We start from the raw sequence: 144179 nt of genomic DNA, 5'->3' as shown, positions 1-144179 counted from the left end.
ATTATATTGGCAATGGGACCTAGGGATTTCATGGTGTCTCTGGACAATTATGAGGCCTACCTTCATATACCTATTATCTTGGCGCAAAAGCAATTCCTCGGGTTTGCGATGCTGAGCCGCCATTTCCTGTTTCAGGAACTGCCCTTTACTCTGTCCACTGCACCTCGAGTATTTACCATACTCATGGCGGTTATGGCAGCCCACCTTCAAATGCAGGGGGTCCGCCTGTTGTCCTATCTGGACTACCTCATGTTGTTAGCAGGGTCTCCAGAAATCCTTCAGCGCCATCTGCACCTAACAATATCTGTGCTGCACAATTATGGCTAGCTGATAAACTGAGAGAAGTCCTCCCTGGGTCCCTCACTGAGGATGCTTCATTTCGGAGCCCTGTTAGTCTCTCAACACCAGGGGATCTTTGTGACAAAGGACGATATCTCTGCATTACAGAAGTTGCCTTCGCAGCCGACAAGTGTCTGCGCACTCAACAATGCGGTTACTGGGCTCCATGGTGTCGATGTTCAACATGGTGGAATATGCCCAGTTCCACTCCAGACCTCTGCTGCAGCTGATCCTCAACGGATAGAATGGGTTGCCCAATCGGTTAAAAACACAGACACTTATGCTTTCCCCAGAGGTCCGTCTGTCTCTAGCCTGGTGGCTACTAACTGCTCCCCAAACAGGGTGCGCCCCTTTTCAATTGCGGACTGGGTCCTTCTAATGACGGGCGCCAGTCTCCAGGGCTGGGAAGCAGTGATGGGCCCACACTTCGTTCAGAGACGGTGGACGCCAACAGAATCTCCATTTCCAATAAATCTCTAGGAACTTCGGCCAGTATTCAAAATTCTCCAGCAGGTAACACATGTCCTTCACAGACAGTCCGGGCAGGTTCAGTCAGACAATGCCATCACGGTGGCTTACATAAACCGCCCAGGGGGAAACCGAAGTCGGGCAGCTCTGACAGATGTGTCCCGCATTCTAGCTTGGGCAGAGGCCAATCTCTCTGCCATAATTCGGCAATGTTCATGCCAGGAGGCCTCAACTGGGATGCAGACTTTCTCAGCCGTCAAGATGTGCATCCAAGGGAATGGTCTCTTCACCAGGAAGTTTTTCACCAACTGGTGAACAAATGGGGCTTTTTCAGAAATAGACCTCATGTCCTCCCGACACAACAACAAGCTGCCTGTGTACGATTCAATCACAAAAGACGAAGGGGCTCTTCTGGTGGACGCTCTGTGGGTCAGGTGGACCTTCAGGTTTGCGTATCTGTTCCCTCCGTTTTCCCTTCTTCCTCGAATTATTCGCAAATTCAAGCAAGAAGGTGACACGCTTCTGCTCATAGCTCCAGCGTGGGCCAGGCTGCACTGGTTCTCAGATCTTCGGGGTCTCTCAGTCAACACCCCGATATCTGCATACGGACCTGTTGTCTCAGGGTCCTTTCCAGCACCCAGACCTCGGTCATCTGGGTTTGACCACATGGCTGTTAAGTCAGCCCTCTTAAGGTCCAGGGGTTTTTCCAGCTCTGTTAACACCATGCTCATAACTCGGAAACCTACTTCTGCAGGGATTTACCACCGGGTGAGGCATACTTTCTTTGAATGGTGTTCTGATCCCCAGGTCCTTAGGATATCCAGGGTTTTGGCTTTCCTACAAACGGGCTTAGATCACAGTCTTCGCCTTGCTTCACTGAAGGTGCAACTTTCTGCCCTGTCAGTCTAGTTTTCAGCGTAGGATCGCTACACTTCCTAATGTCCACACCTTTATGCAAGGTGTACTTCGTATACAGCCTCCCTTTGTCCCGTCCGTGGCTCCTTGGGATTTATAAATATATAAACATACACTAGGCGCTATTTTAAATATAAAATAAAAGTTGTTGTTAAATAATGTATAAAGAGTCGCTACCCAATAAATAGCTCTGATATTACTACTTCACAATATACAAATTAATAAGAGGTGGTATCTGAAATTATTCACCTCAGGGTGCGCTCACATAGACATAAGGATACATGTAATACAATAAAATATTTTATTAAAATTACACAGTATTAACATATAAAAAACATTTATAAATCAGCATCTAAATGGCCATTCTCACATGTTCATCATAATGGATCAATAATAGCATGTGTGAACAAGCAAATGTCCACCTGTATAAATAAGTATATTGATCTCCTTTAAGTTTGTAATTATGTCCAAATAGAGCAATATTGCACTCACGTCCCGTCAATAATTATGCTCCTTATTAGGGGGGGTAATGAGATTTCCAAAGCAAGTTTCAGCTTTTAAATGTCCACTCCAGTAATACCTGAAGTTTGCCAATCAACACTCTCTGCAGCCAACCAACAGGTGATTCAAGGTAGCTATTTCAAAGAGGGTGAAGATTTAGTGGTACAGTCTCGGTATATTTACCCAGCTCTCCTCTCCCTGACGTCTGTAGGGGCAATGCTGGTCCGAAAAGCTGCTGTTATCTTGCTATTGCAAAGGTGTAAAATCCCTTTCTCTGTATGGTTGCAGGGGGATAGATGTCTGTGTGTGCTCTCACCTCACACAGCAGGTTCCCGTTCTCAGTGCAGAGCCACGGCTTGGGACAGGAGACAATGTTGTAATCCGGATATGTGAGAATATCAAATCCCTAACGCGTTTCCCCGTCACGTGACGGCTTCTTCAAGAGGGTGGTATAATAGGATCTCTATTGGGGTTTGGCTGTCGTCCTGAGGGCTCTCCAAGGACTGCCATTGACACCTCTGGGCTCAGTGGCTTTCAAATGGCTTACAGCTAAGACTGTGTTTCTTCTGTCCATTACTTCAGCCAGAAGGGTGTCAGATTTGGGGGTTCTCTCTAGTCCTCCCTTTCTGATTTTTCATAAAGACAGGGCGGGGCTTCGCACTCGCCCTGGTTTTCTACCCAAGTTGGTATCTAGTTTCCACATTTAATTAGGAAATCCTAGTACCGGCCTTTAATTCCCCAGTCCTCTCTGCTGGTGAGGCCTCTTTGGATGTGGTACGTGCTGCAAGGATTTATGTTGACCGTACCAGTTCCTTTAGGAAATTGGACTCCCTTTTTGTCCTCTATAGTTTCCATAAGAAAGGTTGACCTGCCACTAAACAACTTTTGGCAGGATTGATTCGCATAGCCATTTCTCAGGCTTACATTCATAAGGGCCTTCTTAGACCAACCTCTCTTAATCCTCAATCTACTCGGTCCGTGGGTCCTTTGTGGGCAGTTCGCCGTGGTGCCTCAGCTGTTCAGCTTTGAAAGGCAGCCACGTGGTTTTCTGTCCATACCTTAGTCAGGTATTATGCATTGCATGCCTTCGCCTCCCAGGATGCTTCCTTCGGGCAGCAGATTCTCCTTCCAGCACAGGAGCGTCCCCTCCCTTAAAAGGATACTGCTTTGGGACATCCCCAAGGTATCCTGTGGATACCCTATGGACCCTAAAGTAGAAAATAAGAGATATAGTAAGAACTTACCCATGTTATCTCTATTTCTATGAAGTCCACAGGGTTCCACAGGACTCCCGCCCTGTTGCACCTGTACTGCAGATGGGCTTTAATCTGGTCACTGGTTTTTCCGTCTCCTACTAGTGAGAATGTGATTCTTCTGTGTTCCAGACTTTCTTCCCTCTCTTTGTTCACCTATGGCTTGTTACAGAACTGATGGCCTTGGCTGGGGGGCGGGGTATAGAGAAGGGACCCCAGGGCATCCTGAGAGACTAAAGTTTTAACTCTGTGGTGCCCGATGCTGCTGCCGCATCGCCTATACCCCAAGGTATCCTGTGGAACCCTATGGACTTCATAGAAATAAAGATAACAAGGGTAAGTTCTTACCATATCTCTTATTATTGCAGTTTGAGAAAAGAAAGTATAGGTAAATAAACTACACTCAGAAAATATTTTGTCCCACAAAATTATGCTACATAATGGAGTGCGGTATAATAAAATCAAACAGGGGCACAGATTTCAAAGGGAGCACCTATATTTACAGCAACAGCGTTGAACAGTAATTTATATTTTATGAACGGCACAGTTGTTTTATAAATTATTAACCTTGCATTGTATGGTATGCAACCACAGGGAGGTGGGCTTTCCCTGCCGCTGGCACATCCCATGCGACCGCATGCTCTACTCCTCTGCTGGCCTATTAATGCTCCCGGCCGGCCCGGACTCCTACTGTGTATGAAAGGAAATCCTTTCCTCCTTTGTGAGGGGCCGGGCTGTGATGTCAGCAGTCTGTGACCACCGACAACACATGTATTTTCTGTGCTCTAGAATCCCTTGCAATATGCATTTTGGTGGCAGAGTTCCCAGCACTGCAAAAGTGCTTAGAGAGAAATTGAAGTTCCCTTATCTAAGCACTGGATCGCCAAAGGCCCTCACAGCTTGCTGATGTGTGATCATCAGCCTCTCCGAGTGCTGTTTCTTCTCCACGGGGACTGATCGGTGTCTTCTGAGCTGCCTGTCATACTCTCTGCTGCACTCTTCTGTGCATATATGTGGGAAAAATAAGGGGATCTGTAATCAATGAGGGGGAGGAAGTGTCAGCTAGGGTTCTATGGTCACTTTGGTGGGGGAGTAGCTATGCTACTGGTGAGTACATGAATATGCCACAGAGGTGGGGAGATAATATCTGGGGGTATCAACATTATAGGGGGGAGGGGTGATGCTATGGGATGTTAATTGTTAAAGGGAATTCTATAAATAATAGCAGGATTGGGGAATAATGCTAAAAAGGGCTTCTAGACACGCCCACAGGGTGGCATCAGACACCTACTGGAAATATTTTTGTAAAAATATTGTTAAATATACTTTTAGCAAAAAATATGGTAGTTGCTCAATCAGCTTAATAATATACTACAGGTGCTTGTAAAGGGCGGGGTTTACACTGAACACAGAAAAAAGAAAATTGCCCCCCAGCACACTGCAGATAAATCAAAAATACTTGAATCCTACATGATAATAGAAATTCAGAGGTATTGGTTTACATACATTTGCAAATATATGAATAAGCACTGGGCCGACGTCAAGGCTCCTCTATACCAGTGTCCCTAACATTAAGGCATTAGGAGGAGGTGCTGATCCTTATAGTGCCATGTGGAGGTTTTTTGGGGTACCTCCAAGGTAAGTTAGCTCTCAGCTCATACATGTACTGTTATCATGCAGTACATCAATTTGTAATTATATGACCCAGAGTGGGTGCTACTATTATGTAGCAATAATTATTTTGGGGTGAGCGTTTGGTAGTGGGGCCCCCGGGGCTGTTCTGGCTGGACCTTGCTCATGGCATCACCACTTAATTCACATAGAATATTTTTTCACTTCTCTATTCGTTTGTGTATTATTTATGTCATTTTAATTCTTTTACATTTCATTTAAACTTATTGATTTATCTTTACACATCTATCCTTTTTACACTTCACTATCACCTTTTTTCCCCTTTTCGTGTGATGCCCTGGGGATGGTCCTTGGCTGGAATTTTTTGGGGTGCCTTGCTTTTCGGACGTGAACCCCTTAATGTTAGAGCCTTGACGTCGGCCCAGCGCTTATTCATATATTTGCAAATGTATGTAAACCAATACCTCTGAATTTCTATTATCATGTAGGATTCAAGTATTTTTGATTTATCTGCAGTGTGCTGGGGGGCAATTTTCTTTTTTCTGTGTTAAATATACTTTTAAATAGGTAATATTTATCTAATTCATTTTCTTTAAAAAATATTCGACTAAAGGGGTACAACAAGTGCCAGTATGCACTTGCCTAACATACATATATCTTTTATTATTAATACCCTGATGCTCGTTATCCAGGGTTCCCAGGAGGTCTATTGCTATTCTACATAAACCAGGCTTCTCTAGGTGCAGGATTTCAGTCGTTTTCAGGCTCCCACCAAGAGGACCATCCCAATGCTGAGTGCTACTTACAGTTAATTGAAATGGTAAAACTTGATGAATTCCATCCAAATTGTGTGCAATCTAGGTGTTTTAAAACCTAAGCACATTGCATGTGATTTGAGGTTTCAGCCTCCAACACGTTTTGCAGTATGCAGCAGCGGGGATACTGCAAAAAATATTTTCATTGGGCTCATCTAAAATAAAGTAACATGATGACTTACTGTTAGAGGAAAAACTGGGTCTTCCTTGGGGGGTTTTGTGGTGCTGTGTAAAATAATATTTATCATCACTGTACAATGAGAAGGAAGTCTCAGTCACATGTAGCTAGCTGCTTAGCACTGTTATATTTAGATAAAGACTCCAATTGAATGGACTTATTTATGTCTTCCAATTCCACTAGTAAATAATGTGGCAACTCTGGACTTAAATGCTACAAGCTTTTTTGTTTTGTTTCAGTCCTTTACAGATGCACCTTCATTAGAAGATGAATACGGCAGCTTGCGTAGCAGCAGGACATACACTTACCTGCAGGTCTTCCTCGGGCTCCCTCCGTCGCTCCCTCCTTCGGCTGGACTGTGTTTTCTCCCCGCCGCGGCTGCTGCTGCCAGGAGGCGTCTCCCTTCTGTTTCCCTGTGACACTTGTAAGTGCATCTTCAATTAACTGTTTATTTACTATACTGGGGAACAGGAGATCCCAGCAACAGCAGCATGCAGTGGCCGGAGAACAAAGGATAGTATTTATTTTAAAAAATCTGCAGCCCCCTCTGACCAGCTCACACCATCTCCCTGCCGGCCGTGTCCTGTCACAGCCTGGCAGACTGGGGGCCCGGAAGCGGAGGTCCGTCTGCAGCATGGCATGCAGCAAGGGTATGCGCCAGTGGCTGGCGCGCTGAAAGTATGACAGACGGGCAGAACCTTCTCTGGTAGGGGGGACGGGGGGTTGCGGGGGAAAGTGGATTGAGTGGGAGTAGGAGCCGGACACAACGCCGGGGGACAAGGACGCCAATGGATGCGGGAGCGGGGAGACAAGGACGGCAGTGGATGCAGGCAGGGAAAAGTATCTATTTTCCAAAAAGCTGTCATCGCAAAAATGACAGCTTTTCAGAATAGATAGTTATGGAGAGGGGGATAATGAATTCCTCCAATAATTAGGTGAGTTTACATGCAAGTTCTAAACCTAATTATCTCCAGAGAATTTTATGTATTAATGAATAGACTCCTGTGTGTCAATCGGCAGATTGACCTGCATGTTCAGGCTATGATTGATGTAGAAAATGACCAACAGGACGCGCATCGCTGGTCGTTTTCAACATTTTACTGAACTATTTATGAACGATTAGTGAGTGATTGAATGATAATGATGTCATTATCGTTCAATCGCTCATTTTAATCCTCAAGTGGATATGCACCTTTAGACCCACTTTGCATATGTGATTGTTCAACACTATGTGGACAATTCAATTCAGTGAGATGGATGCGAAATGCCATTCTGAAACAGCACCATGTGGCCATCACCATTGCAAATTTTCCCTCACACCAGATAGACTTGCGCACTAGTGATGGGTAGTTCACTCAGTTCACAGCTCTGGCAAAGATTAGTTCATCAGGAACTAAAACAAGTGGGAGGCGTTAGACAGTGAGTGACAGAGCACAGCAGCTCCATTAGGCGTGAGTCAGTACTGCTAAACGACCAAAGGTGGCACTGCTGTGCTCAGGCATTGTGAGGGCTATATGGAGCTGATTGAACTAGATTGTCATGATGACTCATGAGTCATTCTCCTGGCATTTAGTTCAGTAGTTCGATTAGGTCAGTGACTCATGTAAGTAACATTATACATTCCCCATCATATACATTCATGTATTCCCCATCATATACATACAGTCAGTACTGCTAAACGACGACAGGTGGCACTGCTGTCCTCAGACATTGTGAGGATTCTGTAAAGCTGATTGAACTAGATTGTCATGCTGACTCATGAGTCATTCTCCTGGCATATAGGTCAGTAGGTCGTTTAGGCCAGTGAATCATGTACTGTAGGTCACAAATCACATGATACATTCCCCATCAGCTTAAGACACAGTGCCGAGTGTTGCATGCTATATACTGTAGTTCTGTTTATTCAACAAGACATAAGGGGAGATGTATCAAACCTTCAATAGTGATCAAATGGAAAAGTTGCCCATAGCAACCAATCAGCTTCTGTCAGTTTATAGACTGTACTAGATAACTGACAAAAGCTGGCATATACAATCCCTACACTATCAGACCCATTATCTCCCTAAATACTTAAAAAGAGAAACAAATTATAATTTTTGAGAGGAAAACAGAAATGCAATTATAATACTTATGATCTATAGCAGACTGTGTGCCAGCTAGGCAGCTGGGTATCATAATGCTGTACTGATGATGGGCCTATTTTTATGTGGAGGCCTGAAGCTGTAGTCCCATCCACCCATCCACCCCATTTTTAATCTAGCCCTGGTGTGCATTCAGTGACATTAATGGGTGCCATTAAAAAAAATAAGATTGGGTAAAGGTAAGGTTTTTTTTTTCCAATTATTGTTTTTTTCACCAGTTAGTTGTAAAAGAAAAAAAAAGTGACACGTCACAATATTCTTAATTTGGGTCTTTTTCAAAAATAATAAACACTACAGAGCTAAACATGTCACTACTACTTTGCTGTATAAGTGATTGCTTTTTTAAAATATTAAAATATCAGACATCTTAAACATCTGATCGTTTGAACAAGACTCATCTCATGAGCGAATAGTAGAATGCTGTACTGTATGTGTAATAGATTAGTTCTGTTTCCAGTCACTTCTCTCAGCAGTGTATCAGAGCCAGTAATGACCTAAATCAGGGGTAGCCAACCCTGGTCCTCGTCGTGAGCTACCAACAGTGCATAATTTCCAGGTCTCCTCACAGAATCACAAGTGAAATAATCAGCTTCAACTGTGGATCTTTTCAAATGTGTTAGTGAGTAAAGAATACACCTGTGCACCAGCTAGGTGATCTGGAAAACGTGAACTGTTGGTAGCTCTCGAGGACCAAGGTTGGCTACCCCTGACCTAAATGAACTAATCTTTTGAGTGAACTACAGTAGATCATAATGACCTAATAACCAAAATTAACTAGATTTCCCATCACTATTGCACACAGCACCTGATCAACCAATAGGCTGATCAGACTGCAGTCTAGGGCACCGGAAATTAGGGGACGTTGCTGATTGGTAAATCAGACCCTACTGCCTATGTCTGATAACTGATGGCTTGCTTGTCTGCATGGAGGAGCCGCCTACTTCACTTTACATTGAATTCCAGTGGTTCAAAAATTGCTGTGGATCAGCATCCCCTTGCTGCTTCTACATACTTTGCACTGCTCTGCCACCGGTGGTATATACACTGTGGGGTGAGGGAGATGTGATTGACTGTCATTAAGGGCTGACCCCGTCATAGTGTAGCAGGGGTGGAACGTGTACTGCATTGCCCAGGAAGCACTCACTGCTGTGATTTTAGGGAGAAAGTAGAATAGAGGAGCAGCAGGATAGAGGACTGCAAATAACTATGATAAATAATGACATACTGTATGTATGAAAGGAGGAATAGAAGGAGGATAAAGAAGAATGGAAGAGTGAAAAGGAAGATGATAGAGAAAGATGAAGAAGATGTAAGGAAAAGGAGAAGGGTAACTCCATACTCCAGCTCTTGGTACCCATTGTAAGGCCGCATCTCAGTGAACACTGTGCATGGTGCGAAGGGTGGACCTATGGACTGATCCATTTTATGAGAGGGAAGATGGAGAGGATTACATGCACAGCACAGCAGTGCCACCTGTGGTCGTTTAGCACAGAGAAAAGATTGCTGGATTCAGATACCCAGGTAGGTAATTTACTGTACATATATGTAATTATAATGCTCCTTCTTTTGTATGATGGTTACTGAGATGCTCTCTATATTCTGTATTGAATGATGCTGAAAATGGACCTACTCTTCGGTCCATTTTGGGATCCATAGGTCTTAGGGGAAAAAAAACGAACCCCATGGACAGCACTGTACAGTGCCTAAACCCGAAATGAGAGGTGGATTAGAGCGGATAGTTGCTATGGCAGTGTGTGATAGATCCCTTAAGCATTTCCAAAAGATGTATCTACAGTCCCCATAGGTATTCTCCTTACACTATAGAACCTTTGTTGTCTACACATGAATAATTCCACTTGAGTCAGGAACAATGGACCTTCTCCATTTTATTCCAAGGACCTATTAAAAAAGATAACACATACAATGCACTGCGCAACTAAATATATTGTATTTTTTCCACAAAAGCACACTCACACAGGACCCAGGTCCTCATGATTCTAGGGCCCTACGGGCTTTCAAGCAGGGGAGGGCTGGACAGGGGGACATCTACATGTTGGGAGCGTCCGCTCGCTCTGTGCATAGGGCAGCTGGCTCAGAGGTATGCAATGAAAGATGCACCCTGGACACTCTGATTGTGAATTACACACAATCCGAGCGGCCAGGAAGAATTCTCTACCTGCCTCCCAGCCTGCAGCCACAGAGCCAGAATAAGGGGTCCCCCTGAGCCTCCCCCTCTCAGGGGGACCACCATCCTTTAATCACAGCTGCAGTGCGGAGCAGGAACTTACCATGTAAGATATCTGCTGTATTCAACAAAAGTTTTTATTGTCACTTTCCTGACATTTGTGGTGACATTTAAAGTGAGCACACCCTATTCTGCCAACGGTGGCCGAGCTCCTGCCCAACACTACAACTCCCCCCGTGAGACACTGGGCCTGATTCAGCAAGGATTGCAATGGCAAAGCTGCACGCAGGCAATTGTGATCCTTGCTATTATGCAAATGCCGCAGGAGGTGTATGACACCCCCTGCTGCATTTGCGATCCCAGCACTGTGATGGAGGTCGCAGGCTGGGATCACCATCGTGACCATCGGTGGTCGATGGTCCCGCCCTAAGAGATATAGCTGCAGGTGTGGAAGATCCAGGCTTCCACATGCCCCAGGAGAGCTGCGCTTATCTCTTTCCATGTCTGGGGGTTGAAGAACACCAGAAAAACAAATCATGCTGTACAAGTTTTTTATAGTCCCTTTTTAATCCCACCAATGTCTGATTGGTTGTTATTGCATGAGCCAATGCTTCTATGTAGAAAATAAAGATATATGGTTGGCATGGCAGCAGCAAGTAGGTCCTAGGGGGCACACCTGCCTCCGCATCTGGCATGTACTGAAAACAGTGGGGATTTCTTTTTTTTTTTAATGTAATTCTAGAATCCACAAAATCAAAAAAGATCCAAATGCGCAAAATAAATCAAAGGCAGCCCGTGTGGCACCAGAAAAGCCTTCACCAAACTTAAATATAGTCCTTAAACACACAAATAGTGTCACACAGTGGCGCTTAAGATTGTATAAAATGTACTTTCAAAAATTCTTTAACAAAGTGTTTCCTGTAGTCTGTTCACAACAGAGTTCTGTTTATCAGATGAACCGATAGAATTCTTTCCATGTACTTGGTATCTCAAAAAGAAAAGAATAAAAAAACTGATAGTGCAATATTGTCTTAAAAACACTAGACATTTATTGATACATATCACACTCACATTTAAATTTTAAAAAAACAGCATATATCACCCAATGGTGAATTCTTTGGTAATCCACAGGTTCAGGAATGTAGCCAGGATACCCCTCAATGGTTTTTAGTCGTTCTGCGTTGTCCATAGCATATCTCAGACACTTGCAGCAAAGTTCCAAAACTGGGTTTCCAGCATTCCACCACCGCCTGTGAAGTCCTTTTTATCGTATAAAAGCTTAACGCGTTTCAAACCGTTATGATTCTTCCTCAGAAGCTTAATGAATGTTAGTCCCAAAAGATCCCCTTTATATACCCCCTCCAATTACCTTAATCTGCTACATGACGCATTAATCAAACTCTCCGGGAATCGCTAAACCGGAAGTCCGTCACCGGAAGTTTCGTCATGCGTTCCTTATGCATAGAAATGGAACTCAAACCGGAAGTCTCTTACCAGGTACAGCGTTTCAAAACCTGATGATCACAATGCAGTTGTCATTAAACACCTCCAGTGTTTGTTTATACCGGAAGTCCATCACTGAAAGTCATCTCATGTGTTCCATATATTTAATTGGAACGCAAACCAGAAGTCCATCTCCACATCTGCGTTCCAAAAGGCAGGAAGTGATATTTCTTTTAGGTATATAAATACAACGCTGCGCGTAGGGTTAATCAGAGTATGTTTTTCCTTTCATATCTTTTGGAATCCTCTCAATAAAACAAATGTACCATGAAAAAGAAACAAATATATATATGTGAGAGACCTTAATTAAATACATAGATTAGAACCACTTAATAAAATCCATATTAATTAAAAATTCTAAACACCAATCATATATTCTAATATGGTATAGATAAAATGATTCTTAAAAATAGAGAGATACAGCATAAATATCATAATTAAAATCATATATTCCAATATGGCATAGGTAAAAATGATACTTAAAATACAACATAAATTTCATAATTAAAATAGGAGAATAATACATTAAAAGACGTGTTAGTTCATAAAAACCATTTAATCTCGAAGTCACTATTAAGCCCTTGGGGGACTAAGGTTTTCAGCTTATATATCCAACGCATCTCGGATTTAGCTAACCTAATATCTGTATTTCTTTCTTTCCATGTTGGATTGATTTGTTCTATCCCCCAAAAATCTTTAATATTGCAAGGATTTGAATTATGTATCTGCTTAAAATGTGTTGAAACTGTATGAGTTTCTAGGCCCCTTTTAATATTATATATATGTTCAGCCAATCTTATCTTTAAAGGCCTACCAGTCTTGCCTATATATAAGAGTCCACAATTACATTTCAAAGCATACACAATATTCTTAGAGTTACATGTTATAAAGTCTTTAATCTTATATATTTGTCCATTGACCTCAAATTCTTTTATTTTACTTTGACCTTTTACAGTTTGGCAAATTTTGCACATGCCACATCTATGAAAGCCTTGACTTCTTATACTACTTCTTTTCTGATCCTCCAAGGCACTTCTCACAATTTTATCTTTAATTGATGGTGCACGTCTATAAATGAAGGATGGTTTTACTGTAATTTTATCTCCAATCACTGGATCTTTCCTTAAAATTTTCCAATGTTTACAGAAAACATTTTCCACTTCCTTATACTGATAGTTAAAGCCACTGATAAAGGACCATTGTAGCTTCTCCTTCTTATTATCATTTTTAGTATCCTTCTTTTTTCCTTGTAACAAAGCTATTCGATCTACCTTATCTGCTTTATATTTAGCATTTTAGATGCATTCATTAGTATAACCTTTATTCAAAAACCGTTTGCTCATTAATTCTACTTGTTCATTATACACTTCGGGCTCAGTACAATTTCATTTTACTCTTAAGAATTGCCCATATGGAATCCTGTCGAGCCAGTTTTGATGGTGCTGGCTTGATCTCTCTATATATGCATTTGAATCAGTCATTTTCCTAAAGACTTTAGTGCATATACTGTCATTTTTGATGTAGATCAATAAATCCAAAAGGATACTTCTATTTGGCTTATATTAAAAGACAGTTTTATATTAAAATTATTATTGCCCAAAGACTCACAAAAATTGTTAAGATCTTGTTCAGTGCCTGACCAGATAAAAAACACGTCATCAATAAAACGCTGCCATGACACCAGGTTTGCCCCAAGTATACCATCCAACCAAATGGTGGACTCTTCCCAATATGCCATGAATAAATTTGCATAACTCGGGGCAAACCTGGTGCCCATCGCAGTTCCCACTTGTTGCATATAATAAAATCCATTAAAAAAGAAATAATTATTGGTTAAAATGAATTTTATACCATCTAAAATAAATAATTTTAATTCACTGGAATAATCTGACCTATTCAAAAAATATGATACTGCTTGAAGGCCTTTATCTTTATAATAGTGTACAGTGTTGAAACATCTGCACTTACAAGAAAATTTCCATTCTTCCACTTTATATTGTTTAATTTTCCAAGAATATCATTTGTGTCTTTTAAATAGGCCCTTGTTAATTTCACAAGTGGTTGCAAATAGTAATCGATGACAGCTGAGAGGTTAGATGTTATACTATTTGTTCCCGAAATAATTGGTCTGCCCGGAGGGTGGAGGGGTCCTTATGCACTTTAGGCAAGATATATATTGTTGGTATCGATGGATTTGGTATATTTATAAAATCATATTCTGATTTACTTAAAACATTATTAGATAAAGCTTCATTAGTAAGGGATGTTAACTCCTTCATGATCCTAACTGTGGGGTCAGATTTCAATCTCTTATATGTTAAACCATCCATTAATTGTTTATCTATTTCAGAGATATAATCTAATTTCTTCATAAGGACCACCCCTCCACCCTTATCTGCTGATTTTATAACCAACTCATTGTCATCTTTTAACGATTTTAGCGCTGTCCATTCTTTCATTGTCAGATTACATTTTTTCTTTTTCTTTTTTAAAATTATTTCAACTTCTTCTAAAACCATTTTACTAAAACAATCAATAAAACTGCCTTTTTGGTTTGAGGGGTAAAATGAGGACTTCGGTTTAAAAGAGGATCTAGAGGGATCTCCAACATCATCTAAATTATTTCCTTCCTCATTTTTATTAATAAAAAACTTTTTAATCGTCAATTTACGTATGAATTTTTGTAAATCAATATAAAAATGAAAAGGATCAAGTTGATTAGTCGGTGCAAATTTTAGTCCTTTTTTAAGGACGTTTTCTTCCACCTCTGACAATACTCTATCACTTAAATTAAAAATCTTTGTTGTTTCCGGATTTTCTTGATTATTATTATTTATTTGTTTACATTTTTTACTCATGTTTTCTTTTTTCCTCTTACCACCCCTTTTGCCTCTTTTATTTTTCTTCTTTTTGTCTTTAATTAATTCTTGGCATTCTTTTAGGGTCTTCTGTTTTTTGGGGACCACTCTAAAATAGGGAACCTTGAATCATTTAATCCGTCTAATGCTTGAAATCTATTTGTGTCATAGTATTGGTGATTTTTTCTTCTATTATCTAAAGAAAAATCTCTATTATTAAAATGATTGTCATAATTGGATCTGGGTCTATTAAACCTATACTTCTCATTTCTCCATCTTTGCATATTATAATTGGTTCTAGGTTTTCTTCTATCAACCCTCTGCCATGGAGTTTCTATTGCTATATTTTCCAAATCAATTTCTCTCTCTATTAATAAATCTCTTTTTAGATGTTTTTTCTTATTCATAGTTCTATCATTGACATTATCTTCCTCATGTTGTTCTAAATCTTTTTTTGTATCTCTCTCATATTTTTTACATTTCTTGTCCTTAAGTTCTCTCGTTTCTTTATTCAATTTTCTTACAATTTCAATCTCTGATTCTTTAAAATCCTCTAAATCTTTAAATGGTTCTACCATCAAATGAAGATTGTTAATTTCTTAATTTAAAACTTTCATATTTTGCCTACGTTCTCTTAATATTAATTCAATTAATTTAGTCGAGCATTGGTGCAAAATCAAATCCAATTCTCTTTTAAATTCCACATTATTGGAATTAAATGAGGGTACCTTTTGCATTTTAAGGCCTTTAGGGACCAAATTTTCAGATTGGTACCTCTCTAAAGTAATGATCTCCCACCATAGGCGATTTTCTTTGAGTACAGCCCTTTCTAATTTATGTAATACTGTACTTAAATCTTCATCACTGATATTCACATCTACAGAATTATTATCAAACAAGTCTTTCAGGAGTTCTCTCCTATTTTCTCTGAAGGAAAACATTAATGCAGCACCTTAGATCAAATTAGTGAAGCAATAAATATCTCAACAAAATCAAAAAAGATCCAAATGCGCAAAAATCAAAGGCAGCCCATGTGGCACCAGAAAAGCCTTCACCAAACTTAAATATAGTCCTTAAACACACAAATAGTGTCACACAGTGGCGCTTAAGATTGTATAAAATGTACTTTCAAAAATTCTTTAACAAAGTGTTTCCTGTAGTCTGTTCACAACAGAGTTCTGTTTATCAGATGAACCGATAGAATTCTTTCCATGTACTTGGTATCTCAAAAAGAAAAGAATAAAAAAACTGATAGTGCAATATTGTCTTAAAAACACTAGACATTTATTGATACATATCACACTCACATTTAAATTTAAAAAAACCCAGCATATATCACCCAATGGTGAATTCTTTGGTAATCCACAGGTTCAGGAATGTAGCCAGGATACCCCTCAATGGTTTTTAGTCGTTCTGCGTTGTCCACAGCATATCTCAGACACTTGCAGCAAAGTTCCAAAACTGGGTTTCCAGCATTCCACCACCGCCTGTGAAGTCCTTATTATCGTATAAAAGCTTAACGCGTTTCAAACCATTATGGTTCTTCCTCAGAAGCTTAATGAACAACGATACCAACAATATATATCTTGCCTAAAGTGCATAAGGACCCCCTCCACCCTCCGGGCAGACCAATTATTTTGGGAACAAATAGTATAACATCTAACCTCTCAGCTGTCATTGATTACTATTTGCAACCACTTGTAAAATTAACAAGGGCCTATTTAAAAGACACAAATGATATTCTTGGAAAATTAAACAATATAAAGTGGAAGAATGGAAATTATCTTGTAAGTGCAGATGTTTCAACACTGTACACTATTATAGATAAAGATAAAGGCCTTCAAGCAGTATCATATTTTTTGAATAGGTCAGATTATTCCAGTGAATTAAAATTATTTATTTTAGATGGTATAAAATTCATGTTAACCAATAATTATTTCTTTTTTAATGGATTTTATTATATGCAACAAGTGGGAACTGCAATGGGCACCAGGTTTGCCCCGAGTTATGCAAATTTATTCATGGCATATTGGGAAGAGTCCACCATTTGGTTGGATGGTATACTTGGGGCAAACCTGGTGTCATGGCAGTTTTTTATTGATGACGTGTTTTTTATCTGGTCAGGCACTGAACAAGATCTTAACAATTTTTGTGAGTCTTTGGGCAATAATAATTTTAATATAAAACTGTCTTTTAATATAAGCCAAATAGAAGTATCCTTTTTGGATTTATTGATCTACATCAAAAATGACAGTATATGCACTAAAGTCTTTAGGAAAATGACTGATTCAAATGCATATATAGAAAGATCAAGCTAGCACCATCAAAACTGGCTCGACGGGATTCCATATGGGCAATTCTTAAGAGTAAAGCGAAATCGTACTGAGCCCGAAGTGTATAATGAACACGTAGATTTAATGAGCAAACGGTTTTTGAATAAAGGTTATACTAATTAATGCATCCAAGATGCTAAATATAAAGCAGATAAGGTAGATCGAATAGATTTGTTACAAGGAAAAAAGAAGGATACTAAAAATGATAATAAGAAGGAGAAGCTACAATGGTCCTTTATCAGTGGCTTTAACTATCAGTATAAGGAGGTGGAAAATGTTTTCCGTAAACATTGGAAAATTTTAAGGAAAGATCCAGTGATTGGAGATAAAATTACAGTAAAACCATCCTTCATTTATAGACGTGCACCATCAATTAAAGATAAAATTGTGAGAAGTGCCTTGGAGGATCAGAAAAGAAGTAGTATAAGAAGTCAAGGCTTTCATAGATGTGGCATGTGCAAAATTTGCCAAACTGTAAAAGGTCAAAGTAAAATAAAGGAATTTGAGGTCAATGGACAAATATATAAGATTAAAGACTTTATAACATGTAACTCTAAGAATATTGTGTATGCTTTGAAATGTAATTGTGGACTCTAATATATAGGCAAGACTGGTCGGCCTTTAAAGAAAAGATTGGCTGAACATATATATAATATTAAAAGGGGCCTAGAAACTCATACAGTTTCAACACATTTTAAGCAGATACATAATTCAAATCCTTGCAATATTAAAGCTTTTTGGGGGATAGAACAAATCAATCCAACATGGAAAGAAAGAAATACAGATATTAGGTTAGCTAAATCCAAGATGCGTTGGATATATAAGCTGAAAACCTCAGTCCCCCAAGGGCTTAATAGTGACTTCGAGATTAAATGGTTTTTATGAACTAACAAGTCTTTTAATGGATTATTCTCCTATTTTAATTATGAAATTTATGTTGTATTTTAAGTATCATTTTTACCTATGCCATATTGGAATATATGATTTTAATTATGATATTTATGCTGTATCTCTCTATTTTTAAGAATCATTTTATCTATACCATATTAGAATATATGATTGGTGTTTAGAATTTTTAATTAATATGGATTTTATTAAGTGGTTCTAATCTATGTATTTAATTAAGGTCTCTCACATATATATATTTTTTTTCTTTTTCATGGTACATTTGTTTTATTGAGAGGATTCCAAAAGATATGAAAGGAAAAACATACTCTGATTAACCCTACGCGCAGCGTTGTATTTATATACCTAAAAGAAATATCCCTTCCTGCCTTTTGGAACGCAGATGTGGAGATGGACTTCTGGTTTGCGTTCCAATTAAATATATGGAACGCATGAGATGACTTTCAGTGATGGACTTCCAGTATAAACAAACACTGGAAGTGTTTAATGACAACTGCATTGTGATCATCAGGTTTTGAAACGCTGTACCTGGTAAGAGACTTCCGGTTTGTGTTCCATTTCTATGCATATGGAACGCATGATGCAACTTCCGGTGACGGACTTCCGGTTTAGCGATTCCCGGAGAGTTTGATTAATGCGTCCTATAGCAGATTAAGGTAATTGGAGGGGGTATATAAAGGGAATCTTTTGGTACTAACATTCATTAAGCTTCTGAGGAAGAACCATAACGGTTTGAAACGCGTTAAGCTTTTATACGATAATAAGGACTTCACAGGCGGTGGTGGAATGCTGGAAACCCAGTTTTGGAACTTTGCTGCAAGTGTCTGAGATATGCTGTGGACAACGCAGAACGACTAAAAACCATTGAGGGGTATCCTGGCTACATTCCTGAACCTGTGGATTACCAAAGAATTCACCATTGGGTGATATATGCTGGGTTTTTTTAAATTTAAATGTGAGTGTGATATGTATCAATAAATGTCTAGTGTTTTTAAGACAATATTGCACTATCAGTTTTTTTATTCTTTTCTTTTTGAGATACCAAGTACATGGAAAGAATTCTATCGGTTCATCTGATAAACAGAACTCTGTTGTGAACAGACTACAGGAAACACTTTGTTAAAGAATTTTTGAAAGTACATTTTATACAATCTTAAGCGCCACTGTGTGACACTATTTGTGTGTTTAAGTAATTCTAGACTCCACCAGAGTAGTGAAGGTGATGCGAGTGCAAATGGCCGCTGGTGCACAAGCCAGGACAGTGGGCATGATTCAGCAGTGCACACAAGTGCACTGCTGATCGCAGGTTCTCGATTATCAGGAATATGCGAGTGCGCAGGACCCATTCTGCGAGTGTGCAGAATGGGTCTTGCGTAGTCGCACGCATACCCTTGAATGCCTCTGCCTGACTGACAGGCAGAGGCATTTTAGGGGCGGGGGCGGTCGGCGTTACCGAAAACGGGGGGTGTGTCGCCCCGTTTTTCCTGGAGAGGCCAGCCCAGGATCTGCATTGATCAATGCAGGGTCCTGGGCTCACAAGCCGGGCAGTCTGACGTTGTGGCTGATCACGCCACCAACATGCACACACATTGCGCCATGCAATTCTCTGTGCCGGATCGTACCCACTAGACCACCAGAGACGTCGGTGTTGAAGACAAGTTATGTGCAATCAGAGGAGAGTGTGGCAGTAGGTTGACCAGACTGATACTGGATTAGTACTGTAGAGATATAATAAAAACAGTCTTCTTACTGTAACCGGAAATGCTGGAGTGTTAGATCTTGGCAACGTATTGACCAGGCTGAAACTGGGTTGTCGCTGTAGTCCAGGATCCAGGAGCACTCAGATGGTAGTAGAACCGGATGCAAACAAAACACCAGAATGGGTAGTAGTTGATGACACCAGGAACGGCATCTAATGGAGCAGGAACCAGGAACACTCACCAAGTAGGGAGAATGGTATACACAGGCAAGTTGTAGGTTCGAATAACAGGAACAGGTAGGTATTCTTTGTGCAACTAGCGGGATAGCTGCCTCAGACATAGATAGAACCGGATTCAGACCGGACACCGGAATAGATAGTGGATGATGATAACAGGGACGGCATCAATTGTGCAGGAATCAGGGACGCCGACCATGCAATGAGAATGCTATACACAGGCGAGTGGCAGGCTCGGATATCAGGAACAGGCTGAGATTCTCCGTGCAGCCAGTGGAATAGCTGCACCAGGTGTAGATCACTTGCAGGAGTCCGTGTAGCAGAAGGAAGCAAAACTGCACAAACAGGATACAAGTGAGCAACAGGAGCTCAGTATAGCTCACTCAGTAGCAACTGAGATTAGACATTCTATTGACAATTAAGTAGAGTCAGCAGCTGGAATATATACCTCTGGGTTACCTCAGATAGGCTGAACAGAGACAGATGGTATGGTGAGGCTCAGACTATCACTTGATTGGCTGTGGCAGACAGGTGATCCGGACTTGTCACTGCAGTACTCTGTAGCAGACTTAGATCTTGCTTGAGGCCTAGCAAGCCGAGAAACACTGAAGCCTGTGCGTCTGGAATGTGATAGAGTACACTGGCAGAATCGGTAAGTGACCCGGCAGCAAGGGAAACTGACCCGGGTTGTGACAATATCACCTGGATATTGTCTACAAGCATGGCAAAGAATTGTTTGTGGCATATGCTCTCTCCCAGGACTACTTAACTCACACTGAGTGCCAACAAGTGAAGGATGAATATTACATAATGTCTGTGAAAATACCATCCTCCAACAGCATGGATGAGCTACAGAACCCAGGCAGATGATCTGTGCCAACGGCTGTCTTAAATTATACTACGCAGTTGGCCTCAGTCTTCTAGGGAGATCTCTCACAAGAGAGATGATGACAGAAGATCTCAATCTATCTGAGTAAAAAAATTGTAATACCATGCACCCCACCGAAGTACTATGCAAAGCAACTCCACCAGAGGCACCCAATCCTTGAAGCCACCAAGCGCATTGCCAGAGGAACTCTATTTTGGCCCAACATGTTCAGTGACATTGAGAGAGGTCTCCATATGTGGTACAGTCTATAAAATAATAGGTAAGAGCTGATTGGTTGCTATGGACAACTTCTCCACTGGTCCACTTCTCCACGCTTTTCACTGCTTGATACATAAACCTCTATGTAACTTAGTGATAATTCTTCTTTATCTCTCTCTCTTTCTCACTAACCTGTTGCGCCTTCTCACCCCACTGTCACTCTAGTCATTGTCCATCATCTATACCTTAAAGAAAAGGATGGAAATATATGACCTGTCAGAGTATGGCAGGAAGTGAGATCTTCTGGGCTATGCATGCTGGGAGGTTCCTGTTCTCTGAGCTCAGTTAAGTTATGTCTGTCATGCTGAGTAATCAAATTTTGTTTCACTCCTGAACGTTGGCACTTCAGTCTTTCTACACCACATCTACAACATCAACTAGGGCACTACGGTGGTGTAATATTAATTAGGGCACTGCTATGGGTCATAAAATCAACTAGGGCACTACTATGGGTTATAACATCAACTAGGGCACTACAATGGGGTATAACATAAATTAGGGCACTACTATGGGGCATAACATCAACTAGTGCACTACTATGGGGAATCACATCATCTAGGGCACTTCTATGGGGCATAACATCAACTAGTGCACTACTATGGGTGATAATATCAACTAGGGCACTACTATGGGTCACAACATCAACTAGGGCACTACTATGGGTCATAACATCAACTAGGGCACTACTATGGGTCACAACATCAACTAGGGCACTACTATGGGTCATAACATCAACTAGGGAACTACTATGGGTCATAATATCAACTAGGGCACTACTATGGGGTATAACATTAATTAGGGCACTACTATGGGGCATAACATCAACTAGGGCACTATTATGGGTTACTATGGGTTGCCCTTCTGCTCCATGGGAGGTTTCTGTCCTCCCTGAGCTCGCCTTAAATAGGGCACTACTATGGGTCATAATATCTACTAGGGCACTACTATGGGGTATAACATTAATTAGGGCACTACTATCTGGCATAGCATCAACTAGTGTACTACTGTGGGGAATAACATCATCTAGGGCACTACTAAGGTGCATAGCATGAACTAGTGCACTACTATGAAGCATAACATCAACTAGTGCACTACTATGAAGCATAACATCAACTAGGGCACTACTATGAAGCATAACATCAACTAGGGCACTACTATGGGGTATAACATTAATTAGGGCACTACTATGGGGCATAACATCAACTAGGGCACTATAGGGTATAAAATTAACTAGGGCACTACTATGGGGCATAACGTCAACAAAGGCACTACTATGGAGTATAAAATTAACTAAGGCACTACTATGGAACATATTATAGGGCACTACTGTGGGGCACAAAAATAACTAGGGCACTACTATGGGGATAACATTAACTATGGCACTACTGTGGGGCACAATAATAACTAGGGTACTACTGTGGGGCATAACTAACTAGGGCACTACTATGGGGCATAAAATGAACAACTACTTTCAGAAAGAGGTGTCTCCTAGAAGCATTGGGGCTGGTGCCCATTTAAAATATTGCTATGGGGTCCATAATGTTCTGGCTACACCCTTGTTTCTACACCATGCCCATTGATAAAGATTTTATGATGTTTGCTGTATATATTCAGCTTTCATGAGCTATTGTGAAGCTGTGGCTATGAACATGGGCTGGCTGGCAACTTTTTAGCCAAGATGGCAAACACAAGCAAATGGCCCTGGCCTTTCTAACAGCAAGCTGCGACTGAAAAATGTGTGTAATATAAACCTGTGTGTGGTTTGTCTGATGTGGGTGTGGTTTAAATAGGCATTTATAACAATTGTTATATCAAAGAGCTATAAACAAAAACAACATCCACTGGCTCCTTATAACAAAGTATAGAGCATTACAATGACTGCTATACAATACAATGACCATTCTAGTGACTGATATACAACACAGGGGGCATTATAGTGACTCATATATAATGCAGGGAGCATTATAGTAACCTCTATATAATAGATAACATACTAGTGACCTATATCAAATACAGACAGCATTTTTGCAGCTTTTGTTGACAATTTCCATTTATATGGTTTGGATGCTAAAATTCTTGCCAGACATAATGGTATTAGTTTCCCAAAGATGATTAATAAATGTAGTAAGTAAAGTTCCACACTATGGGGCTAATTCTGTGCCATACGCAGCTGTGCCCGTGTTGGCGTTTATTGGCGGTCGCTCCTCTGCGACAAAATGCCACTACAAAGCCATTCTCTAGTGTCCATCTGTGCATATGAATGTGCAAGGGCTGAGACACCCACTACCAGCGATCATAGGTGCTGTAATACCGCTTGGTGCATCATTAGAAACACCATCCGTCACACCATCAAAACTTACACCAGCTCTATGGCAGGTGCAGATACTCCGTCCGAGTATAGCCTCCTATATGAGTGTCTCAATACAAAACCGCTTTCAGCTACACTCTCATGACATGCCCATAAGATGGACCATCACCGTGCACGCGCTAAGCCACCGACCTGTCACCGTCCAGGTACATCCACTACATTTTCAACACAGTTCTGACACCATGTGTCTCTTGTGCACCTCAGTTTTCAACCCTACGCTAGAACCAAAGAAAATCTCACCACTACATTCGACATTGACAGTGTGCACGCAAACTCAGAATCCAGCCCTATATGTAAAAATCATAAGATTACTGACTTGGCATTCAAAAATATATTTATTTACACATTAAAAACAAGCAATATACTACATATACATATAATCTAAGAGAAAAATAATATCTGTAAAATAAATAATTAATGATTATTTCCAGTGGTTTCCTTCATTACAAGTGTAATAACATCAGACTGATTCCCATTCCTTCATTTAAAATCAGACCCCAGATCCGCCCCCTTGTTTAAAATTAGACCCCATATGTGACCACTTCTTCCTCCGTCTTTAACAATTAGATGTATTTTTGACCCCCTTGTTGAAAATCAGACCTCAGATTTCATCCTACCACCTCTATTATTAAAAATCATATCCCAGATCTGAATTAACAAGCTCGCTGACATTTAAAAATCTTACAACAGATCTAGATCCTTACTCCTGATTCTGTTATAAACCATATCACAGATCTGAATGAATCCCCCCAATATTTTTGGAGCTTCACCAAAAGTGTTAACATAAGTAAGCGCAGGGCCGGCTCCAGGTCTATTGCACTATAGCACTTGTTATAAAAGTAGATAAGGTGAGACTAACGATATAGGAGGGATGTTGTGGCGTCCTGCAGTGTAAGGTACTTACTTAATGACAGGTGCCCGGCCGTTGTCCAGCACTCTTCCCACTGCATACAGCGTCAACAGCCACTTCACCCCAGGAGAATTCCAACGGATAGAATGGTGGCTGTGGGGCAGGAGAAGGTGGGCAGCAGGCTTACAGGCTCATTTATTAACGATATCTAAATGTCATAATATTTACCGATCGCTATACTTATAGTTTTAAGTGGTAATCCTATTTTTTTTTACATCTATTTACTAAACTTTTAATAAACGGCGAGTGTAAATGATATTTTCGAAGGCTTTTTTGAGAAAATTCCTATTTATGGCCCTGGATGAATCAGGGGCTTCGTTGGCGCGGTCTAGCAGGCACATGCACTCTGTGTCGTCCAGGACGCCGATGCCATATCAGCTCCGGAGACATCTTGTCCTTTGGAGCTGTATGATGAGCAGCAGTTTGCGGATCTGCTGTATCTCGACTCACTGCATAGAGACCTGCAGACATCTTGTATTTCCCCATATATAGGGCACTAGTGATGGGGGTGCTGTGTGGGGCTGTGGTGAGGGGTGCAGGACTGTGAGGGGCTCCATGGGGGAGATGAGTGAGCTAAGATGGAGGCCCACTAAGAGGCGCCAAAATCTATATCCGCTTACCAAAAAAATTTAATCAAAATTACATCACAAACTAGCTTGGCCAGTGATACACTAAAGGACATGAGGGACTCCTTACTCCTCCTAAAATACGGGCACTGGTCCTGACAGCTTATTATCCCATACATACACACATTGCTGGATCCAGAGCCGGCCCAGCCAATTTGGTTCCCTAGGCAAGATTTTGGCTGGTGCCCCCTAGCAGATAATCCCACCACAAAAACTGTCACGAGCCCGGGTGATGTGGGCAGACTAATTGATTGTATACCACTTACTGCACATGTCACCCTGGGATGAGTACGGGATGCTAGCGCTCGGGATCCCGGCGGTCAGAATTCCAATGCCAGCATCCCGACAGGGTTAGGATACAGACACCTGTCGGTCAGTATCCTAACCATCCCCCTCTTCCTACCCCTGACCCTCCCTACCCGCTGCCTAAACCTAACCTCCCCACGAATGCCTAAACCTAACTTCCCCTCTAGTACCTAAACCTAACCTCCCCCCAGGTGGCTAAACCTATCTTCCCCCTCCCAGCACCCTAAACCTCCTTCCTCCCTTAGTGCCAAACCTTAAACCTCCCCCTAGTGCCTAACTTTAACCAAGTGTCGGATTTCTGGCATCCGCATTCTGAAGGCCGGAATTCCCGCAGTCGGCGTTATGACCGCATCCTGTCACCCTACAGTATGTAATAGGTTTCGCACTAACTCACCTTTTTTACTTTGGATTGCAAATGAGTTTAGCATTTCTTGATTAGAAGCTGTATCTGAATTATAACTCTCAGGAGGCTAATTATCTCTGACCATCAAGAGAGCACTTCTGAAACTTACGTATGATTGATGCTATTATTCTTAAGCTGTGTACGGGCGATATAACTATAGTGCATCTCCGTGTGTGTACAGAGGATATGTCTGACGTCATTCACAGGCATATCCGATGTGCTGTGCAGCACAGCAGATGGCCGATATATCTGAAAGATATGTTGGTCACCTGCTGGTGTGTACAGGTGACCCGCCGGTGATTGATAGCTCAACTGGGCTGTCGATTTAAATACCTGCCCATATGAGCTGTCAAGCCTGGCACAATGGGCTGATGAATTGGTAAGTGTGTATACACTTATCAATCGTCAGATAGGTAGTGTGTACCCAGCTTTACACTGAAGTGATCTTACATCCAAATTTGCTTCAACCTAGTGTATCCCTCCCTGCAACCCTGGATATATAAACATACCTTGGATATCATACATGACATACTTCCTTTTTTTTAAGTGGTTATAATAATGACAAAACTTTTTTTCAAGCGAAGCAATCTAGACCTCACAAATTGAATTTATATAAATAGTTTTTGAATAGTTTATTTTAATGCATATGATATCAATAAAGTATAACTGTTTTTAATTTACATATTAAGAGTGCTCCCATGTTTTTCCTTTGCCAGCACAGTCAGACAGCACCCCAGGCACAGTGACAGGCAGCACTTCTCACTCTAGTGAGAGATCAAGGCTTCAGCATCACCCCTCTGCCCCCACTGCCCGACCCTTCACCCAGCTGAGAGCTCTAATTAAAGACATATACACTCACTTTCTGGTCCTTGGAGTGGGACCAACTGTCCTTGCTGCAGCTGCTGCTTCTGTCCTGACTTCATGGACGCAGGTCGGACAGCATCGAAAAATGGAGGCGGAGTCAAGAATAGTGACTGAGCTCCCCACTGACCCATGGGGGAATGGCCGCGACTGGACATGAGCATCAAAGAAGTCATCCCGTTTGTAGCCAGAATGAGCTGCGCAGAAGGGAAGCTCATTCTGAATATGGCTGCGGCGCGAGGAGTAGTGCACACTGGAGTAGCCAGCGGGGGCGGTTAGTTTCCGCTACCGGCGAATTAACAGCTGCTAGGGCCGGCTCTATGAGGGGTAGGTAGCCAGTAGACGCAGTGGGCAGCACTATCATAGCTGCAGAGCCAAGGGATGCCCCTAAGGCGTTCCAGATGGCCTAGGCATTTGCCTAAAATGCCTAGGCCTAGGGCCGGCTCTGGCTGGATCACTGCTATTTCAGCAGATTTGATTATTCACATGAGGGAGAAGTAAATATTGTATATTACGATCTCCATGTTATTTATTATGTGGTGTTCATGAACAGTAATATAAAATAAGGTGTATTTCAAACAGTGGTGTCATATGTAGACTAGATGACTCACTGATGGTTATTATTAACCCTATCTGGATGTGTATAGCTCAGAGTGCATGCAGGTATTAGGGAATTTATTTACCTATTTTTGGATGATATATGAATTTATTAATTCCTGCATTATATGCCTAGACTGTAAAACATCGGCGATACATGATATTGTGGCTAATTGCAATGTATATTTTTTCAATTAATATTATTATTTCATTAACCCAATAAGTTGTACATTGGGTTTATATGTCTTTTCCGGACAATCGACTGTGGTCCTTTGCTTACTTCATAACATGAGATGTCACACTCCCAATTATAAACAGAAAAGAGAGAAAAAGCACTCTCATAGTGTAGTATTAAAAGTATTTAATCACATACACAAAACACTCACACATAAAAATGGAGAATTACATTAAAAACTTTTCAAACATCTGCTCAAAGTAGCTGCTTGTGAAAATGGAGGTCGCTGTTCCCTCAACGCGTTTCATCTCTTACTCAAATTGGCAGGACTTCTTCAGGAGTAATCAAATCTGCTGAAATTTTTTAATGTAATTCTCCAGCAGCTTAACCACAACCCTCCCCCCCACAACCTAACCGTAACCCTCCCCCTAGTGCCAAACCCTAACCCTCCCCCTAATATTTACCGTCGGAATGCCGACGGTCAGGAGTCTGGCGCCGGGATTCCAACTGCCGGAATGGTAACTACGTCTCATGTGAATATAGTGATGGTGAGGTCACGTCATCACACACCAGGCCATCAACCAGCACTAAAGTAAACACACTATACAATATACATACCTCCTAAACTTAGTGAAGTCATAGCCGGGACTGTCCAGTGCGCTGAAAATGGTGCATGGCCTCGTGACATGGGGTGTAACGAGAAATACTGTACCTCCGAACCATGCCCCCGTTTTCGTCATGCTGGGGGCATGCCCAGCATTTTGGGAGCTGCTGGGCTACCCTAGTTCCTGTGAACAGATGCTGCCCGGGTGAAAGGGGGCCTCCTAACCTTCCCGCCGAAATCCCGACAGCAATAGGAATCCTGACCGCCAGCATCCCAACATGGGGTTAGGGCGAGGGTTAGGCACTAGGTCAGAGGTTCCCAAACTCTGCAATTACAGTCCAGGTTTTAAGGATATCCATGCCTGAGTCCAGATGATTAAATAAAATTGACTGTAGTACTAATTAAATCTCCTGTGCTCAAACATGAATATCCTTAAAATGTGGACTGTAATGTAGTCTGGGAACTCCTGCACTAGGTAGTTAGGCTGCGTGGGGGGGAAGAGAGTTGGGGTCAGCTGTGGGAGTGGAGGGTTATGGGTTAGGATACTTACCTTCAGGCGTTTGGATTCTGTCGGCCTGGCTGGGCCCCAATACTATTGAGGGTCCGTGGCCTAATCACAGGAGGCGTGGTCACACCCCCTCATAAAAACCTTTTTGCAGCGCCGGAGAGGAGACTGACTGCTGCTGCTCCCACTGTAGCTCAGCACACCTGGTACCCGCTATCCCCCCTCCCCCCCAGCGCCCATGGCTGGATATCCGTAAAACTTGGGCCGTTAAGGTACCTTGAAGACCGAGTTTGGGAACGTACATCCATCTACACATCTCAGCATGCCGTGCCACAGTTTTGCTATGAGGGCATGCTAAAACTCTGGCAGGGCATGCTGGGATGCAGGGTCGTAGCTAGGGTAGTGAGGACGATGCCATCGCACAGGGCACCACAGGTCGGGGGGGCTGTTTGGGCCTGTAAAATTTCTGTTTATTATCATTCTCACTTGTAGCTTCCTCTTATTTCATCCTCAGCATCTCCTGGCCTCTCCCATCTCTTCCCTGGCCCTTTCCCATGAAGCCATGGCCCTTTTTTGGATGCATTATGTCCCTTTGAAAAATGAAGGGGGGCACCAATGCTCTTTCTGACGCAGGGCACCAAAAAGTCTAGTTACGCTCTGCTGGGATGTGTAGTTCCACAGCAGCTGTAGGGCCGAATGATGAATACCAACCTCTCCCTCCTCTGTATCCCAGGTGACAGCTGTCACCCCCCCTTCCCCTCCCTAGACAGGGACGCGCATTAATAGCTTCACTGAGGAAGGGATAGCTTTATGCAGCTGAGTGAACGGTTCCAGCGTTGGAGAAGTCAGGACTGATCCCCGGGCCGTGCTCTGCAGACAGCTCAGCTGTGCTGCAGAGAGGGAAGACTTACATCTCTATAGTCGCTGCAGCGATAACATTACATGTATGGGGGCATAGGAGCTGGAGCTGTGACTCCCAGGCAGTAGTAGAGGCAGCAGTAGCAGCACACACATTACTGGGAGCCGGCAGCAACATTGTTTGTGCCCAGAGTGACGTGAGAGGAGGCAGCACCACTCCAACCAGCACCCGAAAAGCCTCCTCCTCCAGATCCCACCTGCGGGTCCTTCATGGGGGACCGAGAATCACCGCCGAATCAGGCTGGGTGAGGGGAGGCAGGCAGGGAGACTGAGGCAGGAGCAGGCAGTGCTGCTGGGCATTGCACATCGCTAATCATCGCTATGACTTCACCTAGTGGCACGGAGGAGAGGACAGTGTTGCAGGAGCCCTGGCAGCCCTCCTGGGGTGACATGATGTTGCAGCGTGTGAAAGACACCCTGACCTGGCAGAGGCCCCTGCACAGCCTGGCCACCTTACTCTGCAGCAGCCTCTTCCTCTGGTAGGTACTGCTAGGGGAGTGGGCACACACTGGGCTGTGTGGGAAGAGGTGGGCAGGTGATGGTTACAGATGACAGAACAATGCACTTGCTCTGAGGATGTTTATCACACCGACGGGTGGAGCTATTTGTGGTGTTGTTGTGCTATTTTATGGCATAAATTAGGCGAGGTTGAATGATTTGCCTTAGATCTTGTCATGCACCATGTCACCAGCACTGCATTGTCATTCAGCAAGGCCATGTGGGCTGGAATGATGTGCCTCTGCTTCTGATCTGGCACATACTGTACAGTATATGTAGATAATGACTGTTCATTTCTGCCATGTAAGTCCTGCTCGTCTCCCACAGCTCTCTATTATGTACAGTAATGTCATATTGCAAATATAGTGAAACAAAAATCTTACTTGTGCAGCACTGGCAATAATATCTTATTCTGCAGTAAAAACCTACACTTAGATGCGACTACCGTATCACATATTGCTACAGTGGCATAAGACAATTAGAACCAAAATCATTTAGCAAAAATGAAATTAGATACTTGGGTAGCCCAGGTTTTTTTCCCCACCACTTTATTTTACCCAAAGCTATTATTACCCAATCCGCATTTCTCTGTTTACAGATTCTTTCTAAAGTGTGTGGCAGCACAGGTGTGCACCACTTACCTGCCCCTACACACAAATCCAAGGGATCACTAGCACCTACAAACATTTTGGTGAGAAGTGGAGGTAACGATTACACTTTTGCTTCTGAGGACGCAATGGTCATTCAGGTTCTCTGTATTATGTGTAGTGGCGAGAAAGGCTCATAGCGCTGAATGATCTTGGAACTTCACACAGCAGCTCTACCTTACCAATGCCACTATGTCACTTGCCCGCCGTCTGGAGATTACTTTGTACTATTGGTGAGTCTCTACAACTATATCATAATTGAGGATGGCTGTAATGTGTCTGTGATGCACAGTAGAAGCCAGCACCTCCCTAAAGGCTCCCATTACAGACAACGGATAACAGCCAAGCGGAGAACCCACCACAAGGTAAGTATAGTGGGATGGGATCAGGGAAGGGACAGGGATGAAGGGGGCAAACCTGAACCTTTTGTAAGACGTGTTCAATACTACTAGTGGTATATAACGCAGGAAAACACTTTGAACCTAGATGGAGGAAATTCTAGAAAGTGTATTGGCATCAGGAGTATATTTCAAAATTCTTCAGTGTCACAAGGTGGATGGAGCAAAATCTCTCAGAACAAGGTACTGGCTTGGGACCCACACCGCCTTTGATTTGTTCATGTGAAAATGCTTTTCCTGTGGTATTCTACGCAAAATTCTAACATACCATTCTATGCCATATCTACATCTAGTCCTCCATATACTGTAATACATACAGGTTTCTGTTCATCATACAGCCCTGGTTAATTAGGTATCTGACTCGCTGTGAGTTGCGGTGATGGATAACAAACTACCAGAGTAATTCAGTATTGCTCAGGTGGGGGGACAGCTGCACTGGAAAAGCATCTGTCCCCACGAGCCCTATTACACTAATTTTGTCATTAATAGCAGCAAAAGTTTACACCACCAGGTATGACTCTGAGCTCACACCTGCGCCCTGAGAGGGCCGGTGGAAAATTAGGGGCTCCAGGAACTATCTGTATTTCTTCAACCAAACTTTGGTTGCAGAAAGATTGAGGCCCTGATTCAGGCCCTGAATAACTCACCCGCACATAATAATACCCACCCACATAATAGTCCACCATGCTTTCACAAACATAACAGCAATACCACTCACACCACTCTCCATATAACATTAAAACCACACCTGAATAAGATTTATACCCTGTCAAAGACGGAATCAGTATTCAAATCCCGACAGCGGAAGCCCGGCAGGGGTGAAAATCCTGAAGCTACAAAAGGTAAGTATTAACTAACCTTTTTTTACCCCCTAACCCTCCATTAGGGGTGCCTAACCCTAACCTCCCCCCCACGTGCCTAACCCTAACCCCCCTCTAAGTGCCTAAACCTAAACCCCCTTCCCCGCAGCCTAAACCTAAGTCTCCCGGGGGGTGCCTAACCCTAACCCCCCTTCCCCTAGCCTAACCCTAACCTCCCGGGGGGTGCCTAACCCTAAGTCCCCCTCGGGAGCCCCTAACCCTCTCCCCCGCCCCGCGGCTGTCTACGCCTGGAGCCCGGCTCACCTTCAATCGGTAAGCCGGGTGTCGGGCTCCCGGAGTAGGTCTAATGACAGACGTCGGGATTTCGACGCCTGTCATTTGTACCTTGCCGGGATTAGACAGTCGGGAAGCCAGCAGTCGGCATTGCGACCAACGGCTTCCTGACTGCATCCCGTCAAAGACACCTTGGCTGTCCTCAGGGGTAAAGCTAGGAGGGCTGGAGGGCTTGAGCACAGGCCTGCTCCCCAAATAAACTGCTAGGCCACAGACGTGGAGGAGACAGCAATGTATGCGTGTCTGTGATGAATGTGTCAGTCTGTGTATATGTGGGAGTATGTGTTAGTGTGTGTATGTATGAGAGAGGGAATGTGTGTGTGTTCCTCACATCACACTGGGTGCGTGCCCAGTGCTTCCCAAGCTCCTGGGCTGTTCTCAGCCTCTCACATCAGTGTAGCGGCATCCATTCATCGCTGCTACGCTGAGTGAGGGAATGTGTGTCAGTGCGTGTATGTATATGAGAGAGGGAGTGTGTATTAAGCTTGGTACACACCTCACCGAAATAGCTGCAAATCTACTGATCTAAAGATATATCTGCAGTCTGTGCAGAACATATGTTCTGCATACAGACTGCCCGATTCGTCGTGACTGACGTTACAACTGGGCAGGGATTTACATACGCAAACTCAGTTGAGCTGTCATTCACCTCCGGCTCGTGCAGCAAGTATTGGGGTAGTCGCCTGACGGCCAGTATGCACAGCACGGTGCCCCAATATATCTGCAGATATATTGGTCATTGGTTGTGCAGCACAGCGGACACACTATGGCCCTCATTCAGAGGCGGTCGTAAGCAGCCGCTTGTTCGTACGCCTAACGATCGAGAATCAGGAAAAAAAACAATCGCACGGCTGGGCGATCGCAACCAAAGTGACGCCCATACATGAGCAAAGCACCTCCTCTAGCTAACAAGTGATAGCAGCTAGTGATCGAGTCAATTGTTGTCAGTCGTTGTCAGTCGCTGTATGTTAATTTTCTTCTGGTTGCGGCCGCTTGTGTTGTGTGCAAATTACATAAAAAATTAACAAAAAACGCATAGTAAAAGCCATCCCCATGAAATATATTTATTCTTATTATTCTCTAATGCAAACGCAACTGAATCAATTACAAGCCAATTAGCAGTGTTATTAGCAACTACAAACGATTATTAGCTGCTTGCATTGTGTGGCACAAAATAGAAACATCAAACATAACATCAGTCACATTCGATAGTATCGATTGTAATCTGGTGCTTGAGAGAGCACATACCCAACCTCAAGCTCTGAGATCAGCCAGGCCTCTAACCTGCTCGCAGAGTGACGTTTTACTACTTCCGGCCTTCTATGTCGGTCGTAGCAGGAAATTTATGTACGCGCCTAAAACACCCTGAAAACGGTGAGGAACGCCTGCGTTTTTAGACCACCACCCCCGTCAACACCCACAAACGGCCTTTCATGTCAATCAACTCCAGGAAGCCACTTCCTGCTCGTAAGCCATACGATCGACAGCATTTTGGATCGCAAGGTCTCGTACGCACATGCGCCCAACTAACCGTATGCATGCGTGGTTTGGAAACATCGGATGCGTACGACCGAGCGGCCGCCTACTATCGACTCTGAATGAGGTCCTATGTCTGTGAACGACGGCATTCACAGACATATCGCTGGTACACACTGGCCGATGCACACACGATGTATCGGCCATTCAATTGAACGGCCGATATGTCGGCCAGTGTGTATCTAGCATTAGTTATGTGTATGTATGAGAGAGGGAATTTGTATAAGTTTCTGTGTGTACGAGAGAAGTAATGTATGTCAGTGTGTATGTACAGTCAGGTCCATAAATATTGGGACACTGACAGAATTTTCAGATTTTGGCCTCTATTCACCACCACAATGGTTTTGAAATGAAACAAACAAGATGTGCTTTAACTGCAGACTTTCAGATTTAATTTGAGGGTAATTACATCCAAATTGGGTGAACAGTGTAGGAATTACAACAGTTTCAATATGTGCCTCCCACTTTTTAAGGGGCCAAAAGTAATGGGACTATCAACTCAAAAGCTATTTCATGGACAGGTGTGGGCTATTCCCTCATTATTTCATTATCAATTAAGCAGGTAAAAGGTCTGGAGTTGATTCTAGGTGTGACATTTGCATTTGGAATCAGTTGCTGCCAACTCTCAATATGAGATCCAAAGAGCTGTCACTATCAGTGAAGCAAGCCATCATTGGGCTGCAAAATGAAAACAAACCCATCAGAGAGATTGCAAAAACATTAGGTGTGGCCAAATAAACTGTTTGGAACATTCTTAAAAAGAAAGAACGCACCGGAGAGCTCAGCAACACCAAAAGACCCGGAAAACCACGGAAAACAACTGTGGTGGATGACAAAAGAATTATTTCCCTGGTGAAGAAAAACCCCTTTACAACAGTTGGCCAAATCAAGAACACTCTCCAGGAGGTAGATGTATATGTGTCAAAGTCAACAATCAAGAGAAGACTTCACAAGAGTGAATATAGAGGGTTCACCACAAGATGCAAACCATTGGTGAGCCACAAAAACAGGAAGACCAGATTAGAGCTTGCCAAACAACATCTAAAAAAGCCATTACAGTTCTGGAACAACATCCTATTGACAGATGAGACAAAGATCAACTTGTACCAGAGTGATGGGAAGAGAAGAGAAGGAAAGGAACTGCTCATGATCCAAAACATACCACCTCATCAGTGAAGCATGGTGGTGGTAGTGTCATGGCGTGGGCATGTATGGCTGCCAATGGAACTGGTTCCCGTGTATTTATTGATGATGTGACTGCTGACAAAAGCAGCAGAATGAATTCTGAAGTGTTTCAGGCAATATTATATGCTCATATTCAGTCAAATGCTTCAGAACTCATTGGACAGCGCTTCACAGTGCAGATGGACAATGACCCGAAGCATACTGCAAAAGCAACCAAAGAGTTTTTTAAGGCTAAAAAGTGGAATGTTATGCATGGCCAAGTCAATCCCCTGACCTGAATCCGATTGAGCATGCATTTCACTTGATGAAGACAAAGCTAAAGGGAAAATGCCCCAAGAACAAGCAGGAACTGAAGACATTTGCAGTAGAGCATCACCAAGGATGAAACCCAGCGTCTGGTGATGTCTATGCGTTCCAGACTTCAGGCTGTAATTGCCTGCAAAGGATTTGCTACAAAGTATTAAAAAGTGAAAATTAGATTTAGGATTGTTTAGTTTGTCCCATTACTTTTGGCTCCTTAAAAAGTGGGAGGCACATATAGAAACCATTGTAATTCCTACACCGTTCACCTAATTTGGATGTAATTACCCTCAAATGAAATTTGAAAGTCTGCAGTTAAATCACATCTTGTTTGTTTCATTTCAAAGCCATTGTGGTGGTGAATAGAGGATAAAATATGAAAATTCTGTCAATGTCCCAATATTTATGGACCTGACTGTATATATGAAACATAAATTAATTTCATGTATGTACACAAACTTTTTTTGATGTACAAAATTATGAAAAATATAGTATACATTGACCTTCAGGCTATGTGTATAAGGTGTATATAATACATAAATGCATACTGTGTTTAGATATGGGTCCCATTTCCAAGATATTTAATTATTTTATGCAAATATTCCAAAATACAGAATATTCCAATATCCAAAATACCCCTGGTCCCAAGCATTTTGGATATGGGAGACTCAACCTGTATATGAGAGCGGGAGTGTGTGTATGTGTGAGAGAGACAATGTGTGTCAGTGTGTATATGTATGAGAGAGGGAATTGTGTATATGAGAGAGGTAATATATATCAGTGTATGTATGAGAGAAGCAATGTGTGTCAGTGTGTATATATATATGAGATCGATAGTGTGTGTATGTGTGAGTGGCAGTGTGTGTATGTATTAGAGCAGGAGTGTGTGTATGTGTGAGAGCGGGACTGTGTGTATGTGTGAGAGCGGGAGTGTGTGTATGTGTGGGAGTGTGTGTCAGTCTGTATGAGAGAGGCAATGTGTGTCAGTGTGTATATATATATGACAGCGGTAGTGTGTGTATGTATGAGAGTGGGAGTGTGTGTACAGTATGTGTGAGAGTGGGAGTATGTGTGAGAGCGGTGGTGTGTATCAGTGTGTGTGTATGAGAGAGGCAATGTGTGTCAGTGTGTGTACAGTTTGTGTGAGACGTTCTGGAATCCATATTGGATAACACTGGAGACCAACTCAGCTGTCTTTCACCAGATTATCCCAAAATGTTTATGATGCTTCATGTTTAGAACATGACACGTGATGACACCATTCTTAGACAAAATCCAGTGTATTCAGAGCATATGTAGGGGCAAACGCAGGATTTGTAATGGTGTTCCCATATATGTCCGTGTTTCCATATATTATTACACAGAATTTATACTTATTTGGATGTATTAGTGTCAATTTAATGATTTTTTTTTAATAAAGATTTATTTTTTTTGTTTCTACACATTTGTATGTATGTTTATGAATACATTGTTATTGTATACAAGCACAGATAGGCTATGTTTATCGATCATATTGTAGCCCTGTGTTTTTTAATTCTCCAATTATATGGGTTCCCAATTGGGTTCACTCCCTGATAATCTAGTATCTGATGTTTTTGTGCCCCATAATACTTTCTCTGTTAACTGCAAAATACTTTGGGCCTGATTCAGAGGTGCACACAATTGGAATGCAGTGCTGATGTACACATAGTTGTGCTATTTGCAACTGCATGTGTGAAAAGTCCAGAAAACTCCAATGACGCATGCGATGCACAGAAAGTATGCACAAAGATTATGTTGTGATCAGGGCACACAGGGCCTGATTCAGACCCGCTCGCGAGCGCTATGCACTCGCAAGCGGGTCGATGGTGGCCCAGTGCGTATGCGCGAGACCCGGATAGCGACGGGCAAGCCATCGCTCCAGGTCTCACACCAAAGGGGGCGTGCTGTTGATGTTGAGTGACAGCACGCCCCCTTTGGTGGGCGGGCCGGGTGGGGTGGCTGCCCAGACGGATGCGTTCCCATGGGAATGCCTACCGTCTGGTGCCGGCCCCACTGACATCACAAGTGATGTCAGTGGGAGTGCTTTCGGCTCTGTTAGAGCCGATAGCACTCGAGGGCTTGCGGCAACGAGACCCTACCACAAGGGTCTCGTCGCAAGCCCGATGGTCACGATGGTCTTCACCATCGCGACCATCTTCCTGGCCACTCGCTCTAGCTGTGGGTGGTCACCCACAGCTATGCAAGCAGCCAGGAGGCCGCTCTAAAAAAACAGAAGGCCGGCCCTGATTCAGAGCGAGCGCTCTGTCAGAGCGTCCGGCTCTGAATCAGGCCCACAGTGTCATATATGGGACCTGGGAAAGTCAGTGTTCTCCCCAGAAAATGTTGTAAGCTGGGTGGCATCAAGAGTTGGCCGGGAGAGAAGGGGGTATCCCTCTTAAAAGCAGTAGCATTAGCATCAGAACAATTTATTTGAAGGTCTGATCATTCACCAGCATGATGTAGATGGAGATTTTTAAAATAAGTAGCAGGTGTGTGTTTCATTTCTATAATGGATAGTTTTGTAGCTAATAAGATAGGGTCTCTTTCTGTTAAATTAACATCTTGCCTTGCCAAACTTAAAGACAATTTAGAGAAATGAGGCAGCACATCCGAAAGCATCATAAGAGAACCTACAAAATTGTATGTTCTCATATATTTGCTTAAACCTTCAGCTGTGATGTCATTTCGTTCAGTGGCCTCTCTTTAGGGTTGCTATACGTCCCGGTTTTCCACGGAATGTACCAAATTTGCAACCCATGTCCCGGCAGCCTGAAAACCTTCTTTGGGACGCCCAGTTATCCCGGTTTCGCATTCGGTGGCAAGCGGCAGCAGTTTAAATTTGGAGCTGGTCATGAGCCAATCATGGCTCACAAGCTGGCAGCCAATCAGAAGCAGACGTGATGGTCCAATCACTGATCGCTGCGTCATAGCTCCTCCCGCCCTGCTGTCAGACGCCGCTGGGCAGAGCCTTAAGTTATGCGGTGGCGGTCGAGCGAAGAAGACAGCGAATGAGGAAGAAAGTTTGGCGGCTTCAGCCCAAAAGCAAAAGAGAGATGAGGACCAGAGAGTGCTGCAGGTGGTGGGAAGAAAAGAGCTAAACAAAGCTCCCCACTGCAGCCTCTCCCAGCTTACAGGTAGGCGGCCTTGGCCACCGGTAATTTTGCCTCCCTCCTTCCCCCTAGACCACCAGGTGTCGGGCATTAGGTATCACAACACAGCCGAATCCAGGTTGCCCTTACCTGTTCCGGTGACGCTGGAGTCCGGGCTGATGTGTGACAGTGGGCGGGAGATCCCCGGCACCCGCTGTCAGCTGCTCCTCTTCTCACCCGGCGGCTGTGTGCAGGCGGCCGTGGCTTCCTTAGAAGCAGGCGCGCCACTCTGTTAAATATTTAAAGGGACAGGCACCTGTAACGGAAGCGCTGATTGGGGACTAGTTGAACTCTGACCTATAAAAGCAAGTTCCGGGGAGCACTCCAGTGCCAGAGTATAGGCTCCATTACCATACTCCAGCGTTCCTGTGCATATCCTGATTATTGGTTCTGACCCTTGGCGTGTTTTGTGACTCTGATTCTGCCTGACCCCTGGTTCTACGTTGATATCTGGTTTTGACCACGGCTATTCCCTGTGACCCATTTACGTCTGCTCCCTGGTACCACTTCGTCCGTTTGGCTCTGACCCGGCTAAGTCGACTACGCTCAAGTCTCCCGTATACCGACCAAGTGCCAGCACCTGTATAGGGAAACCTAACCTGAGGGCCGCGACCTGTGAGTTGGACGCAGCCAAGTCCATACCTTCTTGCGAGGGTCCCTGGTGAAAACCGTCGGCACATTAGACTCCGCGCCTCAGGAATAGGTCTAGCCAATTCCCTAAATTCGGGTAGCATCCACTATCCGCCCGTGAATTTGTGACATTAGGTCTGTGGGGCATGTTAGGTGGGCAGAGGGCCTGTGCCAAAAGTATAAATGACTCTGGGCATTAGGCCCTGGTCACTTTATATGCCCTTTGGTAGGCAAGCTCACCTGAGCTTCTGGTGAGTGGCTGAGCATTAGGCCCAGTCCGCTCTTTAGTGGCAGATAGGTAAGGGGGAGTCTCTATTGAGGGGCGTAAAGCTCCTTAATCACATTATGCCACAGAGTAGGTTCCCCCCTTACCTATCTGCACCTTAATGTGAATAAAGCGCTATACTGTGCAGCATACTATGTATAAAGGACACTACTACTGTGCGGCATACTGTGTATAATGGGCACTACTACTGTGTGGCATACTGTGTATAATGGGCACTACTGTGTTGCATACTGTATATAATGGGCACTACTACTGTGTGGCATACTGTGTATAATGGGAACTACTGTGTGACATACTGTGTATAATGGGCGCTACTGTTGTGTGGTATACTATGTAATGAGCACTACTACTGTGTGGCATACTGTATATAATGGACACTACTCCTGTGTTGCATACTGTGTATAATGGACACTCCTACTGTCTGGCATACTGTGTATAATGGGTACTATTACTGTGTGGCATACTGTGTATAAGTGGCACTACTACTGTGTGGCATATTGTGTATAAAGGGCACTAGTACTATGTGGCATAATGTGTATAAAGGGTACTACTACTGTGAGGCATACTACTATGCTGGTGCTCTGAGGTCTTGCATAGGGCCCCCCCGTAGCTGCTCCTGCGCTGAACTTGCAGCGCCTCGTATTGTATTTTCTTCTTCAGGGTCCATAGGGATTCCCAGGGATACCATGGGGTTATTATGGTTGGAGACCAGGCGCTACACAGTTAAAGCTTCAGCTCCCAGGATGCCTCGGGTGCTCCTCCATATATAACCCGCCTCTAGCCATAGGACTTCAGTTGTTCATTTGGTGCGGCAGAAGACGATCCTTTGTAACAGGACTGCTCTGGCAGTACTAAGCTTTTATTTTATATTATTTCTTATGTTTGAGTCAGCAGTACTTAGTGTCTGTATTAAGAAGCAGATAAAGCGACTCCAGTTACCTCCGCCGGACTGCATCACCAGTAACAGGGCTGTTGATTTTGGCAGGTCGCGGCTGAGCCTGCTAGCAGCAATGCTGCGACCCAGACTGCAACCGGATGCAAGGAGATGTCAGGTAAGGCTATTCCTCGCTTACAGGAAAACTCACGTGGCAGTCCTTGCTTCTGGTGTCAGAGACGCACCAGTAGTTGCTTCAGTCTGGGCCTGGGATTGTCTGCGTCCTCACTACACCACCGGGGCCTTATCTTCTGACGCGGGGATCATCAGCAGGCGCTTCTGCTGCAACGAGGCCAGCATACCCGGCTGGTTAACACAGCTTAGGGGAGGTAGGAGGTCCCCCAGCAGCTCCGACCCAGACGCAGTCCCTACAAAGGGTTTCGCATGTCTGGGTTGCTTCACCTACCCTCCGCGTGTATATGAGACGCTCACGGACCACGTTCAGTGCGCCCTGTAGCTGTTGGTCTCAGGAGGGTTTGGGTCAGTCTCCCTGTACCTTTTCCTTGGTTAAGGTATATAGTGCTCTATATCCTACCATTCGTTTGTGTAGTTGATTTAGAGTAGCTTGTCATTTGATTACATGTGCATTGTGACTGTTTGCTAGCTGCTGTATTGACACTGGGCCTGATTCAGACCCGGACGCTAAGCCGTGATCGCTCGCTGCCAAAAGGGGCCAGGTTTGCATATTCCGCGATCACACTGTGTGGCATAAGGATGCCCTATATATCTTAGAGAGCGACTGCTGTGAGCGAATGCTGGTGTGTAGAGACACCCACTTTCCTTTCTTAAAACACGTCATCTCCAGGAAGTGAATGATTAATTGGTAACATCGAGAGCCATCGGAGCTGCACGCAGCGCTTGACGTAGACCCTACCCCGCCGCAAGCACTGCGATCAGTGCTGACTGAAATACAACCAGGTGACGTGTACAATGACGCCTCCATGCTAATTATGCATGCCCTTTAAACGCCGTTTGCCAGACACGCCTGCATTCGCACCACCACTCCATCATTCACAAGCACCTTCCCCTATTACCACCCACAAACGGCACTATCTGTCACTCAAGGTAGTGCTCAGTGTTTGTGCTACGAAAGCACGATTCTCGATCGCGGTGACTGGCTCACGCACTGTGATGCATACACATGTGCAGACGGGCGATAATCGCCTATAGCGAGCGATCGCGGCTTAGCGTCCGGGTCTGAACCAGGCCCACTGTTCTTTATTTCTGTCTGTCAATTATAACTATCACTGTTTTTCACTCTATCCTCTTGGGGTGGAGGTCTTTCTCTGAGTACTTCACATTCATTAAGATTTTGTGAAGCCTGTCACATAACATATGCGATTATTGCCTTTATTTTAAACATGTCAAAAGATAAAGGGATACAGGAGGGGGCTGGTTTCATGCAAATCATGAATGGCTTATTTGTCCCCTCAGGACATTAAGGATGGTTTGTGTGTTGTCTTTGTCCCAGGTAATGAAGCAGTTTGTGGATCATATCGCTGTTCCCACTATGCCTCCTTGGATGGAGTGTCCACAGCATGCTATGTTTGCACTTCCTATGCATTTTTCCTGTAAGGATGTTGATGGCCATTCTAGTCAGAGTATGGCACCATCTAATGTTTATAGACCGGAAGTTACTAAGGTGCCAAAGCACAAGTTAGCTTTTATCAGTCTGCTCAACATATGGATTTAGATGCATCACCAGAGGATTCAGATGATGTGCAAGGTTCCTCTCCAGGGTCTAGCTCGGGGGAGGAGGACCATCCGTCCACAGTTGATGTTCCTTCTTTGGTGAAGGCAGTTAAATCAATCCTAGACATTCAGAATGATGAACCAGCCATAGTAAGAAGGCTCCAGTGTTTAACCACCACCCGAAGGTGGTCAAAATGGAGTTCTCTGAATCTGAACAGCTCACTGAGCTTATGGATGAGGGTAACCCTGACAAAGTTTTTCTGTGAATAAGAGAACAACATCATTGTATCCTTTCCCGGCTTTTGTATGTACTAAGCGGGAGGTACCTCCTACTGTGGATGCTCATGTGATGCATTTAATCAGAAATGCTAATCAGAAATGCTACATTGCCTATTCCGTCGACATCTTCCCTGAAGGATTCCACAGATAAAAAGATTGAAGCGTGTCTTTCTTGAAACTATTTTTTCATCATCTGGAGCTGTTACTTGTCCAGCTATGGCTGGAGCCTGGGTAGCCAAAGCGGTTGAAGAATGGATGGGAGCATTGGAAAATTCTTTACCAAATGCTACCAGATGATGTATATCTCCCATATATGGGAAGCGGCTTCCTATCTGGGAGGAGCTGCTGTAGATGCTGGAATTTTAGCTTCTAAAGCATCAGCAGCTTCATTAGTGACGCGCAGGGCCCTTTGGTTAAGATCCTGGAAAGCTGATACAGGATCAAAGAAGGCACTGGAAGTTTTACCTTTCTATGGAAAAGTACTTTTTGGAGCAGAGTTGGATAAAATAATAGCTACTCCGGCGGCTTCAAAGTCAGCAGTTCTGCCATGTACGGCGACTATAAAGTCTAGGCAGGTTTCTTTTTGGTCCTTCGGTTCTCAGGTACGAGCAAGGGAACAGCCTTCCTCTAAGACATCTAGTTTTTGCAAAATATCAAGGCGACAAACTAAGAGGTCTGGCCCGGCAAGACGTCTAGCTTCTAAGCCGGACAACAAACCCTCTGCCTGATGGGGCGGGCCACCTCCAGGGTGGAAGGCCAACTTCTTCAGTTTGCGGATTGTTGGCATCAAATAACAGATGCCTGGGTCCGAGAAGTGGTCTCTCAGGGGTATGCCGTCACTTTCAGGAGGCATCCTCCCCAGAAGTTTGTTTGCACAGATCCACCATCAGATGTGGTCAAGGCCTTGGCCTTTCAGGAAGCCATTCACTCCCTGCTGCAGGCGGGGGTAATAGTCCCGGTTCCTGTGCTGCAACAGGGAAGGGGTTATTATTCCAATCTATCCCTGGTTCAGAAACCGAATGGGGCTTATTGTCCTATACTAAATCTGAAAACCCTCAACAGGTTTATCCATGTACCCAAGTTTCGTGTGGAAACTCTCCGGTCAATTAATTTGGCAATGGAGCCGGGGAATTACATGGTTTCCCTGGACATTCAGGATGCATATCTGCATGTTCCTATTATACCATCCCACCAGCAATGTTTACGGTTTGCTGTCCTTCAGCAACATTACCAATTTCAGGCTCTACCTTTTGGCCTATCTACGGCTCCCCGGGTTTTTACCAAAATAATGGCAGTCATGACGGCCTATCTCAGGTGTCAGGAAGTCAGAATTCTGCTATATCTGGAAGGTCTTCTGATAATGGCACAGACTCCGGTTGTTTTACAAAACCATCTTCAACTGACCATATCCTGCTTACAAAAGCATGGCTGGATCATCAATTGGAAGAAATCATCACTTTTTCCAACATCTGTGAGCTCTTCTGGATTCTCGGGCACAGACGGTGTTTCTGCCAAGATTGTGTCCCTATCGTTGTGACTACGCAAGCTGCATCGAAAGTGAAAGGTATCCATTCTGCTAGCAATGCAGGTTCTGGGATCAATGCAAAAAGATTGATTCTCTCCAAGTGGAATGAACAGTATCATAAAATAAAGTCCCAGAGGATCCTTCTTACTCCAGAGGTTCGTCACTCCCTCCTGTGGTGGCTGAGAAAGGATCATCTGAACAAAGGGCACCCATTCTGGATTCCAAATTGGGTGCTGCTCACCACAGACACCAGTCTTCGCAGATGGGGAGCAGTGACGGGTCATCACACCTTTCAGGGAAAATGGACAAATCAGGAAAGTCATCTGCCAATAAACATTCTGGAACTGTGAGCAGTATACAAAGCACTTGTCATGGCACAGGACCTGCTCCAGGGCAAGCCGGTCCAGATCCAGTCCGACAATGCGACAACAGTGGCCTACCTCAATCATCAAGGAGGCACAAGAAGTTATGCAGCCATGAAAGATGTGACAAGGGTTCTGATTTGGGCAGAACGTCCACTTCCAGCCATCTCGGCAATATTCATACCAGGAGTACTCAATTGGGAAGCAGACTTCCTAAGTTGCCAGGACATACACGCCGGAGAGTGGTCTCTCCATCTGGGAGTGTTTCAGCTACTGGTAAACAAATGGGGTCTGCCAGAGATAGATCTCATGGCGTCATGTCACAACCACAAGGTCCCCAGGTACGGGTCCAGGAGCGACCCATCAGCAACCTTCGTGGATGCACTGGCAGTAAGATGGGACTTCAAACTGGCGCATCTATTTATTCCGATCTTCCTCCTCCCAAGAGTTCTCAGGAAATTCAAACAGGAAGGCGGAACAGTAATACTGGTGACTCCGGCTTGGCCCAGACGTCATTGGTTCACCGACATACATAATCTGTCAATAGACAGTCTGTATCCTCTTTGGCAGGATCTGCTAACGCAGGGCCCCTGCCGCCATCTGGACTTACCTCGTCTGGTTTTGACGGTGTGGTACTTGAATCTTGCATCCTAAGAGCAAAAGGCTTTTCCAAATCTGTAATTCAAACGATGCTGCCTCTGCCCACATCTATTACAGAGTTTGGCATTCTTTTGGTCAGTGGTGTTCCCACAGAAAGTATGATCCTTGGGTGTTTCGGATTTCCAGGATATTGGCTTTTCTCCAGGCATGTTTTGACCATGGTCTCCACCTGGCTACTTTGAGAGTGCAGGTTTCTAGTTTCAGAGGAAGAGTGCCTCATTACCAGATGTTAGAATTTTTTTCCAAGGAGTTCTGCGAGTTCAGCCTTCTTTTGTTCCACTGGTAGCACCATGGAATTTGTCTTTGGTTCTTAAGGAGCTACAAGCTCACCCATTTGTACCTCTGGACTCTGTAGATTTGAAGTGGTTGACAGCGAAGACACTTTTTCTTCTCGATATCTCTTCTGCTTGCAGAGTCTCTTATTTGGCAGCACTTTCTTGTCGCTCTCCAGTTTTGATTTTTCACCAGGATAAAGCTTTTCTTCATACAAAGGAGGGTTACCTTCCTAAGGTAGTGTCTCAATTTCATGTAAGTGAAAGTAGTTCCAGCTTTTCAGGCTCCAGATCTTTCTGTAGGTGAAGCCTTCCTGGATGTAGTTCGTGCTCTCCGTATCTATGTGGCGCGCACAAACTCTGTTAGAAAATCAGATGCTCTTTTTGTATTATATGGTTTTCACAAACGAGGATGGCCAGCTAATAAGCAGACTCTGGCAAGATGGCTACAGATGACTATCTCTCAGGTGTACATGTAGGCTGATCTCCTTGTCCCAAGAATGGTGACAGCACACTCTACTCAATCTGTAGGGCCATCGTGGGCATTTAGTCGTGATGCCTCTGCTGAACAATTGTGCAAGGCAGCCACGTGGTCTTCTGTCCACACTTTTCTTAGGTTTTATGCCTTTGCTACTTTTGCCTCTCAGGATGCTTCCTTTGGGCGACGAGTTCTCCTTTCTGCTCAGGAGCACCCCCCACCCTAGGGGAACTGCTTTGGGACATCCCCATGGTATCCCTGTGGATCCCTATGGACCCTGAAGAAGAAAATTAGAGTTATGGTAGAATTACCTAGATAACTCCTTTTCTTCGAGGTCCATAGGGCACCGACCCTGACGCACCTGGCTGCATGGGTACATTTTTTATTTCGGGCACAGAGGGCCTGATTCAGAGCCGCTCGTAAGCGGCCGCTCGTTCGCTCCGAGCGATGTTCGCACAACTGCGCATGCGTATGGGTCGTAATGCGCATGCGCCAACCAGTCATTGCGGTCGGAAATCGAGCGCTCGCAAAATAGCGAGTGCCTGCTAATTTGAGTGACAGGATGAGGCATTTGTGGGTGGTAACAGGGGAAGGTGCTTGAAAATGGGGAGAGGAGATCCGAACACAGGCGTGCCAAACGGTCAAAACGGGCGTTTTAAGGGTGTGCATAATTAACAAAGCAGCGTCATCGACCACATCACTTGGTTGTCTCTTAGCCTGAACTGTTCGCATGATTGCGGTTGGAAAATCTAACCACAAGCACTGCGAGCAGTTCAGACGCCTTTCGATGTACTCGATTAATCTAATAAATAGCGGTGATGACGTAGGATGCGAGCGGCCAGGGGGCGTCTTTACAAAATAGCGAGCGCATGTTTCGTTTGCTCGCTCAGACATAGAGGCGTCAACAGACCGTAAAGAGCGAGCGCTCAATTTAAATAGCCGGCCCCTTTTTCTGAACGAGCGAGCGCAAATAGCGTCCGGCTCTGAATCAGGCCCAGATTCCCTAATTTTGTGTGAGAGTGTTTCTGGTGTACGATTGCTCTTTCCTTCTCCACGTTCCTTCTCCTGCCTTGAGGCTTGTTAATTAAACTGAAGTCCTATATCTAGGGGTGGGGTATATATGGAGCAGGACCCGAGGCATCCTGGGAGCTGAAGCTTTAACTGTTTGGTGCCTGGTCTCCAACCATACTATCTCCCTGGTCTCCCTGTGGACCCTATGGACCTTGAAGAAGAGGAGTTATCTAGGTAGATCTACCATAACTCTAAGTTTTTACTTTTTTTTGTGAGGGGCATGGCCACGCCTCCCTGATTTGGCCACACCCCCAATTTTTTTTTTTTTTTTTTTTTTTTTTTTTTTTTTTAAATATAGCAACCTTACCTCTTTTTCTAGTGCAGCACTAACACTCACCAAAGATTCTCTTAAAGACTGTACACAGTGTACAGCAAACAGACAACCACCTAGTGTCACTAGCCATTTTACGTTTAATCTGGGGTCTGTTCAGTATATTTTGGATTTCAGTTAAACCAGCCATTCAAAGTGGAGAATTTTGAAAAAAGAACAGTTGTCTTAAGATATCATTAAATTTTAATAAACAAGGCACCTGAGCAGCTGCATGGGCACTAGCAAGAGCTAGGCGGTGGTTTGTGCAATCACAGTTGTCCATGATAACCTAATTCCCTACCTTAACCCCACCCTAGGGGTGCCTAACCCTAACCTCCCCCCCGGGGGTGCCTAACCCTAACCCCCCCTTCCCCTTGCCTAACCCTCCTGGGGGGCTGCCTAACCCTAAGTACCCCCCGGGAGCCCCTAACCTTACCCCCCGTGGCTGTCAGCGCCTGGGGCCCGGCTTACCTTAGATCGGGACGCCGGGCGTCGGCTCCCGGCGTAGGTAAAATTACAGGCATCGGGATTTTGATGCCTGTCATTAGACCCTTGCCGAGATTAGACAGTCAGGATGCCAGCAGTCGGCATTTAGACCGTCAGCATCCTGACTGCATACCGCTGACCGGCAGCAGAGGGTTAGGGTTAGGCTGCGGGAGAGAAGGTTAGGCTTAGGCTGTGGGAGGGGAGGGTTGGATCAATATGCGGGAGGGGAGGGTTGGGTTAATCTGCGGGAGGGGAGGTTTGGATTAAGTTGCAGGAGGAAAGGTTAGGGTTAGTCAGGCTGTGGAAGTAGAGTTTAGGGTCAGGCTGGGGGTGGGGAGGTTAGGGTTGGGCTGGGGGAGTGGAGGTTAAGATTAAGCTGCTGGAGGGGGGGTTAGGGTCAGATTTAGGCTTTGGGAGGAGAGGTTATGGTTAGTCTTAGGCCATTGGAGGAGAGGTTAGGGTTAAGCTGCGGGAGGGGAGGTTAGGGTTAGTCTTAAACTGCGGGAGCGGAGTTTAGGGTCAGGCTGGGGGAGTGGAGGTTAGGATTAAGTTGCAGGGGGGAGGTTAGAGTTAGATTTAGGCTGTGGGAGGAGAGGTTAGGGTTAAGCTGCAGGAAAGGAGTTATGGGTCCGGCTGGGGGAGGTTAGGGTCAGGCCAGAGCAGTAACTTGGGCAGTGCGACCAGTGCCATGGCACAGGGCACCGCAGGGCAGGGGGCGCTGTTTGGGCCTGTCAATTTTCCTGTTTATTATCATTCACCCTTGTAGCTTCCCCTTCTTTTATGCCCAGCATCTCCTGGACTCCCCTATCTCTTCCCTGGCCCTTTCCCAGGCCCTTCCCCTTTTCAGGTGCACTATCTTATGTCTCTATTTAAAAAAATGGGGGGGCACCATTGCTCTCTCTGGCACAGGGCACCGAAAGTCTAGTTATGGCTCTGGGTTAGACTGGGGGAATGGAGGTTAGGGTTAGACTGTGGGAGGGGAGTTTAGGGTCAGACTGGGTGTGGGGAGGTTAGGGTTAGTCTGGGTGGGTGGAGGTTAGGGTTAAGCTGCGGCAGGGGAGGTTAGGGTTAGGCTTAAGCTGCGGGAGGGGAGGTTAGGCTTAAGCTGAGGGAGGGGAGGTTAGAGTTAACATGTGAGAGAGGAGGTTAGGTTTAAGCTGCGGGAGGGGAGGTTAGGGTTAGGCAGTGGGAGGGGAGGTTAGCGTTAGGCTGTGGGAGTGGAGGTTAGGTTTGGACACTAGGGCAGGGGTGGGGAACCTTTTTTCTGCCGAAGGCCATTTTGATATATATAACATTATTTGCGGGCCCGGTGCAGGTCACGCCCCCCCCGTGTGATGTCACACGGGGACGGGGCCACAATCTCCAGTGATTACAGTAATGCCTGGAGCATCCTGAGGATGCTTTGGGAGCTGTAAGGGCAGCGGTGTGATCGTCTGAAGCGTCCTAGGGACTCACCAGGTGCATAGATTGTGGCCACAGGGTGCCATTATAGGCACCATGCTATCCAGATGAGGCTAGCAGAAAAAAGCTCCGAGGGCCAGACCAAATGACTCCGTGGGCCTTATACGGCCCCTGGGTCTGAGGTTCCCCATTCCTGCACTAGGGGGAGAGTTAGGCATATTCACTGCAGCAAGTGCCACTGAATTCACCAGAAGTCATCATCAGCTGACCGCCAGACCCTGGAGACCTCTGTAAACACCGGACCAAGTAAGTCACCTCTAGACCACTGGGGACATTTTGTTGACATTCTAATCATGTCGACATGATGAATGTTGACATTGCGAGCATGCCAACATTTTGACCAGGTTGACATTCTGAATGTCGACAAACTATACTACACCCCACCAAGCTGAGCCTTGAAAGAAAGACTAGCTTTGCCCCTACCAGTCCTTGTGCAGAATGAGGGATGGAGGATAGGGGGAAGTCTGGGAAGTCAGAGGAGAGGACAAGAGGTGATAATTAAAGGAATAGATTGCAGATAGTATCTAGTGCTGAGGAAGGGGCCAGCCACTAGGAAGCACAACAAGGATGGGCAGCCCAGAGCAGTGTGTGATATCTGGGCAATGTACAGTATGAGAGGGTATACCTTCTATTCATGATAATTAAATGTTAAAAGCCAATACTGTATTCCTAGCCTAGATAAATAGCTAATGTAGGTTATGAATATAGTTAAAAACTGTGGATTAATTCACTAATGAAGGTATACACAGGATAAACTTAATAATAATTAATAATAATAATTTTATTTATATAGCGCTTTTCTCCTAAAGGACTCAAAGTGCTTTACATTTGCCTTTACAGTACAAAATACAAAATTAGCTTAAACAAGGGACATTAGTGAAATGCTTGGGTGAAGAAGTAAGTCTTGAGTCTATTTTTGAAGGAGTCTAGAATGGAGGCCTCTCGAACTGTGCGGGGAAGTGAGTTCCATAAGGTTGGAGCCCCAAAACTGAAAGCTCGACCCCAGACGAATTACGGGAGATTTTAGGTACTGTTAATAGTCCTTCGTCAACGGATCGCAGTACTCGTGTGGGATGGTATGGAATCAGAAGCTGCTTTAGGTACCTTGGGCCATGGTCATGTAGGGCTTTGTAAGTTAGTAAGCCAATCTTGAAAACAATTCGCCGTCTGACAGGCAGCCAGTGAAGGGAGTAGAGAGTGGGTGTTATGTGGCTGAGACAGGGCTGGTTGGTTAATAACCTGACAGCTGCGTTTTGTACCATCTGCAATTCTTTTGCTGGGAGTCCAAGGTAGAGGGCATTGCAGTAGTTTAGGCGTGATGATATAAATGCATGTATGACTTTAGGCAGATCTTCTGAGGGAATTAAGTGCTTGATTCTGGCAATGTTCCTCAGATGAAAGAATGAGGATTTGATTGTGGCTGATACCTGATGTTTAAGTGTCAAGCCACTATCCAGGACAACACCAAGATTCCGCACATGTTCAGTGTTTAGTAATTCTGATCCCCCAAGCATAAGTCCTGTTGGTTGGCTATGCTTTAGCCCTGACTTGTGACCTATCATAAGGACCTCTGGGCTTGATTCTGACCCGCTCGCGAGTGCCGAGCGCTCGCAAGCGGGTCGATGGTGCCCAAGTGCGCATGCGTACGACGGAGGCGGCTCCGTCGTGCGCATGCGCGAGACCCGAATAATGACGGCCAAGCCGTCGTTATGGGTCTCGCACCAAAGGGGGCGTGCTGTCGATGGTGATTGACAGCACGCCCCCTTTGGTGGGCATGCCAGGGGCGTAGCTGTCCAGACGGAGGCGTTCCCATGGGAACGCCTACCATCTGGGTCCGGCCCCACTGACATCACTAGTGATGTCAGTGGGAGTGCTTTTGGCTCTGATAGAGCCAAAAGCACTCCTGGGTTTGCTGCAGCGAGACCCTACCGCAGGGTCTCGTCGCAAGCCCGATGGTCGCGATGGTCTTGACCATCGCGATCATCATTTTGGCCGCTCGCTATAGCTGTGGGTGGTCACCCACAGCTATGCGAGCGGCCAGCAGGCCGCTCCAAAAAGGAGAAGGGAGGGCCCTGATTCAGAGGGAGTGCTCTGTCAGAGCGTCCGGCTCTGAATCAGGGCCTCTGTTTTATCAGGGTTCAGTCGCAGCCAACTGGCACTCATCCACTCCTGAAGCCCAGCTAGGCAGCCATTTAGGGTTGTTATGGGGTCCTTTGTACCTGGAGCAAAGGACAGGTACAGTTGTGTATCATCTGCATAGCAGTGGTATACCAGGCCATGACGTCTGATTATTTCACCCAATGGTAGCATGTATACTGCAAAAAGCATGGGAGTAGTATAGAACCCTCCGGTCAGAAATGATTTGAACCAGCTAAGGACTGTGCCATCCAGTCCACAGAAATTTTTCAGGTGCTCAATTACAATCCCTTGGTCCACAGTATCAAATGCTGCTGAGAGATCCAGAAGGATTAAGATTCAACAATCACCTCTGTCTCTCGCCATCAGAATGTCATTAAGCACACATACTAGAGCTGTTTTAGTGCTATGTCTTCTCCTGAATCCTGACTGGAATGGATCATAAATATCATGGGTAGACAGGCGGGTTTCCAGTTGCCTTGCCACCACTTTCTCAATTACCTTTCCTAGAAAAGGAAGGTTTGATACTGGTCTATAGTTGGTCATGCAGTCGGGTCTAACTTAGGTTTTTTAAGAGGTTTTCTAACAATTGCTTCCTTTAGTGGTTCTGGAAAAATGCCTCTTTGCAAAGAGCATTGAACTATTTTTGCAATTACAGGGCCAATCATGTCCATACACCCTATGAGAAACTTGGTTGAGGCAGGGTCCAGATCACAGGTGGTGGGTCGCAACATTCTGGTAATTTTGGCAATGTCTTTTACATCCATTATGACAAAGCGTGTCCAAGGAAGACAGGTGGCTTACCTTGGCAGGCTTGGTAGTTTGGCAATGTTTTGATGGCACTGTGGGGATTCCAGCCCGGATGGAGGATTTATTTGCAAACTCATTGCATCTTAACTGGGAGAGGGAGAGGGTTTCATCAAGCTGCAGGCATGCTGGTTTGCAAAGCATCTCCACTGTACGGAAAAGCCTATTGTTTGCTGCCTTGATCTCATTTGAAAGGAACTCTGGCCCTGATTCAGAGCCGGAGGCTCTGACCAGAGCGCTCGCTCTGAATCAGGGCCCACCTCCATTAATATGGAGCATCCTCCTGGACACTCGTATAGCTGTGGGTCACCACCCACAGCATATACGAGCGTGCAGGATGATGGTCTCGATGGTCTTGACCATCGCGACCATCGATACTGCGAGCAACAGCCTGCGGTTGAGGTTTTCAACCGCAAGGCCAGGAGTGATTTTGGCTCTATCAGAGCCAAAATCACTCCCACTGACATCACTAGTGATGTCAGTGGGGCCGGCTTCAGACGGTAGGCATTCCCTTGGGAATGACTCCGTCTGGCAGGCACGCCCCCGGCACGCCCACCAAAGGGGGCGTGCTGTCAGTCAACATCGACAGCACGCCCCCTTTGATGAGACACTCCGAGCGAAGGAAAGTCCTTCGGTCGGCGAGTCTCGCGCATGCGCACGACGGAGCTCCCTCCGTCATGCGCAGTGCAGACCATCGACCCACTTGCGAGCGGACAGCCGCTCGCGAGTGGGTCTGAATGAGGTCCCCTGTTTTCTTATGGGCGATTGCTAATTGATATTCTCTAATATGTTTGTTTAATAGATAATACGAGGGTTGTCCAAAAAGTAATGCCTAAATGCTCATAACTCTGAAATAATAAGCGACATTTATTTGAAACTTTGTCAGTTTGTAGTTTAATTTGTCTGCTAACTATATATGTAGTTTTGTTTAGGTAGTTCAAGAAATTCCATGGAATAAAAGATTAAACAAAGAGCCGTCATTGTATTTCTGGAAAAAGAAGGCTGCAGTGCTACAGAAATCCACAGAAGACTGAAAAAAGTGTATGGTGAGTGTACAAATTACTATAGCAATGTCAGAAGGTGGATGAAGCATTTTCAATCAGGAGAATCGTCTGTGTGCAACAAACCTCGTGGTGGCAAACCATCAAATGCAGTGACAGCAGAGAACTGACACAAAGTCGATGCCATGATTCAGAAAGACCATCGTGTGACCATCAGAGATGTCACTGATGAACTTGAATGTAGCCATGGCACTGTACAAACACTATTCAATGATTTGGGATATCGTAAAGTGTGTGCTAAATGGGTTCCAAAGCAATTAACCAGGGATCATAAGGCCCAGAAGGTGGAAGTGTGCAATGACCTTTTGACCAACTTTGAAGCCAACCCCGAGACGTTTTGGAAAATGTCATTACAGGAGATGAGACCTGGGTATTCCTTTATGACCCAGAAACAAAGGCCCAATCAAAGCAATGGAAACACCCAAGTTCACCTAGGCCAAAAAGTTTAAATCACAGCGTTCTGTAAACAAAGTCATGGCCACATTCTTCTGGGATTGCCGAGGTGTTATTCTCATCGATTACTTGGAACCAAACCAATCAATCAACAGTAATAGATACATTATTACACTTAAGAAGCTGAAAGAAGCCATCCGCAAAAAACCGTCAACAATTCCACTGTCAAGTGTCATCTTACACCACGACAATGCCAGACCTCACACTTCGATGGCAACATCTGCGGCCATTGCCAAAATGGGGTGGGCAATAATGCCACATCCACCATACAGTCCTGATTTGGCCCCTTCAGACTTTCATCTGTTTGGCCCTTTCAAATATTGTCTCCGGGGTCAACATTTTGAAGACATAGAGGTTGTTAAAAACACCATACGTTCCTGGGTCAAACAACAACCACTGGAATTTTTCCAAAGTGGATTCAGAGCTTGGGTTGAGAGATGGAGAAAATGTTTGAGGGCAGATGGTGAATTTTTTGAGTAGAGTCATTCTGTTACTAAGACTTCAAAGTATTTTACTGCAAATTTTCAAATCTGTATCTATAATAAAATTTGAGTTGTGAGCATTTAGGCCTTACTTTTTGAACAACCCTCGTATAATAGATAATATATAGTGACCATTTGGTGGAAGGAATGGGTGGTAATTTTGTGGTAGAAATGTCATTTTTAGGTATGGTATGCATTCTTATAATGTCTGCAGTTCATGTACTGTATGTTTTTGAAAGGCTATTTTGTGAGGGAGACAAAAAAACACTATTTTGCATAGTTACATCAATTTTAAGCGTGATTATTTCTTGTTTACTGTGTATTTACTTTCTTACTATGTATGCTGCTGTACCAATGTTTAGTCATTGATGGAGTCCTGGTTACAGTTTTATGCACAAGAAATGTTTTAGCTCATTTATTTCACAAATTAGTTGGAACATAAGTGCTGCCTGAAAGCCTCTTTTTTACGCATAAATATATTTTCATTTTATTGTTATGACAAACCAGGCAAAAAGAGACATTAATACACTTTTCTTTAATTCGTCCCCTAACTACTTAAGGTGCGTATCCACTAGCAGACTGTGAAACGACTTTACGATTACAACATTGTAACCGTGCAGTCATTTCACAGTCTGTGCTGTGCCTACACTGAACGATCAGTCGTTCAGTGTAGGCACCCTCCCTCAACCCCGAACATGTCCAATCTGTCGTTATCGGCAGATTGACCAGCATGTTCGGGCGATAATAGATGTCAAAAACGACCAGCAGGAGCGCGCATCACTGGTCGTTTTTGACAGTAAGCTATCGTTATCGTTCAATCGCTCTGTTTAATCGGGTAGTGGATACCCGCCTTAAGTCTTTTACAGAAAAAAAGCAACCCGGGTCTCCAGATAAGTCCTTCAATGAATCTGTTTATTTTCTTTAGTGTTGTTATATTAAATAGAATTAATAAAAGTTTAATTTGGAAAGGTTTTTTTGTGGTTTATAGTATCCTGTGACAGCATATGAGTGCAATGTGGGTAACACGGTCTAATGGCACTGTAGCGGTAGCAGGGAGTCACTGATATTTTTATTGCATTTTTTTTATATTATCTTTTTATTATTTTATTTGTATTTACTTTTTTAGCCATAATTACTGCAATGGTATCTTCCAAGCACCTCAGAATTGTTATTTGTAATTGTGATCAAATGTTAGGTGATATGCTACTTAAAGGTCTGTCCTGCCACTGCATGGGACAGCCTTAGGAGAGGAGGTCTGGGCATCAGGGTAAATATGCAAGTGGAGAAGTGGGGCAGGACAAAGTAATGGGGGGGGCTTGGGATAGAGCAAAAGGTGTGTCGGGACGGAGTCACAATAAAGCGGGGCAGGGGAACAGAAGAGAGGGGGTAGCGCCAGCCAGAGATGGAGCAGAGCCGAGTGCATGGCCGGATTAAGGCTTGTGAGGGCCCCATCAATAAAAATTGCCACAGCCTCACGCAGCGACTACTATGCCCCTTACCTTGTTTCTGGACTCTCCACTGACTGGCAAGGTCACAGCATACTACATCATGTCCATGACACTGCTGGGAACCGACTCCCAGTAGTATAGCGAACATGATCTAATACACTGCCAGGGGCAAACGCAGGATTTTGAGTGGGGGGATATATATAGATAGATAAGATAGATATATAAATCAAGATAGATATAGATAGAGATATAGGGCCGTATGGTCCCCAATGATTAAGTATCCACCTCACCGCGGGGGGATACTTATCACCAGAGCAATTCATCATAGCTGCGTTACTTACCTGCCCCCTGTGCCGCTTCTAATTATGTGTGACCTGAGGTCAGTGAGGAGGCGGCGGAGACATCCGCTGGGATCCCTCTTCACATCCCCGGAACTGTTTCCTATAGGAAGAAGCGGGGAATTTGCTGAATATCAGGTGGTCCTATTCGGACCCCTGATGATGAATGGCCCGGTAACTTAAATATGCAGAAACTAGCGTTTCTGCATGGTTAACGGGCCACTTTACGTATGATGAATAGACCCTATAGAGATAGATAGAGCTATAGATAGATATATAGATAAATATATAAATATATATATATATATATAGTGAGAGAGATGAGAGAGAGAGAGGAAGGGACAGGGAGGGAGACAGAGAGGGAGAGGGATACAGCGACAGAGGGAGGGGGAAGAGAGGGAGGGACGAGGGGACAGACAAAGGGAGTAAGGGGAGAGATAAAGAGAGGTAGGGAGAGGAAGGAAGGGACTGAGAGGGTGTGCACACAGTACCTGTTGCAGCTGCAGCATCAGCTTTCTGATGGGGGTGGGCACCTCACAGCAGGCCCCACCCCCTACCCATACACCCATGAATTGCAACATTATGTCAGCAAGGGAGCGGGACTTTCATAGTGAGCCATGGTCCCGGCCGGGTCCATCAGTGTGTCTGCTATGTGAGTGATGCTGTCAGGAGCCAGCCAGGGAGAGATTAGAGTGGCCAGGTTCTGGCCAATATTTGCGGCAGTGTGGGGGCCACTGGATGACCACCCCACCTATAATCCGGCCCTGGCCGAGTGTGGGGTGGAGACTGAGGTGACTTGACGCCCACTAGGGCCGGGTGTCAGGACAGAGTGGAGCACTGTCACAATCAGGACTGAGCTGTCCTGATCGACGAATAGTTGACAACAGCAGCTGCTCCGAAACCTTTTGAATGAGGGGGGCTGCTGCTGGTGGGCGGCCGTACCTAGGTAATATCTACCTCTGGTTGACAGTTATTTACATTAACTGTTCACCTGTATGGCAGAGTATTGGTACTGCACACCTGCCACTTGTGTGTGTGGTAGTAAAAGAGAGGTAGTAGTGCCAATGGAGAGGGATAAGGGTTATCCTCCATAACATGGCAAAGCACCTCCACCCTCCATGGTATGGCAACACCAACTGTGTTGGTCTGCACACATCCTATGTTGGGAGGTATGTCAATGGCTCCTCGGTACATTGTGGAAGAACTGGGTACTGTCAGACTAATCCTAACATTTGGAGGAAGAAAGCTTCTGCCTACTGGGAATTAGGGTTCTATTCATAGAGCAGTGAAAAGCCCTGATTAGCTGAAAACAGGGCTTTTCACTACTTTTGGCAGTTCATACAGGGGGTTACTGTGGAGAAGGTCATTCCTTCTCCAGCTGCACCCCTGCTTCGTGTATGAATTGCTTCACCACACTTTTGTTTGGTGAGTGTGATTCATGAAAGAACTGAAAGCTCAGGTTTCCGTTCCTCTGCTGAGTACAGATTTGCCATCTCGGGATGGCGTAATCTTTATAGTGAAACAAAAACAGCAGGAAAGTTGAATACATCCCTGCTGTCTGGCCGCCACCCGACACGGGCTCTGACCCCTTTAGACCAGCGGCCTTCGCAGAAGGTCTGACGTGACCTGATGATCTCAGGGACTAGCTCATGCGCAGTGGGCAGAAGATATATCGGGCTCCCAATATGTCTGTCTTCACACTACTTCACAGCATCGCGGAGGAGCCGTTAACCAGAGAATGTCACCGGGCTGGTAAGGTACAGTACATGAACATCACTAAATATAGCATCAATGTGATGCGATATATTGTCATATTTTACGTTAGCCGCTTCATGTTCTTCATGAATAGACCCCGTTACACCCACATCCTGTTGCTGTAAATAGGATGTACATCAGTGTTTCAGAAAATGGGAAGAACAAACCACTCTGGGGTTGGGTTTACCTAGGGGGGACCTATTGGATTTTGAATAATAGTAAATCAGTTGTTACTGTTTTGTCTTATCTTCCTCAATGGTTCTGGAATGATGGGGCGAGCAGTGACCTGTAAATGTCTGGGAACTACCGATGTGGATCTACTCTAGGAAAATGCTAATGGGTTAATGGATGACAACAATTATGAAAGAACTCCAAGCATGTTTAGATATGCTGTATTTAATAACATGTTTACATTTTATGTTTGACTATATGTAAATTGCTGCATTGAAACCTCTCTTAATATTAATGGTTATGCCTAGCTTGCAATCATAAGGAGTAAGCAGAGCAGTGTACTTGCTTTTACAGTTGTCACATAGAGCAGTGAATTCTTTGGTCTGCTGTAGTGCCCTGGAGATGTTCCCACCCTTCTCCACATCGGGCCTGTACAGTGTTACTGAAATGTTACACCCGTACCACACACATGTATTTTAGAACACTGCTTTTATAGCTACTTGGAAAGAAGTTTGCTGTAGGTTATCTAGGTGACATCTAGCAATTAAGTAAAGCTGATTTAACATTTTTATTTTGTGCCAGTTTTACAGACAGCACTGAAGCATGAAGCAATGATGGAAACATAATTTTTTCTCATGCTTATACCGCTTTCCGTTCTGACATATCTAGTCTACAAAGCAGTATCATGCAGGTGTAATTAGCAGGCAAGTAGTTAATTATTAAGTCAGAGGGGGTCATTCAGAGTTGGTCACAAGCGCTGAGCGCTCGCAACCGACTCGATGTTGCCCCACTGGGCATGCGCACGACAGAGCCGGCTCCGTCGTCCGCATGCGCGAGATCACGCTAGCGACGGACAGACCGTCGCTAGGGGTCTCGCAGCAGACGGGGCGAGCTGTCGATGGTGAGTGACAGCTGGCCCCGTTTGTGAGGTGGGCAGGGGGCGTGCCTGCCCAAACAGAGGCTTTCCCGCTGGAACGCTTGCCGTTTGGGGGCAGCCCCACTGACATGATTGCTGATGTCAGTGGGGAGCTTCCTGCTCGATCAGAGCAGGAAGCTACCTGGGCCTTACGAGTGCGCAGACCCAACCTAAGGGTCTGGTCGTAAGCCCCGATGCTCGCAATGGTCTTGGCCATCACGACCATCACCCATGTCGGACGCTAGAGCTGTGGGTGTTAACCACAGCTTAGCGTTCGACAAGGAGGCGGTCGTTCAGGGTGCATGCAGATTATTCAGTGCGACCGCTTGCAACTAACGACCGCCTCTGAATGAGGTCCAGAGTCTTTTCCATTTAGCACTTGATAAATCTGTGCACCACATGCTAGAAATGTGACAGTCCAGTCTTGCTTTGTGTCTTCACGGTAAATAAGGCAGATTTGCTTAAATTAAAAAAAAAACTTCCCATGTTACTGGTACAGAACGTATTGGAGGAAAATTAATTCCTTTTCCTCACGCAAACAAACACATTTATTGCATCATTATTTAGGCTATTTTCTAAATCCCTACACTGACTTGTTTTCTCCCATGCAAAGCATACAGTACATGCCTACACTCCCAAAAGTCGGGTAACTCCCCACACTCTCCGGCCCTTCTCACGCATCCTGACCTCTACTGTATGTAATACAGAGCACATTCTACAATACTGAGAGCATTCTAGTGACCTCTATAAAATATAGAGCGCATTCTAGTGAGATTTTCAATACAGTCAGCATTCTAGTAATTGATATACAAGAAGCAGATCATTACAATGAGCTCTATACACTTCTCGCAACATTTCGTATCACAGCAGAGACAAGATGACTTACAAAGTCAAGCAAATATCTATGGCAAAGTTTTAGTAAACTGTCAAAATCCACACACCAAATATTTAGTATTTACAATATCTGTCAATAATATTTTATTTTATTAAGTCTTTAGTGTCTCAAACAACAAAACTAATATATGTATCATAATACAGGATATGAGTAATCGAAAAAGACAAAAAACATCAGGATATAAATTTGACGAGTAAAAAAAAAGTAAGAAACTGAAAATAGTAAGGATTGTTAAGCTTGCATAGCAAAACCAGTATAGGAGAATTTTCTCCAACAATTTTCAACTCATACCATGCTGTGGTTACATTCATTGGAAAGTAATTGCTATGTATGTAATGGGAGCGTAGCATTGTAACTCCCATATATCAAAAAAATTGCCAACCCTAGATTCCTTGGGAATCGGCATGTAATACCGACAGACGGGATCCAGGTGGTCAGAATCTCGATGCCTGGATCCACTACTGGGGGCACTGCATAATGGGGACCACTACTGGGGGCACTGCATAGGAGGGACCACTATTGGGGACACTGTATCAGGAGCACTACTGGGGGAACTGCATAGGGGTACCACTACTAGGGGCACTGTATAAGGGGCACTATTGGGGGTACTGCATAGAGTGGACCACTACTGGGGGCACTGCAAAGGGGGGCAGGCACTAATGGGGGCACTGTGTAAGGGGCATTACTGGGGGCATTGCATAGGGGGACCGCTACTGGGGGCACTGTATAAGGGGCACTGCATAAGGGGGACCACTACTGGGGGCACTATATAAGGGGCACTGCACAGGGGGGACCACCACTGGGGGCACTGTATAAGTGGCCCTACTAGGGGCACTATAAAAGGGTGCACTGTATAAGGGCCACTACTGGGACACTGCTACTGGGGACTTTGCATAAGGGGCAATACTACACTAGGGTCACTACTACTGGGGGCATTAAGGTGCACATGGAATTGAAAGGAATGTTCCCAGAGTGACGTGAAACGGTGGTGTGGTATGTTGACACGCACCCATTTTCAGTGGCCACACCCCTTTGTGAGGCTCTGGTTTTGTTGTGGACCCAGGGTGGTAATAGGAGCAGACACTGAAGCAGGTTTAAAAGTAAATGTGGAGTTTCTAATGAGTGGCTTAACAGACATGAATGTGGTAAAACAGAAAGCCCGGATATAGCACTAAAGTGCACTTGGTAGCTGTAGTGAGGCAAATAGGAAAAAGTCCAGTTAGTGAATGGTTAATAGAAAATGTCCAGGTACTGACTGGTTAATAGAAAATGTGTCCAGGTGGTGACTGATTAATGAAGAATGCAGACTGAGGAAGAATCATCCTGCAGAGTGTCAGTGGAGGCAAGGTGCAGGGTGAACAGCAGGACTCACGTACTCAGGTAAGGGGAAGGTAATGGAGGATGCATGGTAGTCCAGCGGGGTTGGAGCAGACAAGCAGGCAGGCAGGTAGCGTTTCACAGGTAACAGGTGGTGAGCACAGGGAACTCTCTCTCAGCTACGCTGAGAAACACGTTGCACTGGTATTGAAGTGAGGCTTTGAACCTCACTAAATACCAAGTGCTGTGCCGTGACTGGCCAGAGAGAGCATGTGACAAACCAGAATTGAGCGCGCAAATCACATGGCTGGAGGCAAGATGGCGGCGCCCATGCCAAACGGAACAGAAGCACTGCCAGGCCTCACCAGCCCAACGTGACAGCATGCCCACGCAGAACCACGCACAGCCAATGCCCCTCGCCACACACCAGCACCACCGCCAGACGCCCCCGCCACAGTGACCTCACAGGTAATACCCGTCGACCACCATGCCGAGAAACCCTGGTCGTGACACCCTTGTACATGTGGTCACACCCGCTTTTTCATCTTGCCCTGGGCTCCAAATACTCTAGTTACGCTACTGTATTTAGGACAAATTCAGCTTTTATTTCACATGTCACTTTGGTTGGATTTCATAAATCTTAATTTCTGAAGTCATAGGGAGAGAAAATGTATTTTAGGTATTCAGAGAGTGTTTCAAGATCTTAAGTAGAGTGTAGTGAGTTATCAGAGAATACGGAGCACAGGTACAAGGCAGATTTAACAGGGCATTAGATAGAATATTGTATGAAATAATAGTATTGAGGGTTGTTTAGGTGATGGTGATGTATTACAATTGGGTTCTGAAGAATATTGGTAGCGTGTATAGAGATTTGGAGGGGAGTGCTTCAGGAGCTGAACAGCGAGGAGGATTATCAGTGTAAGACTGAATTACAATTGCAAGTAACCATAGTATAGTAAAAAAACAACAACATTAGTTTGTTAACAGTGGCATAACTACTGTGGGTGCAGGGGGTGCGGCTGCTATGGGGCCCGGGCTGCTTCCAGGGCCCGCCACTCCCCCTGCACCCAGTAGTCACGCACGGATTGGCCACCACTCACCTGTGAGTCCAAGGCACCCAGTCAGCCGGCCAGGGAATGAATAAGAGTAGCACTGGCACATGGGATTTGTAGTTTCTCTTCTATAGTTCAGACTCTGAGCAGTTAAAAATTAACTACAAATCCCATGAGGCTATGTGTAAGGGTCGGGCTAGGCAGCATCGGACCGTGGCCGCCGCACCATCATGCCGAACAGCATGTGTCATGCTGTGCTCCGTGAAGGCAGTCGGGCGGGGGTGATCGTGGTGACTGAGCTGTCCCGCTGCCGCTGATTATCGGGGCTGGCTGCTTCTGCTGATTGGAAGGTATCCTGGTCCCTGGAACCTGAGCCTCCATGCAGTGCCTCTGACTAAAGGTATGCCCCGCTCCCTCTATGAGTGGACTGCGACACCCACACCCACATTCTTTGTGAGAAAAGAGTGAACTCACTAGGGACAATAGTAAATATTGTATTTTTCAAAATTCACAGCATAGTAGTTTGGGGGAGAGGGGGTCCCTTTCAAGATTTTGCTATGGGGCTAACAACTTTCTAGTTACGCCCCTGTTTATTAAGACTACATTTAAAAATAAACGTTGATAAATTATTGTTGCTGAATAGGTAATCCAAAGCTTACTTGTCTTCTCTCCCAGACTGTCTAAGAAACTCCTGAACTTCATAGAATGTATACAGGCTCCTGGCAGAGGGTACCCTCCTGCTTTTCCTAGTGATATGGGTGGTATGTGGTCATGATGATGTGTTTATAAATGAATTGCATCATTGTGGCCCTTTCCCCTCTGCTTGATGTCTCAATTTGTAGCATTGTGCCATGAGAGACGGTTTTATTACATGACTCCTTTCTGCCCCTGCACTGGCCACCGGCATCTCCCTTCTGGGAGAAGAAAATAGTATGATCCAAAGTTAACACAGCAAAAAAAAAAAGCAACTGAAAAAGAAAAGTAGCTGATTATTTCTTGTCCAAATTTTAGGAGAGGTATTATACACAATATATCACTGGGATATGTTCTAACAATTGCATGTGGGTACTCTATTTATTGTCTAGAATCCACCAATTATACCTATAAATTTCAATGCAACTTTATGAATTTCTGACATTTTCCAACAATAAAAGGCAAAGTAAACAAAGTAAATATAAATTGTATTTATACATAGAGATCCCGAGTCGGACACAAAATGGCTGTAATTGCTGGAAACCGCAGTAGCATTTACTGCCGTATGCTAATGTTTAAACTAGGAAGCTCCTGCACCAGGAGCAGGCTGCCAATTTTTATCCTGCTGGGCAAACACAAGCAAGTTACCCGACTATTCTACCAGGGCGGTGCTACAGAAAAATAGGTGTGATAAAAATTGTGCAGGCGTGGTTTGACTAATGTGAGTGTGTGGTTTATACATCCAATTGTGAAAAATGCTTCTGTCAAAGAACTACAAAAAAATATAACACTTGCCAGACCCATCTGACAAAGCAGATACTTTTTTAGTGACCTCTACTGTATGTAATACAGAGCACATTCTACAATACTGAGAGCATTCTAGTGACCTCTATAAAATATAGAGCGCATTCTAGTGAGATTTTCAATACAGTCAGCATTCTAGTAATTGATATACAAGAAGCAGATCATTACAATGAGCTCTATACACTTCTCGCAACATTTCGTATCACAGCAGAGACAAGATGACTTACAAAGTCAAGCAAATATCTATGGCAAAGTTTTAGTAAACTGTCAAAATCCACACACCAAATATTTAGTATTTACAATATCTGTCAATAATATTTTATTTTATTAAGTCTTTAGTGTCTCAAACAACAAAACTAATATATGTATCATAATACAGGATATGAGTAATCGAAAAAGACAAAAAACATCAGGATATAAATTTGACGAGTAAAAAAAAAGTAAGAAACTGAAAATAGTAAGGATTGTTAAGCTTGCATAGCAAAACCAGTATAGGAGAATTTTCTCCAACAATTTTCAACTCATACCATGCTGTGGTTACATTCATTGGAAAGTAATTGCTATGTATGTAATGGGAGCGTAGCATTGTAACTCCCATATATCAAAAAAATTGCCAACCCTAGATTCCTTGGGAATCGGCATGTAATACCGACAGACGGGATCCAGGTGGTCAGAATCTCGATGCCTGGATCCCGACAGGGTTAACATACCGACACTTGGTGGTCGGTATGCTAATCCTCTCCCTACCCTAACCCTCCCTACCTAGTGTCTGAACCTAACCTCCCCCCAGTGCCTAAACCTAACCTCCACCTCCCCCTCCCTGCACTCTAAACCTAACCCTCCCCCCCTAATGCCTAACCATACCCCTAGTGCCTTACCCTAACCCCTAAATCTAACCCTCCCCCACCCTACTACTTACCTTTGGCATCCTGGCGGTCAGGATGCTGGCATCGGGATTCTGATTGGCGTCGGTATTCTGGTGCCGGTAAGGTAAGCGTCGGCATCCAGACCACCGGGATGCCAAATGCACACCATTCCTTGTGCAAGGTATTTTCCAACGAGTCCATTTTCAATAGGTAGAAAAATTTTCCCTTAAATAAAGAAAATTGGGGCATATCTGGTTGGATCCATTCTTGAAGTATGAGCTTTTTGCCAGCTGCGCTCAAAGTAGTAAAAGTCTCCGACTACCACTAGAGACTCTATGGCCCTGCGGCAAAATTACCAATACGGCTCATGCAAGGTTGAAAGGCAAAAAATTTACCAGGTCTAGTAAGGCACATATTCTAACCTGGAGCCAAAAGGCTCTAACTAAAAAGCAAGCACATAGGCAATGGTAAAGATCTGCTTTAGCCTCTTGGCATCTTGGACAATGATAAAAGGGTCAAGGACCCATCAAAAATTTCCGATGTGGGCTAATATATTTTCTATGGAAAATATTAAGGAACAAGCAGGTATGAGGCAGCCAGAGATGGATAGGCCCCTGAGTAAATCATTAGTAGTTAGATCTGGAAAATAGTGTAACCCTGTCCCAAGCACCACATAGTCTAACTTTATTCCAGCGGTCATAATACCGACGCTGGCATACCGACAGGTTTAGGATACTAACACCTGTCAGTAAGTAGCCTATTCCTAACCTCCCCCCTGTGGCCTTACCCTCCAACCTGCAGCCTAACCCTCTCCCTAGTGCCTAACCCTAATACTTACCGTCTGGATGTAAGTGGTCGGGATTCTGACTGATGTCTGGATTCCGGCTCCGGCATTCTGAGCGCCGGTATCCCGACCGCCGGGATATGAACTACATCCTGCCAGGAGGAGGCTTGGACAATAATGCATCCAAGGGATTTTTCCAATCTAGGTCCGAGAAATGCCTAATGACTTGATTAGTGTAATGTTGAGCCTGATAAGCGAAGGGACATGAAGAAGAAACCCATACTTCTCTACAGCCTATGGAATGTCAGAGGCACAAAGCAACCTATGTGCATATACCCCTCTTTCTGAACATGTTATATAAGGGTTAGCAGCTATCCCACCTTGGAAATCAGGATTCTTTAAAAATGGGTGATAAATAATATGATAAGCATTAAGGTGCGACTTGTGGTGTAGTATATGCCACACCTTACAGGTATTCCAAAGAAGATAATTATCCTTCAATATTTGGAAGATTTCTGAGTCTTGAAAGTGGAGAAAGAAGATCAAGATCAAATCAACCAAAAATCACTCTCAAAGACAGTACCAGTGTATATATTTGAGTTATGGGGTCCATCCCGGAGATGATGCAAAACAACTGCATGGTTATCATTTGTAATGTTTGTTTGTTGTAAACAAATCAGACCTATGTGTCTGGCGATTCCATATGAAAGCACGGAAAAGAGGATTCATCTTTTTAGTGTCTTCCATAGTAATCAGAAGAGGAGGAGATTGAAGAAGATACAGAATCTTTGGGAAGGAGACCATTTTAAGACAGGAGAGCTGGACACGACGATCTGTCAGGATTCACCTGGAGGCCATAGACATCCCTGAAATCCCAGAGTATGGCGATTAACAGGCAGTGAGGAAGGGTTGGATAGATAAAGCAGGATGTCATCTGTACGGGATGCCGGCGGCTCGGGATCCTGGCGGTCAGAATCTCCACACCGGCATCCTGACACTTGACGGTCAGTATTCTAACCACCCCCCTTTCCCTAACCTAACCCTCCTTCCCTGGGGCCTGACCCTATCCTCCCCCCTAGTGCCTAAACCTAACCTCTCCCTCCCTGCACCCTAAACCTATCCCTCCTCCCACTTAGTGCCTAACCCTCCTCCTAGTGCCTAACGCTAACGCCCTACCCCACTACTTACCTTTGGGATTCTGGCGGTCGGGACGCCGGCGCCAGAATTATGACAAGTGTCGGGATTCTGGCGCCGTCATTCTGACCGCCGGAATCCCCGTGGTTGGAATATTGACCGCATCCCACCTGTATAGTCTGTAGTGTTAATTTCACATTTACCAATTTGGGTTGGGTACGGGATCCCGGTGGTCAGAATACCTACAGTGGCATCCCGACAGTCAGAATCCCAATAGAATTAAGTATCCTAACCCCTAACCCACTTTTCCGGAAGCCTAACCCTAGCCCTCTCCCCTCCCTTGGCCTAACCCTCCCCACCCCGGCAGCCTAACCCTCTGCCCCACAGCCTCACTCTCCCCCTAGTGCCTAAACTTAACCCTAATACCGTGGGGATGTAAGCGGGCGGTATTCTCACTGCTGTTGGGATTCTGGTGCCGGTATTCTGAGCGCCGGAATGCCGACTACATCCCTGCTGATTTGTATACCTGAGATATGCCGTGACTGCCGAATAAAGTGTAGTAGGGGGGTCTATGGATAAGCTGTGAATAATATTTATGGCTCTGTGGACTGACACTCTCCTTAACAGATGGTCACTATACAAGTCTCCATCATTGTAATAATGCCTAGTACGTCTCATATGATATTGGTAAGATCTATTAATAGCAATATTTGGCCAGTTACAGCTTCTATCCTCTCCTTGGCATCCTCAACACTGTTCTTTTGTCTACTGTTTTTTGAACCAGTTGCTGATCTGGATTGTAGTGAGTCCAGTGGCCTAAGCCAGTTCCTTCTTCTCACGGGGAAAGGGGTATGGTTGTGGGCATACCACTCTCTCAGTACCCCTCTCGACTTGTCCTTACAGCAAACTTGTCTCTTCATCATACCAGATCATCCTGGAAAGTGATATTTTCTCCTCATACTGTTGTTGCCCACAGCCCCCCGAGATCTCCCTATTAACTTTTCTGCCTCCACCATTCCAGTCACAGCTGCTGCAGCTGGTAGTTGTTTATCTAAGTTCCCCTTCTGAAAGGTAAATACAGTCATAGAAATCATTATAGTTGTAATGGAGGTGGTCACAGGCTGGTAGAGACACAGTTACCTGCTCAGTCTGTCCAGGTTCCCCCCTTGCTGCAGCACCTTGCACCATACAGGCTGCTGGCTCCAGAGTGAGGGAGGCAATCGGGAAGCCGACTGCCTAAATACCGGCAGCCGGCTTCCCGACTGTCTTATCCCGGCAAGGGTGAAATGCCGGGCGTCTAGATGTAGACGCCCGCATTTCCCCAACGCCGGGAGTCCGGCGCCCGGCATCACGATCGTAATGATGCCGGGCGCCGCGAGCGGACAGCCGCGGTGGGGGAGGGTTAGGTTTAGGCTCCCGGGGGGGACTTAGGGTTAGGCAACCCCCCGGGGGACTTAGGTTTAGGCAGCGGGGAAGGGGGTGGTTAGGGTTAGGCACTTAGAGAGGGGATTAGGGTTAGGCACTTGGGGGGAAAGTTAAGGTTAGGCACCCCTAAGGAGGGTTAGGGGGGTTAGGTTAGTGGATACTTACCTATCCACGATCGGGCCATGCGGCCGGCGGTATTTCATACCAATTCCCAGAGTGAAGCCAAAGGAAGGGAGCATAGTCTATGTTCTTGTGCAGATAATAGAAGTGACTCCAATCATCCATAAAACTGTCTATATGAGTAGTGCGTGGTCACCTCTCTCTCTGCTGCCAAGAACGAGTCCCATAGAATGTTGTGAGCACGGGTGCTAACTAAGGTAGAGCTTATTTCCCCTTCATGCTAGGGACCTGGAAGTGTTGTGAGTGAGGGCGGAAGTGCAGTTCACGCCCATTAAGACCAGCTAAAGAAGTAAGTTGTCTCCTCTTAGCCCAGGTTTGTACAGATAATATATTGCTATAATTAACCCAGTTTACACTTTGAAAGAGGGGGGGAAGTGTGGCTACCAAAGGATGCATACATAAATAAATAGGATCGTACTCACACGGTCTCCAGCTATGAAGATGCATTTGGTCATTTACAGATCTTACTTACATTGGTGACCAGCATAGTTAGTATACTCACATGCATCTGCCCCATGCTGGAAGCCACAATTTGTGGTGTATATATTAAGTTGTACTACTGTTGTATTATAGTAGAACAAGTCAGGGCCAGTCCCATGTCCACTAGCATTCTGTGTGGGAACCTTTGAAGCGCCTCCCCAATCCATTCTCCCCACAGAAACAAAAAACACACATTGGGCACAATAGGAAAAAAACACAGCGTAGAGTTCATTGAGCAAAACTCTCCAAATCCATGCAGATAGATTCTGAGTTGGACGTATGTGATGATATGGACGCTTTTCATGGATTTCAGTATACTGCGTATGCTCGGAAAAAAGTTGGCGGCTGCGCAGCATCAGCCATACGATTACTGACGGATTGATGGGATTATACTTTATGAGAAATGGATGTTTCTGGAAGGTGACTGGACTTCAACCTACCGAACGTATGGAACTATTCCATCTCCTGGGAGTGCCATGGGCATCTATGCCAACTTCCTTGCTTTATCGTAGCGATCATAGTGTGGACAGATATGGGCGGTCTGGTTCAGATGGACGCAACATGTGGTTGGTGCAAGTCTAGATATTTATGTAGAAAAAATGCAGGTATGTCAGACTGTTTTCGCCGGACCTGCTGTGTCAGCGACATCTTACTGACTTACTCAGAAGGCTGATGGCTGCCTGCGATCGATATTTCTGGTTTTGTGCATGAGCGGCGGGTGCGAGATGCTTTCCGTGGATGTCTCTAGCAGTGTACGGCAACTGAGTCATTAGCATATTTTCGCAACTGCTTTCCATGTGAAATTGCAGCTGCGATTGCATTAGCCTACATCTATGAACCAGGCCCTTGGTCTGAATCAGTTAATGAATGATTCATTAACTGGCACCCCACAGCCTGCACCCCACAGCCTGCAAGTGCCGGCCGATCTCATTGGAATGTAGAATGTAGAACACTGGGTGCGATGTCATCTCACTGGCAGGCTCCTTTTCCTAATGGGTGATCCTGTGCATACTCAGACCACCCTGTAGTTTCGCCAGTGTAGGCAGGTAGTAGGAAAGTAGTAGGCAGGCAGTGCTGGTGCTAGTGTGGTTGGCTCCCCCTGCAAACTATAAATTTGTGCCCTCCTATTTCTCTACAAAGGGTCAGCGCACACCATAAAAAGGGATGTGGTGTTACAAGAAAGGGACGTGGTTACAAAATAGTACCCCCACTTCAAATTACGACACACAGCACAATCTTATTCACATTACGCCGTATCTAGTGCCCCTGATTCACATTACACCACATGGTAGTGTCCCTTATTCATGATACAACACACAATAGTGCCCCTTATACACAATGCCCACAGTAGTGCCGCTTATGCACAAAGCCCACAATACTGCCTCTTACGCACATAATGCCCACAGTAGTAGTGCCCATTATACAATACCCACAGCAGTAGTGTACCTTACACATAATGCCCACAGCAGTAGTGCCCCTTATACAATGCCCACTGTAGTAGTGCCCCTTATGCAATGCGCACAGTAATAGTGCTTCTTATGCAATGCCCACAGAAGTAGTGCCCTTTATGCAGTGCACAGTAGTAGTGCCCTTTATGGAGTGCCCATAGTAGTAGTGTCCCTTATGCTGTGCCCACAGCAATAGTTTCCCTTATGAAGTGCCCACACCCCTTATGCCATGCCCACACTAGTAATGCCCTTTACAAATAGTGACATACAACACTGTACTTACCTGAAACTCCGCTTGTGTGCCCGCCACCGTCCAACTGTTCCTCGCGCTATGCACTATGGAAGAGATATCATGACGTCTCTTCCTTCACCCACTGTGGGAGCCGCTGCAGGAAAGGAGCTGCCAGGTGCCCGCTGGTAACAGAATCTCAGCGGGTGCCCGGCAAATGGAAATGGCAGGGCACCCGGAAAGGTAAAAAAGTTTTCTCCATCCCAGACCAGGAGAAAAAAAAAATGCAAAATTCCTATTTTTGGCTAAAAATGTGGGGATTTCTTTCAGAATCCTTTGGACACCCCCTAATGATAAGTTACCAGAAAAAAAATCGTAAGTTGCATACTTTGGCGAAAAACGACCGTGCAAATTTTGTTCCACGTAAATTGGGGGTCCATTAAACTGGGTGCAAGTATATTTTCGTGTTGTAAAAATTTGCACGGTCGTTTTTCGCCAAAGTACATAACTTGCAGATTTTTTTACCGGTAATTTATCATTAGAGGGGGTGTCCAAAGGGTTCTGAAAGAAATCCCCACATTTTTAGCCATTTTTTTTCTCCTGGGCTGGGATGGAGAAAACTTTTCTCCAGTTTTTTTTCGCCTGTTGACGTTTTTGCCTGTTTTTTTTTAAAAGACTTTGCCTTTTTTTTGTTAAAAACGGCCGTTTTCACTAATGGTGAAAATAAACGTCCGTTATTCGCTGCTAACTGAATAGGAGCCAGAAGATGAGCCCAGTGCTGCCTGTGTCGGAATTTCAATAGGTGCTGCAGCTGGCAGTCAGCAGCAGTCTTTGGTCGTTGCAGTGGCGACCACACTGCGCCCCCTATGAGGTGAATAGCCCTGAAGCCTGCCCTGGAACAAGTAATAGATAATATCCAAGTGAAATCTATAACATGCTTTTAATTTTATTTTTGTCTTTTGACAGTTATCTTTGATGTCATGGTGCAGCTCAGTTTTATGTTTCTTATTGCAGCTTTTATATATCACAAACAAATCACACTGGTCAGACGGTGTAATGGTTAGCATTACTGCCTCACAGCACTGAGGCCGTGGGTTAAATCCCGCCACGACCCTAACTGTGTGGAGTTTGTATCTGTGCTTGTATGGGTTTCCTCCAGGTGCTTCGGTTTTCTCCCACACCAAAAATATATTGGTAGGTTAAATGGCTCCCAACAAAAATTAACCCTAATGGTTATGTGTGTGTGCATGTGATAGGGAATATAGATTGTAAGCTCCACTGGGGCAAGGACTGTTGTGAACGGCCAAATATTCTCTCTGTAAAGCGCTGCGGAATATGTGTGCGCTATATAAATAAATGGTAATAAATAAAGCTTAATTGCCCACATGCTTTAATCACTCAATTAATTGAATCCGTTTTCAGGGCCTGATTCAGCAGTGCAGGCTAGATGTTCGGGACTCATGACCCATTCTGTGCATGTGCTGATCGGGTCTGCGATCCCGCTCGCAGACTGTCAGTGATTGACAGTCTGCTGCCGTTTGTGGGCGGAGAGGGGGCGGCGATGCCCTCCTTTCCCTGAAATGGAGGTGTGTCGCAGTCTTTGGGGGAGAGGGACGAAGCCAGGATCTCCGTCGGCTCATGGAGATTTTCTTTGGCTTCTTCATCTCAACTGTAGCAGCCAGCAGCATGACCCCATGGGTCATCTTAGCCGGCTGATGTTATGCAGATTATCCAATGCATTGAACAACGCAGCTCGGATACGTAATGCAGCAGGAGGCGTGATGCTTCCTGCTGCATTACCATATCAGCACAGACGGAATTGGAAAGCTGCTTGCAATTAGTTTTGCATCGGCGAGAAAGTTCTGCCTGCCTGACTTTTCGTGGCCTTAGTGCGTTTTGGAGGCAAAACTTTTCCTGTGTGCTCCCGATTTACTCCGTATTCAATTGCCAAACAGGCAAAAACGGGACCCGGCGAATGTGAAACAGGCAAAAAGTGCAGGTTGAATTGTGGAATCACTCTGTACCCCTGAAAAAGATGGGCTGACTTCGGAAATCATTAGGGTAGTTTAGTATTAGCCCTAATTGAACAAGTTAGGGTGCTTAAGTGGTGGTGATTGCTTGCTATTAGCGTCTAGGTAAAAGTGGTGAAGAATGGTATAAAGCAGTATTTAGACTGGTACACGTGTCAATGGACGTATCTATCAGTATTTCAGTGTCTTCAGACACTGGGCCTGATTCAGCTTTGGGAATAGCGTAAGATATAACTTGTAACTGATCATCTTGGTAAAACCATGCTGTGCTGCAGATGGGGCAGATTTAAAATGTGCAGAGAGAGGGGGCGTGGCCTAATGGTGGAACAGAGAGGACGCATCTGTGGGATCTCTCCTTATATTGAAGCCCTTTTAGCCCTTATCCCATCAGCCCGGTACCCCTCCCGGCAGAGACCCGCGGCAGATTGGGGATATTGTAAGGTGCCCTCCGTGTGGGAGCCCTTTGAGCCACCCAGACGCTTTTTTAGTGTTCGGGCCTAGCGCCACTGCGGGAGCCGGGGACTAAATTTGAAACCGGAAGTCCCGCAAACGCCCGCCGGACGCTGTGGAGTGACCTCTGGACCTTACACTTACCTCTCGCGGCACTGCCTGGACGCCGCACGCCCTGACTGTCACGGACAGGCATCCCCGCGGTGCCCCAGGCTTACCTACCTTCTTGCCGGAGGTCTGACTGCTGCGGGTTTAGTAGCGGCCGCCATCTTGGAAAGCGCATCCTGGCGCCTGATCCTCCGGTTCCTTATCTCTGCATTCCCCCTCTCATTGGCTGCGGTGAGTGACCTGTCGGCTGGTCTGGGGTCTCCACTCTGCCTCCTCTATTGGGCTGGAAGTTGCTGTATACAGCAGGGCTCCCACAGCTGTAGGAATCACAACTCACTTTCCCTGCCTGTCACAACTGACCTGGAGTATCCATTGATTTGGTGTCTTTCAATCCTATCTCCCCTGCACCCTGCCTATGGAAATCTGTTATGCTATCAGCTTACAGTGAGTGAAAAGGTTTTTTTTTCTGTTGCTTCTTTTTCTCTCTACTCCATTTGTCTAGGAGTGCATTTATTTATTAATGGTATCTAACAGTGATGTTCTACTGCCACCGTGTGGATGATGTGATTCATTACTATACAAAGAATTTCCTACACCATATTATGTCTCCATGGCTGTGATTCCTCAATAATGTGACCATCTCCCACCACCACGTCATCTACACACCGCATAATATATCCCCATTTATTCAGCAATTACCCAAACGCCAATTTTTCAATTAGATCTATAACCAGAAGACATGGGGCCTAAGAAAAATAATAAATTGGCTAAAGGTATCCCTCCGGTGAGCTTCTTCAAGACTACATCTGCGACCCCCCCGCTGTCGAGAGATTCCACACAACCTCCACAACTAGGAATGTCACAGGATAAGCCTGCTGTTCCCCATACAGCTTCATCTACGCATGTTTCCTCAGAAGATGCCTCTATGGACGAACCTATCACGGTGAGGCGTATGCTGCAGCTCTTAGGTGATCTTAAAAAAGATATCACAGCTGAATTATCTTTTACAGTTGGGGAACTAAATCATGATGTCGCTGAATTGGGAGGTCGCACGGACCATCTTGAGAATAAGTTGGAAGAGATCGTCGCTTCTCACAATGACCTAATATCCGAGTATTGAAAATACTCAAGTGGAACTTTCTACTCTTCGATATAAGCTGGTAGATCTTGAGGACAGGGCACGCAGGAATAACCTTAAAAATCGTGGAATCCCAGAAACGGTGCAGTTTTCCGAACTCTCCGAGTTTGCTGTGGCTTTATTCCAGAAATTAATCCCGGAACTGCCTCCCACACAATTTCTCTTAGACCGCATTCACCGTCTTCCTAAGACTCGTAATGTCCCTGATGTCACTCCACGAGACACGCGGCTGCACTATTTTCATGTGAAGGAGCGCCTACTTCAAGCGTCTAGAGATGCTGGTCCCTCCTCCACTGTACTGGGCAACTTACAAATATTTGGAGATCTTTCCCCAGCTACATTAAATAAAAGAAGATCCTTTTTCAACATCACATCAGCTTTACGTCATTCTCAAATTCCATATAGATGGGGATTTCCAACTAAACTTATTGTCACTCATGATGGTTCTACAAAAGTGCTATGCTCCTTGGAATATGGTAATAAAGCACTAGACCTCTGGCAGATCCCGTATACTAACACATCAACGGCTCATTTCTACAATTAGTTCAGACTGGGCTACAGCGGGCAAAAACGGATGACTGTTTTTCTGCCTCCATTGCCTCACCCCAACTTAGCTACTATGCCTCTGTTTGCGGTATTCTACCTATAGTGGACGTTGGATATCTCTTTGAGTCCTTATAGTTCATACAGCTCTTTACAACTCTAATTGCCTTTTTTTTTCTTACAAACTGTTCAGATAAAGATCAACGTAATTATACTTATTTTATTTGTTTCCAAGGTCGTTTGATGCAATATGTGTTTGTATTGCCGTTTTCTATGTTTATTATAGCCATGATAGGCTTAATTTCTCTAGTTCAAGAAATATATGCCGTTTTAGCTATGTATGGCGTGTCTTATCCTACTGTTAAGCGTTATGCGCTTTTTTGTTCCCAGGTGGTGGGAACAGTGTCACTACCCCCATTGTTCTACTATTTTCGCCACTTTGTTTCGTGGCCCCTCTGACTCCCGCCGTGGAGTCATTTATGTTTATGTCCCTTTTCACCCCTTCCCCCCCCTCCTATGTGTCCTTTCCCTTCCTGTTTGTAGGCTATATAATGTCTATTTTTATTATATTTCTCTATGTCAATGCTGATCGACTCAGTATATATAGGATGTTCTTGATTGATATTCGCATCGTTCTAGAATTGCCAAGATGGTGAATTTCATGTCTATTAATGTTAAGGGTTTAAACTCCCCTCAGAAACGCAGAATCGCCCTTCGCTATTTTAGAACTCACAAAATGGATATTATAGCAATTCAAGAAACCCATTTTGCCAAAGATGCCTCTCCTTCCTTCTCCGACCCTTACTACCCATCTGGTTATTTTGCCTCTGGCCCCACCAAGAGAGGTGGAGTGGCAATCCTTTTTCATCGCAACTGTAACTTTGTGTTAAAATCCCAAGTAGCTGACCCCTTGGGCAGATATCTTGTTCTGATAGGGGAGTTAGAGGGGAAAACTGTAACAATAGCATCGGTTTATGCCCCGAATACTGGTCAAATGTCCTTTATTAGGAAGTTTTTTAGAGTTACCCATAAAGTGTGTTCAGGCCAGATTATTTTGCTCGGTGACTTTAATCTAGTTCTGGATCTTCGACTGGATAAATCTAGTGTTGCGGGTGGTGGTTCTTCTGCTGGTCCTTCTGTGGCTTCGGGGGTTTTTAGTCGGTTATTCCTGGAGTGTGGTCTATGTGATGTCTGGCGGGCTATGCACCCTATGACCCGGGATTACACCTTTCTCTCCCGTGTGCATGGATCGCATTCCAGGATCGACCTCGCCCTCGTGGATAAATGGTCACTACAACAAGTTAGGTGCTCAAACATTCTCCCTATTACATGGTCTGACCATGCCCCCTTGACGCTCCAGTGGGACTGTGGTGGGTCTATTCCTTTCAACTGACCGTGGAAATTTAATAATTTCCTTCTAACTTCTATAGAGGCAAAACAGGCCATCCAGTCTGCTCTCTCAGAATATCTCCAGTACAATAAGCCTGCAGATACTACACCCTTTAACTTTTGGTGTGCCCTTAAGGCGGTTCTTAGAGGAGCGGTTATAAAGGTAGCATCTGGACTCAAGCGTCAAGAAGCTCAAAAGCAAAAGAAATTGGAGGATTGACTTCGAGCCCTAGAAGTTCAACATAAATCTGACCCCTCCAAATCCACTCTTTTACAAGAAATTTTAAAAGTTAGATACGAACTAGAAGTGTATACTTTGAAAAAGATTAAATCCACTATTGACAGGATGAACCAAAAATTTTACGTTGATGGTAATAGGGCATCTCGCCTCCTAGCCCGGAAACTGAGAGGAAAAGTGGCCCGTGCCTCAGTCCAGGCCTTGTATAATTGCTCAGGAGCCAAACTGAGCAATCCATTAGATATTTCTAATATTTTTGCAGAATATTATTTGTGTCTCTATAGTCTGAAAGATGAGGTAAACACAGTTCAACCTACATCAGAGACTATATCAGCTTTCCTCGCAAACCTCTCACTACCCTCACTTGCTGATCACTCTTTAGACTTTTTAAATACTCCCTGGACGGAGGGGGAGGTGAGAGATGCTGTCAAGTCCTTGAAACGTGATAAAGCTCCTGGACCTGATGGCTTCTCTAACAATTTTTATAAGGAGTTTCAGGTAGATCTTATCCCAGCACTGATGCAGGTCTTCGAAGAGGGGACCAACTCCAGCTCATTTCCTCCTGAAATGCTTGAGGCCAGTATCATTACCATTCTCAAACCAGGCAAGGACCCTACTTATTCGCAAAATTATAGGCCCATAGCCCTACTAAATACCGACATTAAATTATATGCAAAATTAGTCGCCAATAGATTAAATCCGCTGCTCCCAGACTTAATCAACCCGGATCAGGTGGGCTTTGTTTTGGGTCGTCAAGCTCCAGACAATACACGAAGAGCTTTGAACATTATAGAACATTTTACACGAGTAGCAGACCCACTCCTGGCACTTTCATTAGATGCCAAAAATGCCTTTGATAGGCTACATTGGGGCTATATGAAGGCTGTACTATCCAAATTTGTTTTTTCAGGTCGGTTTCTAGATGCTATTCTTGCACTATATAGTTCACCTGGGGCACGAGTATACTGTAACGGCTTCCTGTCATTTTTGTTCTCTATAAGTAATGGCACAAGACAGGGTTGCCCCCTATCCCCTTTAATTTTCGTTTTAGCAATAGAACCTTTAGCAGAACACATCTGTACCAACCCTCTTCTTCATGGTCCCTCTATAAATAGGTCTCAACATAAAATATGCCTGTTTGCAGACGACGTCCTTTTGTTTGTTACGCGCCCGGAAACCTCTCTCCCAATTTTACAACAATTACTTTATGATTATTCTGCGGCCTCATATTATAAATGAAACACATCCAAAACGGAGGTATTAGGGCTAAATGTCCCACCCCAGCTCTTGTATTCCCTTAAATCCCAATATAATTATAATAGGCAATCACTGTCTCTCCGTTATTTGGGTATTTCTTTGTCGGCTAATGAAGACAAGCTTCTTGAATACAACTATGGCCCCCTTTTAAACCAATTTCTTGCCTTCACAAAATATTGGATGAACCGTGAGGTCTCCTGGATGGTCAGAATGGCGGCCGTTAAGATGACCCTTCTCCCTAAACTCATGTACTTATTTAGGTCAATACCTAGGATCCTCCCTTCTTCATGGTTAAATAGATTTTATGCGGTGCTGAACAAATATATCTGGAATAATAAGAGAGCCAGACTCGCTAAGAAATACTTAATGATGTCTAGATCATCTGGGGGCTTGGCATACCCCAATCTAGTACTCTATCAAACGGCATGCTTGGTTGATCAGCTTAGTGATTGGTCGAACGTTCTTAACCCTAAACCTTGGGTCAGGCTAGAAAGCGATATGTTAGGCAAATTCACCCTTTGTGATTTACTCTGGATTCCAACCAATTTTAGAGTCTCTTTCAAATCTATGTCCTGGGCAACAATAGCTTCTCTCAAAGCGTGAGATAGCCTGTCTCTCCTTCTACAATTTAACCTGCCTTCTCTCCACCTCTCTATTCATGGTTTATCATTTTTAATCCCAAATTTAAACCTGCTTTCCTGGTACCTTAATGGTATCCGTACTCTCCGAGACTTCTTTTTGAATAATAACCTTCTTTCCTTTGCCCAATTTCAGATTAGCTTTTCCATTCCCTCTAGAGATTTCTACAAATTTCTTCAAGTCAGACATTGGATACAGTCCATTCTGCATTCAGCAGGTTCGACGAAAATGATTCCTCCCATGTATTTTCACGCATATCTTCAATTTCACGCAAAGGAGGTATATCTTTTTGGTACTCTCTTCTACTTACAGCGGAAGAGCCGGACAAGTCACTGGCCATTATTAAATGGGAATATCACCTAAATATATGTCTGGACTCACATGAATGGGCTACACTTTTCTTTTCTGTATTTAAAATGTCTAGATGTATTTCGCATATTGAAATGTATGTGAAATTGCTCTACCGCATTTATTGATCCCCGATAGATTACACAAAATTTGGCCTGCTTAATCTAATTTGAGTTGGCGTGCATGTGGCCAAATAGGCAAGATATTCCACATTTTTTGGAATTGCCCTGCTATACGCCCCCTTTGGTTGGAGGTGGAAGATTTGATCCTGAAGGTCACAGGTATGCGGCTATCTCTGACCACCTCTACTGCTCTTTTACATATATTTCAGGATGATGTTCCTACCCACCATAGATATTTTATTAGCCATGTACTTATTGCTACCAAGGCAGCTATTGCCCAGTTCTGGAAGCAGGATAAACCTCCCCCCCTATCTTTGATAAAGTCCAAAATAAATTATAGTTTCCGGATGGAAACTTTAAATTGCTCTTACTCTTCTTTTGCTAACTCACCAATGATTAAGTGGTTCAGCTGGCAGGAATTTCTAATGACGGATTCATGTCTTTCAATAACCACATATTGATATATCAAAGTTTGGATGTGTTCTATATTTTGGTTTGTATAACGGGAGTTTTGGAGTGTTTTTTACTGTCTGTGTAGGTCATACACTGACTTTGTTTTGTTTTGATCCTTAGTTTTATGTGATATTCTGATTGACAATTGCCTATTTTTCCCCTTGTTATATTTTTCCCCTTTCTCTTTTTTCTGTACCCTTCCTTTTTTTTTAATGTCTTTACAAAAACAAAATTGACAATTCAATAAAAATTATTGTTTAAAAAAAAAAATGTGCAGAGAGATTTAGATTTGGGAGGGGTGTATCCAAACTGCCATCTAAATTGCAGTGTAAAAATAAAGCTGCGCAGGATTTCTGGGCTACATGGAAAAGCAGCCAGTTTTTACCCTACATGCAAAATAAAAGGATGTATTTGCTCCCCTTGCATTGAAACAAGGTTTGTCCTGGTTCACAGTTACTTGCTATATCTTACAATATTCCCAAAGCTGAGTCAGGACCACTGACAGTAAGCATGTCAACCCTTTCACATTCGGTGGCACGAATGTACACCAGGGATGGACTTTGCAACGGCAAATGCATAAAATTGCAGACGGATGACCCTCCAAAGTCGCAGACAGACGCTTCTGCGTCCGAGTCAAAATCAGCCAATTAATGCCTTCATGTTATTTAGTAACAGGAACATTATTTGAAGTGCAGGGTTTTGAGGACACTTTGCTAATTAAATATGCCCTTGTTAAAAAGACTATACTAAAGCTTTGGCATTGCCCTGTGGTGAATGATCTCTGGTTGGAGGTGTGACATTGTGTCTATAAAGCCAACTCTCCTACCTCACTGACTTCCCTGGCTTGTTGATGTGTTTGGTGTCAGAAAATTCCTGAATAATATTCTTTTTAAACACGGGTTATTAGGTGCAGAAAATGCATTGTGTCTGAGCCCGCACCTTATGTGCCAGAACAGCTTGTGTTACTGATGCTCTGCAAAATAAGAGGTTTATGATTAGCACTAGGAAGGTTCTCCATAAGTATCATTAAATATGGTCAAGGACATCAAATGGTGGAAGATGAGTAGTGCTTGACACCCCCCCCTTCTGTGGTTTGGCCAGCCTTGCACAGCTTTCTTCTGTGGTCTTTACACAGCCCATCACTAATATTTTATCCTGCCCATGTTTCATGTTGTTTTTTTATGCTAATGTGGTAGCTGGGGACTTTGCTGTATATAATAGTACTGTAGCTCTAGTTTGTCTTTTAGGTGCCTGTTTCGTTCTACAGGTTTTTGTTTTGCCTGATTTGTCTTTTTTTCTTCCTGTAAAACCTTGAAAATGTAAATAAAAAACACTACTTCTTAAAAAAGAGGAAAAAAGTATACACCGATGGTTAAATAGACTTTTAGTTGTACTGTATGAATATCAAAAGAAAGATAGAGGGAAAAAATAAAGGAATGAATATATACTTATATACTTTACCATTGGACAATGTACTGTATATATTAAATTGACTGTTTTTTGCTTTTTTTCACAACTCTTTATCTAATAAGCATTTTAGAATGAAGTATATATTTTCATAGTCTACATGTTGGAAAGAATTTAAACAGTTACGTATTTATTAACTAATGTGCCTTTTTGAGGATGCTAATGTAGCTTGATCTGCAGGTTTGGTGCTAATCACCAAACCAGTTAAGGTCAAATTGATCACCAATTCACCAAACCTCCCTCCCCCCAAAAAAATTGGCAGATATCAAACCAATACAGTGATAGATAGATAGATAGATAGATAGATAGATAGATAGATAGATAGATGTGTGTGTGTTCACAGCAGCACAGGTAATCTATGAAATATTGACTTAGTAAATTGCTATGGAATTTACCAAAATGTTTTTACCAGTTTCAGATATTTAACCGGTAACTTTGAGATTAAAAATAAAGTCTGTTTATATATGTAATAGTTTTGCAGAGAATGGACCAATTAAATGAATTGGAGAGGCTGTTTAACATGATGGGTGTTCCCACGCTGGTCTATTGTAATTAGCTGGCAGTGGGACTGGAGCCCTTCAATTGGACTGCAACATCTAAAGACAGATGAAAGAAGATATTTTATTTTCTATATCAACTATGACAGATCAAGGCAGAATTATTTTTTTATTTAAGAGAATGTTAAATGTTTAAAACTTTTATTATTTTACGTTTATTTTAAAACAGTGTACATGTGTGGGTTTACTTATTCTCACTATTTTACGCTGGTTTCTCACTGGGTTTGTGTCAAAAAATGCAAGTGAGAATTGCATGTGCAGTTTTTATGTCATATAGAGTACCTAATAGGGACTGACCATTTTCACACACTGCCCTCGCCCCCCATCTTCTACCCGCCCCAAAGACTACCAGCCTACTGTAGTAAGCTCGAGTGGCTCTTCCTCACCACTGTGGCCTGTAGTTTCATGGGTAATGAGGAATATTGGGACCTTTGTTTAAATATAGTATAAAACACAAACACAGATTTGTAAAAATAAGATTTCATTAACCATTCCCTGATACTTTTATTCACTACTAAATCACAACTTCTTTCTTGTTATGCCATTATCAAATAGGAATTTTCACATTATTAATCCAATAGAAGTCTCTCAGTTTTTAATTCAAATGAAAAATCCTTAATTTGTAATCCAAATGGAAATCCATTGTAATAATAATAAAAAAACATTGTAAAAACAATACACAAATTGTATTCCAAGACTGATCTCCTTCTTTTAATCCAAAAGGTAAACCAAAGGTGTTCTTTTCATAATCTATTGTAAAGAAGGATAAATAAATATTAAGAGAACACAAACTCCCTGCTGCAGAATGCACAAAGAATCACTTACCTAATGTGATTACTAGCATTAACATCAAACCTGCTTTCATCACACATAGCTCAAGATTATTTTAATCTCTGTTCATGTGAGGAACAAAAACAACCAATGCTTTGCAGCTCTGTATTGTGTACTTAGAGTGTAGTATAAAAGATTGACAGTGTATAGATAGACAGTCAATAGGTCGTCACCAGATGGTCGACATGATCAAAATGTCAACAGGGTCAAATGGTGACATGGACAAAATGTTGACATACAAATGGTCGACACAGAAAAAGTCAACACTTTTGTGTTAACCCCTAGTAAGTATATACCAATAGACTCTTTCAAATGTGTTGATATACTGTAACATACATTGAATGCACTGAAATTGAACAAACAGCAAACAGAACCCTTGCCACATATTTCAAATGCACGTATGGATATGTAGAATAGGATTGTTTTTATATTTTTGAATAATTTGCTATCCTGCCTTATAGACTTGTATTGAAGGCCTCCTCAGTCCCAGCAATTATCAGTGCAGACCTTGACGCCTCAGGGAGGTGGTGCATGCAGTTTCTTTGCAGCATGCAGCCACCACAGAGGCACCAGCACTTGCAGATACCTGCTGGATGGGTTCACTGTATCAGAGATATCCTTGCTATAATGGAAACCAACACAGACTGTCTCGTGCTTGGGCTGGCTGAGGATGTAGCATACATAAAATAAAAATCCTTGTTTAACAAGTTACAGCTACAGTGTAGACAATTATTATTATTTTTTTTTGCAGTCTTTAGCAATTTTGATTGATGTAAAAAATGTGGGAAAATCAATAGATTCCGTACAAATTTTTGCTTAATATCAATCATGAGAAGCAGGGGCAGACTGGCAACTTTTAGCCTGGGGGGCAAACACAAGCAAGTGGTCCTAGCTTTTCTACCAGCACATTGTGGAGCTTGGCCCCATAGGGTAACGCCATTTCCAATTTCAGCATCTACAGACACTGCAGTACCGCTTGGTCTTTCTTTAGACACCACCATCGGTGGCACCATCAAAACTTGCACCAGCCCTATTCTAGGTGAAGATCATCCGTCTGAGTATGGCTTCCAATGTGATCTATTACGCATCTCAATATGCTACCACTTTCACCAACACACCTGTGTCACTCTGATAGCACACCCATACTACACTGCATCTGATTAGCCAACCCCCTGTAATCATCCAGAAACGCCCAACACATTTCTAATACACTTCTCCATGCGTCTGTCTGTACTGCAAATCTGTATTAACACCATCGGGATGTATGTACGGTGAAACTCTGACACATGCACAGATGAAAAACATCACATCATATGTCGCCTGTAATAGGACAGGTGCAGCCAATGCTCTTTTATACAAAAGCAGAACACATTTGTTCTAATAGGTTGTAGGTTCCTATGGAACCCTTTATGAGCTGCAGCATCAAAACAAAAAGCAAACTTGGCTGACTTTATCAAATTCTTGCTGCATCCTTATCTTAAGGAAAAATAAATAAAAAAACAGGAGTGTCGGAGTGTGGACCGGACATAGCTAACTGCCATGAGGCGGGCAGAATGCGGCCGACCACCCTGATTGTGGCTGGGGAGCATCTTCTAGTCTGCCTCCTGACTGCGGGCAGTGGTGTGCTTGTCTGTAGGTGTCAGTGACAGCAGCATGGTATGTTAAGTAGTTAGAACACACTAACAGTCGAGGTAAGAATAGCCATACATGAGCACAGGTGTATTAATTAGAAGTGCCTCAGTTATTTTGGTTTAACCATCTATGCTCAAGCATGGATATCGCTAAAACCAGGATTGTTAGTGTACCTTGAGGACCGAGGTTGGTAAACACTGAGTTAGAGGAAATCCCTTTTTTTTTCTTAATAATTTATTTTTACTTAGGTATAACTTGCTCACAATGAAATATCATTGTGAGCAAGTTATAAATTTAAATACGTTCCAAGTTTACCTTTGGCAAGAAATGAACCCTGATAAGTGGAAGACACAATTACATTTCACACAAAACATTCTTTTATTTAATATAGCGCCACCAGCTTACCCAGGGCCTTATATATTTTATACCTATCATCTCCCTTCCATTATATATTTTATACCTATCATCTTCCCTTATATATTTTATACCTATCATCTCCCTTCCCTTATATATGTTATACCTATCATCTCCCTTCCCTTATATATGTTATACCTATCATCTCCCTTCCCTTATATATGTTATACCTATCATCTCCCTTCCCTTATATATTTTATACCTATCATCTCCCTTCCCTTATATATTTTATACCTATCTCCCTTCCCTTATATATGTTATACCTATCATCTTCCCTTATATATTTTATACCTATCATCTCCCTTCCCTTATATATGTTATACCTATCATCTCCCTTCCCTTATATATTTTATACCTATCATCTCCCTTTCCTTATATATTTTATACCTATTATCTCCCTTCCCTTATATATTTTATACCTATCATCTCCCTTCCCTTATATATGTTATACCTATCATCTCCCTTTCCTTAGATATTTTATACCTATCATCTCCCTTCCCTTATATATTTTATACCTATCATCTCCCTTCCCTTATATATTTTATACCTATCATCTCCCTTTCCTTATATATTTTATAACTATCATCTCCCTTCCCTTATATATTTTATACCTATCATCTACCCTTATATATTTTATACCTATCATCTCCCTTCCCTTATATATTTTATACCTATCATCTCCCTTCCCTTAAAAACATGCTCATAGATAGGCACTCTCAGTACTGAAAAAGTGAAAACATTATTTATTGAAGCTCACATATTCTTCAAGCGATAATCAGGTCGAAGTTTCGGGCCTCCTGGACCTTTGTCAAGACATAAAGAATCCAAACTGCACAAACACCACCAAAGACAAGCCTATCATCTCCCTTCCCTTATATATTTTATACCTATCATCTCCCTTCCCTTATATATTTTATACCTATCATCTCCCTTCTCTTATATATTTTACACCTATCATCTCCCTTCCCTTATATATGTTACACCTATCATCTCCCTTCTCTTATATATTTTACACCTATCATCTCCCTTCTCTTATATATTTTACACCTATCATCACCCTTCCCTTATATATTTTTTACCTATCATCTCCCTTCTCTTATATATTTTACACCTATCATCTCCCTTCCCTTATATATTTTATACCTATCATCTCCCTTCCCTTATATATTTTATACCTATCATCTCCCTTCCCTTATATATTTTATACCTATCATCTCCCTTCCCTTATATATGTTATACCTATCATCTCCCTTCCCTTATATATTTTATACCTATCATCTCCCTTCCCTTATACAGTATATTTACTCACCACCTCCCACATATGTTTTTTGCCCATCACCCCCTATATATTTTAAGTACTCTTTTAACTTACTTTTTGCTTGGCTAACTGTGGCTAAGGGTGGATTGTAAAAGATAGCAAGTTCCAGGGCAGCAGGTGCTCCTCTCGTTGCACAGGCAGGACTCAGGAGGCGGAGCAGTCAGGATCGATAAAGGGAGCCAGGGACTTGCGCGCCGCCTTGACTCTCAGAGAGGGGTCACAGAAAAGGAAGGAGGAAATGAACGGAAAGGAGAATTTAGTGGGAGAGGCAGTGGCGTAACTAGGGTATTTGGAGCCCAGGGCAAATTTGAAAAGGGAGCCCCCTCCTCCCCGATATGCGCGCGGCAAAAAAATAGGCGTGGTCACTTAAAAATGGGGCGTGTCAACATGACACACCCCTTTATTTTCATACTGAACATTCCTATCCATATGCACCTTAACCCCAGTAGAACCCCTTATACAGTACCCCCAGTATGCAGTTGTGGTCCCTCTTATGCAGGCCCATAGTAGTGCCCCTTATACAGTATCCCCAGTAGTGGTCCCCCTTATACAGCTCCCAATTAGTTCCCCTTACTCAGTACCCCCAGTAGTGACCCCCCAAATGCAGTGCTCCATGTAGTGTTCCCCCATATGCAGTGCCCCCAGTAGCAGTCCCCACAATGCAGTGCGCCCAGTAGCGGTATCCCCTTATGCAGTGCCCTTTATATGGTGCCCCCAGTAGTAGTCCCCCCCCTATGCAGTGCCCTTTATATAGTGCCCCCAGCAGTAGTCCCCCCCCATGCAGTTTTCCCAGTAGTGGTCCCCTTATGCAGGCACCCAGTAGTGATCCCCCCTATCCAGTGCCCCCTGTAGTGGCCCTTCCTATTATTGCTCCCAGTAGTGGTCCCCTGAGTGCAGTGCCTCTAGTAGTAGGTCCCTTTTATAATGCCCCCAGTGGTAGTTCTCCCCCAAGTAGTAGTCCCCAGTAGAGGTTCCCCCTCCCGATTAAGTGCCCCCAGTAGTAGCCCCCCCAGTAGAGGTCCTCCCAATAATGGTGCTCCCAGTAGTAGCCACCCCTCCCCAGTTGTGCCCCCACCCCCAGTAGAGGTCCCCCCAGTAGTAGCCACCCCCCTTCCCCGTTGTGCCCCAAGTAGTGCAGATAGGTTAAAAAAAATATATATATAAAAATATACTTACCTGAATCCACGCTGCTGCTGCTCCGGTCCGCGACACCGCTCCCGCCGCCCGCCAGTCCTCCCGTGCTGGCGCGCTCAGCATTATGGGACAGACGTCATGATGTCTGTCCCATTACCCACTGCAGGAGCCGGACGGAAGCCCGGCTCTTGCAGTGGGTGCTGCAGCAGTCAATGAGAGTCTATCTGACTCTCATTGGCTACTGTTTAACACACGCATCGCCGCCAGCGCTGGCGGCGATGCGTGTGTTATGCACAGCCTGAGCCCGCCTCCTAGCGCTATTGGGCAAGTGCTCAGGGGGAGGGAACGGGCTCAGCTGTGAAGCACAGGACCGGCGCTGGAAGTCTAACGCCGGTCCTGTGTAAATGTGTAGCGCTGACCGCACTCATTGCGATCGGCGCTACACTGGCTAACTAGGGCGGGCGGGCCGGTACCGTGGCCGGCGGCGCCCCCCCCCTGCGCCGCCGGTCCCACGGCGCCCAGGGCACTCACCCCGCTTGCCCTGCCCTAGTTACGCCACTGGGGAGAGGATCACGTGTTGCCAGAGCTCTCGGCAAAGGGTAAAGGCCATGGGAGGAGCTGCTGCTGCTGCACCTAGGCATGCGGAGCAGCCCTACCGCAGTCATATTTTTTACCTTAACCACAGAATGAGCGGCCTCTGATAGCTTCACGATAGGAGCTCAAGTGAGCTCCGATCTCGGAAGCCATAATTCAGCCGGCCCAGAGGACGCAGCATGGGACCGTCCCAGCCGTCTCTTACAGAGTGCAGTGGCGGCCCTAGTGCTGCACAATTGTACCGGCACCCTGCCCCCCGGCCCAGCCCGCCCCTGATGAGAAGTAATCATGAGGTTATTTATTAAATCTCTTAAAATATTTGAAACAGTGATAAATAAAACCTTTGGACTATCACTCATGGTTCAGTAGACAAAACCACTCTTTGTTTGATTAGCTGTTTAGACTGTATACTTATCAGCTTCCTGAAGTGTTTATAATACTTTGAATGTGATTACGTGTCTTTGTACAATATAAGTAAGTTAACACCCAGCTATTAAGAACAATAAATAAAGGTGAGTTCCAAGTACTAAGATGTCGTAGGTACTCTTTGTTGTTGTAACTATGAGCATTTCATATTTATATTACGATTGCTATGTAACACTTCAAAGGGACACTTTATATTAAAGCTCAAATCCACATACAAAGGTTTTATTTCTTTAAACAGCTAATTAAACTTAGTTGTCCTCCTACAAATCATTATCTCAATTTCAAGATCTCTGTGGTGGACATAAAGTATGGCTGCCACTCACACCCAGGCTCCCAACAATCACAAAACTTTCACCATGAGACTGAAGGACCACCTGATCACCCTCCTCAATCCTGAAAAGGATAATTGCATAATTGGTCACAACTACAGGGGACACTGCATATGGGCATAACTACAGGGGCACTGCATAAACAACTACAGGGGCACTGCATATGGCCACAACTACAGGGGCATTGCAATGACAGGGGCACTGCATATGGGCTCAGCTACAGGGGGCACTGCATATGGGCTCAGCTACAGGGGGCACTGCATATGACCTCAACTACAGGGAGCACTGCATATGGGAACAACTACAGGGGCACAGCATATGAGCACAATGACAGGGGCACTGCATATGGGCACAATGACAGGGGCACTGCATATGGGCACAAAGATGGGGCCCTGCATAAGGAACACTACTAAAGGGGGGTATTGCATAAGGGGCACTACTACCAGGGGCATTGCATAAGGGGCACTATTACAGGAAGCACTGCATAATGGGCACAACTACAGGCACTACTACAGGGGGCACTGCATAAGGGGCATTAACTTGATACATGCAGTTTACAGGTTATAAGCTATGGTCCCTATAATCTAGTTCTACACGGACATAGAAACTATGCAACCTGTCTTGAGCTGATGTGACAGACTGGCAGGTTCGGAATGGAGGGTTAGTGAGGTAGATCTTTCAGGGTGAGATGTAATGGGCATTACTGTGTGGCATAATGTGTAAGGGGCATTACTGTGTGGCACAATGTGCTATTAGTGGTATTAGTGTGGCATAATGTGTTATAAAGGGCATTGCTGTATGGCATGTGTTATAAGGGGCATTATTGTGTGGCATTATGTGTTATAAGGGGCATTATTGAGTGGCATAATGTGTAAAGGGCATTATTGAGTGGCATAATGTGTAAGGGGAATTACTGTGTGGCAAAGTGTGTTGTAAGGGGCATTACTGTGTTGCACATTGTGTTATAAGGGCCATTACTTAGTGTGACATAATGTGTGAGGGGCATTTCTGTGTGGCACAATGGGCTATTAGGGGTATTACTTAGTGTGGCATAATGTGTTATAAAGGGCATTACTGTGTGGCATTATGTGTTATAAGGGACATTATTATGTGGCATAGTGTGTTGTAAGGGGCATCACTGTGTGGCATAATGTGTTATAGGGGCATAACTTAGTGTGGCTTAATGTGTAAGGGGCATTACTGTATCACAAAATCACACACCTTTTTACGGGAGTGCGCATGCCAGAGGTGCGCGCATAAAAATGTAATCTTTCGGTTTTTGGGGGGTTTCTTGGGGGGGGGGGTCATTTGAAATGCAGATTGTAGTGTGATATTTTTGCCTGAATTCACATTGCAAATATAGGCAATATCACAGGGATTTATCAAAAATCCCTTGCAGGGACAGAGCTTGTGATAAAGCTCTGTCCCTGCGAATCCCCTCTGTAGTATTATCAGTATCTTTTGCAAAAAAATACAGCGAGAAGGTGCCACGCATGCGCTGACTGGCTTGCCATACAAACCCCCCTGTGATCGCCACCCTCCCCCATGCGACTCCCTAGACCCCCATCTTACTGTCACATACCTCCCGTGATCGCTACTCCGTTGATGTCCTACCCCGGGGCTTTGGTCAGCTGGTCTCCCATCCTGCAGTTCTATGCAGCATCTGACCAGGGTCACAGTGCCGAGCCAGGAGACCAGCTGACCGGAGCCCGGGAGGACATCGCCGAGCACCAATCACCCTGGATGTAGGTAAGTGTTTGTTCTTGTTTTCTGAAATGATCAACTTCTATTTAGACAATACAGCTGATCACTGGGACCCGGTTCTGCTCTGCCTGTTAGAGCAGAGCAGGAGTTGGGGGAAACCCTGGATAACGCCACTTCCAGGTGGCGTTATTATCACAGGGCTTTCCCTGGTATTTTTTCACATTTTATTTTTAGTAACTTTGTTCGGATCACATTTCCCATTACAATTATGGGAAATGCGATCTGCTTACTAAAAATAAGTGATACTTAGGGGTTGGAGTAGAATTTTATGAATTCTACTCCAATTGCCCTGTAATAACTATAGGTGATACTAAAATAATGTGAGAAGTGTGTGAAAAATAATGTTAATAAATAGAGCCCTGTGTGACTAGCTGGCTAGTACCAATAATATGTACAGACTGCAGATTTATGGATTTATACAGAGTGGCATTGCAGTGGTGACACAGCAGGTATAACTGGCATGCAGTGCTTTATCATTTAAAATGTTTGACCTATATAAGTCTAACTAGATAGAATATTTTAAACTTATGTGGGTGGCTACAAATCTTTATGAAGGAGGGTGGAATTAATGTGTAAATTATTCGTTCTATCGACGAGTGGTATGTCGTGAGTGCATCTACGAATGTATATAACCGATATGCCTGGGAACGATGTTGTTCTCAGACATATCAGGTCAGCCTTGCAGCACAGCTGATGCTGATATATCTGAAAGCTATATCGGTGCATCTGGCTTTGTATGCCAACACTCTATCAGAGCCAAAATCACTCCCACTGACATCACTAGTGATGTCGGTGGGCCGGCTTCTGACGGGAGGCGTTCCCGTGGGAACGCCCCCGTCAGGGAGGCACGCCCACCAAAGGGGGCGTGCTGTCAATCAACATCGACAGCACGCCCCCTTTGATCAGACACAACGAGCGAAGAACTTTCCTTCGCTCGTCGCGTCTGGCGCATGCGCACGACGGAGCTCCCTCCGTCGTGCGCATGCTCAGTGCAGAACATCGACCCACTTGCGAGCGGACAGCCGCTCGCGAGTGGGTCTGAATCAGGGCCTTAATTTTAGTCACTGAGGTCTATCCATGGGTGAATGGAATATACAAAAATACAGCAGAGAGCCCAGTACTAAGAGAAAATAAAAGCTCTTTAGATCTGAGGTTCTGGAGTTGATGATGATGCATATCAATGTACCATGCTAGGATCTGAGTTGCAGAGTGGACATTGCCATGTTAATGTTGGATTGGCACACATTACTAGTTAGTGAAAAAAGCCTGTGCCATTGCTGCTGTGTTTCATTCAGTCTGATTGGTAATATGTGCATTTTCTTCTATTCTATTTTAGGTTTCTTGCTGTGACTCCCTGGAGAATCTATCACTTATTGTCACTCTTTTTACTTGGACACGTTATGGTTCAGATTATTAAACATTTTATACTGTCCAGAAATAGAGGTAAGAAATTCCTTTAATGTGGTAAAACCAAATAGCGAAGGGATAACAGATCATTTTAGTTGTTTTTATCATATAGTTTACAAAATGCATAGATTGGATTCCAAACCAAGAGACTGAGAAATGCATCCAACAAACATCAAAAGAGAAATTGTTCTTTATGAGAATAGTTTTTTTTTTTAATGCATGTTTATGGAATAACCTTTATCCTTATATTCTGTTTATAACTACCCTTTGTCTTCTAGCTTTCCGTCTGTTACCGACCCAAGTAGATTATTTTTTCTCTATACCTAGTACTACCATGTTGTGTACCTGTTATGTGGGACAAGAGTGAATGATTTAACAAATAATATAAAGGCGGAGATATGTCCAAACATCCTTAATTTTACTTTGTGTAAGTCATTGATTAGACCAAAAACTAAACATGGGAAGTTTTCTATACCAGCCTGTAATAAAGGTATAGGAAACCCTGAATTGGAAGAAAACCTTGTAATCTTATATATAAAGAGAACAGAGGTGTTAAAGAAAGGCAAGATAAATTGGGGTTCTTTACATTGAGAGGAAAATGGCCATAGAGGTGACCAAATTAGAATGTACTTATATGTTAAGGATTACCAAATGTTATTTACCAAACACTGGCCCTGATTCAGAGCCGGACGCTCTGACAGAGCGCTCGCTGTGAATCAGGGCCGTCCTTCCTGATTTTAGAACGGCCTCCTGGCTGCTCGCATAGCTGTGGGTGATCACCCACAGCTATAGCGAGCGGCCAAAAAGATGATCGCGATGGTCAAGACCATCGCGACCATCGGGCTTGCTACGAGACCCTTGTGGTAGGGTCTCGTCTGCCGCAAGCCCTGGAGTGCTTTTGGCTCTATCAGAGCCAAAAGCACTCCCACTGACATCACTTGTGATGTCAGTGGGGCCGGCCCCAGACGGTAGGCGTTCCCATGGGAACGCCTCCGTCTGGGCAGGCACGCCCCCGGCACGCCCACCAAAGAGGGCGTGCTGTCACTCACCATCGACAGCACGCCCCCTTTGTAGCGAGACCCATAGCGACGGCTTGCCCATCGCTATCCGGGTCTCGCGCATGCGCACGATGGAGCCGGGTCTCGCGCATGCGCACTGGCCCAACATCGACCCGCTTGCAAGCGGGTCTGATTCAGGCCCACAGGTCAAATGACAAGGTTTTCTCAAGTGTCGGCCGCACTGGCCAGTTGTTGCTCTAGCACCACTGCATTTCAGAAATCTCCTTTCATCCCTGCAGAAATAGTCATTTTAGAGGTGCTATGCATGAAGGAGGGGTATATATCTCCCATAAAGCAGGGGTCACGGGCATTGGAACTTTGCTGTTCTAATATGTGGGAGAGGTGGGTTTTATTTTAAACATTTAAATACTGTGTGTTTGAGATGTAAAATCCTTTGGTTCATACTCTTATTTGTTTTTCAGGTGTACAGCTATGGAAAGGCTTTGTCAGAAGGTATGATACATTTTGATGCATATATAGATTTGTACTGTATTATTCTGTTTTTCCTTTTTGCTGTTTTCCAGTTTTGTTGTTACATGCCGAAATAGAGATGTTTTTAAAACATGCAAAAAAGTTCCTCCCCAATTAGCCTTTACCTGGATATAGTCTTCACCAAGGAATATTCAGTGTCTCTACCCATTAACTGTCTGGCATATTTTTGGCATGATATCAACAACTGAATTGTTTTCAGTAGTCATAGCATTTATTTGTGGTTAGGTCTAAAGTGAAGTGGGCTACAGGACCTCTGACGTCACAAACATGTCACTCGTGACAACAGGGGGAGGAGCAAGGGACAGAACAGGTTTATATTCCCCTTCTATGCCCATGTGAATAGTAAAAGTGGTAGCTGCCCGGTCCTGCTCAGGTGATCACATGGTTGTGACGTCAGAGATCCTTCTGCCAACTTGGATCTAGCATCAACCATACCAAAGTCAAGGTCAACTTTTCCATAGCATAGATTGTACTGGCTACAGAATACTTTGACCACTTTGCCTAAACCAGCTACACTTCTATTCTCTACAATGTGATCTTTTTGTCCTTAGTCTCTTAGGGGTATATTTACTAAGCCGTTTTCCAGCGTTTCTGGCCACTGAATTTAAAAGAACAATAATATTAAATGCAAATACTCCTGGTTTTGCATTTGACATCATTGTCCTTTTAAATCCAATGGCTAGAACTGCTGACAAACCCAGTGTCGGAATGGAGCATGAAGGGCCCACTAAATTAGTAAATATACCCCACAGGGTGAATCCTGTAGACCAGGGCCGGTCCGGTGTTAAACCCTGGCCAAGCAACTCCGGCGGCCTGAAAGATGGGGACGTGCCGCGAGGCCAGGCCCCCATGACTTGCGACACGCCCAGTGAGATGTAACCACACCCATTTTGTGGCAAGGCAACGCCCCGTTTTGCAAGCATGCATGCAGTGGGACTGCCAGGGCTGATCAGCAACCCCAGTTCGTTCCTGCTGTAGACAGTAAACTAAATGATTTGTAGTTATGTGCTGTAAACTAAAAGATTTGTGGTTATGTGCTGTATAATGCATTAATATAAATAATAATGAATGTTTATTTTGTCTACCATGTGAAGAGGTTAGCTTAAAACAAAATCTGGAAGTAGCAGAAGTTAGAACATCACTATGTATGGGCAGGTCCGTATAGAGTGGTGCTGGGCCTGGGTACTGTAGGCAACATGACCTAATTGTGGTGGCTTGGTCATGCCCCCCTACAAAATAATAGGATGTTTGTCTCCTCTTCACTGAGCCTCTCAGCCAGGGGCAGATCCAGTGCAATACCCCCTCCACATTCCCCCTTTCCATGCACATCATGCAGCTGCAGGCAGAGGAGACTACTGCTATGATCATCGACACTGATGGGGGAAGTGGACCTGGGCCCCTCCAACAAGGCCGGGGATTTTGTTTTGTTATTAAAGAGGGATAAAAAAAGTAGATAATGTTATTGTCTGATCATAGCATAGTTTTGTCTGGTAATTAATTTGTCTATTTCCACGTCGTCTCCACATTGTACAGTGCCATGATTCCTCTGTCACTTTTTGCACTCATTTCTTTTTAATTTATTATTTATTTATTTTTGGGGGGATCCTCTTTCCCATGTCTGAATTAGTCACCTTACCAAATTTAGTGACATCCTGGTTGTTAAATCAAGCTACAGCTGGCTCTGAATACGGGAATTTTAACTATGGCCACCCTATATATATTTGCATCTGCTTTGCAAATTCACCAATCCACTTGGGTACTTATTATCTGTTATTATCTGTTTCCTTTGTGTACTGCTAGTTTTAGCATTTTGTGAATATTCGTTGAAACTACGCCTCTAGTTGCAAACCAGTCTCAAGTTTTTTGAGTAGTTTCCGCACTGTGGCCCTGATTCAGAACCGGACGCTCTGACAGAGCGCTCGCTCTGAATCAGGGCGTTTTTTTTATGGAGCGGCCTCCTGGCCGCTCGCATTGCTGTGGGTTGCCTCCCACAGCTAATGCGAGCAGCCAGGTTGATGGTCGCGATGGTCAAGACCATTGCGACCATCGGGCTTGCGATGGGACCCTTGTGGTAGGGTCTCGTGGCCGCAAGCCCCAGAGAGCTTTCGGCTCTAACAGAGCCGAAAGCTCTCCCACTGACATCACTTGTGATGTCAGTGGGGCCGCCCCCAGACGGTAGACGTTCTCATGGGAACGCCTCTGTCTGGGCAGCCACCCCTCCTGCCCGCCCACTCAACATCGACAGCACGCACCCTTTAGTGTGAGACCCGGAGCGACGGATTGCAATCCGTCGCTATCCAGGTCTCGCGCATGCACATGACGGAGCCGGCTCCGTCGTGCGCATGCGCTCTGGGCCACCATCGACCCGATTGCGACCGGGTCTGAATCAGGCCCTGTGTTAGTTTGCACTTATATTAGAAATGAACTCCCATGAAGTATACAGATTTTCAGATTTCACGCAGATAGCATAATATAGTATAGACAAAAGGAAGAAAAAGAAACTCTATTGTGTGAGCACTCTTGATAAATATGGATAAAGGGGCAGCTAGAAATATAAATTAGCCCCTAAAATATAACTTTTAATGAGAACAATTAAAACGATAGGTCATCTATTAATTGATGACCATATCTGACCCAACAAAGACATTTGAATTCTAACATACAAAAACACATAAAACATATAACACAATAACAATGGCATTAAATCAATACTGTAATATTCTCTAATAGAGATAAAGAAGCAAATATAATATCCTCCTCAATGGCGAAATATAAAAAAAGGTAATGTAATCAGCATTTCAATAAAGAATTAATGAATTAACTGCATACTAGTTTGTGTCCTTTTTAATGCATCATTCATCTGACTTTTACGTGTGGAATCAAAATAGAAAAAGTCAGAGCATAGGACTGCTACTCCTCATTCTACTGCTCTTCACCTCTGCTAAAAGTTATCTATGAAGAGTGAGAGATTGCCGGAGAGCAGGTTGCCCTTAGAAACAACAGATAAACGGGGACTTTACTCACATTTCATTTCTGCTTTTGGGTGTCATACTGTCGCATAGGACACCCAATGAGAGAACTACTTTAATGAGATTGCCCGCAGTTTAATAGAGTGAAAGAAGCAATAATAGACAGTAATGTTTACATGTGAATTCAATAGTAGAAAATATGTAAAACACCCAATATAATACTCGGGTCTTTCTGATAAATGCTAAACATACTGTGGGAATTCTGTATGTATATCTCTGTTACTTACATATCCATCTCATAAATAATCACCTGTAAGTACAGAGTAATATCATCAAGGAGATATGAACACAATTATTTACATACCAACTCCCTATTTAGGCTGCCAGCAGTGTTACAACATGAGTTCTATGGGTTAGTACAGTCATATTTAATAGTTCAACAAAGTGGAAGAGACATTAACAAACAGAAACATACATATATATATATATGATATAAATGAATAGTTGCCAACTGTCCCTAACTAAATGGAGCAGTCTGATTTTTTTTTTCAATGCAATTTATCTTATCCCACAATTTATTAAAGATGAAAATTTAAAGTATAATATTATTTATTACCAGTTATTTATATAGCGCACTCATATTCCGCAGCGCTTTACAGAGAATATTTGGCCATTCACATCAGTCCCTGCCCTAGGTGAGCTTACAATCTATATTCCCTACCACATGCTCACATACACAAGAGGGTTAATTTTGTTGAGAGCCAATTAGCCTACCAGTATATTTTTGGAGTATGGGAGGAAAGTGGAGCACCCGAAGGAAACCCACGCAAGCACAGGGAGAAAAAACAAGCTCCACACAGTTAGAGCCGTGGTGGGAACTGAACCCACGATCTCAGTGCTGTGAGGCAGTAATGCTAACCATTACACCATCTGTGCTGCCCTAATAGACCGGCATTATTATCCCGCAATTTATTAAATATGAACATTTTAAGTATAATAGATCTGCATTATGTTCTTGTCAAGTGGTGTTTCCCTTCTCAGATTAACAGTTATAATGTTTAAGGGCTTTTGACCAGGGGCAGATTAGGTTAAAAAACCAGCCAGAGAAATATCTGGGAGCAGAGTTATTGGTGTTAGGGTCTGTTGAGGGGGCTGGATCTGGCAAGGGGGACGGGACACTCCCTCCTCAGAAGCGAGAGCTTTTTCACCATTGAAACTGCCCATATTAGTTTTCTTAGAATCTATACATATGGGCAGGGCCGGATTAAGGTCTGTGGGGGTCCCTGGGCAACAAACATGTAAGGCCCCTATCAATAAAAGTTGAATATATATATATATATGTTGACTCTAGTCCAATGCCCTAGAGAAAGGGCACATCTAGGCGCGCACGCCCGAAAAGGAAGCATGGCCAATGAAAAGGGGACGTGTCTTTAAGACACGCCCCCTTTTTGTCACTCTTGGGGGCGTTCCGGGCTGCCCCCAAGCCCTGCTGTCAGTGTGAATGCATGCGCCCGGCATCCTTTCACCAGCAGTTTTCCTCACCTGCGGGACACTGCGACCCGCGGGTGGGGACGGCAAATGCAGGCTGTTTCAGCAGGGCGCTGCATCGGAGGGCAGGGTGCTTTTTGCCTTTTAGAAATAGGTTAAAACAGCCTTGCTGGACTGCTATATATATATATATATATTTATATATATATATATACTGTTTATATAAATATATTGTGATAGGATCCCTGGTAAAGTGGTCTGTGGCAGGTACATTTGTCCCAGATTCCTGTCTTTTGTGTTTTAACCCCCCAGGAGAAAGTCTGCAGTGTAGCAGGCTTGAGTTTCGGCTTTTTGAAAAGCCGGTTTGGGACCTGGGGGTTGTGGGTGAGAGGAGAGGGAGGGCTCCACCCACGGCCACTCCAGGTTTTGGTTCTCGCAGCCTGGTACAGGCTTGTTAGTTTTTCACCTGAGAGTGGCCAATATAAGCCTAGTGTGTTTAGAGCTGATTGTCTCACCTGGGAGAGCAGACAGGGAGTTTGCTCAGAGACACTTGGATACCTAACTGTGAGTGTTGTGCTGTGCTTTTGTTGCTGGCGAGGGCATTAGGCCCTGCCAGGTTCTGGTAGTGAGGGAACTACCTGTGAAGTTAGTGCCCCGACAGGGCTAGGAATTATATTTATGTTTTCTTTATGTTTCTGACATTGTACAATAAAGACTGGCGCCGACCAGCTTGTACTTGCATCCAGACTGGTGCGCTGCTTCCCTGCTGCTGTGTGTGTGTGTACGGAAGGAGTCCTCTACCCAGGAGAGGGATCCCCTAACCTAACTGTGTCACAATATGGTGGAGAATGCGGGCACCCACACACACTGAAGTTGCAGCAAGAGGAAAACTTTCCGTTTAAAAATTAAAGGGACAGACACCCAATTTGTGAGTGTGGAAATAACGCTGTGTCCTTGGAGTCCCATAGAGGAGGCGTCAACCCATGCTCAGAGAGGCAAGGTTCAGCTTCCAACCTACACCCCAGGACAAAATGGAGGACATTATTAAAGCCCTGCTCCAAGCTACAGCAGCTCAGCAGGAATCTACCAGAGCTCAGCAGGAATCTACCAGGGCTCTGCAGGAATCCACCAGGGTGCAACTGTCGGCCTTGGAGACAGCCCAGGGGCAGCAAGAGGTTGCCATCGAGGAAACCCGCCGGGCCTTAGCGGAAAACAGCCAGGCCATAAAAGAGGTGGTACAGCACCTGATCGCCCGGCCCAGAGATGTTGGTACTGGTCCTCCCACCACCACTCACTCCGTACGAGCCAGTCACTTCCTCCAGAAGATGACTTCGGGCGATGATGTGGAGGCCTATCTCACCGCATTTGAAAGAACGGCCGAAAGGGAGAGTTGGCCCAAGGAGCAGTGGGCAAGTCTGGTGGCACCTTTTTTGTCTGGGGAGCCACAAAAGGCCTATTTTGACTTATGCCTGGCTGATGCCAAGGACTATAAAAAACTAAAACAGGAGATCCTAACTCGCTTGGGAGTCACCACCTTTGTTCGTGCCCAACGGGTCCACCGCTGGGAGTCCCATATGGACAAGCCTCCACGTTCACAGATGCATGACCTCGTCCATCTGTCCACAAAATGGCTACAGCCCGAGACGCTGACGGGACCACAGATCGTGAAAAGGGTCGTGATGGACCGGTACCTGCGATCATTACCTGCGACTCTGCGCAAGTGGGTGAGCCATGCAGACCCTAAGTCCACAGACCAGTTGGTCGAGCTGGTGGAGAGGTACGTGGCGGCTGAGGAGCTGATGAGTATGCCCCACCGAGCCCCGATGGCGCACCGGCGAACTCCCACAGACAAGACATTAAAACACATGCTTAGGAAAGTGGTCGACAAGGATGGTAGGGATTGGGACTACTTATTGCCGTATTTATTGTTGGCCATAAGAGAAGTTCCCCAGTCCTCCACCGGGTTTTCACCCTTCGACTTGTTGTATGGGAGACACCCAAGGGGGTTACTAGACATTGTCAAAGAGACATGGGAGGGGCAGTCTAGTCCTTACAAAACGGTGATTGAGTATGTTTCTCAAATGCAGGAGAGAATTGCTGCGGTAGTGCCAATAGTGAGAGAGCACCTGGAACAGGCTCAACAGGCACAGCAGAGGGTATACAACCGCAATGCTCAGTTACGCAGCTTTGCTCCTGGGGACAGAGTGTTAGTATTGGTTCCCACTGTGGAAAATAAACTTTTGGCTAAATGGCAAGGGCCCTTTGAAATCTTAGAAAGAGTGGGGCAGGTCAATTTCAAAGTTTACCAGCCGGGGAAAAGAAAGCCGGAACAGATATACCATATAAATCTGTTAAAGCCCTGGAAAGATAGAACGGTACTGTCGGCCGTCCGAGACCCTCCAGTAAGTCCAGGGCCCTTAGTTCCCGAAGTGACAGTGGCAAAAACCCTGTCGGCAATTCAACAACAAGAGGTCAAGGAGTTTCTGATTAGAAATAGGGTGCTGTTCTCTGACGTACCTGGGAAAACCTCGGTCATTAAACATGACATCATCACTGACCCAGGGGTTAAAGTTAATCTAAAGCCCTATAGGTTACCAGAAGCACAAAGAGAATCGGTGTCGAAAGAAATTAAAAATATGCTAGAGTTAGGGGTTATTGAAGAATCACATAGTGAATGGTCAAGTCCCATTGTGTTGATTCCAAAGCCCGACGGGAGTGTGCGTTTCTGCAATGACTTCCGAAAGTTGAACAGTGTTTCAAAATTCGATGCCTACCCGACGCCAAGAGTGGATGAACTGATTAAGAGACTAGGGACGGCAAGGTATTTAACCACTCTTGACCTAACCAAAGGGTATTGGCAAGTACCGTTAACCGGGAGCACCAAACAAAAGACCGGTTTTTCAGCACCAGAGGGCTTGTTTCAGTACAAGATGTTGCCCTTCGGGCTACATGGGGCACCTGCTACCTTCCAAAGAATGATGGACAGGATTCTAAGGCCCCATAGACGGTATGCGGCTGCTTATCTAGATGACGTGGTCGTTCATAGTCCTGATTGGCAGTCTCACTTACCCAGGGTACAAGCAGTGTTGGACTTCATCTATAAGGCAGGTTTGACAGCCAACCCAAAAAAGTGTTGTCTAGGCATGGAGGAAGTAAAATATCTGGGATACACCATTGGCAGAGGCCTGATAAAGCCTCAGCTCAATAAAGTTGATGCCATACAAAACTGGCCACGGCCTCTGAATAAGAAGCAGGTGAGAGCCTTCTTGGGAATTACGGGGTACTACAGGAGGTTTATACCCAACTTTGCCACCATGGCAGTCCCACTGACTGACCTGACCAAAGGCAAACAAAAAGTCATGGTAGAATGGAGTCCTGAGGCAGAGAAAGCTTTTCAGGAGTTGAAAGTAGCATTATGTTCCCAACCAGTCCTGATGACTCCTAATTTTGAAAGGGAATTCATAGTACAAACCGATGCATCATAAGTAGGTATAGGAGTGGTCCTGTCCCAGAACAAGGAGGGTGAGGAACACCCTATTTTCTATCTTAGCAGAAAGTTGAATGTACATGAGAGAAACTATGCCACAGTGGAGAAGGAGGCGTTGGCCATAAAGTGGGCGTTAGAGGCTCTCAGGTACTACTTGGTCGGAAGAAAGTTCAACTTGATCACTGACCATGCCCCTCTGAAGTGGATGTCTGAAAATAAGGACAGTAATGCGAGAATTACAAGATGGTTCTTGGCGTTACAAACTTTTAAATTTTCAGTGGAACACAGGCCAGGAAGCCAGCTGGCCAATGCTGACGCGTTGTCACGCGTTCATTGTTTGGGGGCTTCAGTTGTTCCGCCCCACAGGTCGAAACAAAGGGGGGGGATATGTGATAGGATCACTGGTAAAGTGGTCTGTGGCAGGTACATTTGTCCCAGATTCCTGTCTTTTGTGTTTTAAACCCCCAGGAGAAAGTCTGCAGTGTAGCAGGCTTGAGTTTCGGCTTTTTGAAAAGCCCGTTTGGAACCTGGGGGTTGTGGGTGAGAGGAGAGGGAGGGCTCCACCCACGGCCACTCCAGGTTTTGGTTCTCGCAGCCTGGTACAGGCTTGTTAGTTTTTCACCTGAGAGTGGCCAATATAAGCCTAGTGTGTTTAGAGCTGATTGTCTCACCTGGGAGAGCAGACAGGGAGTTTGCTCAGAGACACTTGGATACCTAACTGTGAGTGTTGTGCTGTGCTTTTGTTGCTGGCGAGGGCATTAGACCCTGCCAGGTTCTGGTAGTGAGGGAACTACCTGTGAAGTTAGTGCCCCGACAGGGCTAGGATTTATATTTATGTTTTATTTATGTTTCTGACATTGTACAATAAAGACTGGCGCCGACCAGCTTGTACTTGCATCCAGACTGGTGTGCTGCTTCCCTGCTGCTGTGTGTGTGTGTAAGGAAGGAGTCCTCTACCCAGGAGAGGGACCCCCTAACCTAACTGTGTCACAATATGTATATATATATATATATTTATACAAAGTTATTAAAGATTGGCACTCCCTATTGAATAACCATAGTACTGGCCCTGGTGCCTTCCCTGTCAGCATACAAATATATAGTCCCAGGTGGGCGGCACTCTCCGGTCTTCTAACGGTCAGTAAAATAAAGGCATGGATGGAAGTATGATAACGATCAATGTTTCAATTCTATTCAAGAATTTTCATCAGGATCATATATACATAGACACAGATAAACATATACATTGCTGCTTACCTCTCCTGGTTTCAGAGGCAGCAGCAGAAGTGTTGGAGGACCAGCGCAATTCGCGGGTCTCTAAAAAGGGGGCGGAGCCACACATCGGAGGGGCGGGGCTTAACCGTGGGCTCCGCTAGAAGAGAAAAAAATTGTTCATCGGGGGGATGTGGCCGGGGACAGTGTGTGGGGGCCCAATACGTGTGGGGCCCCCAGGACGACCGCCCCTTTAGCCCTGCCTATAATCCGACCCTGCATATGGGTTCCCCCATGTAGGCTGCATCAGTGGAGCAAACTGTACACAGTAAACTTTAGGTATAGATTTTCTGATCATAACGCATATGTACAGTGTACATAACAATGGAAAATTACTGAAAACTTACTACGTATAGTGATTAAAAATAACAACAAAAATCAACTTCAAAACAGCAATAAAAGCAATGTTGCACGTCAACTGCAGTGCGCGGCCTACGTCAAGTACATGAGAGTGGGGAAATCATCTGGAACCCCAAAAAAGTGTAAAATAAGTTAAGATCAGACGGATTGGAACGATATCGTTGCTATATCGTTCCGTGTGTGGGTATGATATCGGCGAGTGCGCCATCGGATCGTCCGCCGTCGGCAGTCCCGTCGGATCGTACATCATTCCTCCAGATCTTTCTGCATGTTCAGTTGATCTGGGGGGAGCAATGTATGATCCCATGCAGCGCTATGCAGGTGGGAGAGGTGGGTGCCGGCACATCGGGTGGTCGGCCATCCAATTGCTCCGTGTGTGGGGACCGCCCGATATGTCGGCCATCGGATCAGCCGTCGCATCGCAAGGTGCATATCGAACAGTGTAAGGGGGACTTTAGGGCGGTGTAGAAGGATTTTAGTGGCCATAAGTATTAAAGACAGTTACATGGTTGAGTTTTGCAACTTTTATAGATGATGGAAAATTTATAGCAAGTATATATCTAAATTAGGGATGTGCAGGCTCGGATAGTTTCGAGTTTGCATGTTGAGTTCGGATTTTTCCCTCCAAAAAAATGGAACTCAGAAAGAGGCAAAACGTCATCTTGCATGGACGAACATCATCATTCCTGGACTGCTGTAAGGGCAGTGGTGGGCACGAATTAAGCATCCTAAGGACATTCCAGGTGACACTGCTGCAGAGATTCTGGCAGCAGGGTGCCATTACAGGCACCCTGCTAGCCAGGTGCAGGGACCGTGGGTCTGCGCGACCGCACCGCTTGCACACCCCTACTTATGGCCCTGCTATACAATTACTGTATATGAGTAATTCCTTTATTCGAAACTATGTATTCACTATTTAGATAAGTGGCCATTATAATTGAAATGATAGCGCTTTGCTGTTGCTGGTATAAGATTGACACTAAAGGGCATATAGTGGTCATATTGGGTGTAGATGTTTTTAAATATAAATGGGGGTTGGGTATGGGATGCCGGTGCACACGTGACCCGCAGTCAGAATGGCAAAATCGGAATCCCGACTGGTCTGCAGTACCGACACCTGGAGGTAAGTTGTCAAACCCTAACCCTGTCCTCCCGCAGCCGAACCCTAACCTTCCCCCTCGCAGCCTAACCCTAAACCTCCCCCAGTGCCTAACCCAAAATCTACCACTAATGCCTAACCCTAACCCTAACTTTCCCCGTAACAATAATACTTTGGAATGTCAGCGGTGTCAGTGGTCAGGATGAAGTAGATTCAACCAGTCTATTGGATACTGACTGATTTAATATATATTAAAGTGGATACTAAGAAAGTACACAGAGTGATCAGAATATATGGAAGCTGATCGTTAGAGGTACCTTGGACAACTGCTCCAGCAGAAATACCATGCATGAGAGCAAGATTTAGACTGGATCCTGAAGTACACCTGCAGCCTTAAGTTGTTTACATTGTCCTCACCTATAACCCCATTCCATTGATCCTGAACCTAACATGCATGCAAACAGTGGCGTAAATACCGTGGGTGCAAGTCATGTACACAAGGTGGGCCGGTCCAGTCAGCTGATTACAGCTGGTGCATCGGCAGGCAGGCATGGATAGAAAGTGCCCGCTGTCACGAGGCAATCTGAACTGGCAGACCGGCAACTAATCAGCAGTGGCGGCTCCTGATTGGCTGCCGGTCCGCGAGCTCTGATTCAAATTGTGCCAGTGCTGTCTGTCCATGTCTGCCGCTGCTTGCAAGTGTGCCAGTTTTAATTAGCTGGTGGCCCGGCACAAAAAAACAGGGTGAGGCAAGAGGCTGCTGGAGGGATACAGGGAGGTGAGTTGCTGAGGGGGGCATAATGTGTAAGGGGCATTACTGTGTGGCATAATGTTATAAGGGGCATTACTGTGTGGTATTATATGTAAGAGGCACTACTATTGTGTGGAATAATGTGTTATATGGGGCACTACTACTATGTGGCATAATCTATAAAGGGCATTACTGTGTGGTGTAATGTTTAAGGGGCATTACTGTGTAGTGTAAGGAGCATTACTGTGTGGCTTAATGTATAAGGGGCACTATTACTGCGTGGCATAATGTGTATATGGGGTACTACTGTGTGACATAACCTGAATGGGCTCTGTGTGGCATAACCTGAATGGGGTATGTGTAGCATAACATTAATGGGCTCTGTGTGGGTGCAAATGTATGTGTTTTTTTTTACCTCTGGAGGGGGCTCTTTTAAGATTGCTGTGTGGAAGAGTGTAGAGAAAAGGACTCCTTTAGCGAGGCACACCCCAGATTATAGAAAAGAGAGGCAAGAAGGAAGAAATGTAATTGTAATCAATGTATAACATACCTTTATTCAGTTCTTTAAGCCTGACATGAACCAACATACAACAATAAATGAATCAAAAATGGAAAATAAATATTGTCAAGACAGCATATAACGGGTAGATATATACTAGATATTCTATATCTGACATCATTGGTCTAAGCCAGTGGTAGCCAACCCTGGTCCTCAAGAGCTGCCAACGGTGCATGTTTTGCAGGTCTCCTCACAGAATCACAAGTGATATAATTAGCTCCACTTGTGGATCTTTTCAAATGTGTTAGTTAGTAATGAATACACCTGTGCACCTGCTAGGTGGTCTGGAAAACATGAACTGTTGGACCGAGGTTGGTTACCCCTGGTCTAAGCCAACCATCAAAAAGTCTAAACTAATTTCAATCAGTTGTAAGGATTTCAGTTTCACTCCGATTGGCCTATCACATGAACCTACCAATTGCGTAGTGGCCGGGACTACTTAACCCGGCTTTCACTACGCACAGAGACAGCTTCCTTGCGAAAGCCTACTTCCGGCAAAACGTGCGTCGGCTCGTCAGCTGGGGGGATCCCAGTGCGCACTGTAGAACCCTTCACCTCATACCCATTCAGAGAGAACTTGACAGGTACTGCTACTACCCTTCCTCTCTGCTCTCTCATTAGTTGCCGTTAGTTGTGAGTCCCTGCGCTGCCTTGGCAATAGGGTTTTCATAATTCTCTTGGCACTAACAGCAGAAGCAGCCTGCACTGTTTCCATTGTGCCATGAGACAGTGAAACTCATTCCACATCCTCTATATATATAAGAAGTGGAACAGCAGAATCTGACCTGTAAGTGCACATACTCTGCCTTTCATATCTATTTAGATACCTATTACTTCACACTCTCCGGTATTAAATAGAGGGACTCCTCTAATTATATCTATTTAGATCAATTAACCATAGTTTGGGTACGGTGAACAGCTTTTTAATTTTGCTGTGTATTTGTATTACATTGTTATGTTATACATGTTTTGTCTTATTTTCGCCTTGTCTTCATGTATGAGGATTAATCCTCTATGATTACTGAAATTAGATAATAATTGTTTCTGTCTATTATTTATGCCATGCCAACAGTCACAGCTGATATTTCATTAGTTCCTTGTGCCTTGTGATTACATACGTGCAATGGGATATTACAATCCTAGATGTATTATTTCTGTATGAATACATGTCATTATATCTCTTACAACTGATTTAAATTAGTTTAGACTTTTTGATGGTTGGCTTAGACCAATGATGTCAGATGTAGAATATCTAGTATATATCCGCTCATTATATGCTGTCTTGACAATATTTATTTTCTGTTTTTGATTCATTTATTGTTGTATGTTGGTTCATGTCAGGCTTAATTTTTTTTAAAGAACTTAATAAAGGTATGTTTTAATGCATTGATTACAATTACATTACAAATACATTTCTTCCTTCTTGTCTCTCTTTTCTATAATCTGGGGTATAGCTCGCTAAAGGAGTCCTTTCCTCTACACTCTTACCTTCCACATTACTTTCTACTCCAGGGAGCACCCCCAGATTTCTTCATATCCATATTTGTGATATTTGCGAAATTTGTTGATATTTTGTACACTTCCGTGCAATTGGCCTCCCATTGCTCCTCTCTTTCGTTTATATACAGAAGATTGCTATATGGCTCACAAAGGTCTAGTAACGGACTAGCATGCAAACATAGGGGCTCTAGATTTAATATAAATTTGCATGAGTCATCAGGTTTGCTCAGACGGAGATTAAAAGGATACTATTGTAGCTTTCTCACAGGTTTTTGGCAGACTGCCAATTTCCACCGGAGCCAGCTGCCGAACCGCGTAATTTCCCATTTTTAGGGATTGTGTGAGAATGTGTGGTCCCGACAAACCTAGCCAAGTTCAAACCTAGGCAAAAACCTAAACCTGTTCAGACTACACCACAACACTGTAAAATTTGATCTAGGTTGAAAAACTCTGGCCATGCATAAAGGACAAACAGACGGACAGACAGACACGCTTTCTCACACACACACACACACACACACACACACACACACACACACACACACACACACACACACACACACACACACACACACACACACACACACACACACATATATATATATAGCAGGAGAAATGGAGCGCACTCAGTTAATTTGTAGAACAGTAGGTGCAGGATCAGATGAAATCCATGTATACATGCAGTCCCAAATAGTGGCAAAATGGAATCAGGACCAGCACACCGCAATATTCAAAACATGGTAATTTAATGAACCATCACGAAGAGATGTCAAAATACAGCCATAAAAGATATAAGAACCGACTGGATTGAGTACATAATGGGTAATACTTAGCAGTTCTAGCAGTTCAGATGCACATGTGAAAAAACCGGGGAGTCATGCTCTGAACCCGGATCAGCCCCTACGGCCATTTCGTCCACCTTCATCAAGGGATGATGATGATGAAGGTGGACCCTTCCCCACAATATCCTCCTGCAGCATGACTACATCCATTTGCCGAGTGCGGATGCCTGCAATGTAGACATTGGTGCCAAAAAACAGCATTATGACCCAAAGGGACACTGACTGTTGTTGTATGCAAAGCACTTAGCCTTGGCCAGGAATGTTGCGCATGTCTTTTTCCCGACATGCGCAACACACTTAGCAATGGCAGGAGCCAAACCCTGACACTGAGTGACCTCCAGCCAGACTTCAACATCCTTAGAGCCCAGCTTCCTGAATGCCAAACTATGTTGCATACAATGAACTTCCTCGTTGCATGCTTGCCAAACATTACACTTATCCAAACGGTAGAGGCTATGAATTAAATGTAAATAGCGAATCACTGTCATGTGCTCCCCAGACGCGTCTCTAAGTAAGACGCTGCAAAAACATAGATACCACTAAGCCAATTAGCATCTGATCTATAATTATGCTCACCTAACCTTTCTAGTTTTAGTTGTCAGTGCAAAGACATCAACATAATGACCATTATGAATTCAATCTGGAAGCTCAGGCCAAAAGCAACTTAGGACGGCGGTATTAGCACAATGTACCACATTCCCGGTTCCTCTAGAGAGGACAGGCCACTACTACTGCAGCAACATCGCTGCTTACGTAGGATTCCGCCAGCGACGAGGACGAAGACTCCCTACGCCACGAGCGCTTTCCATGCCATCTCCACTTGCATGAACGCTCCAGAGATACACCTGATGACTGCTCAGATACTGATGAGTCGGAACTAACATAGCCAATGCCAAAGTGGGAGCAGAAGAACCGAATACTACTGCGGACACAGCATAATCACTCGCAACTACCTGTGCAAACAACCCCCCTCCCCTCACCAGACTTCAGGGTTCCCACAGCGCTAACAGCAGGTGACAGCAGGTGACATCAGTGCGTTGCCAGATACCCTCAGAAATGTTCGCCCCCCCCCCCAGCAGTGGCACTGAACCCTGTAGATAAAGTACCCTGATGGGCCTCACAGCACCTAGGCTGACAAGAAGAGAAGCGGTCGGCCAGAAGCCGTCTCCCAACAGCCGCCAATCTGGAGAGCCAGACAGGCAAATTGCCATGCTGCGCACCGTTTCCTCACGGACGTTACATATGTAAAGGGCAGGGAGGCGCCTGGGGTGAGAATCGTGAGATAGAGAGATAGAAAAGGAAAACAAACAAGGGATGAAGGTGACAGACCAGGAAACAGGGAGAAAAACTATATAAGGAGAAAATATGGTACAGAATCTGAAAAAAAGAGTAAAAGGCAGTAAAAAACAGTAAAAATCAGCAATGCAATAGTTCCATGCAGCAAATTCTCCATCAGAAGAGGTTCACTCAAGATGGAGACTACGATGATTCACAAAATGGTCCTGAACACCCCCCCCCACAACACACCTTCAATGTAATCCTTTAAGTACCAGGAGCAGCCCCACACATACTAGGGGTTTAATTTCTGACATATGAAATGCATTCTGTCTCCGAGATCTGGTTAAGCATATCAAAATGTGCTTACCTCCCAATTTTGTGAATGACAAGATCGGGAACCCCCGCAAGCCGAAGGTGTGCGCTCCCGAAAAGGGATGTGGCCTTGATGTAAAGGGGGCATGTCCTCATGGCACCTCCCCCTTTTCATCACTCCAGGGACGAGCCCAGCATCCCCGGAAATGCTGGGCTGCCCTCAAGCTCTTCCTGCACGGTGAAGAGATGCCATGCTATGCAGAACAGCGGCGACATTGATTTCCCCCAACTTCCCCCCACCACGGGACTCTGCAGCCCGCGCGTGGGATGACAGGACAGTACCTGAATATTGGGACTGTCCTGCCAGAAGTGGGACAGTTGGGAGGTATGCATGTGGTCTAACTGCCACCCACTGATTACTGTGTTATAAACATCACTCATACTCTGGCCGGTTATATTATACAGTGGTGTATCCATTCATCAGGAGGAGGATTGTTCAGAGCAAATTCTGCATGTGCACAATTTTGACAGTTTACACTATCACCTGCTGTCGCCACCATCTCTGCTAATAAAGAAAAGCCACCTTTGAAATAAAGGTATTTCCACTTTCAAAATAGGGCATCTATGCAGAACAACAGGTTACAAGTACAAGGAGACTGTATTGTAGCTTCTTGGTCTTTATTGGATTGTTAGTTGTTGAATTGTGATGATGTTTTTCTCTATGTCTGTCTTCATTGACTTGTAAGGTGCTGCAGATAGTCATATAAGGCATTTAACAGAATGATGAACATGTGCATTTTAGAAAAGGCATGGTACAGTGATCTATTCTGTAGTCATAGGTATTCCATGGAGAACTAGAGCTGATATAGCTCCCCTGACCATAGAGAGACCTGTGGGAATAAATGCCTCAGCTGCATCATGCCTATTTCAAGTTGCAGAAGAACATCAGCCCCTCAGTCATATGACACTGAGAGGAGACAATGCCAACATTAAACTAGAACGCTTTACTTCGAGACAGGGGATCACTGTGGATCTGATTCAGAGATGGACGCAGACATGACTGTCTACTGCTGCAGTTGTGTCTGCATCTTTAATCAACTGAGATACCCATTTGCAGCATCTTAAGACAATGCATTTCTGCCACTGTGTGTATTTAGACGCACCATCGAAACTTGCACCAGCCCTATGGCAAGTGTAGTTTCTCTGTCTGATTATGGCCTCTTTGTGAGAGGCGTGTGTCTTTGAGCATGGCTGCTTTCATTGACATGTCAACGTCTGCTTCATCAGCACCTTGTTCCCTAACAGGAATGCTGCGTCCGATTCTATGCTGCATCTCTGTGCGCAGACAATGGAGATACATGTGCTGTGCAACTCCGACACATGCGCAGACTTGTAACATTAGCCATTTGCGTGCTTCATCGACACTGTGCTCATCTCTAAATCAGACCCTGTATTACATATAGTATATGCAAAAAGGTTCTGCCTCTGCTACTACCAAGGGGTTTACTCTCACAGGACCCCAATGTATTTAGCTCAAAATAGATAAGAATAGGTAGTGTCAATTGGAGCTCCTTTTTTGGGATTGATGATTGGTATATGGTTAATGTGAAAGGAAAACATACAGTACATGCAATAAATAAATAAAAACCATACATCCCTTATAGAGGTGGGGATTTCATTTCTTTCTCAACAATTTCTAATCGTCGTCTTAGTTTCACTCAGGTTGATGGGTATGTAAATGAAAAATGGGGATAGAAAAGGTACAATGTGTAGTAGGTTCCTTTTTTAAGGTTATACAGGTTTATAGCAATACTGGTCCGTTATAATAACCAATCTCTAGTATGTTCCATGTACAATATATGAATAAATGACTGTCAAATCTTTCTGTAGTGGATCTTTTATTTTTTCGTTTACTTGTATAATATGGTGGTGTACCATAACTCACTGAGAAAAGGTGGCTATAAAGCTTATAAAGATATCTTTTAACGGCGTACCACAACACACTGGAAAATGATGGATGTAACACATATAAAGGTATCTTTAGGTAGACAAGGTGGGCATACCCGTACTCACAATAGCGTTGGATATGTGACACATATCACGGTTTCTTTTTATCCCTCTTGGGTGGACTGCCGCTCCATAATACACTAAGGCCCTCATTCAGAGGCAGTTGCAAGAAGCGATTGCTCTCTCTGAATGAGGGCGGCCGCTTGATTTTTTAAGTGCGGCCTCCTGGTCCCTAGCTAAGCTGTGGGTTACCACTCACAGCTTTAGCGACCGACCAAGGTGATGGTCGCGATGGTCAAGACCATCGCGACCATCGGAGCTTGCGACGAGACCCTAAGGTTGGGACCCTAAGCCCCAGGGAGCTTCCTGCTCTGATCGATCATGAAGCTCCCCACTGACATCACTGCTGATGTCAGTGCGGCCGCCACCGTTTGTGTAGCCACCCCCCCCGCCCCGCCTACAAAATGGGGCAAGCTGTCGATCAACATCGACAGCCGCCCCTTTTGTAGTGAGCTCCGGAGCGAGAGAGTTTCTCTCTCGCTCCAGGGCTTGCGCACGTGCAGTGCGGTCGCTGCGCGTGTGCAGGGCCTTAACATCGATCCGGGTTGCGAGCGCTCAGCGCTTGCGACTGGGTCTGAATGAGACCCTAAGTCCACAAGGTGATGTTAAGCATACCAAATGTGGAATAAAGTCCAATATATATATTTTAAAACACTATAAGTGTATATGCAGCCACACGCCGATCTACACTGCCGTCTACAGGCTTGTGCACGACTGTTCTGATGGACAAAACCTGCTGCAGGTGCAGCTTTAGGGGCATATGTATCAAAGCTTGATGTGAGATACAATTGTGAGATATATATCACCAACCAATCAGCTTCTAACTTACATTTTGCAGGCTGTGTTTAAGAAATGATAGTTTGGAGCTGATTGGTTGGTGATCTATATTTCACAATTTTATCTCACATCAAGCTTTGATACATATGCCCCTTAGTAGCGCTCTCCTACATCTAGAACTGGTGAGTTATACTGCATAATTATTGTGTATCATCAATGCAGCCATTGGATTCACATTGTATTTGGCAGTGACACCTGGATAACAGTGGCACAAAGGGATTGGCACCCCTTAATCATCCTATGGGACAAATCAGATATGTCATGGCCCTTCACCATGAGGCCATGCCCCTTTTTTTCAGGTGCGCGTCTTATGTCCCTATTTGAAAAATGGGGGGGGGAGCCTCAATGCACTTTCTGGCCCAGGGCACCAAAAAGTCTAGTTACGGCTCTGCTGATGACTGTAAGGTTTGTTCCCATCTCTGGGACACAAACATGTCTTGGATTTCTTTGGCTTTTGCTCTAGTCCCAATTTTCAAGTGTGCTTTAATTGTACCAACCTTTGTAGCTGTAAGCACTTGATTGCCAATCACTTTAATTGTGATAGGATCACATGTGACTACATTCTTCATTGCAGCTGAAATACCTTGTTGCACCTAAAGCAATGTACCAGCAATCTTTTCTGTGGTTATCTGTAACACTCATGGCTGATTTATCTTTTTTATTGAATTTCTTGCTTTCCATAGGATTCACATTCTTTTGCTTGCACTCAAATGCTTTGTGACAGGGCCGTAGGTAGGGTAGTGCGGCCAGTGCCATCGCACAGGGCACCACAGGACAGGTGGCGCTGTTTGGGCCTGTCAAATTTCTGTTTATTATCATTCTTGCTTGTAGCTTCCGCTTATTTCATCCCCAGCATCTACTGGCCTCTCCTATCTCTTTCCTGGCCCTTCCCCATGAAGCCATGGCCCTTTTTTGGGTGCATTATGTCCCTTTAAAAAATGAGGGGGGCGCCAATGCTCTTTCTGGCACAGGGCACCAAAAAGTCTAGTTACGGCTCTGCTTTGTGAACTATCTTGTGACAATTGTAGCAGTTAATCTTGAACTTTCTACATTTTTCACTTTGTGTGTTTAATGCAGTGCTCTCAGCACTTCATTCACATGATATACGTTTTTGGATTTGTAATTAACTTCGCTATGACTGTGTCTGTGGATAACTTTTCATGGTTTTCCTCCAACGACACAACTAGGAAGTCAAACTCAGTAGTTAAATTTTGTAGCACTCATGCCATGGAAGGGGTTATGTATGTTGTCATATGTCATGTAAGGGTATGTGAGGATGTCTAATGTCATGTAAGCTGAATGTAGTAGGTTGTCATATGCCATGTCAGGGTTGTGTGTCTGACTCCATGTAATGTGGCCATTCTTATCTATGAATAATGCTTAATTACAATGTAGTACTCTATGTATTTTTTCTTTAATAATAATTCAGTGTACTCAGTGTTGTGATGATGTAATAATCAGGGGTTAAGGAATTAATGAAATATATCATTGATTACTCAAATATAATTTTTCTAACTCATAAACTTCTTATTATTATCACTAGGGGGGTAAAATTGTTAAGTTTTACTAAAAAAAAAAAATACTTATATTTTAAGAGATTCCAGTCCAGGATGTATAGTGATAAGAGCCACTTGCAAGGTAGCTGTATGGTCCAAGCCACTAACATTTTAGCACACATCTATTACTTTGGAAATGTTTGTATATATATGGTAATGGTAGTGGCACTCAGAGCCTGATTCAGAGTTGGTAATAGAGAGAGAGATCTCTCTCAACTGATCATCTTGGTGAAACCATGCTGCACTGCAGGTGGGGCAGATTTAAAATGTGCAGAGAGATTTAGATTTGGGAGGGAGGTGTCCAAACTGACATCTAAATTGTAGAGTAATAATAAAGCTGTGCAGTATTAGTGGGCTACATGCAAAAGCAACCAGTATTTACCCCACATGTTAAAAAATGTATGTATTTACACCCCTTGCATTGCAATATGGTTTGTTCAGGTTCACAGTTGAGAGAAATGTCTCACTCTATTCCCAAGTCTGAATCAGGCCGTCATTGTTTTGGCTTGTGATATTGAATATGTGGCAGTTGGCACCCAAAGAGAAAAACATTGCCTACTCTAAATAAATGTTCAAGTTCATGATCCAGAGATCTATATGTGTGTTTATCATCAGTAGGATTAATCCTAAGGCATAACAAATATACAGTTTAGCCAGGAAGGAAACCTAGTGTAGTAACAAGATTAAGGCATTTATATATCTAAATCTTTGTCATATGCAACTGTGTGTTTATCTTATTACTATTCAATGTGAAATTGTGTTAATGTGATGTACTGTGTTATAAGAATTCAGAATTTCTCATAAAGGAGTGATTACCATACACACTGCCTTCTTCCCGTGTGCTCACAGGAGGGTGTGCTCTAGGTACAGAGAAACGTGTATAAAATCTCCTGAAAACTGTAAGAGAATTTCATATTCCTGGAAACCCATCTGTACTGGGAAATACAGTACATTTTAACTGCTTCTGTATTCCTCCTTTTCATTTTAAAGAAACGTTTGAATTTCTATGACTGTATGTGATATTATTATTATTATTATTTATATATTAATAGCAGAAGGAAAAGTTTTATGATTGACAGATTTTTATGATGCAGTTGTCTGAGCACGTCATATACCAAATTAAAGGTCTTTGGGCCTGATTCAGAGCCGTTCGCTATTTGTGGTCGTTCGTTCAAAAACAAGGGGTGGCTATTCAAATGATCCGTTCGCAAATTGCAGTCTGTTCCCACCTCTAAGTCTGAACGAGCGAGCAAAACATACGCTCGTTTTTTTGATAAAAACGCCCCCTGGCCGCACGCACCATACGTCATGTCCGCTATTTATTAGATTAATCGAGTACATCATACAGCGTATGAACTGCTCGCTATTCTTGTGGTTGGTGTTTTCAACCGCTATTTTGCGAGCAGTTCTGAGTTAAAAAAAAACAAGTGACGTGGTCAATGACGCTGCTGTATTAATTATGCACTCCCCTAAAACGCCCGTTTTGACCTTTAAGCACGCCTGCGTTCGGATCTCCACTCCCCGTTTTCAAGCACCTTCCCGTTACCACCCACATACGCCTCATTCTGTCACTCAAAATAGCAGGCCCTCGCTATATTGCGTACCAACGATTTTCGGCCGCACTGACTGGTTCGCGCATGCTCGGAACGAGCGTACTGCCGCTAGCGAGTGGCTCTGAATGAGGGCCTTTGTCCGTAGATTTGCACCAAAATATTGCCTTTGTAATTGGTTGCTTTGTTTCGGAATTATGTGGCAAAACATCTGCCCACCATTTACAATGCATCACTATTGTACTCTGTAAAATGTGACAGTTGGTGAACTCTCCCTGTGCAACTGCTGGATGACCCGAATCATGTGACTTGCTGGGTGGCCTGGAACATGTGACCTGCTGGGTAGTCTGGATACTATCACAGTTATTTGCAGCCACATATATCAGCACGTCTTACGGGGACTTCAATCACCGACTGCTGTGTTATTTCATTATTCACTTCACCTCACATTGTTTACACCAAACATGCCTAGAGGTCGGCTTAGAGTATGTTGACATGTGGAACCCTTCCAGGTCGCCCAGAGCACGCAGTTCAAAGATCTTAAACAAACTGTAACAAGATCAACTGATACACCTCTTGCATTGGACATTACATATTCCTCACAATACTACCTTTTGGGTCATATGGACGTGCAATGTTGTGAACTGTGCCCTACACTTCTTGGTAGAGGAGTTTAACACCCATTTTTCAGACTGCTGTCACAACAGAAAGGTTTTATTGCTCAATGTGGTTGTTCCACCATATCTAGCAGAACTCTTTATGACAAATACCCTCAAATTATGGTCTCATTATGTCCATAATATCCTCAGAAACTAATATCCATAATATCTGCCATAACTAAGGCGTTTTCCTAGTTATTATTATTATTATTATTATTATTATTATTGATATATATGATTTATATATATGATTTATATATTTTAAGAAAAAGTGCTATGTTGTCATCTTATTTTTAATGTAATAATGTTCTATCTTTGTGGTCATTATGGATTCATATGCTAGATAGCTTAGTTACATAACCAAAATAAAAGTGATTGTTTGGTTAATACTAATTGTGACTAGTTTAATGGGCATATCCAATTAGACGTGGGCATTGCAAATTGTCTGCTCAGAACTACTAAATCAGGTCCTCTCTCCCCCACATTTTAAGTCCCAAGTGTGCACTGTGCCTTGCAGACTCAGGAGCTGTGAGGAAAAGTATGCATCATATTGCACCTTCTTGGACTTAACATGCGGAGAAACCCATAGTTTCCACATTTTACGCACCATGGTTCTCAGTGTGAGAAAAAAGCCAAATACTTGAATAGCTCTGGGTGTAGAACTTGGAGCTTTATCCTAGCATGGTAAACCCCGCACCTAATTGGATATGGCCCAAAGTGTGATTATTGATAATAGTAATTATTTGTAGATGTCAGCCGGTTTTGTGTCAATTACCCCTAATATACACATCACATATACACATCACACAGGCTAAAGTAAATGCTGTATGTTACACTCAGCATCTCAAATACACTTATATGGTTTCCTAGTTTGGGTAGAGAGAATTGCTCATTTTTCTGAAGCTTTAATGTAAGTGTATATATATATATATAATATATTCAATACACAGCAATGGTGCTATTGTGTGTTGCCAGTGATCTGAGTTACATCAGCAGGTACATGTTGATAAGTGGCTTAGTAAATGTGCTGTTATTTATTTAAGAATCTTACTTTACAGAAATGTTTCTCGGTCTGAAATAAAAGACTGGGAGAGGCATGTTGCCTAATCTTTAATATGTTTTATTTGAAGATGTTGATAACTCTTCTAAACTTCGTATTCTGAGGGGATTATAGGTCCTATTCATCATCGGGGGCAATATGGTTCCCGATGATTAAGTACCCACCTTGCCACAGGGGATACTTATCACCGCAGCAATTCATCATTGCTCTGGTGTGGGGACATCTGCTCTGAAAAGCAGAAGTAGCACTGCTACAGAAGTAGCAGTGTTACTTACCTGTCCCGGTCGCCGGCTTCTGTGCACGTGTGACATGAGTGGCGGATTCAGGGGGGGGCCCCGGTAACAAACAGCCACTGTGTACACAGTACTGATGGCAGCCTCCTTCAGCTATGGGCTAAGTGAACGCAGGGTTACCTAATGCAGTACGCTCAGACGCAGTTCGGTGGAGCCTGGTGACATACCGCACGCCCGCACCACGCTGCATTGCTGCAAAGAGGTTTTTTTCTTCTAAAGGGGCGTGGACACGCCTCCCACAATTAGGCCACGCCCCTTCTCCTTGTCCCGAGCCGGGTTTCCACGGCGCTGGTATGATGTAAGTTGCTGGGGCATGTCTGTGTGGGAGGAGGGACTGAGATAGATAGATAGATAGATAGATAGATAGATAGATAGATAGATAGATAGATAGATAGCCTCTCAGTGACTGGTGGAGTGTGGTGTGCTGTCATTAATATATATAAAAAGATTAAAACAACAGCTTACCTTAAGTAGTCACCCAGGTGTGTTAGTGTGATCCACGGGTAGCGCACACTTCCGCACATTGCAGACGGCGTCCCATACTGATGACGCGATTGCTGTGCACCATTCCCGGTTACCTAAGTAACCAAACGTCATCAGTGTAAACATTATGCAGTGTATTCCTTAGTGCCTATATAACCATCACCATATTAATACAAAATATTAGAACCATAGTTCACATCCAAATGAGCATAAAGTTATAGTTTAAGGATAATTATTTAGATTCCCTGCATCATTATTCTGGCTGAATATCCATTGCATATAAGGATCACTGATTACTTAATGGTTAATAACAGCTTGCATAACAATAAAAGAGAACATGTCATCCCACTCAGGCCCACCAAGAGCCGTGGCGGGCCCCGGTAATAGGGGGCGTGGCCTAATAGCGGGAGGCGTGGCTACGCCCCCTTGCCGATAGAAAAAAAAAAAAGATTTGCGCTCTGAGCCCCCTCAGCCCGGCGCAAAGCCAGGGGGGGCGCGATCAGTGTGATCGCTCTCCCGCACAGGCATAGGAGGCTGCTGCTCAGCAGCCACAAGCAGTCTCCAACTGCAGCTCAGCACACACTGTGTGCTGGGCTGCTGTGAGGGGGGGGGAGGCGGCGCCGGGCCCCTCAAAAATCCCGGGCCCGGGTAATCTGTACCCGCTCCCCCCCCCCCTCTCGGCGCCCCTGATCCCACTCATCTTAATAGTGACCTACAAAACAGCCACATCTAATCATATGCCAAGTTATCACAAACAGTTTATATCGATCCCATAGTAAGTTCCAATACATTTTATTATTAAGTCCTGTCGGTATCATAGTATTCAGCTCCATGATCCATGTGGATTCCATTCTTAGTTTGGTTGCTTAGACAACCGGGAATGGTGCACAGCAATCGCATCATCAGTATGGCACGCCGTCTGCAATGTGCGGAAGTGTGAGCTACCCGTGGATCACACTATCACACCTGGGTGACTACTTAAGGTAAGCTGTTGTTTTAATCTTTGTATATGACCTTGACAAAAGAGCTGTTGCCCTGAAACGTTGGCAGTTTTGCAATTAAACAGAATTAAGTCCTCCAGAGCCACCTCGACTTGCTATTGCTATCTCATACTAAGGAGGGCACGGAGGCAAGCTGCTTGCTGGATTAGAGGAGTCCCGGACCGCTGCAACTATATATATATATATCTATATATATACACATATACACCGCCCCCCCTAAAGCAAGAGTCTAGATCCGCCCCTGGGTCACACATGTACAAAACTGCCGGGGAGGTAATGAGGAGGCAGCGGAGGGATCCGCTTGAATCCCTCTTAGCATCCCCGGAACTCCTTCCCATAGGAAGAAGCAGGGCTACGAGAAGATGGCGCTTGTTCTCACAGGCAAACACAGAAAACTTTACGTTGTTGGAGTTTGCTGAATATCAGGTGGTCCTATAGGACCCTTGATGATGAATGGCCTGTTACTTTCAATATGCAGAAACTAGCGTTTCCGCATGGTTAACAGACCAATTTAGTGCTGATGAATAGGCCCCTATGACAATAGCTTTCCTTTTCCTGACTATTTTTCATATTTTACTTTAGCTTTAGAACTCTTTTTATATGCTTGGTTTGCTTAATCTGCCACAGCTAATCACCACAACATACAATAAAACCTAACTGTCATTTGCTGAAAAAAGAGGCTATATTAAAAAAAAACTCTGTCATTTACTATAATTTAAGCAGCATCCTTATCCTTTCATTCTTTGGATATAAATCAGTATTTGTAAATTAAGTACATTGTAAATGCCAATAATATTTTCGATAATAATCAGAATTAAATAAATAAACCAATAATTTTGTTTCCTAGGGGCGCATTTCACACTTATGGTTGTGGCTGTTTGTTCATTCAGTGGTATAAACACAATGCATCCACTCTAACCTTCACAAATATAACTTCATTTGGACACTGTGGGCAAAGTTTACAAAGCGGCAGGTTCTAAACCCTGGCGGTTTGGTGGCGGTTTGATGGGGGTTCTATTCTGTTCTAAACCCCGGGGGTTTGGTGGCAGTTTTGCAGTGGTTTCTAAATGACAGCCCTGTTCTGTTCAATTCTAAAATGTGTTTTGACGGCAATTTTGCAGCGGTTTTTACCTTAGTAAAACTACAAATAGCCAAAGCGCCGCCAAACCGCAGTTAAAACACATTTTAGAATAGAATATAACAGGGCTGTCATTTAGAAACTGCTACAAAACTGCCACCAAACTGCCGTGGTTTAGAACCCGCCGCTTAGTAATTTTTGCCCTGTATGTTTATTTAAGATTGACAGAGTGAGGGTATTTGAACGGGAAAGACAGCAGGTATGAATAACTTTTATAGATTCTACCGTGTCTTTTAGACACCTAGAACCAGGCATGGCTGGCATCATAACTGTTGGTCCTCCCACAAATGACAGACAACATCCCACCTATACCTCTCTAGTGTTCACTCTAGCTCCGGCGGCAAGCAGGGTGCCGTAGCAAGAGAGGACAATTCCCAAAAGGGGGCATGGTAATTGAAAAGAGGGTTTGGCTATATGACGCGTCCCCTTTTTGTTACTCTTGGGGGCGTGCCTGGCACTTACGGACACGCCGGGCAGCCCCCAAGCGCTGCTGACAGGAAAATAGATGTCCGAAGCATGCGCCCAGCGTCTATTCACAAGCAGTCACCGAGTCACCGCACATTTTCCCACCCGCGGGACACTGCGACCCGTGGGTGAACCCGATACCCGCAGGCTGTCTTAGCGAGGCGCTGCGAGGTGAGGGCCGGGTGCTTTTTGCCCTCCAGAAGGAGGGCAGGGCGCTCCAGAAGGAGGGCAGGGCGCAGCACCCCGCTAAAACAGCCTAGCAGGAACGCTACCTCTCCATACATCTTTCAGACCCCAAAACTTCCCTGCACTGCTCCTTTCACATACCTATAAACATCTTATGGTACCTAGGTACTGTACCATATTTCAGACATCAGCATCACAAGCGCCAGACCCAGTAAGTGTATCATGGGCACTAGAGCCCCTTCAGGCAGCTCCCACTCTCCATTCCACAGCATTGGGCATTCCATCTGTGCCATCTTGGGCACTCAGCATCACTGGAAATTTATTAATGTGGAAATGTGATTAATTAATGCAGATTGCTAAATTTATTAATGCAGTTAATGATACATATAAATGATAAGAAAACCACCATCGGATCGGTCCTGCAACTCTGACAGGATAAGTATTTTTTTTAACACACACATAGGTGGCTAAACTAAAACAGCCCGGACACATTAGACGTTAATATGGCATTACATCACCTGCTTTAATGACAGCTGCATCGTAACACATGTAGTTCACGTCGAAGTGTTCATTCTGATACTGTTTGGCTGAGTCTGGCATTGTGCTGTTGGAGCAGTTCCTGATGCGCTTGGAACCAATTGGTGGTTGCTGGGCGCCCTAAATGCCTGCTTCCCGATTTGTTGTGATTGACTTTCGCCCACTGTTCCGCCGTTGAGATTTTTTATGTCCATGCTTCTTCCACTGTAGGTGGATACTGCTCACTGTCTTTGAGAGCACACCAACAAATGCTGCCATCTCCAGGCTATGGCCATGCACTCCGACAAAAACAATGGCTCCCTTTTGCCACTTAGTCACGTCACGTGTATGATCCATGGTTCCACCTGAAAAAGAAACAATATATCAATAAATTTGCATTGTATCAATACTTCAGACATTCACAATGATCATCCAGTAGTTTTAGTGTCACCATCTACACACATTTTCACGTCCCACTTCGTTGAACTTATACCACCTTGTCTTTCCGCATTCCATATTATTTTCTCCGGTGTTTATATCAGTGTGTATCTCTTTGGCCATCATAGCAATCAAAAGATGATCAGACATGGAGATGCTCGAACATTTCTAACCTGTTCAAAATCAGAAAAAATTTCAGTAGTTCAAATGTCTCCAGCATGTTCATGGCACATGTTGAAAAAAGAAATCACAATTTGTTTAAGATTTGTGTACTATTTAAAATATGTTTAAATGTGCGAACATAGTCATGGTCAAACAGACTTGAACATGATTGAATCAGCTTGAATTTTATTTTCAATGGTTCTAAAATTCAAGAGATTTTAGCAAATCTAATAAACTACAAAATAAAATTAATCTGAAAAAGAATGCATCAACCTAGGGGTTCCAAATTTTAAATCTTATTATATGTCTGCCAGACTTGCGCAATGTGTGCTGTGGAGCAGACCCAAATCCGAGAGGGTGTGGGCAGCAATCGAATCAAATTCCCTGAAATTGCATTTAATTTCCTCCTTGTTGTGGCTCCCCAGACTGGCCCGACCCAAAGCAGCTGTGCATCACTCTGTTATCTCCCATACCCTGGATATCTGGGACTTTGCTAATCGCCGGCACATCCTAGTTCCTTGATCAATCCTGATTTCTGACCGGGTTGTAATCCATGTGCGTTTACCTGCTGGCAAAACAGTTGAATCATATTGTTGAATGATATCACACAAAACTCACCCTTCCCTACATTTTCGGATATCCACAGTGAATTTTTCATTCCCCATAAAGCCTTTTTTCAATATTTGCAAATTCGGCACTTTCACTCTACGGTGATTTCACAACTTAATATTAGACCCCTCACTACAGTTCAATCCCTAGCCTCTAGGGGGCAAGCACCAGAGGGCTTATTTCCGAGCTGAATATGGAACTCATACCTTTGTGTCCTGTGGAAAGAGACTCTCATGAAAAAGCTTGGGAGACTGACTTAGGGGAAGCCTAAGATGACGAAGACTGGGAGGACATATATTCCAATGTGGCCGATAGTTCTATATGTGTGCGTTTAAAAGAGAATGCCTATAAATTGTTTTATAGATGATACTTTGGACCTCATTCAGAGTCGGTCGAAGCGGCCGCACGGTCGTACGGGAAAAGGGGCCGGATATGCAAATGATTCCCTCGCAAGTTGCGTCCCTAAGTTCGGATCGGTAGCTGGCTGACCAAGGGGAGGAAGCGTCCGGAATTCAAAAAAATACGCCCCCTTCTCATATGCATTGCACGTCATCTCCGGGCATATAAGGATTAATCGAGACCATTGGGAACCATCGGAACTGGTCGTAGAGCTTAAGGTTGACCATACCCTCTCGTAAGCTCTACGATCATGTCAGTGTAAAAACCTCCCATGTCACATGTGCCATGATGCTACTTTGTTAATTATGCACTCCCATAAACCGTATGCACTCCCATAAAACGCAGTTTGCATAATTAGGCACGCCTGCGTTCGGATCTCCACTCCCCCGTTTTCAAGCACCTTCCCCTGTTACCACCCACAAACGCCTCAATCTGTCACTCAAACTACCGACCTGGCTGTGTTCAAGGAGAGAGAAATTTCTGATCATAGCGGCTAGTTTGCGCACGCACATTGCGAACTTTACGCATGCGCAGTATAGCGAACATCGGTGGCGTACGACCATGCGGCCGTTTCGACCGACTCTGAATGAGGTCCTTTGTCCCCACTAGATTAAACAAAATGCACCCAGAGAACTCCAGTCTGTGTAAGCGCCTTGGGATAGACGATGTAACATTTTTACATATTTGGCGGAGTTGTTCAAAACTGGTACCCTTCTGGAGAAAGATATGTGCCCTTGCCAGCTCCATCCTATTCTCTCCAATCCCCTTTAGTCCCAAACATTTCCTTCTGCCAGTGCGTGTCCCTGAAGCAACTTATCAGTATAAATTATTTTACCAAATGGTGTTGGCAGCCAGGTGTCATATAGCTTTGGCATGGATGAAAACGGAGGCTCCCGCCGTCAGAGAGGTTATAGCTAAAATTTGGCACATTAATTCTATGGAACATATGAACAGTATTCTGCAGGGCTGCTCCAGGAGATTTACTGAAATATGGGAACTCTGAACTTCTCACTTTCAGGTATCTCCCCCTCCCCCCCCCCCGCATTTAATAGATTTTTCTGAAATAGGCCAGGATTTCTGTGATTTGTGCCCTGTGCTACCTATATATAAGTGGTTCAGCTGAGTCTACTCCCCTCCTTTTCTTCCCTTCCTTTCCTTTTTTCCCCTCTCTTCTATTTTTGTCTCTTCTCTACACTCCCTTTTTCTTTTTTGATGCTATGTTTTATTTTTAAAATTGGATGAGAATGTCGTTTTGCGGACACACGATTTTTTGTATGTTGATATGTATACTTTATAATTTGGTGATCTTATATTTTATACTATTGTATCACTTTTTATCTCCAGACCTTTCTGCAGAGGAGAATTAATATATAACATGTTATTTCAAGTTTAAATCATTATAAGGTCAGGGTTTAAGACATATTATTATTGCGAGGGCCCCCACCCGGCTACTTCTTGATGCCACCCGGCTGGAATAATTTCCTGGGGAGAACACTGAGGCCAATCCGCCCCTGGATGCTGCAGTATAAACAAAGAGAAATATTGCGAGGGATACACAAAAAAAATCCTTAACACCTGGGCAGGTCCCAGAAGGTTAAACACAGTAGGTAAATTTACATGACAAAGTTTCTTGTGCTCAATACATTACTGCTTGAAGTTGCATAGGTGTTCTAATCACATACATTTTCACATAGATTGAAAATTATATTTATGCATATTACTTATACAATTCTTTGTCAATATTAATTCACAATGCATAGGTTAAGTCAGACTCATCTCTGCTTATAATAATAATTGTATAACTTTAATTGCCCACAGGTTAAAAATTAGTTTACTGACCTGAGTCATGGTCACTGCGAAGTCACGTTTTAGCTGGGGCTGAATGATTAAGACAGCATCGTGTCATGAGTGGACATTCCTTTAGTTCAGAGAAACCTGGCCTGACAGCAGAAAGCAGTTTGGCACAGTATGCCCAACTATTTCTGCAGAGTTAATCAAAGTAGACATCCAGCTGACCTTTTAGTTAGAGTAGCATTCTGATGATGATAGAACATGGGGCAAATAGGTATTCGACATAACCCCTCAGTTTATATTAATGGGACATACGTGTCATCTTATTTCTTCCTGTTGTTTCGTTCCATCGCAATTACAAATGATGGCTTGGATACAGCTGAAACGTTACAAGGCATTAAAATGTCAGTGCAGCATTGGAGGTGCTTCATAAAGTTTATTTTTACATTAGAGGTTTAGGAATCACAATGTCAAATGCTAGGAAGCAGGGAAACTGGCTGATGATTAATAGTTCCACTGCAGAATGTGTCTAGTACCATGATAATTAAGCTACGGGGGTTACAATGATCATTATTGTAATTTCAAGCTGTAAAACAATAAGCAACAAACGATAGCACATGCTGCTTACACTCACTACTCTACATTAAAGATGTATAGAGTTAATAGCAGTTATCAAAATGTAGCAATTATATTAAAGAGTATCATATTTATCAATATTATTTTTACTAAATAATGTGAAGACGGGTGTTTTCACAGCCTTTTCACATTATATTAGTATCACTTAAATGTAGTAATGAGCTTTTGGAGCAGTTTTCGTACCAAACGACCCTTTAAATTTGCATAAATTTAGTAAGCAGATCGCATTTCCCATACTTGTAATGGAAAATGTGATCTGTCCCAGATTTATTAAAATAAAATTGTAAAAAAAAATAACGGGAAGTTTTGTGAAAATAATACTACCTGGATATGGTGTTATTAGGACTTTGCCTCTTTTCACGATTCTTGCTCTGCTTTGACTGGTAACTCGGCGCCTGTGATTAGCATTGTTTGTCTAAATCAGGGTTGGCCAAAATGTCGATCACGATCGACAAGTCGACCGCGATCGACCAGTTGACCACGGACAGTCGAACAGTCATTCACGGTGGATATCCTGGAGCAGCCAGTAGTGGTCAATAAGAGCCAGGCAGATTCTTATTGTCTGCTTCACCCAGGGCTGGCGCAGAGCGCCGCAGGGAGGCGCCGGGCTGGAGAGGTGCTGCTGCTGCCTACTCCATTTGCGGGGCGCCTGCTGAGTTTTTGGTACAAGCGGGCGGGAGGCAGTTCCTTCCCTGCAGCGACAGCCGGAGGGTGGAGCTCACTCCTGAGCTCCACCTTCCGGCTCCTGCAGTGGATGAAGGGAAAGATGTCATGACGTCTCTCCCATAGTGCTGAGCTGGAGGAGCAGTAGGATGATGGCAGGCGCAGGAGTGGGTATTCAGGTAAGTATAGTGTTGTGTCTGTGTGTGTCTATGTCTTTATGTGTAAGGGGCACTACTACTGGGGTCACTGTATAAGGGGCACGTCTACTGGGGCACTGCATAAGGCAGTGGTTCCCAAACTGGGTGACATGGCACCCTGGGGAGACTCAGGGCACTTGCAGGGGTGCCTCGGGTTGGTGGTCCAGTACCAAATAAAATGATTTTTAGTCAGTGAGATAGGCAAAACCAGTGCTAATTAAAAAAATATGTGGATAAAAAGAAGTGCAGCCCTGTCAATCACCACATAACTGAACCTAAGGGTGAGATATAAACACAATTTACTTCATTTAATTTTTGCTGAATTTATCAATAAGAATGTTTGGCCCAGGGGTGCCGTGGAAAAAATGCTGATACTTTAGGGTGCAGTGATTTGAAAAGTTTGGGAACCACTGCCATAAGGGTCACTACTACAGTGGGCACTACTACAGTGGGCACAGCATAAGGGGCACTACTACTGGAGTCATTGCATAAAGGGCACTATTGTGTGTCGTAACGTGCATAAGGGACACTATTGAAGTGGTGCCCCTAATGCAGTGCCCCCAGTAGTGGTGCCCCTTATACAGTGCCCAAGTAGCGGTGCCCCTTATGCAGTGCCCCATTAGTAGCGCCCCAGTAGTAATGCACCCTTTAGTAGTGCCCCTAGTAGTAATGCCCCCTGTAGTAATGCCCTCAATAGTAATGCCTCCAGGATTAATGCCCCCATTAGTAATGACTCTAGGAGTAATGCCCTGTATGGTAGTGCATCCTATAGTTGTGTCCCCAGTAGTAATGCCGCCATTAGTAGTGCCCCCACTGGTAATGCCCCCATTAGTAGTGCACCCAGTAGTAATGCCCCCATTAGTAGTGCCCCCCGTGGTAATGCCCCCTATAGTAGTGCCCCCAGTAGTAATGCCCTCATTAGTAGTGACCCCAGTAGTAATGCCCCAAGTGGTAGTGCCTCTACAAAAAAATACAATTAAAAATACAAACAAAATACTTACCTTAAGCCCTGCTCCTACGTCCGCTGCCGTTTGGTCCGTGCACTCCTCGGATCTATGGGAGAGACGTCATGACGTCTATCCCGTAGTGCTCACTGCGGGTCCCGGAAGCCAGAGCTTAGGAGTGAGCTTCCACTGTGGTTAAGGAGCCGTGTGCCCGCTGGTAACAAAATCTCAGGGGGCGACCGGCAAATGGAGCCTCCCTGCGGCGGCTGGAGGGGGGGGTGCAGGTAGGAGTGTGTCAGCGTGGGGGCTTACTTGTGGGCAGGAGTGTGCGGAATTTGGTGTCACCCTCTTGGAGGGTGACACCCGGTGCGGCCCACACCCCCCCTTGTAACGCCACAGATACATACTTGATTACACAGCCCCATCATAATTTTATAGTAAAGTGAGGTACCGACTTAATTATATGCCAGCGAGAAGTGCCTCTTGATTAGATACCAGACAAAATTGGCAAAATGATTCTATAGGAACCAAAAACTTCCCACTTGAATATGTAACAATGACTGATACAGCTGCAGACAAATAAAGCACAGGAGGCACCATTCCCCTTTGTTCTATCTACCACTATTCTTTCCAAAGCATTTCTCATTGGTCTATCCCCTTCTCCTTCTCTCATCATGGAATTAACTTTAAGGGGTGTCTACCTTTTGTGACCTAATCTCTGTCAGCATGTCCCAGAACAGTGTCAGAAATCAAGGTAATTTTGAAGTTTAACTGCAGATAATTTATTGCTCCAATCTTCATGATTACTGGTTGGGTTTATAGTGGGTTAATGGTTGCGGTAGTTCATTGTATATTGTAAGCATATTCCTTATTAAATTATAGGTAATCATGAATTTTAGAGTAATTAATCAATGTACAGTACCATAGATAGAGAAGATGGCTGATTTATATTATCAGTGGTATAATTTATGACTTTAAGGGAGCGTTTCAATTAGGTTGAAGTAGGCTTGCACATTGTTTTAACACAGTTTATTTGCCAGAGACCAATTCAATTAGTAGTGACTATTGGGCCTTGAAAGAGGGATTAACTTCGAACCTCTGAAGATGTATAATTTTTTTATATGGTGGCTATTTAATGGGGATATTTGGCCAACTATCCCTGGAAAGGTCTGCAAAAGTCACAAATTGGGAAGGGCTATCCCGGCCTTCTGACAGAGTTGGCCAGTGTCCTGGTGCAGCTCACTTCCCGGCCAAAGCGGGTTGTCGGGAGATTGATTGACACAATTTGGTATTGAATAGTGGTCGAGGGGGGCAGAGCCATGATGACAAGGATGCAATGCCACACCCCGTGGGGATGGAGTCTCCCTTAGGGCTTTCAAGAAAGTAGGCAACAGTAGACACAGTAGTCCTCTTAATCACATTAAGTCACATATATATACACACATCAGGGCCGGATTAACAATGGAGTGGATGGAGCTACAGCTCCAGGCCCCCTGTCAAAATAGGCTCATAGCATCTGTGCTGTGCTGCTGTAGCCAGGATTTTTTTAGTTGCTGTCCGATGCCCTGTCCCCCCGACCGCAGGACGCAAACACCCCTGGCTATGTCGAGTAGACATCCGATGGCCCACGCCTCCGACCGCGGGACACACGCACCCCACCCAACAGGCTGCGAGTGGCTGTCTTGAGTGGCCGTCCGATGCCCCACCCCCCTGACCGTGGGACGCGAGCACCCCCCTCCCTAGCAGGCTGTGAGTGGCCGTCCGATGCCCAACTCCTGCCCCTGCAGCGGATCAAACCAGGAAGGGGGGGCATCACGGCCGGCGCATGGCTCGGCTGGCATTGTCTGCCTGCTCATCACGGATTATTCCAGGGAGCTCCTGTGCCTGAGGGGCTGGTTAACATCAAGATAATAATAATGTATGTAGTGCTGCGCTATTGAATCTAAATATACAAAATATAGCAGCTCACTTTATAATAGAAACAATGTAATGGAAGGAGAAAAGGAGCACTTGTAATAGCAAAACGCATTCTAAAATTTTTAACAGTGCAAAGGAGTTTTATAAACAATGAAAAATGCAGTTTTAGGATATCTATTTTAGGTGTGTTTTGTTTTTTATATATTGAATATTTTGATTTTATTATACTGTATAGCTGAATAGTAAAAAAATAACCTAGGGTACACTAACCTTTTAGCTAACTATCTATCTATCTACAGTATCAATCTATCCATGGTATCTATCTACAGCATCTATTTATCCATCCATCTATCTATCTATCTATCATTATTTGTATATATATATATATATATATATCCAAACAAATGAGGAGGCACTCTGAGACTTGTGAGAAAACGTGTAATAGGATCAACGTTTCATGGTCAGTCACCCCTTCGTCAGGACACACAACTGTGACAACAACAGTGCACATTAAATATCATACAATAACAAATCAACACTCACCCGTCCTCCCACGGGTCTCCGGTGTCCTGCAGCTGCCGCGCCTCTGGCTCCGGAACTGACGTCCAGCCGGAAGTTGGACATCAGTTCCGGGACCAGAGGCGCGGCAGCTGTAGGAAGCCGGAGACCCGTGGGAGGGCAGGTGAGTCTTGATTTGTTATTGTATGGTATTTAATGTGCACTGTTGTTGTCACAGTTGTATGTCCTGACGAAGGGGTGACTGACCCGAAACGTTGATCCTATTACACATTTTTCTCACATCTCGGAGTGCCTCCTCATTTGTTTGGATGTAGTGGGGGTATACAATATCCTAGAGGAAGGCACCCTAGCAGGTTAACGAAAGGTGTCAGCTGCCTTTGGAGTGCCAGGTGTTTTTGATTATTTATATATGCATATATATATATATATATATATATTTATATATATATATACAGCCATGGCCAAAAGTTTTGAAAATGACACAAGTATTGGTTTTCACAATGTTTGCTGCTTCAGTGTTTTTAAACCTTTTTGTCAGATGTTGCTATGGTATACTGAAGTAAAATTACAAGCATTTCATAAGTGTCAAAGGCTTTTATTGACAATTACATTAAGTTTATGAAAAGAGTCAATATTTGCAGTGTTGACCCTTCTTTTTCAAGACCTCTGCAATTCGCCCTAACATGCTGTCAATCAACTCTGGGCCACATACTAACTGATGGCCGCCCATTCTTGCCTAATCAATGCTTGGAGTTTGTCAGAATTTGTGGGTTTTTGTTTGTCCACCGGCATCTTGAGGATTGATCACAAGTTCTCAATGGGATTAAGGTTTGGGGAGTTACCAAACTATTCATGGATGATTGGGAGAAGTAGCTCTTGGAGGATGTTTTGGTACCATTCTTTATTCATGGCTGTGTTCTTATGCAAAATTGTGAGTGAGCCCACTCCCTTGCCTGAGAAGCAGCCCCACACATGAATGGTCTCAGGATGCTTTACTGTTGGCATGACACAGTACTGATGGTAGCGCTCACCTTTCCTTATCCAGACGAGTGTATTTCCAGATGCCCCAAACAATCTGAAAGGGGATTCATCAGAGAAAATAACTTTACCCCAGTTCTCAGCAGTTCAATCCCTGTACCTTTTGCAGAATATCAGTCGGTCCCTGATGTTTTTCCTGGAGAGAAATGGCTTCTTTGCTGCACTTCTTGATACTGGCCATTCTCCAAAAGTCTTCTGTCAGGATTGGATTATTTTTTTAACCCGGTGTGGATGCCGGAGAAGAAACTGGAATGGGTTTGCTGTATTGAAATGCAGCAGGTTTAATAGGAGTATTATAATTCATGAAATTTTGATGGATATATAAACTGGAAGAAATAAACAAGTCCAAGTGATGTGTGGCTGAAAAAAATGTCTAACAGGAAAACAAAGTCCAATAAATGAGGCTCGGAACAAGTGTCAGGCAGAAAAAACAAAAGTCCAATTAGTGAGGCTGGAAACAGGTGTCAGGCAGAGAAAACAAAGGACCTGATTCAGACCCGCTCGCGAGCGCTATGCGCTCACAAGCGGGTCGATGGTGGCCCAGTGCGCATTCGCACTACGGAGCCGGTTCCATCGTGTGCATGCGCGAGACCCAGATAGCGACAGGCAATCCGTCGCTCCAGGTCTCGTACTAAAGGGGGCGTGCTGTCGATGTTGAGTGACAGCACGCCCCCTTTGGTGGGCAGGCTGGGGGAGTGGCTGCCCAGACAGAGGTGTTTCCATGGGAACGCCTACCGTCTGGGGCTGGCCCCACTGACATCACAAGTGATGTCAGTGGGAGTGCTTTTGGCTCTGGTAGAACCGAAAGCACTCTGGGACTTGCGGCAACGAGACCCTACCACAAGGGCTCGTCGCAAGCCCGATGGTTGCGATGGTCTTGACCATCGCGACCATCTTTCTAGCCGCTCGCTATAGCTGTGGGTGGTAACCCACAGCTATGCGAGCGGCCAGGAGGCCGCTCTGAAAATCAAGAAGGACGGCCCTGATTCAGAGCAAGTGCTCTGTCAGAGCGTCCGGCTCTGAATCAGGCCCAAAGTCCAATGGAGGTGTGACTGAGGAACAGAGGTCTGAAGTATTGGAGTGGGTTCTGAGTCCGGAGAGCTGGAGGGTTCACAAACCGTGGGGGAGTAACAGGGTATAGCAGGGTAGATGCGGGTATCCGGGAACAGCCTGTGATGGAGACAGAGCATGAGATGGAGCACTGCTGGGACTGCAAATATCACAGCGAGCTAAGGCGCACAGAGAACTCTCACACAGCTTGCGCTGTGTATATATACGCTGCACTGGCAACTAGAGGGCGTGCTGAACACCCTTTCATGGGAAAGTGCATGATAGGCTGCTGTAAACACAAGATGCTCCAACCTGATTGGCCCATTCAGGTCACATGCCCAAAGCCAAGATGGCGGCGCCCAGCAATTCCCAGCATGGCAGCGCTGTCAGTCTTACCTGTCACCACATGGCTTGTCCCCCCCAGACATCCATGCGCACCTTGCGCATACCTCCAGACACCAGCACCCCGACCGGTAGGACCGCGCCAAAGCACTCGCACATGCAGAGACCGCGACCGCAACAAGTCTGGTCGTGACATCTTTGCCTCACTGTGCGTGAAGATGCACTCACACCTGCCTGCTGCCATTCCTGAGAAAGCTCTCCACTGGTGGTGCCCCGATCCTGCAGCTGAATCAGCTTTAGGAGACGGTCCTGGTGCTTGCTGGATGTTCTTGGACGCCCTGAAGCCTTCTTCACAACTATTGAAACTCTCTCCTTGAAGTTCGTGATGATCCGATAAATGGTTGATTTAGGTGCAATCTTACTAGCAGCAATATCCTTGCCTGTGAGGCCCTTTTTGTGCAAAGCAATGATGACTGCACGTGTTTCCTTGCAGGTAACCATGGTTAACAGAGGAAAAACAATGATTTCAAGCTTCACCCTCCTTTTAAAGCTTCCAGTCTGTTATTCTAACTCGGCATGCCTTGTCCTCATCAACACTCTCATCTGTGTTAACGAGAGAATCACTGACATGATGTCAGCTGGTCCTTTTGTGGCAGGGCTGAAATGCAGTGGAAATGTTGTTTTTGGGATGAGTTCATTGTCATGGCAAGGAGGGACTTTGCAATTAATTGCAATTCATCTTCATCTGATCACTCTTCATGACATTCTGGAGTATATGCAAATTGCCATCATAAAAACTGAAGCAGCAGACTTTGTGAAAACCAATGCTTGTGTCATTCTCAAAACTTTTGGCCATGGCTGTATATCCATCCATCCATCCATCCATCTATCTCTACAGTATCTTTAATTATACACACACATATCTATCTATAATTATCTAAATATACTGTGTGTATATATATATATATATGTAGAAATAACGCCGGCACTCCACAGTATAATCAGTACCTGCCTGGGTGCCCTCTAATGGTGTATGAACCAAGTATATAGAGAAAAACAGCGGCACTCACAGGACTTGAAAAATAAATGAGACTCACGACTCCAAAGGATGAGCGTCTAACGTTTCAGTCGGTGTGACTTTTATCAAGAACTTTTGATAAAAGTCACACCGACTGAAACGTTGGACGCTGATCTTTTGGAGTCGTGAGTCTCATTTATTTTTCAAGTCCTGTGAGTGCCGCTGTTTTTCTCTCTCTCTCTCTCTCTCTCTCTCTCTCTCTCTCTCTCTTTATATATATATCATATAAATATACATATTGTGGCAGTATCACCAGAGGTGGCACTGGTGAGCAGCAGATTCTGTGGGGCACAGTATGCCTCGGTAATACTGGATGATCAGGGCAATCAGAGTCCAGCTAAACGGGCTAAATGGACTCTGATTGCCCTGATCATCCAGTATTACCGAGGCATACTGTGCTGCATCACGGTTTTGCCTTGATAAAGAGCTTCCAGCTCGAAACGCGTCGGCGCTAGTCTGCAGGATCACATCCTTTAAGCGTGTGAGTGTCTGGACCAGGGTGCTATCCGGATCCCCTGTTTCCCCACCTACATAGACACTCACCTACGTCACACGGTATGCATTGTATCACATATGGGACTTAAGTTTATGGACTACTTCGTTCCTAACATTCATTGCATATTCTGCTGCTATATCTGCATGTACTGTACATTCACTGTATACTCTGCTGCTATTTGTTTTTTATTCTTTTTCCCTTAAGCAATGTGGGAAATTTTGTCTTATTTATTCTATATTCATTAAATATATTTTAGTGTCACTTTAAAGAATTTTATATTGTGTTTTCTATTCCTGGGGAAAGGGATTACCCCATTTTAAAGTGTCTAAGCTGCTGAGGTTTTTTTTTTTTTGCGCTAAGAGATCCACCTTCTCACCTACTTATGTGTACTTAACTGGAATGCTACGTGAGGATTCTGCACCTACTCACTGCACCACTGACCCCAGTCTACCGAGCTAATTAATCCCAAGTATCATATATATATATATATATATATATATACACATACTGTATATATAATGTGTGTGTGATGCCAGGTTTGACTACCAATAAATATATATATATATATATATATATATATACTGTATACACACAGTAGTAGAAGATTGAGAGATGCGGTCAACTACGGTTAGTTTATACTGTGTGATTTACTATTTAAGATACAGACCTTTTTTCCCCTAAATTAAGGATCTATTATATAATATCCTTTGATGTCAGTCCAGGGCATACACAGCGTTACACACAGTACAAGCATGGGGATGCAGGATCCCGAGCGCCAGCATCCTGTACTTATCCCGCATGGGGATGCAGTCAATATCCCGACTGAGGGGATTCCGTCAGAATGCTGGCGCTGGAATTTCAACACCTGTCAGAACCCCCCCACCCTGCGGCTAGCAGCTAAGGGCTCCCCGCTTACCTTTGATAAGGATGCCGTCTGTCAGGATTTTGGCGTCGGTGTGTAGGCTGGCTTTGCGATTTAGCTGTCTATGTCTAGTCCCTGAGTGGGATTCAGACGCTGGGATTTCAACAGATGGTATCCCGGGCATCGGGATTATGACTGCATCCCCACCCGCAGTGCTGAACACACCTCTTGCGGCGGCACACAATAGGTCCATCATAAATTTCAGCTCCAGGTCCTTGTGGACTTTAATCTGGCATTGACACACATATACACAGAAACACACACATTTTACCAAATATAAATGCATGTTCCCTATAAAAATACTCTAGATCTTGCCCCTTTCAGTGCAGCAGTATATATTGCAGCTGAGCTCTACCCATGACAGACTACCTGGTCGCTTTCCTCCCCAACTCCCATCTTACTTTATGCTCCATGAACCCTTTCCAGCTCAGCAGGATCAAGGTCATTCCATCTTAAATAGCCTGGATCTGAATCCTGTCTGTGTTGGAGGAATGCTGCTGCTGTTGGGGCTTGGCCCCGCCCCCTGATAGCAATCAGTGTTTGTCTCTCAGCTGCAAGCAGTGGCATTTCAAGAGAGGAGGGGGCCCGTGTGCAGTCTCCGTCACCGGCTCCCTCCTCTCAGTCCGGCGGCAGGCAGCGCACTGAGCACACAGTGCGGCCAGCGCTGAACTGATAGACTCTGGGCATTAGAGTGTGTCCAGAGTCTATAGCACATGCGCAGGTCACCGGGAAAATGGCAATGGCAGCCAGTTACCCTGTACTGCGCATGCGCAAAATGACGGGAAAATGGCCAGCGCCAACGTGGGACTCCGGAGAGGTAAGTTTAATATGGGTGCAAGGTGTGCAGTGCTGGCCCCCCTGGAGCCATTATAAATACGCCTGTTGCTGCAAGGGAATCGGTATGAATTACCAACAGCGGCTGGCCGACATGGCTGTTAATCCCGATCGTCCCAAGATAAGTATTAACTAACCTAACCCCCCCCCAACCCTCCTTAGGGGTGCCTAACCCTAACCTTTCCCCCAGTGCCTACCCCTAATCCCCCCTCTAAGTGCCTAAACCTAACCCCGCCGCCTAAACCTAAGTCCCCCGGGGGGTGCCTAACCCTAAGTATCCCCCGGGGGTGCCTAACCCTAACCCTCCCTTCCCCTAGCCTAACCCTAACCTCCCGGGGGGGTGCCTAACCCTAAGTCGGTAAAATGACAGGCGTCTAGATTTAGATGCCTGTCATTTAACCCTTTCCGGGATAAAGCAGTCGGGAAGCCGGCTGTCTGGATTACGTCCGCCGGCTTCCCGACTGCATACCGCTGCAAGGGCTGTAAGGTATCACCGTCGGGCCAGAACAGAAACTGCTGAATTTTGCCTAACTCATGTATAGCCACTCCACCTTCCCACAGTGACATAGGTGGAAGTCAACACTACATGTGCGGCTGGCAGCCGCTTCTGCCTGCATGATAAACTTCCTGGACCCTCTCTGGCCAGATCCCGGCCCAAATCATTCAATTGTGCACTGGACCTGGGAGAACATGCCCCCCTGCCCTCCACCCACTCAGCACTATCACAGGCCCAGCCTGATAACAGAGATGTGGTTAGAGCAGAACGCTGGATGGAGGTGACGCCGGCCACGGCAATGTCCAGCATTGGGGATCAAGTGTTTGATCCCAGCACCGGAAGTCCTGCAGACTGGTGCTGGGACAGTGTGTCTGTTCCCAGCGTCGTTACATATACCAGCAGCGGGTGACATTTGACTGGAAAGCGCTACAATAATGAGTATCTGCAGGCAACAGTGAAGCATGGTGGAGGTTCCTTGCAAGTTTATGGCTGAATTTCAGCAAATGGAGTTGGGTATTTGGTCAGGATTAATGGTGTCCTCAATGCTGAGAAATACAGGTAGGTACTTATCCATCATGCAATACCATCAGGGAGGCGTCTGATTAGCCCCAAATTTAATCTGCAGCAGGACCACGACTCCAAACATACAGCCAATGTCATTAAGAACTATCTTCAGTGTAAAGAAGAATAAGAAGTCCTGGAAGTGATGATATGGCCCCCACAGGGTCTTAATCTCAACATCATCAAGTCTGTCTGGGATTACATGAAGAGACAGAAGGATTTGAGGAAACCTACAGTACATCCACAGAAGATCTGTGGTTAGTTCTCCAAGATGTTTAGAACAGCCTCCCTGCCGAGTTCCTTCAAAAGCTGTGTGCAAGTGTACCTAGAAGATTTCATGAATTGATGCTGTTTTGAAGGCAAATGGTGGTCACACCAAATATTGATTTGATTTAGATTTTTCTTCTGTTCATTCACTTTGCATTTTGTTAGTTGATAATAATAAACTATTAACACTATTTTTGAAAGGATTCTTACTTTGCAGCATTTTTTTCACACCTGACTAAAACTTTTCCACAATACTGTATATTCACTACCACATGTACACACACACAAATACACTAGGGTTAATTTTGTCAGAAGCCAATTAATCTATGTTTTGGAATGTGTCAGGAAACCAGGGCACCTGGAAAAAACCCATGCAAACTCAGGAAGAACATACAAAGTCCACACAGATAGGGAATGACTGACAATTTAACTCATGACCTTAGTGCTGTGATTCAGTATGTTACCAATATGTCACAGAGATTCCAATAACTAATCACTGACAGTAACTTGTCATGATTAGTACAAACTGTACAAACAGAGCCTGCGTGACTTGGGTGACACAGTTAATAAACAATAACAACCACCTTGTCTGTTTAAAAATGATTAAAACTACCCTTTACTATCACACAATTACTAATATTACCTCTGCCACCACCTAAGACTTGATTCTCAGGAAATGTATTAGTTCGGTATGTAGTCATTATATTATTAACATTCACAATGTTAGCATGGTAGTATGTCGACAGTCACCATGTGCGCAATTCAATTCAATGCGAATTGAGTAGCGCCAAGGAGGAGCTCCCGATGCTATTCAATACAGCGCGCTGTTAAGCCCCACTAAAGGATTTCTTCCCTCACCCCTCCTGGGGTGCGAACAGAAATCCGACAAAATTGCTGGCGCAATGCTATTTTTTACTCTTAGCGCGGTGGAAACAGCATAGCACCAGGGACTTATGTCAGAGAATGCTGGTTCTCACGACTAAACACCATGTTTAAGGAGTGAGAACAGGAATTCTCAGACATAACAGCGTGCTGAATTGAATAGCCCCGGGAGCTCCTTTCACGTTGAATTGAATTGAGCCCAATGTCTACAGTCACATTGTCTACAGTACAGGTTTAGGGTAGGGTTAGGCTACCTTTAGGGCTCTAACACTAGAAAAACTTTATGTTGACATGCCAACTGTCTACATGTGCAATGTCGACATTATGGCTATGGTGACAATATGACCATGTTGACATTGTGCATGTCGACATTCTGAATATTGCCATTAAGAGTATGTCAACATCACATCCCTTAAGTTCTGACTACTTCATAATAAATTTCCACAAGTTATTTAAAATTAGAGGTAAGCTTACCCAAACACTGTCCCCTTTAATTAAGTAGCATAAAAAATATGAACTAATATAGAACAAGAACATTCTTAAACATATGATTTATTATGAAAAATATTTACATGCTTAAGTACAAAACAATGAAAACAAAATGACATATATTTGGCACAACATTCTCTTAAAATTATAAGGATAAAATACAGAAGGTAGCACACATATACTTGCATCTGGTTTATTGAGGAGCCCTGAAAAATTGGATCACCCCTGAATATAATAATTGACTCCCATGTCCCTATGGGAATGCAGTTGGTGCTTTCCCCTGACCCATAGATAGTCCTGCCAGCTAGAAGAATTCTGTCTACCACAGTCATCAATACCACAACCGGGTGCCCCTATATGTGATCCAAGGAGAGGTTTCCCCATGCTTTTCTTAAGGCCTCACTTCCCACTATCCGCTGTGCCTTAGAAGCTACTGAAAAAAGGACAGGAACTTGTGGATATCCTACAGCTTTGAGTCTAGCCCTTTGATTGGCTACAGGTTATAGCAGCATACAATACACAAATAAAAGGAGATTCTCACATTGTTTGGTGCATAGTACAATTTATAGAGGCCAGTTTTGGTATATATGTATATAAACTACATTTATATATCAGACCAAATGTAACTAGGGGAGTATTTATTAACATGTATAATTTTTAGGTTCTTTAGTTATTGACAATGATTTTTGGATACATTCGAATATGTCTACTGGTATTTTACTGCATGATGTACATCATATGTCATCATGTTAGTGACTGTTCCAATTCAGGTTTTTTTTAATGATTGAATTAGGTCAATAACATTTCTTTAATACTTATTTAACACGATTTTATAAAAAAATTATAATAATAATTGTTTTTTGTAACACTCATCATTAACATTATAGAAAGAAACCAGTGCTTGATTAAAAGTATGATCACATTAAATATATAGCATGGTTTAATCATGTGCAATTAAAAACATAATCCATGTAAAATACACAAATAATAAAACAAATATCAAATGTAAAAATAGCGTACTGAGCAATAATCAATTATTAGGTGGTCCACCATGCAAGGCTGATGAATATAGCAAATAGATAGTCCACAGTATCCGTCTGCAGCCACAGTAAAAGTTCAATAAACCGCAATGATCTTAGGAGACTCCAGAACCCAAAATGTTAATGGGTGAGAAAGGATGTGCACTCCCAATACAAGCTATAGTTACCGGTTCCAGTGTCCATATGTAGTATCGGGTCTTGTTTAGCAATGCTGGCAGAGCTATCGCATATAGATATTCCCCCTGGGCACGGTTCCTGGTCCAAATAGCAATCTCCAGTAATGGGTAGTCTCACCAAAATGCAGGAAGGTGGGTGGGCTCCTAGCGGTTAGTGGTGGTCACCTATAGGTCAAGGACTGACGCGTTTCGCTGTGTGAAGCTGCAGCTTTATCAAAGGGGTGTCGGGAGGTCTCCCTGCTAGTGGCGGATGCGAGAAGATTATCTTCAGGCAGCCATCCGCTGTGTTACTGGCAGGTCACATTGTTTGCGACCATGTCAGTTAAGGCACTGCCTGGTGTGTTCGCAAACGATGCGACCATGCCAGGCAAGTAGTTAAAGTCTATTTACTTTTCAACTAGAATGCTCACATTCTAAACACTGTAGGCTAGAATGTTACCATAGTCTATTGAACTTCAAATAGTTGAATTTTAAACCAATCTGTATGTGATGACCGTTTCCTCACTGGGCTATCTTTTCCCTTTTTCTTTTTATCACTAACCAATTCCATATGGGCTGAAGGTGGCATTTAACAATAAGTAATCCATGAAAGTAGTAATTTATTGTAATCATTTACTGAAGATTCAGCTCAGTTACAGGTATCTCTGATCAATAAGTGACACCGTGTCAGATTTAGTTTTTTTGTTTTTTAAATAGTTTTATTCACACAGACACATTAAAAAATATACAGTCGGTTGTACACCACGATATGTAATAATTACAAGACAATAGAAATTATTTAAAGATCACAAAAAAAGCTCAGTGAGAAAATACAGGAGTAGTAATGACTTGTAAGAACACTAGAACATTTTCAATTCACAAAATAAAAAGGGAATCATCAAAATGGTGCCTGCCCTTCCATTAAGGCCAGATTGTACTAGGTTGTCAACTGGAAACTGCGTTTATGTGCTATTTTCATGTCAGGGGATAGTGTGTGAACATATGGAAGCCATATGGAAAACAATTTCTTAGTCAATTTTTCTTTATCAATGGATGTAGAGGCCCCCATCCATAGGAAACAAATATAGAAGCCTGGGCAGCATTAAAGTAAGTGTTGGTGTGCTAGGTTCAATCCACTGAGAGAGAATCATCTATTTTGCTGTATCAGCAACTTTCGTCAACAATAGTTTTTCTGGTTTGGTAAGGGTGTGGGTAAGGGAGGAAGTATAGTTACTCCAAAATGCCCATTCAGGGGTCGTCAGAAAGTCTATACCAAGGGTATTTTTAATATATAAGTGTACCTGATCCCTAAACCTCTAATATATGAACACGACCAAAGGCAATGAAAAATATCAGCATCAAGGGAGTTGCATTTTAAACAGTCAGAAGTTACAGATTGCCCAATAAGAAACTTCAATTTAGGGGTAAAGTAGGCTCTATGTAGAATTTTATAGTTCATCTCTGTGTAAGAGGAAAGCAAATCTTTATTCAGCCGTTTGGTAGCTTGAACTAAATAGGACAAGTCTAAATTAGGGAAGTTGCCCTTCCATTTGGCCAGCCCTCCTGAAAGATTAAGTAAATCAATAGTGGGACATATAAAAGAATAAATATAAGAAGAGTAGAAAGAATCAGTGGGCTGGAGGCGTAGCACAGCATCTAGTCTATGGGTCTTCAACCTTTGGCCCTCCAGCTGCTGTGGAACTACAGATCCCAGGATGCTCTGCCACAGTTTTAGCATGTTATATTAAAACAGTGGCGGGGCATGCTGGGATGTGTAGTTCCACATCAGCTGGAGGGTCAAAGGTTGAAGACCCCTGAATTCTAGTCTATCAGATTTTTAAGGTGCAACAACAATTCTTTGCATTATGCAGCTTGATGAAAATGTAATTGATGTTTGATGTATTTACATTTTATTAAATTATTGTATTCTTGTATGTCTATACAATTTATTGTATTTATTATAACTCAAATAAAAACAGTTAAAAATATATATATATTTTATCCTAAACAGTCATTCTCATTATTATTGATTTTTGTAATGCTTTTGGGAATTGCTCTCCACATACGTATCCTTCATCTTTTTAAACTTTCCATTTCCATTTGCTCAGGCACACGGCTGTGACCCTATGGTTCTCTGTCTGACACTAAGTACATGTTTTCATTATTTGAACTGTTCACTGATGTTTTCTGCCATTTTTAATCAGGCACATTAAAGTTTACTGGAATTTTTTTGCATCTAATAATCGAGTGCTGGTTTGTCTCTAAGTTTTGGAGATCACAAACACATGTACATATATATATATATATATATATATATATATCATATATACATATATAACAAATGGAAAATTGCATATATATATATATATATATATATAAATATATATATATATATATATATATATATATATATAGAATGGTTACTGTTGGGGCGCTTCAATCTTACTGTACTTGATAAGTCAAAAATGAATACATGAATTTATTTTACAAGAAGGTAGTCTTCTCCAAAGGCTTAAAGGTTCCAATCTCCTTCTTTTAAAGAGGCATGGACACGACGGTTGCTGTTCGTTTCCAAAAATGTCCAGATCAGTCCATAATATGCAAATGAGCTTGTCTTAAATCCTCCTCGAGGCTCTACGGGAGATACCCGCGTACCAAAAGCCACCCAGAGATTAGGCCCAAGGCCAACATTAATAACATTAAAATATATTAGAATATTTTTTTAAATTTTTCTTTATTAATATATAACAATGTTTCAGATGGACAATACTTCTTACATAGATTTCAACGATAATGTAGCCATCCACTTATTGGGGAATTTTACACCTTCCAATGAAGGGAAATGCTCCAACACAGTGTCCACCTTCCGCTTAAAACCCTACGCGTTTCATCTCAATCTGAGACTTCTTCAGGGGTAATTCTAAAAAATGTATCCTAGGTGTCTCTAATAATAAACCAAGCTCAAAATCCAATAAATAATTTTCAAATATTGTGATTATTTTAAGTAACATACCTCAAAACGGACGTGTGCAAAAACGACATTCGTAGATTATATCTGACCATATATTAGAAGAATCTCTGAATCGGACAGTATACCTATTTAGTATTAAAACATTTCTTTCAGTATCAAGCCACTTTTTCAAGATTCATCATGATATTATCCCAGCTCCATGTTTAAATAAAAAAAATTACTATTTGGATAATTTGTGGTCTCAGTGGTTAAAATAACCAAACTGACCCCCTCCAATAATATGATAACATTATTTTACACAATTCATCATCATATTATAATTGTTAACCTCTCCTTATGTATCGCCATAATTTCACAAAAACCAGCATAGTAATTAATTTTCATACTTATATGCAATAATATATATAGTGTCCTTTCTTTGAATAGGAAGCTTTAGGCACATCCATATGGTTGATCTATCTATAAAATTATCTTGTAGTGTGCTAATGGTATACCAATGTAAGGGAGCTATGTGAAAGAATTGATGTATTTGTTATTGGATTTATTTGTCTTGATGTTATATGCTAATGTAAAATTGGAAGTTTCTTTTGGGAATTCTGCAATGTAAGGATTGTTCGTTAAGGTGGACCAAGGGATAGGATTTTTGCTGGGACTATCTGACTGTCAGTTTATTATTCTCTTTTTTTGAAGATAATAGAATTATTGGTATTTAGATTTAGGAAATAGAGGCGAGTATTCACTTAAAACGTAGTTTTAAGGTACTATTTTATGTTAGGGGTATGGGATGTTATCATTGTATTAATTTAAGTCACAAATTATTTATCTAATAATAATATAATGAATATAATAAGAAATATAATATTGTTTCATCACTGGGTCAAAAATGTTCATACCTCAAAAAGGTGCAAATGCAGTCACAAGCGAATCTGCCCCCTCTATGTTGACATGTTTCGCTCCTCCAGGGAACTTTTTCAAGACCAAGATCCCTGGAGGAACGAAACATGTCAACATAGAGGGGGCAGATTCGCTTTGACTGCATTTGCACTGGCCAAATACACGACTGGACCAGCATATGCAACCATTATATTTGGCTGAAAGAAATCTTCATCACCATATACAGAGACTAATCATACATTAAAGGAGAACCTAGTGGGAGAGCGGCCGCCTAATACAATCACGCTGAGGTCTCCTAAGACAGACTGCAATTACAAGCAGACAGCAGTGCGGTTATATCAGTATACTCTGGATTTGTATGGTGAGATCCCAATATTGTTGCTGTTATCAGCATGAGCATATGCAAAGGTTATGTCTCCACTTTGCCATCTGTGGACGATTGAGAATTTATACAGCCAAAGTCTTTTTCTTACACTAGGAGACCATATCTCCTTTTATCATTTGGATATTATATGTGGCTACAGAGTTGTCTCTTGGAGACTTAAACAAGCAAATCACAAGCGATTTAAAAGAACAAGCTACTAGTGCCGTTTTTAAACATATTGAATATGTGGTTTTTGTTTATATGTGTTTTTAATTATGTATATCATGGGTTGTGAATAAATCTGTATAATTAGTTTTTGAGAAGCCTTGAAGTATTTTATTCAAACAAACGATATGCAGGTGTTTATTACCAGATAAATATAGGGCAGTCCTACTCTTTAGTTTTTTAATATTAAATAGGTATCATACTGTCCGATTCAGAGATTCTTCTAATATATGGTCAGATATAATCTACGAATGTCGTTTTTGCACACGTCCGTTTTGAGGTATGTTACTTAAAATAATCACAATATTTGAAAATTATTTATTGGATTTTGAGCTTGGTTTATTATTAGAGACACCTAGTATGCATTTTTTAGAATTACCCCTGAAGAAGTCTCAGATTGAAATGAAACGCGTAGGGTTTTAAGCGGAAGGTGGACACTGTGTTGGAGCATTTCTCTTCGTTGGAAGGTGTAAAATACCCCACTAAGTGGATGGCTACATTATCATTGAAATCTATGTAAGAAGTATTGTCCATCTGAAACATTGTTATATTTTAATAAAGAAATATTTTCAAAATATTAAAATATATTTTAAAGTTATTAATGTTGGCATTGGGCCTAATCTCTGGGTGTCTTTTGGTATGAGGGTATCTCCCGTAGAGCCTTGAGCAGGATTTAAGACAAGCTCATTTGCATATAATGGACCAAGCTGGCCATTTTTGGAAACAAACAGGAACAGCCGGGTCACTGCCTCTTTAAAAGAAGGAGATTAGAACCTTTAAGCCTTTGGAGAAGGCTTGTAAAATAAATTCATGTATTCATTTTTGACTTATCAAGTACAGCAGGGGCTGGCTGGCAGACTTAAGACCGGGGGTCAAGCCCACAGCACTGGCCCATGAGCAGCAGCCCGTACAAAGGTGTTTTAACATTATGCCAATTACAGTATTGTGGAAATAACAAAAATCTCATGCTTGTTGCCAGGGGTCTCATGCTTGTTATCAGGGGTCTCATGTTCGTTGCCAGGGGTTTCATGGTCATTGTCAGGGGTTTGACAGGAGAAGATGCAGCTTTTTACATAGTGGCGTAACTATAAATTTTGCTCCCCCTTGCCAAAAAAGTTTCAGGCGCCTCCCTCCCCATAAAACAAACACACCCTAAGGTGTGTGGTTTCATGATACAGTAATGTCCCTTACACATTATGACACACTAAGTACTGTCCTTATAAAACAAATTATGCCAGACCTTAATGCCCCTATAACACATTATGCCACACCATAATGCCCCTTACAACACATTATGCCACACAGTAATGCTCCTTACACATTATGCCACACAATAATGCCACGTATAACACATAATGACACACAATAATGCCCTGATATTAAATTATGCCACACCGTAATGCCCCTATAACACATTATGCCGCATCGTAATGCTCCTTACAACACATACCACACAGTAATGCCCCTTACAGATTATGTCCCTTATAACACAATGCCACACAGTAATGCCCTTTATAACACATTATGTCACATTAAGTAATACCCCTAATAGCACCCATTACATCCCACCCTGTAAGATCTACTTCACCAACCCTCCTCTCCACTTTTGCCAGTCTGTCTCAGCTCAAGACAGGTTGAACAGTTTCTATGTCTGTATAGAACCAGATTATTGGTAACAAAGCGTATAACCTGTAAACTGTGTGTTTTAAGTTAGTGCCTCTTATAGAGTGCCCCCTGTAGTAGTCCCTATGTAGTTGTGCCCCTTATGCAGGGTCCCCTATAGCAGTGCTCCTTATGCAGTGCCCCTTATGAAATGCCCCCTGTAGCAGTGCTCCTTATGCAATACCCCTTATGATATGCCCTCTGTAGCAGCGCCCCTTATGCAATGCCCCTGTAGCAGTGCCCCTTATGCAATTCCCCCTGTAGCAGTGCCCATTTTGCAGGCCCCCTGTAGCAGTGCCCCTTATGCAATGCCCTCTGTATCAGGGCACCTTATGCAATGCCCCCTGTAGCAACATCCCTTATGCAATGCCCCCTGTAGCAGTGCCCCTTATTCAACACCCCCTGTAGCAGTGCCCCTTATGCAATGCCCCTTATGCAATGCCCCCTGTAGCAGTGCCCCTTATGCAATGATCCCTGTAACAGTGCTCCTTTTGCAGTGCCACCTGTTGTAGTGCCCCTTATGCAATGACCCCTGTTGTAGTGCCCCTTATGCAATGCCCTCTGTAGTAGTGCCCTTTATGCAGGGTCCTCTGTAGTAGTGCACATATGCAGTGCCCACTTTAGTTGAGCCTATATACAGTGCCCCTCTGTAGTTGTGCCCATATGCAGCGCCCCCTGTAG

General features: G+C 44.0%; 1 protein-coding gene and 1 pseudogene across 1 annotated transcript; one reads left to right on the top strand and one right to left on the bottom strand.

Moving 5' to 3' along the window:
* Positions 1–29676: 29676 nt before the first annotated feature.
* On the top strand, positions 29677–127990 carry LOC148473412 (reticulophagy regulator 1-like). Its single transcript, XM_088459629.1, has 5 exons — positions 29677–29862; positions 90109–90215; positions 91660–91690; positions 127789–127895; positions 127950–127990. The coding sequence occupies exons 1-5, from the start codon at positions 29705–29707 to the stop codon at positions 127988–127990; spliced, it is 444 nt and encodes a 147-aa protein (XP_088315755.1). The 5' UTR covers positions 29677–29704.
* On the bottom strand, positions 66504–67499 carry LOC148473413 (homeobox protein six1 pseudogene; annotated as a pseudogene).
* Positions 127991–144179: the final 16189 nt, after the last annotated feature.

The sequence above is a fragment of the Taudactylus pleione genome, unplaced genomic scaffold (assembly GCF_031769625.1).
Source record: "Taudactylus pleione unplaced genomic scaffold, aTauple2 ptg000917l, whole genome shotgun sequence".
Lineage (NCBI taxonomy): Eukaryota > Metazoa > Chordata > Amphibia > Anura > Myobatrachidae > Taudactylus > Taudactylus pleione.
The sequence above is the reverse complement of the archived record's forward strand: the minus strand, read 5'-3'. Positions and strand labels throughout refer to the sequence as shown.

Excerpts from the sequence above, each read along its gene's own strand:
- LOC148473412 (XM_088459629.1), top strand. The coding sequence starts at position 29,705 with ATGACTTCACCTAGTGGCACGGAGGAGAGGACAGTGTTGCAGGAGCCC. Across the intron at positions 29,863-90,108 it reads TGCAGCAGCCTCTTCCTCTG|GTTTCTTGCTGTGACTCCCT; the intron begins GTAGGTACTGCT and ends ATTCTATTTTAG. Across the intron at positions 127,896-127,949 it reads GGAGACCCGTGGGAGGGCAG|TTGTATGTCCTGACGAAGGG; the intron begins GTGAGTCTTGAT and ends TTGTTGTCACAG.